Source organism: Leucopleurus acutus, assembly GCF_964270905.1.
Source record: "Leucopleurus acutus genome assembly, chromosome: 8".
NCBI classification, from domain to species: Eukaryota; Metazoa; Chordata; class Mammalia; order Artiodactyla; family Delphinidae; genus Leucopleurus; species Leucopleurus acutus.
Genome location: NC_139151.1, coordinates 31,138,229 through 31,282,407, shown reverse-complemented (window position 1 = coordinate 31,282,407; position 144,179 = coordinate 31,138,229). Strand labels below are relative to the sequence as shown.

General features: G+C 39.2%; 1 protein-coding gene and 2 pseudogenes across 3 annotated transcripts; all 3 read right to left on the bottom strand.

The window, feature by feature from the left end:
• Positions 1-38,911: 38,911 nt before the first annotated feature.
• Positions 38,912-39,932, bottom strand: LOC309965062 (palmitoyltransferase ZDHHC4-like; annotated as a pseudogene). Its single transcript has one exon. The product of its transcript is annotated as a palmitoyltransferase ZDHHC4-like (transcript).
• Positions 39,933-53,219: 13,287 nt separating this feature from the next.
• Positions 53,220-103,941, bottom strand: MMP20 (matrix metallopeptidase 20; the record flags this gene model as incomplete). Its single annotated transcript, XM_082843970.1, has 10 exons — positions 53,220-53,320; positions 54,329-54,432; positions 67,544-67,700; positions 68,683-68,819; positions 87,818-87,959; positions 90,256-90,417; positions 91,214-91,339; positions 93,483-93,631; positions 97,266-97,513; positions 103,816-103,941. The coding sequence occupies 10 exons, from the start codon at positions 103,939-103,941 to the stop codon at positions 53,220-53,222; spliced, it is 1,452 nt and encodes a 483-aa protein (XP_082700096.1).
• On the bottom strand, positions 71,061-72,601 carry LOC309965948 (heterogeneous nuclear ribonucleoprotein K-like; annotated as a pseudogene). The gene has a single exon. The product of its transcript is annotated as a heterogeneous nuclear ribonucleoprotein K-like (transcript).
• Positions 103,942-144,179: the final 40,238 nt, after the last annotated feature.

The window sequence follows — 144,179 nt, the reverse complement described above, 5'->3', positions numbered from 1 at the left end:
TTAATAAGTAAATGCAGTACAAAAGATTCAGTTTGAGCTTGTGTAAGTATGTTCAGATTACTCCGTAAAAGAAGGCACTTTAAAATGGTTGCTAATCAAAAGGTTTCTCACTTGGCTCTAACTTTCAGTATTTAAAAATAAATGTAATTATCAGTAGTTCTTGGCATGTCACAGCTTGATCTTTGGATGAAAATATTTTTATCTTCCAATTATATTTTACAAGGTGAAGTAAACAGATGATTCCATGAAAGTTCAAACATGCATTCTTTCTTGAGAAAGAATATAACACTTTCCTCATCTGATATATAGAGATACATCTTCAGGACTGCATGTAACAATTCTCTACAAAGATCAGTTTTTTCTAATTTTTCTCTTGAATGAGTATAAATTGGAGCATGAAAATTTCAAAACACACTTGAAAATCTATTTGATGCAATAATAGTGCCACTTTGCTTTTTTTTTTTTTTTTTTTTTTGGCGTTATGCGGGCCTCTCACTGTTGTGGCCTCTCCCGTTGCGGAGAACAGGCTCCAGACGTACAGCCTCAGCGGCCATGGCTCACGGGCTCAGCCGCTCCGCGGCATGTGGGATCTTCCCGGACCGGGGCACGAACCCGTGTCCCTTGCATCCGGCAGGCGAACTCTCAACCACTGCGCCACCAGGGAAGCCCCCACTTTGCTTTTTTAATGTATAACACCTCAAAGTATTTTTTAATGTAAATCAGCCTTATTTGGTTGTTGATTTAAGATAAGGTCTGACTAAAAATTTCTAACCACTTTCAATTTTTGTTCAACAGTAATTTTACACGGATACCACATTTAGCTGGAACAGAACAAAACTTTCAGCTTGCAAAGCAAATTCAATCTCAGTGGAAAGAATTTGGCCTGGATTCTGTTGAGTTAGCCCTTTATGATGCCCTGTTGTCCTATCCAAATAAGACTCATCCCAACTACATCTCAGTAATTGATGAAGATGGAAATGAGGTAAAAAGAAAGAAAGAAAAAATAAGTCCCCCTGGTCTACTATTTTGAAATACCTTATGTGAAAGAATGCCCTCTACCATGTCCAAATACTGATAGAAATCAATATTGACACTTGTGAATGATGCCTTTTATAATCTTATTACTGGTGCCAACTCTTTCTTATGATGTTTGAATTTATGTGATGTTGGAAAGATTCTGAAAAATTGATGTTTCATGACATTTGCTATTTTTTAGTATTGTACACTAATATAAAATATGATACATTAGTAAACTTCTAAGCAACTAAATTGATACAGTTTTGAAAGGTTTGGACTATAAAAGATCATGCATAGATTTGAAGATGCTAGAAAATTCAGAGAAGTGCTGTTTGAGCTAGCAGGTTTTTATTGGTACTTAATGATTAAATCTCATATGATCATGTGTTCAGCTCTGTGCCCAGAACTTGGGTGTGGTCATTTGGAAGGAGGAGAATTTGGAGAGAAATACTATAGAATTATATCTACACTAAAGAATTTACAATCTTCTTTGCTAGTTAGGGCACTTAGGAAAGAAGATAATACAAGTAATTGAGGTATTTCTTATCACGATATATATTCAATATGAAAGCTCATAAAATATAACTCAATATTCATCCCTATTTGCCTTACAGCTACCATATTTAAAGTAGCCCCTTTTACTCTGGATAGCTTCTTTCAGTCCTTTGGATAGCTGGGCCTTTTAAATTGCATATAGCTTCAGATATGTCCAGTTTGATCAGTCAACTAAAAATGTCATGTGATTTAAGTATATATAAATTTTTAATCACCTCCCCTTATTGACTAGTGAATCAGCCTCTTCTTAATGATTAATATGTTGTTTTACAGTCAGTGATGTAATCCCATGCTAAATTTCCTAATATGAGTTGAAAGTTTCCATATTCACTATTTTCAATTATAGTAGTTAATACAGTTTAACTTTTAAAAATATTATCAAACTATTTCAAAATTTTAAAACTATTTTTAAGGTAGGTATGGGGAATACTGATATACTTCCTATGGTCCCATAACCTTTATTAAATAAGCGGGGGCATATCTATATAATTAAGTATTAAGGGGTCTTTAAATGTATACTTAGGAAGATTATTTAATGATGTAATAAAATATTGGTAATGTTAAAAAAATACACATACTTAAACCAAATTTGATCTATCAAATTTGGCCATTGTGTGCAATGAGGAAAATAGCAAACTTTCAATTCTCTTCTTTTTTCCTTGCTCTTCACTTCCAATTTTGACTGTACCTTTGCTATTATTTCATTTCATTGTTTCTTTTTGCTATTATAAGCACTTATGAAATTTCTAAAGCCTGTCACTTAATGTAAACCTATCTTTTAGAAGTTTCATTTTGGAGATTTTCCTGAATGGTGTTAGCTGCCAAAAGCTTATTAACTTTTTTGGAAGTTATATCATTGAATCATTTTTATTTTTACCCAAGTTTTACCTGCACATAAAGAATCACACAGTTCTCCAAAGGGCCCCTCTATATCCCCCTTCCCTGAGGCAATCACTGTTCAACACTGAGTTGATTCTTTTGGTATTTACTTCTGTTTCTTTAAATGACATGCTTGTATTGCTTGTGTTTCAGACTCAGGCACTATCTTTTGACCTTGTGACAGTTCAGCTCTATTTTCACCCCAACTACAAATGCTCTTTTACTGTGTCCCCATCTCCCAGTTTAATTACTGTGACTATTCATAGCCAAGCTATGTGGTAAACTGCAAACTTTTACTTTCCTGCACAACACAGAGGAGTTCCCCTTCCCACAGGCAACAAATATGATTAGCATTTTATAGATTCTGCAAGAAATATTTTTAATACCATATGCATTATTTTATCTTTGTTTACTAAGGATAACGTGCCATATGGATTGAACTATATACATTGCCTTTTTTATGTCACAAAAAGTAAATAGAAATTTGTAAACCAAAATTATTTTAGTTATACTCAGAATACATAATTTGAAGCTATATTAGTGAATTTTGGATAGTGAGCAGTGCTCACTGGTGTATTGTCTACCTTTGATAAAGTCACCCAAAAGACTCTTTTCCGTCACCTTAAGAAACTTTTCCTAGTTGTTAGAATAACTCATAAACTTGATGTAAAATCCACCTGCTCAGTGGTGTTGTAAAATTGAAGATTACCATAAAGGCAAGTCAAGTGAGACGAGCTTGAGTACTTCCTTGGCTGAAAGACTTGCTGATGGTATGACTTTGTCTCTAGATGGATTTTTATTGCACTTTAGTATAGTTTTTCTTATAATCTTTCCCAGTGATTCAGCTTCATTTGTACCCTATGTGGACCACAGAAAAATGATGGGAAAGATGGAAGATATGGGAATTTTTGAAGAGTAGTAGTTGATTTTGTTTCATTTTAGGTTCTATCAGCATCAGAAGTAGGTAACTGGTGCTCTAGTCAGTACAATATAATGTCAGCTCAGAGTCACTCCGCATCTCCCACAACCCTTTGCATTACTGCACGGACCAGGACTTATAGTTTAACATGAAAAATGAGTGGTGATAGCAGGTGTCCTTGACTTGAATGTTTTCAATGTTGCACCTTAATTTTGATATTTGTATCAGGTTACGTTAATTCACTTCCTTTCCAAGTTTACTAAGACTTTTTGTCATGGATTTATGTTGAATTTTATCAACACATTTTTTCTTTTTTTTGGATATCTTTTGAGATGAGCGTATAATTTTTCTTTTTCACAATGATAATTATATTAAATGATATTCTAATATTAGACTAATCTTACATTTTTGAAATTTGTAATAGTCAGTAGTAGAGTTTTCAACTCATATATCTATATATATTCAGTTTATATTCATAGCATGTTTGGCCTGTATTTCTGCAATTTGCTTATTGGGGTATAATTTCTAGATTAGACTTGCCTTATAAAATGAGCTGAGTTTTTAATCTCTGAAATAGGTTGTGTTATACTTAAACAATCTTTTACTTTCATCTTTCAAACTCAAAGGAAAACCAGTTGGTTTTGATACTTTGTTTTGTGGGAGATTTTAAAGTACTGATTCAATTTTTTTATTGTTATAGGACTATTTAGATTTTAAAAAATGCATCCTTATGTCAGTTTTAATAAATTTTTTAAATGCATTTTTCCATTTCATCTAAGTTTTCAACTATTGGCATAGTTCTTCCTATTATTTTCTTTTTATTTATTTATTTATTTATTTTTTAACATCTTTATTGGGGTATAATTGCTTTACAATGGTGTGTTAGTTTCTGCTTTATAACAAAGTGAATCAGTCATACATAAACATATGTTCCCATATGTCTTCCCTGTTGCATCTCCCTCCCTCCCACCCTCCCTATCCCACCCCTCCAGGCTGTCACAAAGCACCGAGCCAATATCCCTGTGCCATGTGGCTGCTTCCCACTAGCTATCTACCTTACTACGTTTGTTAGTGTGTATATGCCCATGACTCTCTCTCGCCCTGTCACAGCTCACCCTTCCCCCTCCCCATAACCTCAAGTCCGTTCTCTAGGAGGTCTGCGTCTTTATTCCTGCTTTACCCCTAGGTTCTTCATGACATTTTTTTTCTTAAATTCCATATATATGTGTTAGCATACGGTATTTGTCTTTTTCTTTCTGACTTACTTCACTCTGTATGACAGACTCTAGGTCTATCCACCTCATTACAAATAGCTCAATTTCGTTTCTTTTTATGGCTGAGTAATATTCCATTGTATATATGTGCCACATCTTCTTTATCCATTCATCTGATGACGGGCACTTAGGTTGTTTCCATCTCCGGGCTATTGTAAATAGAGCTGCAATGAACATTTTGGTACATGACTCTTTTTGAATTTTGGTTTTCTTAGGGTATATGCCCAGTAGTGGGATTGCTGGGTCATATGGTAGTTCTATTTGTAGTTTTTTAAGGAACCTCCATACTGTTCTCCATAGTGGCTGAACCAATTCACATTCCCACCAGCAGTGCAAGAGTGTTCCCTTTTCTCACACCCTCTCCAGCATTTATTGTTTCTAGATTTTTTGATGATGGCCATTCTGACTGGTGTGAGATGATATCTCATTGTAGTTTTGATTTGCATTTCTCTAATGATTAATGATGTTGAGCATTCTTTCATGTGTTTGTTGGCAGTCTGTATATCTTCTTTGGAGAAATGTCTATTTAGGTCTTCTGCCCATTTTTGGATTGGGTTGTTTGTTTTCTTGTTATTGAGCTGCATGAGCTGCTTGTAAATTTTGGAGATTAATCCTTTGTCGGTTGCTTCATTTGCAAATATTTTCTCCCATTCTGAGGGTTGTCTTTTGGTCCTGTTTATGGTTTCCTTTGCTGTGCAAAAGCTTTGAAGTTTCATTAGGTCCCATTTGTTTATTTTTGTTTTTATTTCCATTACTCTAGGAGGTGGGTCAGAAAGGATCTTGCTGTGATTTATGTCATAGAGTGTTCTGCCTATGTTTTCCTCTAAGAGTTTGATAGTTTCTGGCCTTACATTTAGGTCTTTAATCCATTTTGAGCTTATTTTTGTGTATGGTGTTAGGGAGTGATCTAATCTCATACTTTTACATGTACCTATCCAGTTTTCCCAGCACCACTTATTGAAGAGGCTGTCCTTTCTCCATTGTACATTACTGCCACCTTTATCAAAGATAAGTTGTCCATATGTGCATGGGTTTATCTCTGGGCTTTCTATCCTATTCCATTGATCTATCTTTCTGTTTTTGTGCCAGTACCATACCGTCTTGATAACTGTAGCTTTGTAGTATAGTCTGAAATCAGGGAGCCTGATTCCTCCAGTTCCTTCTTTCGTTCTCAAGATTGCTTTGGCTATTCGGGGTCTTTTGTGTTTCCATACAAATTGTGAAATTTTTTGTTCTAGTTCTGTGAAAAATGCCAGTGGTAGTTTGATAGGGATTGCATTGAATCTATAGATTGCTTTGGGTAGTAGAGTCATTTTCACAATGTTGATTCTTCCAATCCAAGAACATGGTATATCTCTCCATCTATTTGTATCATCTTTAATTTCTTTCATCAGTGTCTTATAATTTTCTGCATACAGGTCTTTTGTCTCCTTAGGTAGGTTTATTCCTAGATATTTTATTCTTTTTGTTGCAATGGTAAATGGGAGTGTTTTCTTGATTTCACTTTCAGATTTTTCATCATTAGTATATAGGAATGCCAGAGATTTCTGTGCATTAATTTTGTATCCTGCCACTTTACCAAATTCATTGATTAGCTCTAGTAGTTTTCTGGTAGCATCTTTAGGGTTCTCTATGTATAGGATCATGTCATCTGCAAACAGTGACAGCTTTACTTCTTCTTTTCCGATTTGGATTCCTTTTATTTCCTTTTCTTCTCTGATTGCTGTGGCTAAAACTTCCAAAACAATGTTGAATAATAGTGGTGAGAGTGGGCAACCTTGTCTTGTTCCTGATCTTAGTGGAAATGCTTTCAGTTTTTCACCATTGAGGATGATGTTTGCTGTGGGCTTGTCATATATGGCCTTTATTATGTTGAGGAAAGTTCCCTCTATGCCTACTTTCTGCACGGTTTTTATCATAAATGGGTGTTGAATTTTGTCAAAAGCTTTCTCTGCATCTATTGAGATGATCATATGGTTTTTCTCCTTCAATTTGTTAATATGGTTTATCACATTGATAGATTTGCGTATATTGAAGAATCCTTGCATTCCTGGAATAAACCCCACTTGATCATGGTGTATGATCCTTTTAATGTGCTGTTGGATTCTGTTTGCTAGTATTTTGTTGAGGATTTTTGCATCTATGTTCATCAGTGATATTGGCCTGTAGTTTTCTTTCTTTGTGACATCCTTGTCTGGTTTTGGTATCAAGGTGATGGTGGCCTCGTAGAAGGAGTTTGGGAGTGGTCCTCCCTCTGCTATATTTTGGAATAGTTTGAGAAGGATAGGTGTTAGCTCTTCTCTAAATGTTTGATAGAATTCGCCTGTAAAGCCATCTGGTCCTGGGCTTTTCTTTGTTGGAAGGTTTTTAATCACAGTTTCAATTTCAGTGCTTGTGATTGGTCTGTTCATATTTTCTATTTCTTCCTGATTCAGTCTTGGCAGGTTGTGCATTTCTAAGAATTTGTCCATTTCTTCCAGATTGTCCATTTTATTGGCATAGAGTTGCTTGTAGTAATCTCTCATGATCTCTTTTATCTCTGCAGTGTCAGTTGTTACCTCTCCTTTTTCATTTCTAATTCTATTGATTTGAGTCTTCTCCCTTTTTTTCTTGATGAGTCTGGCTAGTGGTTTATCTTTTTGTTTATCTTCTCAAAGAACCAGCTTTTAGTTTTATTGATCTTTGCTATTGTTTCCTTCATTTCTTTTTCATTTATTTCTGATCTGATTTTTATGATTTCTTTCCTTCTGGTAGCTTTGGGGTTTTTTTGTTCTTCTTTCTCTAATTGCTTGAGGTGCAAGGTTAGGTTGTTTATTCGAGATGTTTCCTGCTTCTTAAGGTGGGCTTGTATTGCTATAAACTTCCCCCTTAGAACTGCTTTTGCTGCATCCCACAGGTTTTGGGTCGTTGTGTCTCCATTGTCATTTGTTTCTAGGTATTTTTTGATTTCCTCTTTGATTTCTTCAGTGATATCTTCATTATTAAGTAGTGTATTGTTTAGCCTCCATGTGTTTGTATTTTTTACAGATCTTTTCCTGTAATTGATATCTAGTCTCATGGCGTTGTGGTCAGAAAAGATACTTGATACAATTTCAATTTTCTTAAATTTACCAAGGCTTGATTTGTGACCTAAGATATGATCTATCCTGGAGAATATTCCATGAGCACTTGAGAAAAATGTGTATTCTGTTGTTTTTGGATGGAGTGTCCTATAAATATCAATTAAGTCCATCTTGTTTAATGTATCATTTAAAGCTTGTGTTTCCTTATTTATTTTCATTTTGGATGATCTGTCCATGGGTGAAAGTGGGGTGTTTAAGTCCCCTACTATGAATGTGTTACTGTCGATTTCCCCTTTTATGGCTGTTAGTATTTGCCTTATGTATTGAGGTGCTCCTATGTTGGGTGCATAAATATTTACAATTGTTATATCTTCTTCTTGGATTGATCCCTTGATCATTATGTAGTGTCCTTCTTTGTCTCTTCTAATAGTCCTTATTTTAAAGTCTATTTTGTCTGATATGAGAATTGCTACTCCAGCTTTCTTTTGGCTTCCATTTGCATGGAATATCTTTTTCCATCCCCTTACTTTCAGTCTGTATGTGTCTCTAGGTCTGAAGTGGGTCTCTTGTAGACAGCATATATAAGGGTCTTGTTTTTGTATCCATTCAGCTAATCTGTGTCTTTTGGTGGGAGCATTTAGTCCATTTACATTTAAGGTAATTATCGATATGTATGTTCCTATTCCCATTTTCTAAATTGTTTTGGGTTCGTTATTATAGGTCTTTTCCTTCTCTTGTGTTTCTTGCCTAGAAAAGATCCTTTAGCATTTGTTGTAAAGCTGGTTTGGTGGTGCTGAACTCTCTCAGCTTTTGCTTGTCTGTAAAGGTTTTAATTTCTCCACCAAATCTGAATGAGATCCTTGCTGGGTAGAGTAGTCTTGGCTGCATGTTTTTCTCCTTCATCACTTTCAGTATGTCCTGCCACTCCCTTCTGGCTTGTAGGATTTCTGCTGAGAGATCAGCTGTTAACCTTATGGGGATTCCCTTATGTGTTATTTGTTGTTTTTCCCTTGCTGCTTTTAATATGCTTTCTTTGTATTTAATTTTTGACAGTTTGATTAATATGTGTCTTGGCGTATTTCTCCTTGTATTTATCTTGTATGGGACTCTCTGTGCTTCCTGGACTTGATTTACTATTTCCTTTCCCATGTTAGGGAAGTTTTCAACTATAATCTCTTCAAATATTTTCTCAGTCCCTTTCTTTTTCTCTTCTTCTTCTGGAACCCCTATAATTCGAATGTTGGTGCGTTTAATGTTGTCCCAGAGGTCTCTGAGACTGTCCTCAGTTCTTTTCATTCTTTTTTCTTTATTCTGCTCTGCAGTAGTTATTTCCACTATTTTATCTTCCAGGTCACTTATCCGTTCTTCTGCCTCAGTTATTCTGCTATTGATCCCATCTAGAGTACTTTTAATTTCATTTATTGTGTTGTTCATCGTTGCTTGTTTCATCTTTAGTTCTTCTAGGTCCTTGTTAACTGATTCTTGCATTTTGTCCAATCTATTGTCCATTCTATCTCCAAGATTTCGGATCAACCTTACTATCATTATTCTGAATTCTCTTTCAGGTAGACTGCCTATTTCCTCTTCATTTGTTAGGTCTGGTGCATTTTTATCTTGCTCCTTTATCTGCTGTGTGTTTTTCTGTCTTCTCATTTTGCTTATCTTACTGTGTTTGGGGTCTCCTTTTTGCAGGCTGCAGGTTCGTAGTTCCTCCTGTTTTTGATGTCTGTCTCCAGTGGCTAAGGTTGGTTCAGTGGGTTGTGTAGGCTTCCTGGTGGAGGGGACTAGTGCCTGTGTTGTGGTGGATGAGGCTGGATCTTGTCTCTCTAGTGGGCAGGTTCACGTCTGGTGGTGTGTTTGGGGGTGTCTGTGGCCTTATTATGATTTTAGGCAGCCTCTCTGCTAATGGGTGAGGTTGTGTTCCTGTTTTGCTAGTTGTTTGGCATAGGTTTTCCAGCACTGTGGCTTGCTGGTCGTTGAGTGAAGCTGGGTGCTGGTGTTAAGATGGAGGTCTCTGGGAGATTTTCGCCATTTGATATTATGTGGAGCTGGGAGGTCTCTTGTTGATCAGTGTCCTGAAGTTGGCTCTCCTACCTCAGAGGCAGAGCCCTGCCTCCTGGCTGGAGCACCAAAAGCTTTTCATCCACACGGCTCAGGATAAAAGGGAGAAAAAGTAGAGGGAATTAGTAGAAGTATGAGGAAAGAAAGAAGGAAAGGAGGGTAGGAAGGAAGAAAGAAAGAAAGAAGCAAAGAAGGAAAGAAGGCAAGAAGGAAAGAAAGGAGGTAGAGAGGGTGGGAGGAAGGAAGGAAGGAGGGAAAGAAGGAAAAAAGACAGAAAGAAAGAAGATACAGTAAAAATAAAATAAAGTATAATAAAGTTATTGAATTAAAAAATTCTTATTTAGAAAAAAAAAAAGGGACGGAAAGAACCTTAGGACAAATGTTGGAAGCAAAGCTATACAGACAAAATCTTACACAGAAGCATACACATACACCCTCACTAAAAGAGGTAAATGGGGAAAAATCCTAAATCTTGCTGTCAGAGACCACCTCCTCAATTTGGGATGATTCGTTGTCTAAAGGAGGGAAGGAAGGACGGAAAGAAAGAAAGAAAGAACGAAGGTACAGTATAATATTGTTATTAAAATTAATTATTAAGAAAAAAAAATTTTAAAAAAACATGGACGGATAGAACCCTAGGACAAATGGTGGAAGCAAGACTATACAGACAAGATCTCACACAGAAGCATACACATACACATTCACAAAAAGAGGAAAGGGGAAAAAATCATAGATCTTGCTCCTAAAGTCCACGTCCTTAATTTGGGATGATTGGTTGTCTATTCAGGTATTCCATAGATGCAGGGTATATCAAGTTGATTGTGGAGCTTTAATCCGTTGCTTCTGAGGCTGCTGGGAGAGATTTCCCTTTCTCTTCTTTGTTCTTACAGCTCCCAGGGCTAAGCTTTGGATTTGGCCCTGCCTCTGCGTGTAGGTCGCTGGAGGGCGTCTCTTTTTTGCTCAGACAGGATGGGGTTAAAAGAGCCGCTGATTGGGGGTTCTGGCGCACTCAGGCCGGCGGGGACGGAGGGGCACAGAGTGTGGGGCGGGCCTGCGGTGGCAAAGGCCGGCGTGACTTTGCACCAGCCTGAGGTGCGCTGTGCGCTGTCCCGGGGAAGTTGTCCCTGGATCCCGGGAACCTGGCAGTGGCGGGCTGCACAGGCTCCGCGGAAGAGGGGTGTGGAGAGTGACCTGTGCTCGCACACAGGCCCCTCGGTGGCGGCAGCAGCAGCCTTAACGTCTCCCGCCCGCCTCTGGGGTCCGCGCTTTTAGCCGCGGCTTGCGCCCGTCTCTGGATTCCGCGCTTTCAGACGCGGCTCGCGCCCGTCTCTGGATTCCGCGCTTTCAGCCGCGGCTCGCGCCCGTCTCTGGATTCTGCGCTTTCAGCCGCGGCTCGCGCCCGTCTCTGGGGTCCGCGCTTTCAGCCGCGGCTCGCGCCCGTCTCTGGGGTTCGCGCTTTTAGCCGCGGCTCGCGCCCGTCTCTGGAGTTCCTTTAAGCAGCGTTCTTAAACCCCTCTCCTCACGCCCCAGGAAACAAAGAGGGATGGAAAAGTCTCCTGCCTCTTCGGCAGGTGCAGGCTTTTCCCCGGACTCCCTCCCGGCTAGCTGTGGTGCACTAACCCCTTCAGGCTATGTTCAAGCCGCCAACCCCAGTCCTCTCCCTGCGCTCCGGCCTCAGCTCGCAGCCCCGCCCGCCCCGGCGGGTGAGCAGACAAGCCTCTCGGGCTGGTGAGTGCCGTCGGCACCGATCCTCTGTGCGGGAATCTCCCCGCTTTGCCCTCCGCACCCGTTGCTGTGCAGTCCTCCGCAGCTTCGAAGCTCCCCCCTCCGCCTCCCGCAGTCTCCGCCCGCGAAGGGGCTTCCTAGTGTGTGGAAACTTTTCCTCCTTCACAGCTCCCTCCCACTGGTGCAGGTGCCGTCCCTATTCTTTTGTCTCTGTTTTTTCTTTTGCCCTACCCATGTACGTGGGGAGTTTCTTGCCTTTTGGGAGGTCTGAGGTCTTCTGCCAGCCTTCAGTAGGTGTTCTGTAGGAGTTGTTCCACGTGTAGATGTATTTCTGGTGTATCTGTGGGGAGGAAGGTGATCTCCGCGTCTTACTCTTCCGCCATCTTCCGCCTTCCCCCCTATTATTTTCTTATTTCATTTTTGAATCTGTGCTACATCTATAGATATGACTCTTTTTCAACTCTTAATATTATTTATTTGTGCTTACCTTATATATTTTTCTTATTGACATTGACAGAGATATGTCAGTTTTACCTGTATTTTCAAAGAATAAACCTTCAGTTTTGGCAATCATTTCTTGTATATATGTTTTATGTTTCATTAATTTTGTTCTTACTTAATATAATTTCCTCTTTTACCTTCCTGGTGTCTATTTTGCTGTTCTTTGTAACATTTTCAGTTGAAAATTTATTGATGTTCAACCTTTCTTCTTTTCTAATATGAGTATTTAAAACCATAAATTTCCTTCTAAGAGCCACTTCAACTAGATCTCACAAGTTTGGAGAAGTGTTTTAGTTATCATTAATATCTTAATATTTTCTAATTTCTATGTTTTCATCTTTGAACCTTGGAGCTATTTAGGGGTATTTTTAAAATTCCAAATTTAAAAGTTATTCCACTATCAGTCTGATCTGATTTTCTAACTTAACTACATTGTGATCAGATAATGTGGTTTGTATGACACTAGTCATTTGGCAATTGTTGAGGCTTCCTTTACAGCCTATTATGTGGTCAATTTTTATAAATGTTTGTGTTTCTTTGAAAAAAATGTATTCAGTTGTTGAGTTTAATGATCTTATATTTGTTCATTAGTTCAAGTTTGTTAATTGTTTGCCTAAAATCGCCTTTATCCTTGATGTAGTCTTATTTTGTTTGCAATCTTTATTAATTGCTGGGAAAGGAATGTTAGATTATCTCACTATAGTGGTGGATTATTTTTATTTCCCTTTGGAATTCTGTCAGTTTCTTCTTCCTGTAGCTTGGAGCTCTCTTTTAGAGGTAGTGGTTTGGAACGTAAAAAATTGATTCCTACTTAACAATGTCAGTGATACACTTAAAAGATTATATTATATTTGGTTCAAAGTGAATTTAACATTAATTTGCTCCCAAGTAATTATCTTAGCATTTTTATAAGTGACTAAGAATATTGTACGCTGTTATTTTTATTTGGGAATTAAAGTTTTCCTTCTAAATCAAAAGCTAGTGCTTATACATCCTCTAAGGGTCTCTAAGTTTATCATCTCATGAAATCCTCATAGCCTCTAGCACAGTGCTGGCTCTTTGATCTGTATCTTTAAAATACCAAAGGCTTCATTAACCATCTACTGACAGAAAGAGATAGTACACATTTCCTTTTTTGGTTATAGTAATGAAACTTTACCTGATTTGCCTCTGATTTTTATGTTTTGTTTCTCTAGCTTTTCAACACATCATTATTTGAACCACCTCCTCCAGGATATGAAAATGTTTCAGATGTTCCACCTTTTAGTGCCTTTTCTCCACAAGGAATGCTAGAGGTAAAAATGCATGCAATAAAATAAAAATAACAAAGAGAACTTCCTTATACATACAAGCAATAATTAAAGAGGTATTAAGAAGGTTTTTGATGTAATCCAAATTCATCTTTTTTTACATTTAAGAAATAGAATTTCTTAGTAATAAAAAGGAATACATACTACTTTGTGTTCGTAGTGTTTTTTAAGATAATAAAATTTACTATACTGAGATGGAGAAATCCAAAATGTACATTTATTGACTTTTGACAAATGCATACACCTGTGTAATTCAAACCCCATCAGCATATAGAATACTACTATCACTTCAGAAAGTATTTTTAAGCCCCTTCTCAATCAACTCCACACACTCTAAAGGCAATCATTCTTCTGATTTTTTTTTTGCCACCTTTGATTAGTTTTGCCTATACTAGAAATTCATATAGATAGAATTGATAGCATGTAATCATTTGTGTCTATTTTCTTTCACTAAGCATAGGGTCTGTGAAATTCACATGTTTTGCATTTATCAGTAGATTGTTCCTTCTTATTGCCAAGTAATTTCCATTGTATGAAAATACTACATATCGTACTACCACTGTATAACTTGGACTAATTTTCAAAGAACTTGAATGAGAATTTGAAATTGTTGCCATTTTCAAGTGAAGAGTACGAATGTCCGTTTTAGAAAATGTTATGTGGTTTACTCAATAAAGCAGTGTCGGGCCTTCCCTGGTGGCGCCGTGGTTGAGAGTCTGCCTGCCGATGCAGGGGACACGGGTTCGTGCCCCGGTCCGGGAGGATCCCACATGCTGCGGAGCCGCTGGGCCCGTAAGCCATGGCCGCTGAGCCTGCGCGTCCGGAGCCTGTGCTCCGCAATGGGAGAGGCCACAACAGTGAGAGGCCCGTGTACCACCAAAAAAAAAAATAAAGAATAAAGCAGTGTGTACAACTATCATCTGAGATTTTACAGTAAATCCCCAGATTCTTGCATAGTACTTTGTTTTTTTATAGGAAAGTTAAATTTGAAAGAGTTGAATATAATTTATTAATGTCTTTTAAAATGTTATGTCTCCTACCATAATATTTAACATTAAGTAGATTCAGTTTTGGACATACTGAGTTTCAGGTGCCTAGGATATATTCCAAGAAGTCGCTAATAGACAGTTGGGCATATTGAAGTATCACTCAATAGGGAGATAAGGGCTTGACTATCATCGAAACATCCTAAGTAAAAAATTTACATTTAGAATTGAATTTATTTATTTATTTATTTGCGGAAAAAAGGAAAAATAGCTCTTATTTTTCTTAAATCTGAAGAAATGACAGAAAATGTGTTTTTATTTTGAGGTGGAGTTTACATGTAACAAAATGCACAGGTCTTGAGTTAATTCAATACATTTTTAAAATTGCGTGTATCTGTATCACTCAAAGTAAGATATAGGACATTTCTATGACTCCAGAAAGTTCTCTGGTGCCCTTTCTGGTCAATTTTTACCATATCCCCTTAGAAGCAACCACTTCCTGATATCTGTCATCATTGATTAGTTTGGTTTTGAACTTCATATAAATGGAATCAGATAGTAGCTATTCTTTTGTGTGTTGGTGGAAAATCAAATAACAGTCAAGCTAAGAAGAAAGAAAAGAGAATTTTATTTGAGTCAAACTGAGGATTATAACCCAGGGAACAGATTTGCAGAAGCTCTGAGAACTGTTCCATTGATCAGGAGTTAGAGATGCGATTTTATGCATTTCTGAGACAAAGAATTTCTGTGTTATATTGACAGGTTAGCATTCTACATAAAGTTGATCAAAGATGTTTTGGTCAATACAGCTCCCTGTATGGGATGAAAAAGAAATTAAAATAACCTTAAAACTACAACGTTGGTGTCTGAATAAAGCAGCCATTTTTCTTAAAGGTTGATTACATCCTCCTGTTTGAGGAGGTCTGGTTAATGTACAATACAGATGCACATTGCACATTGGGAAAGGCCTATCACAAAGCGGGCATACTATTCTTTCCCTTTCTTAGATTGATTTCCCGGTCATAGAAAAGTTTATGATTTTCCCTCATCATTTGCCTTGCTGCTCTCACTCAGTACAACGATTAGAGATTAGTTATGTTATTGTGTGTGTTAATAGTTTCTTCCCTTTACTTGCTGAGTAGAATTCTATTATGGGACTGTTCTACAAATTGCTTATTCATTCTCCTATTTACAAACAGCTGGACTGTGTCCCATATGGGCTACCTAGATTCAGCTGCTATGAGCAATTTTGTGCAGGTCTTTTTGTGGGCATATGTTTCCATCTTTCTTGGGTTAATACCTAGGAGTGTAATTGTTCTGCCACAGGGCATAATTCTGCATAACATTTTTTTTCAAAGAAGTTATTTAAAGTGACTCTCTAATTATACACTCTTACAAGAATGTATGAGAGTTTCAGTTGCTCCACATTTTCGCTAACATTTGAAACTGTCCTTCTAATTGTAACAGTTCTAGTAGATGCAATTTAAGAATGTGTGTGTGTTTTTTTTTAACATCTTTATTGGAGTATAATTGCTTTACAATGGTGTGTTAGTTTCTGCTTTACAACAAAATGAATCAGTTATATATATACATACGTTCCCATATATCTTCCCTCTTGTGTCTCCTTCCCTCCCACCCTCCGTATCCCACCCCTCCAGGCGGTCACAAAGCACCGAGCTGATCTCCTGTGCTATGCGGCTGCTTCCCACTAGCTATCTACCTTAAGTTTGTTAGTGTATATATGTCCATGCCTCTCTCTCGCTTTGTCACAGCTTACCCTACCCCCTCCCCATATCCTCAAGTCCATTCTCTAGTAGATCTGTGTCTTTATTCCTGTCTTACCGCTAGGTTCTTCATGACATTTTTTTTCTTAAATTCCATATATATGTGTTAGCATACGGTATTTGTCTCTCTCTTTCTGACTTACTTCACTATGTATGACAGACTCTAGGGGTATCCACCTCATTACAAATAGCTCAGTTTCGTTTCTTTTTATGGCTGAGTAATATTCCATTGTATATATGTGCCACCTCTTCTCTATCCATTCATCCGATGATGGACACTTAGGTTGTTCCCATCTCCGGGCTATTTTAAATAGAGCTGCAATGAACATTTTGGTACATGACTCTTTTTGAATTATGGTTTTCTCAGGGTATAGGCCCAGTAGTGGGATTACTGGGTCGTATGGTAGTTCTATTTGTAGTTTTTTAAGGAACCTCCATACTGTTCTCCATAGTGGCTGTATCAATTTACATTCTCACCAACAGTTGAAGAGGGTTCCCTTTTCTCCACACCCTCTCCAGCATTTATTGTTTGTAGAGTTTTTGATGATGGCCGTTGTGACCGGTGTGAGATGATATCTCAGTGTAGCTTTGATTTGCATTTCTCTAATGATAAACGATGTTGAGCATTCTTTCATGTGTCTGCTGGCAATCTGTATATCTTCTTTGGAGAAATGTCTATTTAGGTTTTCTGCCCATTTTTGGAGTGGGTTGTTTGTTTTTATAATGTTGAGCTGCATGAGCTGCTTGTAAATTTTGGAGATTGATCCTTTGTCAGTTGCTTCATTTGCAAATATTTTCTTCCATTCTGAGTGAACCCTATATTTCTAATAATTTGTCTATCAATGCAAATTAATGATTAGATTTTAATGAGAATGTTTCAGGTATTTACACATTAAGGATAATGCTTGTTAAGGATGTGTATATTTGTGTTCTGTACTTTTTTCCTGATTTTGTTTACGTAGGCACTCTTTCTATAATGGTAGATTTTTATTTGCATCCCCTATTTTATTATAATGTGATATGCTTGTACGTTTCTCTCTTTTCTCTTATGTTTATGTTTTTACACTTTTAATGGTCTACAAATTGCATTTTGGTTTCAGTCATCATTTCTATTGGGTGTTATGTTTTCTTTTGAAATTGTTTCAACTTATATCATTGTTTTCCTTTTCCTAATTTTTCTTTTGGGTTAAGCCACCCAATTTCTTGAGTTGAGTGCTTAACTCCTTTCTTTTCAAGCTTGCTTAATGTCCTTACTGTTCAATTAGATATTCCTCTTTTTCTGTCTTATGATTTGTCCTAATTCTTTATTTTTAAATTTCAGCTTGATTGCTGTATAATTGACTTTTAAAATTGTAAAATATTCAGTCAACTTTATGGTGATTTGCTATACATTGTGAAAGGATTCCCCCCATCTAGTTAATTAACACATTTCCTTCATATATTTACTTTTTTTGGTAAGAACATTTAAATCCTACTCTTCTGGAAAATTTCAACTATACATCACATTGTTATCAACTATAGTCACCGTGGTTAACATTAGCTCCTGAGACTTTATTCACGTGTACCCTTTTACCCTCCCTTCCCTGCCCTCCCCCGCAACCACTTTTCTACTCTGGTTCTGTAAGTTTTACTCTTTTTTTTTTTTTTTAAGATTCCACATATAAGTGATACCACGCCATATTTGTCTTTCTCTGTCTTATTTTACTGGACATAATATCCTCCAAGACCATCCATATTGTTGCAAATGACAAAATTTCATTCTTTTTATGGCTGAGTAGTATTCCATTGTATCTATGTACCACATCTTCTGTATCCATTCAACCATCACTGGACATGTTGGTTGTTTCCATAGCTTATCCATTGTGAATGTGGGAGGGCAGATATCTCCTTGATATTCTGTTTTTATTTCCTTTAGCTATATACCCAGAAGTGAGACTGCAGCATCATATGGTGGTTCTAGTTACAATTTTTGAGGAACCTCCATACTGTTTTCCATAGTATGCACCATAGCTGCACCAGTTTACATGCCTACCAAAAGAGTGTACTTTTTGCCCTTAAATTCAAACTTTGAAATTAAGATTGCTATACAATTTTCTTTTATTTGATGTTAGCTCAGTTTGTTTTGTCATCCACTTACTTTCAATAATTTGTACTTTCTTTAGGTTTGGCTTGGAAACTTCCATGAAGAGACTTGCTGCTACAGTGAGGTGAGAAGCCACCCATGCACTCAAACCTGGGAATCTGGAGAGGTCTCAGGCACTTATACCCCCAACAGAGGAAACTCACAGAGCTGCAGACTGAGGCAGGACTTGGCTTAGAGAGCCGTCTCCTCTGGGAAATACTGGATTTCCTTTGGCTCCAAAATGCTGACAAGAGTGGAATCCTTCTGGTGGATTGACAAGCCTGGAGAAGATACCACCTCGTTTGTTTAAAAGTTCAAGTCTGAGTTCCAGCCCTAACATAGAGCTTGTTGCTTTTGTGTGGATAGAGAGGAAGCTCATTTGTATCTGGGGCTAGAGAAGGGAGAGGCAGCATCTTGTAGCTCATGTTAAATATTTGAGTTTTTTCAGCTTGAAATGAGAAGGCATTGGAAGTTTAAAACAGCATTTGACATGATATAATTTGCATATTTAACTAATCACCTTAAGTGTTCTGTGGACCCCTTGGGGGCAGGAGAAGTAGATAGAACATCTAAGTAATACAGGTGAGAATCGATGGTTACTGACTTACGCCATAGTGTTGAGAATGCACAGAAGTGGCCAAACTCAGAATAAATTTTGGAAATTGAAAATGATAGTTTAGATGCAGAAGGAAAGATTTTGGAGAATCAAACCACATCTCTCTTTCCTCCAGCTGTCCCCTACAGAATTTCAGTAAGATTCTGAAATTTGAAGCACCATGTAAAACTACAGGCCAGGAGCAATGAAAAAGTAAGGCTTCTTTGAAGTTCTCGTTGAGGAGTAGCAAAAGCCCATGTGTCCTCCCTATCACCATGCAGCTAGGCAACTCTGTGGTAGTATATTCTGTGGAAAACTGAAGCTGAGAGACTGAACTCCGGATCCTCAGTGGAGGATGGCAGTGAGATGCTTGGCTGAAAAGATGATTAAGCCCTGTATTTAGATGGTGGAACCACATGATGGAAGCAGACTGGAATTACTGAGAAGGCAGCAGCCCTGGAGAGCAACTGGACCATAGTAGATCTCATATGAGCAAGGAGTAAACTTTCATGTGATAAGTGACTGAGATCTTGGGGGCTTTTGGTCCTTTAATTTAGGTCAGTTGTGGATATGGCAGTGCAGAGAAATATGGGAACTCTGAGAAGCCTCTATGAAGACAGTAGCCTGGCTCATATTGCTATTTTAAATTTTAGAACCTGAAATTTTCCTTGTTACATTTCAGGGATATCACAATCTCTTCCCGGCAGATACACGCTCCAAATAGCCTAGGATAACAAAATGGGGGGTTTTGAAGCAAAAGAAACAAAAATAAATTTCAGAAAATATTTCTTCCACTACACTCCCTATGTTTTCACTTCACTTTTATACTTGAAAGAAAATTTCCTTTGCCCAATAAAGAGAAGCAATGTTAAAAATACAGTTTAGTTTTACCAGTACCCTGGTTCCTAAGTTAGTCTCCTTGACCTAAGTAGGCATTTCTCAAAAGAAGATATACAAATGGCCAACAGGCACATGAAAAGATGCTCCACATCGCTAATTATCAGAGAAATACAAATCAAAACCACAGAGGGGTATCACCTCACACCTGTCAGAATGGCCATCATCAAAATGTCTACAAATAATAAATGCTGGAGAGGGTGTGGATGAAGGGGATCCCTCTTACACTTTCGGTGGGACTGCAGATTGGTTCAGCCACTATGGAAAACTGTATGGAGGTTGCTTAAGAAACTACAAATAGAGCTACCATATGATCCAACAATCCCATTCCTAGGCGTATATCTGGAAAAGACGAAACCTCTAATTCGGAAAGATACATGCACACCAGTGTTCATAGCAGCCTTATTTACAATAGTCAAGACATGGAAACAAACCAAGTGCCCCTCAACCGATGATTGGTTTAAGAAGAAGTGGTACATACATACCATGGAATATTACTCAGCCAGAGAAAGATGAAATATTGCCACTTGCAGCAGCATAGATGGACCTAGAGAATATCATACAAAGTGAAGTAAGACAGAAAAAGACAAATATATCACTTACATGTGTAATCTCAAAAGCAATACAAGTGACTCTATATACAAAACAGAAACAGACACACAGACATAGAAAACAAACTTGTGGTTAGCTAAGGGGAAAGGGAGCAGGGGAGGGATAAATGAGGGCTATGGTATTAACAGATACACACTACTGTACAGAAAACACATAAGCAACAAGGATTTGCAAAACAAAAACAACAAAACAAAACACACAAGGATTTGCTATATAGCACAGGGAACTGTATTCATTATCTTGTAATAACCTATTATGAAAAATAATCTGAAAAAATATGTATATAACAATCACTTTTCTATACACCGGCGACTAACACAATATTGCAAATGAAGTATACTTCCGTTAAAAAAAAAATTAGTCTTCTTGAAAGGATCAGGAGCTGGGGGTGGTAATGAAGGGGGTTCATCAAGCAATTCTATTGAAAATTCTATTTTATTTCAAGTCAACCGGCACACTCAGTTTGGATACCCACAATCTGGACCACTCTTCTCAGGAAAAGATGCCCAAATCCAGCTGTTCTTCCATGTCCAGTAAGTTTTTGCTATACTTAATCTTGGAAAAGCAAGGGACATTGACAATGACAATTACATAGAGGCAAGGATAGAGCCACCTTTGTTCTCACTGCCACGATCTCTCCTAGGCCTCTCTCCACTTCGGAAAAATAACAATCACGAGTCCAGCGTGTATTCATCAAGTTTGTAGACAAAAGGCTGTGAAACCGAAAGTAGTATGTCGTGTTGGTTTAACAACTTACCCCCACCATCACCTTTTAGAAGAGTCAGTATTACATCACAGGTGCTCAATAAGTGCAGCTATAGATATGTGCTTGGCGGGTGAAGGAGAGAGAATATGACCCAGAACTTGATACAGTATTATTCCTCTTCAAAATAAAGTCCTCTCAATATGCTGAAATGGAGTCCTCTCTGGATGCCTCCTGCCCCTTGCACTGACACCTGCCATGATGCCTTCTCTCTCTTACACACACACACACACACACACACACACACACGATAGGCCAGTAGTACATTGGGAAAGACCTGGGAATTCTACTCAGGATATCTGGCGTGCTGGTTTCAGTAATGTGGGGGTAATTACTTGGCCTCTCTGATCCTCCAGTTAAGAGGCAGCATATTGTTACCAGATTTTTTTCAGAGATTTCAGGAATTTTTAATACAACATGAAAATTCTGATTTTTGTGCATCATTTTCCATAGTGTTTATTTTAATAATGTCACTAATGGCTTCTAAAAGGCTTTACAGTGCTGGGCATAAATTAACCCCCCCCCCTTTTTTTTTTACCATTTCCTAATCTGCTGAATTCCAGTTATATTTATTATTTATTTTATTTTAGTGAAGTATAGATGATTTACAATGTTATGTTAGTTTCAGGTGTATAGCGAAGTGATTCAGTTGTAAATACATATATATCATTTTTTTTCAGATTCTTTTCCCTTATAGATTATTACAAAATATTGAGTATAGTTCCCTGTGCTATACAGTAGGTCCTTGTTGGTTATCTGTTTTATATATAGTAGTGTGTATATGTTAATCCCAAACTCCTAATTTATCCCTCCTCCCCCTTTCCCTTTTGCTAACCATAAGTTTGTTTTCTAGGTCTGTGGATCTATTTCTGTTTTGTATATAAGTTCATTTGTATCATTTTTTTTCAAGATTCCATGTATAAGTAATATCATATGGTATTTGTCTTTCTCTTTCTGACTTACTTCACTTAGTATGATAATATCTCAGTCATTCCATGCTGCTGCAAATGACATTATTTCATATTTTTATGGCTGAGTAATACGCCATTGTGCATAATATATACCACATGTTCTTTATCCATTCAACTGTCAGTGGACATTTAGGTTGCTTCCTTGTCTTGGTTAATGTAAATAGTGCTGCAATGAATGTTGGGGTGCATGTATCTTATTGAATTATGGTTTTCTTGGTGCAGCCACTATGGAGAACAGTATGGAGGTTCCTTAAAAAACTAAAAATACAGCTACCATATGATCCTGCAGTCCCACCCCTGGGCATATATCCAGAAAATCCTGATTTTAAAATGATATTTATTTAAATAATTTAAATAATAAGTAAACAAATAAATAACAATACTGTGTGACCCAACACCCTGCAGTTCAAAGAAAACATGCCTTTAGGTTAGCGTTTCCCCGTGGACCACCCTTTCCAACTCTGAAAACAGCCCGACCCCCTTATCTCTGGTTGACAGAACAGGAGTAAACCTAGTGTTTATGGCCTATGGAGTGAGTCATTGTTTTTAACACCCCCTTTCTCTGTATGACAAAATTATTTTGTCATAATCAGGAAACAAAATGAGTAAGAATACTGACTGGAAAGGAAATGCAGAAAGTGAAATTTTCAGTTACTGAACATCGTAATGAATGTTACAGTTTTTTTTTTCAGCCTGAACTTCATTGTAATTGATCTTTGCACATTTGGGTTAAAATTTGTCAGTATATCTTGACTCATAGTTAATTGAAGAACAATTTTTTTTGGATTTGCATTTTATTTATTTATTAAAAATTTTAAAATTTGAAATATAGTTGATTTACACTGTGCAAATCTCTGCTGTACAGCAAAGTGACTCAGTTATACACTTATGGACATTCTTTTTTAATATTCTTTTCATTATGGTTTAATCACAGGATATCAAATATAGTTCCCTGTGCTATACAGTAGGACCTTGTCATTCATCCATTCTGTATATAATAGCTTGCATCTGCTAACCCAAAACTCCCAGTCCTTTCTTCCCCTACTCCCTTCCCCTTTGACAACCACAAGTCTGTTCTCTATGTCTGTGAGTCTGTTTCTGTTTTGTACATAGGTTCATTTGTGCCATATTTTAAATTACACATATAAGTTATATCATATGGTATTTATCTTTTTCTGACTTACTTCACTTAGTATGATAATCTCTAGTTGTATCCATTTTGCTGTAAATGGCATTATTTCATAAAGAACACGTCTTATTAATTTAATTTTAAAGTTTTCTTTCACATGGAGCAACCAACATACAAATAGGAAAAATCTTAAACTTAGGGATAATTTTGTCAGAGTCATAAAAAATCCCATTTCACATTAATATCCAGAAATCACAGTGCTGTCCATGTTGTTTCTTTGGGATTGAATTTATCATCTTTCATATGTCTCTACAGTTGAAAATTTTAAAATACCAAAAAACTCCACATGGTCACAGGGAATGACAGAAATGATGGAATTCAAATTCTGTTTTCTTATTTTTATAATCCCATATTTTGATTATCTCAAATCTACTGTTTAAATACAGGAATCAGTAGTGCTATAGAAATTGGCAAAGCAAATTTTACCATAGTGAGCATGAACTGTTATGGACTTACTTTTAAGGGTATGTGTGTAGCTGAGTCCTCATTAGTCCACAGTTAACTTCAGCGAAAAGTTCTCTAAATTAAATTCTATGTGGGACACAATATCTATTAAAGATAAGTAATAAAAATATGCTAACTTGAAGTCTACATATACATTATTAAAATTCAACAGTAATTTCAATATTTATTTAGAATAGAGACTAAGACAAGATTTTTGGAGGGGGATTATTTCATCAATGCTATTTATTAGAATTTCTGGCACATGGAGACTGAGATTTAGTCATTCTGGAAAGATGAAGCAAGCCATCCAAGAACTCAGAGTTCATTAGCAGAAGACCAGGACTGGAACTCAGATATCTTGTTTCCTAGCACTGGGTAATAAGATGGGTAACACTGCAACATGAAACAATTTCTCAGGACTGTAAAAGGGAAATAAAAATAATTATTAATTATTTTAATATTATACCAACCATTAATTTATTGCTTATTGTGAACTAGGCATTGTGATATGTGTTTTATATAGACTGTCTCATTTAATTCTCACAACAACAATTCTGTAATTATTATTCCCATTATGCAGATGAGAAAACTGAGGCTTGTGAGATGTGTGTCATCAGAAAGGTAAAGGTGGGAGAGAGCACATTGATCAACAGGGCTGTCTAGAGCTGTGAGCTCCTGCTGCAGCCACTGCCACTTTCCCTCCCACCTCCACCCACATAGCAATTCATCTTTTCACTTTTGGGTTCTGGGAATTTAGGTGGGGTCTGAGTTCTAGACTCTAACAACCTGTGGGTTTGCAGGTGTAATATCTAATCTTCATTGCTTGGTGAACGAGAGAGGGTGGGACAGATGTCACCCAGGGCCCTTCCGCAGTGAAGCATGAACCCCTTATAATGATAGTACGTTGACAACAGTAGCTCCAATGGGATCCAGACAGCCTGTGGGCTGCTCTTTCATGCTCCCAAATCCTGTTTGTGTCTGGACCTTTAACAGTTTGTCTGGGAGAGTTTGAAACTGCCTTGTCTCGGGTTACCAATTAGAAAAATACAACCCCTGTGTACTGATACTTACTTCTCATTTTTCACTTTGTATTCTCCTCACTCAGGCTATGAGACTTGGGCTGGAAATCCTGCCCTTCCTTCATAAGATTCCTGAAGCTAAAACATTCCAGCATTTTGTGATTTAAAAAAAAAAAAAAAAGGTGTTCTCCCTATCCTGGAGAGGCAGAGCAGTAAACAAATAGATTTCTCCAAAGAATAATTAATAATTCAAATACTTTTATCAATTAATAGGCTACCAGTATACTTAATAACAGAGGCTGAAATATTTAATGTTGTATTTGTTTTTCATGTTCCTCTCTGCTGCCTTAGAAAGCTGTCTTCATATTTTATTTTCTCATTGCCCCTTATGTCCCCTCATTTGATGTAGTTTTTGGAGGATTTGAGGCAAGAGGCAAACACTAAGAGGTAGATTGCCACTTGGATGTTTGACTTAGTATCTTCTGTATTTTGGGGAAACACAAATTGCTAGGGACTTGGAATCTGAAGAACAAGATTTTAACCATTCTTCTGGCACTAATTTGTGTTAAATTAGGCAAAAATCTTAACCTCTGTGGGCCTCAGTTACACTGCTTGTTAGGTGAGAGTAATAACCTCAACTCCCAGGACCATTCTGAGAATTACACTCTTGGCATAGAGTAGGGGAACAAAAAAGCTTCTTTCACAGGGACCACAGGAAATAGGACCTAAATATCTGATGTGTAAATATTATGCACCTTGAAGTTAGAACTGTGTTTCAGATCTCTGGAATATTCTTTTGTATACGACAAGAGTTTGTTCTTCAGTTTGACTCGCCATGTGTTTGCTGCCTATTTGTGTTGGCTGCATAATCTAGAGGTGCCTTATTTTCCTGGTGGGAATAGTGGAGAGGAGAATTTTGTGCATCCTTTGATGTGGCCAATCCTTAACTTGAGCTTTTGTCTGATGCCAGAGACATGATTCATCTCTGAGACCATGTCCTCGAGAAGTACTTTTACCCATGAAAGAGCAGAAAAAAGCCCCGGCTCTGACGTTTGACCAGGTAAGGGAGAGACTAGCTTGAGAACTGCTCTCCTTCCACCTACAGACTCCCGGAAGAGGAAAGCACAGGTGCTTTCACCATGAAACTAATAAAACCTGAGTCAGAAGCTTTGAAGTTGTTTAAAACGTTCAGAGATCTGGGCTGCTGCCGAAGTTGGAAGCCTAGAGTGCATAGTTTTCTTTTAAGGATACCACTTATGATATTTTGATTCTGAAAATTCAAGATTATGAAATGGGAACTGGAGGCAAAGGAAACTACCAGTAAATCGATCTGTGTAATAAAGTAATAGGAATTTCCTATTTTTCCTGGTGGTCCCCAGGAAGTGTTCAAAGGCCTCTGAACTTGGGGAAGCATAAGGGAAAATACAGGCAAGAGGAGAGGGAAGAGTACCGGAGATGTTGAGGATAAGGGTCTGAGAAGAGAAACAGCCAGGAAAGGACATCGGGCTGATATGGTCAGGAAATGTTACAAGAGAGCCTTAATAGTCAGTTGTAAGTTGTTTCCTCTTCTGTGCTCTAATCTTCTCCTTAAACCTGCTACTCACATCAACTCTGTGATTGTGATGACCTGGGGCATGGGGAAGAGGGGCTGTGTCCATACTGAAGGGGACAGCAGGCCCAGGGAGGGTGACAAGGCACAGATGACCATAATGATGATCTGAGGAGGAGCTTGGAGAAAAGATGATGGAACAAATAAGAGATGAGAGAGAATGCAAGCATCCCCCCAGCATGGAAACTCTCAGAGGATCTGACTGGTGATAACTTAAACTCAGTGCAGAAAGGGGGCTCTCATTTTTGTATTTAGATAGTGAAAATTGTGACCTCAGAGGTGGAAATTTGGACCGAAAATGCAATACTCTGAGCTGGCTCAGACACATGTCCACCCAGAGAGTAAGGCCAGGCCAACTTGGATCTCAAAGAGGGGAAGATACTGATGATCTGTGCACAGACACACTCCACTTGTGGGTTGTGGGAAGGTGGTCAGACAGCCAGAGGCTCAGAGCACACTTCCCAGGCTTTACCGGGCTCAGCTCATCAAAGAGACTGCCAGAATTTTAAGAGGAATTCCCACCAGAGTGGGAGGATAGACCAGCACCAGGGGAATGAGAAAGAGAGGAAGAAAATTCCACTTAGAAACAACAAACAGAACCAAAGAACAAAGGGTGGAATTCCAGGAAGAGATAACAGAAATTTTCTCCCCAAGGTGAAATGTGTGTGAAAATCACTTTTTCATTCAGAATCGTGGCGTCTGTAGTATTCTGGGGAAAGCTCCAGAAAGTCAGACAACTCACTTCTCAGGAAGTCATATATGCATGAGGCTGCAAGTGCAGAGCACAGAGCAAGCCCAGTCACATAGCTCTTTTTTTTTTTTTTTGGCTGCGTTGGGTCTTCGTTGTGGTGCGCGGGCTTCTCATTGCGGTGGCTTCTCTTGTTGCAGAGTACAGGCTCCAGGCACATGGACTTCAGTAGTTGCAGCACATGGGCTCAGTAGTTGTGGCTCGCGGGCTCCAGAGTGCAGGCTCAGCAGTTGTGGCACATGGGCTGGGTGGCATGTGGGATCTCCCCAGATGAGGGATCGAACCCGTGTCCCCTGCATCGGCAGGTGGATTCTTAACCACTGCGCCACCAGGGAAGGCCCAGTCACAGAGCTCTTGACCTCACTTGTGTGTTTTCCACCTCCCAGCCTTACCTAAGCCATCCTTCCCCTCTTTCCAAATCTCTGAATCATCTTCCCATGCTAACTGTATCTGGAAGGCTTGTGTCTGCTCCCATCAGCCCTCAGGCATATCCCCATGCAGAGCTGACCGTTGACTGATGTGCAGAACTAAATGCAGCTCTTCCTTTACTGCATTGAGGGGTATTTTTCATATGTGTTTGCTCTGGATGCACTGAAGTCTTTCTCAGGGAAGGCTTAGTGGCTTACAGCATTGGACATGGGCTCCAATCCTGGCTCTGCCTCTTTTTAGCTATATGACTGGGGCAAGTTCACCTAACCTAGAAATAGAGAAACAGTAATACCCACCTCACTGAGTTGTTGTGAGGATCAAATAAAACTACACATGAAAAGCACTTACACGGTGTCTGGCACATACTAAATGCTCAATAAAAAAGATTATTCGGGCTTCCCTGGTGGCGCAGTGGTTGAGAGTCCGCCTGCCGATGCAGGGGACACGGGTTCATGCCCCGGTCCGGGAAGATCCCACATACTGCGGAGCGGCTGGGCCCGTGAGCCATGGCCGCTGAGGCTGTGCGTCCGGAGCCTGTGCTCCGCAACGGGAGAGGCCACAACAGTGAGAGGCCTGTGCACCGCAAAAAAAAAAAAAAAGATTATTCACTGGAACTCACACACTGCTGGCTGGAGTGTACATTAGGACAACCCCTCTTGAAGATAATTTTTTGGTATATATTATATATTAAAGCTGAACATATACATAGATTATGAACCAACAATTCTACTCAAAGGTATATAGTCTTTTGTTAGTTTAAAAGATCACCATCTTGGGAAATATGTTCTGAGTTCTAAAGAGCCAACTAACAAAGTTTTGAAATACAACCTAAGTATAACTTGAGGACTGTTTTGTATTTTATTAATAATGCTGTGGTTTGGTACTCTTTGGTACTTAAATTCCTGAGCCTTACTGGCTTGAAGTTTTTGGCATTCTGTGGTTAGGTTAGTCACATGGTCATGTTTTGGAATTTGGGGCTCTGTTATTAGAAGAATAGTTACATCTTGGGTTGACTTGAAATTGACTTGGAATTGGCTGACTTCCTCAAATAGACAAGAGTAAGTCCCATGATGCTAGGCCACTAGCAGAGTTTCTCGGTGTGACAAATGTCACATTGAAATGCTTGACAATTTTCACCGTTGAGGACATTATTACTTGTGTAAAAACTAAACTCTCATCAAACTCTCACTTGGTGAAATTATACTCAATGTTCTCTTATTCTCTCCTCAGTAGAATTTTCACACTTGGTTGTAATGTTTTATGAATAAAGCCTTATTGAAATATATTTTGGTGTAATTATGAAATTGTTGGCTCATTCTACTTCTCTTCCTACCACTTTCCCTCTTCCGTTGTATCTCCTCTGTAATGTTTTTAGATATCTCATAAATATAAACATATATTATGACATACTTTACAGATGACTTTTAGTTTGAAAACTTGCTGAATGACATTGTTGATATGATAAAAAGTTTGAATTTAAGGCACATCATTTTGAATGGCTCCATTCTGTGGACCAGGGCTACCCAAAATGTGCTCCACAGGGCAATGCCGGTCTGGGATCTGCTTGCTACCAGTATAATGACATGCATACAGAACTTGAGGGTAAGCATTTATAAGCTTATATAAGCAATTTCTCAGAGTAATTTTACATCTGTTGAGTATGTCTGTAATAATATCTTCCAAAGAGAAGCAAGTGGTTTGTCTCATGCTGTTGCTTCTCTTCCTCTTTTTCTTCCTCCCCACCCTCCTTCTCCTCCTCCTCTTTCCCATCATCCTCTTTCTCCTCCTCCTTCTCTTCCCCCTCCTCCTTCTTTCTTTTCTTCTTCTTGTCCTCCTTGTCTTTCTCCTCCTCTAGATATAAAAGTCCATGATATTTACATAAGGTACATAAACAATTGTTCCTCTCAGTCAATGCAATGGCAACTTAGTTTAAACCATTGTTGGAGGAGGTCATGAGAGGACATGACTGCTGGTTGACCCGTGAACTGGACCTGGGCAATCAGAGGCTCCTCACTCCTCCCCTATCCCTGGAATGTATGTTCTGCCCACTGCTCCCAATGCTGGAGCCATTTTCAAGGATGCAGCCTTGAGAGAGCCTGTGTTGTTGAGATCACGTGGACTGGATATGTGAGTTTGACTGAACCCAGTTAAGACCTCTGTATAAACAAGGTTCTGGGGGCAGGTGCAGAGATCTACTCACCTTGTGGTCGCCCAAGACAAGCCTCATATGTAAGTTCCCTTGCTTATCAAATCTGCCACCTACCAGTCTGGAGTGATCTTCCTTTCTTCAGTCTCTCTTTGCTTTCCGTGTGTGGGAGCCAGTTTCAAATTTCACCCAGGGAACTCCTGAGGTTGTGAACCTGTAACAGGGAAGAACCAAATCTGACTACATGTTGGATCTGTTTCTTTTACTTTAACCTTTGCTTTCCACTGCTTTTGTTCACTAAAAGGATACTGTCTATACATAATGGCCTGCCTCAGGGGAACCCTGCCCCTCTGCCTGAATGTTAAATCAACGTGCCTTTGTTCAGGGAAGCATCCTGACCCTGTCCACCTGTGGATGTCTGCAAGAAAGAAGAAATTAACACATCCCCTCCCCGAGGCCGGCCATTCTAGGGGACATTTGCAAATCTTATGCCTTTTTTACTTTCCTTCCTCATCTCCTCCCCGTCTCTGTTCTATAAAAGAAATTGACATCAAATCCCGACAAGATGGTTTTTTGGAGACACCTAGTCTGCCATTTTCTTGGTCTGCGGGCTTTCCAAATAAAGCTGTATTCCTTGCCTCAACACCTCATCTCCCGATTTACTGGCCTGTCGTGCAGCAAGCAGAACGAGCTTGGACTCAGTAACAAACCAACAACCATTATTTAAAATACCCCGTTTCCTCTGTAGCTCCATTTAAAAATTCCGTTTTGCAACCTGCATTCTTCGTTGAATAAAGTCCAGTTCTTCAGCTTGATCTCCTGTATCTTTCATAACATAGCCCAATATAAGTTATATAATTTCTCCTTATTGTCTATTTAAACCATTTCCGTTCCCAGAATGTGTTCTCTGCTTAGGTATTTATTAATTTATTCACTCATGTAATGAATATTTATTTAGCATCTACTAGATGCTGGGCAATGGGTTCCTGCCACTCAGTAGTTTAACAACTAGTACTTTAAATACGTACCTGTTTTTAGGGGACTAGCTCAAGTCTTGCCTTCTCCATGAGGTGCAATTAGAAAAAGTACTGCCTATCATGAGAAAAGTTGAGAATCAGAAGACTTGGCTGTAAATCCCAGATGGTCAAGTTACTTTACTCCTTGAGTCTCATTTGCATATTCATCTGTGAAATGGGGATGATAGTGATCTTTTCTTCATGTAGATTTATCTTAAAAAAAAGATTATGTGGAATAATGATGTAAAAATGTCTGGCATAACACGAAGCCACTCAATGCTATTTTCCTCTATTCTCCTATGAAAAATTTTGCTTTTTATTAACTCTGCCACAAAAGGCATTTTTTTTCTGTCCTCTACACCATACACATTCTAAATTAGTTCCTTTAACTGGTACTATCTTCCTATTCCAACTTCTCCTTTTGCTGGACTCCTCCCCCACCCTCCCTTCCTTTCTCATCTGCCCCAATTCTATATATTTTTTCAGGATGGGATTCAAAACCTCGCTCCTCTGTAACTACTCACAGGTCCCTTGACTTTCTGGCATTTTCTTATAGAACTCCTTCAGCTCTTAGTCATGTTATCTTGGGTGTTGTTGGCCATCTTATTAACTCCATCTTGTCTGTCTAATGAAAATAAATATTCTTTGATGGCAAAGAGAATGTCTTATATGTTTATATTCTTCTACTCCCTGGAGTATAGAGCATACGATAGGTAGTTTAAAAATCCAGCAGAACCTTGACACTGGTGAAGGATATTGATTGGTAAGCCACGCTATAATGCAGATGCCCAGTGGCTAGCAGGATCTAGTGCTCAGGTGCTCCTCTCATGCACACCATCCTCACAATGCCACTGCACCCAGTTTTTCCTTTAGCAAAATAATGAAGCCATGAACTTGGACATTCTGTGCTTGCAAAAATCTGAAATTTCAAGGGTAAAAACTTCAGATTCCAAGGGTATCTTATGCTTTTGATAAAGCTGGTTGTACCCAAAAATACTTAATGGGAAAATTCTTATTTGGCCAATTATACTGGCATTGTATTGCTTCAGCAAGAGACATATCTCCAAATACCTGTCAAGTGTGGGTTGGAAGGCTGGTTTCTGGGTAAATATAGACAAGGGAATAACTGCTAGTTCCTGCCTGGAGGCTCTGGACCTGCCTGAATTTTCCCAGCTCTGAAGGAGCAGATGCCAAGCACTCCTTTAGGTGCTCAGTGAACTTCCAGAGGCCACATCAGCTGTCTTCAAAAGTCCCACTCCAGGAAGTGTCCTTTCTCAAATATTCCATCTCTCAGTAGCTCTACCCAGTAACCAACTTTCTGAAGAATATTGTCTGGCAAGATGGAAGGATAAAGCAGGGTTTTGACCTAGAAAACTGTCTTTTATTTAATTTGAACTTTATTTATGTTGATTTTATTTGTAAAAATTACTTCAAAAGGAAAAAAAATTCAAATTTCCACCATAATATTAGGAACTAATATTAGAAATAACATTCAAATTATGGCTAACCCTAATGGAAAGCTTATAACGTACCTGTATAGATTTTCTTAGCCCAGATAGATATATGAAAGCAGACTGCAGGCTCAAAATCCAGCTGAAAAAAGAATTAATTAGAGATAGCCTCTTCCACCAGAGGGCAGACAGCAGAAGCAAGAAGAACAACAATCCAGCAGCCTGTGAAACAAAAACAACATTCACAGAAAGATAGACAAGATGAAAAGGCAGAAGGCTATGTACCACATGAAGGAACAAGATAAAACCCAAGAAAAACAACTAAATGAAGTGGAGATAGGCAACCTTCCAGAAAAAGAATTCAGAATAATGATAGTGAAGATGATCCAGGGCCTTGGAAAAAGAATGGAGGCAAAGATCTAGAAGATGCAAGAAATGTTTAACAAAGACCTACAAGAATTAAAGAACAAACACAAACAAACAGAAATGAACAATACAATAACTTAAATGAAAAATACAGTAGAAGGAATCAATACCAGAATAACTGAGGCAGAAGAATGGGTAAGTGACCTGGAAGACAGAATGGTGGAATGCACTGCCATGGAAGAGAATAAAGAAAAAAGAATGAAATGAAATGAGGACACCCTAAGAGACCTCTGGGACAACATTAAATGCAACAATATTCGCATTATAGGGGTCCCAGAAGGAAAAGAGAGAAAGAAAGGACTCGAGAAAATATTTGAAGAGATTATAGTTGAAAAATTCCCTAACATGGGAAAGGAAATAACCACCCAAGTCCAGGAAGTGCAGAGAGTCCCAGGCAGGATAAAGCCAAGGAGAAACACACTGAGACATATAGTAATCAAACTGACAAAAATTAAAGACAAAGAAAAATTATTGAAAGCAACAAGGGAAAAATGACAAATAACATACCAGGGAATTCCCATAAGGTTAACAGCTGATTTCTCAGCAGAAACTCTACAAGCCAGAAGGGAGTGCCATGATATATTTAAACTGATGAAAGGAAAGAACCTAAAACCAAGATGACTCTACCCGGAAAAGATCTCATTCAGATTTGATAGAGAAAACAAAACCTTTATAGACAAGCAAAAGCTGAGTTCCGCACCACCAAACCAGCTTTACAACAAATGCGAAAGCATCTTCTCTAGGCAAGAAACACAAGAGAAGGAAAAGACCTACAATAACGAACCCAAAACAATTTAGAAAATGGGAATAGGAACATACATATCGATAATTACCTTAAATGGAAATGGACTAAATGCTCCCACCAAAAGACACAGATTGGCTGAATGGATACAAAAACAAGACCCATATATATGCTGTCTACAAGAGACCCACTTCAGACCTAGAGACACATACAGACTGAAAGTAAGGGGATGGAAAAAGATATTCCATGCAAATGGAAACCAAAAGAAAGCTGGAGTAGCAATTCTCATATCAGACAAAATAGACTTGAAAATAGACTATTAGAAGAGACAAAGAAGGACACTACATAATGATCAAGGGATCAATCCAAGAAGAAGATATAACAATTGTAAATATTTATGCACCCAACATAGGAGCACCTCAATACATAAGGCAAATACTAACAGCCATAAAAGGGGAAATCGACAGTAACACATTCATAGTAGGGGACTTTAACACACCACTTTCACCAATGGACAGATCATCCAAAATGAAAATAAATAAGGAAACACAAGCTTTAAATGGTACATTAAACAAGATAGACTTAATTGATATTTATAGGACATTCCATCCAAAAACAACAGAATACACATTTTTCTCAAGTGCTCATGGAACATTCTCCAGGATCGATCATATCTTGGGTCACAAATCAAGCCTTGGTAAATTTAAGAAAACTGAAATTGTTTCAAGTATTTTTTCCGACCACAATGCCATGAGACTAGATATCAATAACAGGAAAAGATCTGTAAAAAATACAAACACATGGAGGCTAAACAATACACTACTTAATAACGAAGTTATCACTGAAGAAATCAAAAAGGAAATAAAAAAATACCTAGAAACAAATGACAATGTAGACACGATGACCCAAAACCTATGGGATGCAGCAAAAGCAGTTCTAAGAGGGACGTTTATAGCAATACAATCCTACCTTAAGAAACAGGAAACATCTTGAATAAACAACCTAACCTTGCACCTCAAGCAATTAGAGAAAGAAGAACAAAAAACCCCCAAAGTTAGCAGAAGGAAAGAAATCATGAAAATCAGATCAGAAATAAATGAAAAAGAAATGAAGGAAACGATAGCAAAGATCAATAAAACTAAAAGCTGGTTCTTTGAGAAGATAAACAAAATTGATAAACCATTAGCCAGACTCATCAAGAAAAAAAGGGAGAAGACACAAATCAATAGAATTAGAAATGAAAAAGGAGAAGTAACAACTGACTGCAGAAATACAAACGATCATGAGAGATTACTACAAGCAAATCTGTGCCAATAAAATGGACAACCTGGAAGAAATGGACAAATTCTTAGAAACTTAAACCTGCCAAGACTGAATCAGGAAGAAATAGAAAATATGAACAGACCAATCACAAGCACTGAAATGAAACTGTGATTAAAAGTCTTCCAACAAACAAAAGCCCAGGACCAGATGGCTCCACAGGCGAATTCTATCAAACATTTAGAGAAGAGCTAACACCTATCCTTCTCAAACTCTTACGGAATATAGCAGAGGGAGGAACACTCACAAACTCATTCTATGAGGCCACAATAACCTTGATAGCAAAACCAGACAAGGATGTCACAAAGAAAGAAAACTACAGGCCAATATCACTGATGAACATAGATGAAAACATCCTCAACAAAATACTAGCAAACAGAATCCAACAGGACATTAAAAGGATCATCCATCATGATCAAGTGGGGTTTCTTCCAGGAATGCAAGGATTCTTCAATATATGCAAATCAATCAAAGTGATACACCATATTAAAAAATTGATGGAAAAAAACCATATGATGATCTCAATAGATGCAGAGAAAGCTTTTGACAAAATTCAACACCGATTTATGATAAAAACCCTGCAGAAAGTAGGCATAGAGGGAACTTTCCTCAACATAATAAAGGCCATATATGACAAACCCACAGCCAACACCTTCCTGAATGGTGAAAAACTGAAAGCATTTCCACTAAGATCAGGAACAAGACAAGGTTGCCCACTCTCACCACTCTTATTCAACATTGTTTTGGAAGTTATAGCCACAGCAATCAGAGAAGAAAAGGAAATAAAAGGAATCCAAATCAGAAAAGAAGTAAAGCTGTCACTGTTTGCAGATGATATGATACTATACATAGAGAATCCTAAAGATGCTACCAGTAAACTACTAGAGCTAATCAATGAATTTGGTAAAGTAGCAGGATACAAAATTAATGCACAGAAATCTCTGTCATTCCTATGCACTAATGATGAAAAATCTGAAAGTGAAATCAAGAAAACACTCCCATTTACCAGTACAACAAAAAGAATAAAATATCTAGGAATAAACCTACCTAAGGAGACAAAAGACCTGTATGCAGAAAATTATAAGACACTGATGAAAGAAATTAAAGATGATACAAATAGATGGAGATATATACCATATTCTTGGATTGGAAGAATCAACATTGTGAAAATGACTATATTACCCAAAGCAATCTACAGATTCAATGCAATCCCTATCAAATTGCCACTGGCATTTTTCACAAAACTAGAACAAAATATTTCACAATTTTTATGGAAGCACAAAAGACCCCGAATAGCCAAAGCATTCTTGAGAATGAAAAACGGAGCTGGAGGAATCAGGCTCCCTGACTTCAGACTATACTACAAAGCTACAGTAATCAAGACAGTATGGTACTGGCACAAAAACAGAAAGACAGATCAATGGAATAGGATAGAAAGCCCAGAGATAAACCCACACACATATGATCACCTTATCTTTGATAAAGGAGGCAGGAATATGCAGTGGAGAAATGACAGCCTCTTCAATAAATGGTGCTGGGAAACCTGGACAGGTACATATAAAATTATGAGATTAAATCACTCCGTAACACCATACACAAAAATAAGCTGAAAATTGATTAAAGACCTAAATGTAAGGCCAGAAACTATCAAACTCTTAGAGGAAAACATAGGCAGGACATTGTGACATAAATCACAGCAAGATTCTTTTGATCCACCTCCTAGAGAAATGGAAATAAAACCAAAAATATACAAATGGGACCTAATGAAGCTTAAAAGCTTTTGCACAACAAAGGAAACTATAAACAAGATGAAAGACAACCCTCAGAATGGGAGAAAATATTTGCAAATGAATCAATGGACAAAGGATTAATCTCCAAAATATTTAAACAGGTTATGCAGCTCAATATCAAAAAAACAAACAACCCAATCCAAAAATGGGCAGAAGACATAAATGTATATTTCTCCAAAGAAGACTTAGAGGTGGCCAAGAAGCACATGAAAAGCTGCTCAACATCACTAATTATTAGAGAAATACAAATCAAAACTACAGTGAGGTATCACCTCACACCAGTTAGAATGGGCATCATCAGAAATCTACAAACAACAAATGCTGGTGAGGGTGTGGAGAAAAGGGAACCCTTTTGCACTGTTGGTGGGAATGTAAATTGATATAGCCACTATGGAGAACAGTATGGAGGTTCTTTAAAAAACTTAAAATAGAATTACCATATGACCCAGCAATCCCACTACTGGGCATATACCTAGAGAAAACCGTAATTCAAAAAGACACATGCACCCCAATGTTCATTGCAGCACTATTTACAATAGCCAAGAAGCAACCTAAATGCCCAATGACAGACGAATGAATAAAGAAGGTGTGGTACACATATACAGTGGAATATTACTCAGCCATAAAAAGGAATGAAATTGGGTTATTTGTAGAGACGTGGATGGATCTAGAGATTGTCATACGGAGTGAAATAAGTCAGAAAGAGAAAAACAAGTATCATATATTAACGCATATATGTGGATCCTAGAAAAATGGTACAGATGAACCGGTTTGCTGTTCAGAAATAGAGACACAGATGTAGAGAACAAACTTATGGACCCCAAGGGGGGAAAGTGGCAGGGGGTGGGGGGTTGTGGTGTGAAAAAAAAAGAATTAATTATATAGGCCTTAATAAATTGATATTGGAAACTTTTTTTTCATTATTTATTTTAAATTTCAAGAACAATTATGAGACTTGAAAAATCGAGAAAAAAGAGAGCACTAACTGTTCTTTCAGTGGAGTGGTCCTTAGTGTTATCTAGCTGATCCTCCAGAGATTATTTGGTTGTATTTGATTATTTCACTGTCTGGTTGACTAATCTATTTCATAGCTGTTTAGGGATAGAAACTAAGTTATAGAAAACCAATAACAATCTAAGTTTTTCCAGTCCACAGTAATGCAACCAGTCTTGTCCATAGAAATGCAAAGACTCTAAAAAACAAAACAAATGAAGAGGGACTTCCCTGGTGGCACAGTGGTTGAGAGTCCGCCTGCCGATGCAGGGGACACGGGTTCGTGCCCCGGTCCGGGAAGATCCCACATGCCGTGGAGCGGCTAAGCCCGTGAGCCATGGCCGCTGAGCCTGCGCGTCCGGAGCCTGTGCTCTGCAACAGGAGAGACCACAACAGTGAGAGGCCCGCGTACCGCAAAAAAAAAAAAAAAAAAAAAAATGAAGAAAGAGTCTCATAGAAACAGTGAATAAACTGGTGGTTGCCAGAGAGGAGGGGGAGGGGCTTTGGACCAAATAGGTGCAGGGGATTAAGAGGTACAAAACTTCCAGATAGAAAATAAATGTCAAGGGGATACAATGTACAGCATATGAATTATAGCCAATAATATTTTAATAACTTTGTATGGTGACAGATGGTTACTAGACTTATCATGGTGATCAATTCATAGTGTATATAAATGTCAAATCATTATGTTATACACCTGAAACTAATATAATATTATATGTCAACCATACTTCAATTAAAAAAATTTTAAAAAGGAATGCAATGGCATATTGTCTCATAGAGATAAAACTTTTAAATGTAAAATTTATATTTAATTGACCTATAAAATTTTAATCAGTTTTGCGTTTATTAGCAAAATCACTTCAATGTTCCTATTTGCACATATATATTCTCCAAAATCTCTCACTAGTACACTCATTAATTAATTGAATAAACAAATTCTTTGACATATGTTTATTTTATGTTTGTTTGAGAGTCATAATTTTACCTTTTAGAAAATTATAGTTTGGCAGTTTGGGAGGTTACACTGAGAAGCCCAAGTGGGCTGTCTTGGCAAAGTATCAAGTAAACCGCATTTCTGGAGAAGTTCACTAATGTTTATATAACCTGGACACATCCTTTCTTGGCCTCCAGAGTGAATTCTAAGTAACGATAGAATTTTAGCTTTGCTTACTCTGTTTCTCTAGTTTTTCTTCTCTGTCTACTGATTTTTTTTTTCTGACTTTCCCATAGTCAACAATATATTCCCAAGTGGTTGCATCAGTGACTGGAAATTTGGTTTTATAGCATAACCATTTGATGATGTTTCTAGATGATGCAGATGAATTCTCTGTTGTGTGAGAAACAACAGAGAAACTGATTGGTTAGTCTTTTTTGTTTGTTTTTCTGTTCATCTATATTTTCATGAGCTCACATCAATTCAGAATTTTGTGCCCCTTGGGAAAGAGGATAACTCTTTAAGATCGAGACCAGTTTGTCTTTGTATTTCTGTGTTTATCCTCGACTGGGCTGAGGTGTGAGACTGAAGCCATAAGTTCACATTCTTCCCATCCTTACTTCTTCTTTCTTTCATAATGTGCAGCAGCAGGTAGAGAGATCTCTTGAAGATTACTCCAAAGCCCATGGAAGTGAATGTTGTGGTAAACCTCGGGCTCTGCTGATGGGGGCCAGGCCATCTAGGAGCAATGTTGGCACCAGGCTCGGTCACCTCTCTACCACTTGTGGCGGCTAAGTACAGACAGAACACGGGTAGCTCCCCAGGAGGAAGCTCAGCACCACAACAAACCCCAACAAGAAGACAATCCTTGGGAAGGTCAGGAACAGGTGCTGAATAAGAAAGACAGTGTCAACAACCTGCAAGTGTCCAAGGTCATCGACGTAAGCCTCCAGGTACAAGTCAGACACCACCAACTGGTCCAGAAACAGTGCTCTCCACAGCCATGGTGGCAGCTTAGGCTGTCACCATCAAGAGGAAGAAGAGGAAGTACCTGGTGTTCCAGGCCCCAATGCAGTTGTTCACCCACACACAGTGATGGTCAAACTGATGTACACACCAGTTATACATGCTGCAGTGTTTGAATCATGCTGGTTTCCTTAAATCACATGTGGAGCGCTTCACGTTCTTTGGGAACATCACTTCATCGAATTCATAAACTTGAAGAAACAGTAATTCGTTTGCTTTTGTTATGGTACCGGGGTTGGTTACACAACTTAGGGCAAAAACAAACAAAAAAAACAGGTTTACAACCAGCAGCAGATAAGGCAGAAAAAGGTAATACAAGGAGAACTCCAGCTCTTGACAAAGGCAAAATATTTCCCAGGTGTATTTGGCATAAACTATCCCTTGCAAGATGAGATGCAGGATAACGAAGGTGTGGTTCCATGTATGAAAGTGGTAATGAAGCAATCTTACTATGGCTGTACAAAGGCATTCTGGAATCATACAGGAAAAAGAATCTGTGCTCCTCCTCTGACCAGGCCTTTCAAGCAATGGGTTTTTGAGCAGATGCGGATTGTAACAACACCAATCAGCACCAAAGCCAGGTAGAACAAGAAGAGAACCAGAAAGTCCATCCTGGGGGAGGTGATTCAGGGTCCCCAGCCTATATATATCTTTTGTTTGGATAATTTTCAGCTGGTAGCTCTGGCATTCCTCCTCCAAACATTCACAGGGAATTCAAATGGCGTCTCCTCTTGTGCAGTGGCATCCGCCTGGCACAACAGGTGGCACCCAAAGCTGCAGGACATGGTTCCTCTAAGACAGCGGTCCCTAACTTTTTGGCACCAGGGGTCAGTTTCGTGGAAGACAATTTTTCCACCGAAGGTGGGGGAGTGGTTCAGGAGGTAATGCGAGTGATGGTTCAGGTGATGATGTGAGCAATGGGGAGCGGCAGATGAAGCTCCACTCACTCGCCCACTGCTCACCTCCTGCTGTCCGGCCTGGTTCCTAACAGGCCACGGCCCGGTACTGGTCTGCGGCCCAAGGGTTGGGGAACTCTGCTCTCGGATGCTGGATCTGGCACCGGGATCCTTACATAATCTTAATATGTCCCAAATTCACAGAAAATGAGAAAAGTAGTTTTAATATAGAAAATGTATTATTTTTTTAAATTCTTTTTTACAGATACTATTAACTCAGAAACATCTTAAGAATTTAAGTTCACATAATAACGGTAAGTCTCCGGCAAATCAGAATGGTTTAATAATCTTGGTTTTATGAAAAAAGCTAAGTCTTCTCTGATTTATTAGTGTTAAGTATAATACAAGAATACACTTTATTTTAAAATAAGAAGTGAGTTTGTTTTCTCATAAACATACTAGTTAATTTGTACTTTCTCAGTGAGTCCTTCCCTGACTTAGAACACTTCAAGTTAAGAACTACACCTTAACCCCTGATTCCCAATTGGCTGACACTGCCTTACAAGTATTTTTCCTATAGAACTTATCATCTTCTAACATACTATATAATTTAATCACTTATTATGTCTACTGTTTATTGCCTGTCTTTCTCAGGCACACAGGAAGCTCCATGAGGGCAAGGGCTTTTGTTTCATTTGCTGACATAATCCAAGAGCCAAGTAGATGCTCAATAAATATTTTTGAATAAATTAATATGGAATTGAGGCTGAATGCCAGCAAAGATGGGAAGTCAGTAACAGGATATATAGTCAGCCTGACCAGTTCCTGAAAAATAACTTCTCTCACTCCTCCCCAGACTAGACACTAGAAAATTACAGAAATAGCAGCAGCCCTCAGAAATTCTTAGAACCTGATGTTGAATTTCTGAGGTGTCCCTGAGGGGAGGATCCACTGATCAGGTTGAGATATGAGAGTGGCTGAGTCCAGACTTCCAACACCAAGCTTCCTGTCCTGAGGTGCTTCAATTTCTTCCTGGCCCCTAAACTAGGCAAGAAGGCACAAACTAAGATGAAGGCCCTCATCCCTCCCCCAGCTAGGGACACTGATAATCCATGAAAATATGAACTCACAGAGCAAATAAGTGAGGCATCTGAGGAGAGAAAAGATGTCCAAAAGAAAGTTCACATGCTGAAAACCTATGTCTGTGAGATAGGCTGGGACCTGGGAACTGGGACCTTTACTGGAGTGCTTGCACCTGGGAAAATGTCTCCTCCAGCAACAGAATACAAAGAAACCTTTAAGGGACTAAAAATAATTGCTTGCATGTGCAGTTGGGGCAAATTAAGAACAATAAGATACAAAAAGGCCAAAACCCAACTGCCACTTCTGAGGTGTTGGGAGCAAAAGCAGGGTACTGTGCATGATCCCTGCACACAGCACCACCAAGACCACATAGAGAAATATTGAAAGACCCCAGAATCAGATTGCTAGAGTTTTTCATGTGATATACTTTCCGGAACAGCCTTTACTTTCTGTAGTAGTTTGAAGCCTGCTTCAAATACAGTGAAATTTCCGTTCATATGCATGTAACCTATTTAGGTTTCAGGCTTTCAAACTAAATTTGATCTGGCTGAAACTTATTCACATATTTTTGTGACTAGCCTGTAATTAGCAAAGAGCGAGAGTAGGGGGAGAGAGGGAAGGAGAGAGAGATACAGAGAAGGAGATTGATTATGTAGTTGTGTTTATGGGACGTGAAAGTCCTGGCAGTTAAACCTAACCACTTTCGAGTATTAATATTATGAAAATAACAGAATTGAACTTCAGGTTCACTTGTAGGAAGGAAAATCTGAGACTCCTTTCCTCCTTTTTTTTTTTTTTTTTTCCGGTACACGGGTCTCTCACCACTGTGGCCCCTCCCGTTGCGGAGCACAGGCTCCGGACGCGCAGGCTCAGCGGCCGTGGCCCACGGGCCCAGCCACTCCGCGGCATGTGGGATCCTCCCGGACTGGGGCATGAACCCCGTGTCCCCTGCATCGGCAGGCGGACTCTCAACCGCTGTGCCACCTGGGAAGCCCCTCCTCTTTCCTTCTTTCTTGCCACCTTTTCCTTATTTGGGTTTCTGTAGCATGTGTGGTTCGTGCTACTTGCTTGGCAATTAGTTAGCATTGATCTTACTCTCTGTACACATTCATGTACATTTCTAGTCTTACCCTTGTGACCGTGGAAGTAATAATACCTCTCAGGGTTACTGTAAGTCTCAAAGCAGATTAGGTATGTAATGATGCTTGAAAAACTATGGTACTAAATATAATTCTGGGACACCAGCCAAGGGATCTGGGGGTTCAGCCAAAGTAGGGTTATGAATCTGTGTACTGGGAACAAACACTGAGGCAAGGGCCTGTTTGCACACACTGGGTTAGGCAGAAGAAGGTGTACATCTCTGGGATTCATCCTAACCCTTGGTATACTGGCCCACTGGAGAGCAAGACTGGCCCTTCTGATATGAGCGCCACTGATGGCTGGACTGAGGTTCCAGGCATAATGGTTGTTTTGAAGATTGACTTGGGTACTGGGGAAGGCCTTGACTGAGGTAAAGACAAATTGACTCTGGCTTTCAAGCAAAGACAGAAGAATGTTGTAGAGAACTTGCTAGTCACTTTCTCTGTAAGGCTTGGTAAGATTAAAAATAGAAGTGTTTTCACTATAAGAACAAAATGGAGTTTTTAAAAAAAATCTTGAGACTTCTTTTTTAACCTTTTAAAGAAAGTCCTAGGCTACCAACGACTTTCTTCCAGAAGAGCAATCCTTAAGATTTTGTATTTTCTTTTGTGATTTATTCTTTGATTTTTGTACCAAGAAATGTAAATATCAAGGGAGAAAACCCCTCAAAACCTCGAAAATTCTTGTTGAAAATTAAACCACGTTCTTGAAGAGGAGAAGAAGAATGGATTAGTAGACTGAGCACTGGATGGTGATTAAAAAACTTGAGATCTTTTTATCAGCTTCCATATTCTTTTATAATCCTTTTTCCCCGAGTTTCCTGGGGGAAGGGGGCTCAAAACATTGTAGATAACAATATAAGGGCTATCTATGACTCCCAAATTTCTAGCTCCGAATTCTTCCTTGAACTCCGGCTTTTATATCTACTACCTAATTGGACATCTTCTCTTGGATGTGTAATAGGCAACTCAAACCCAGCAAAGTCAAAATTTCCCTCTTGATTTCCAGCCCTCATAAACCCATTCTTCCTCTAATCTTCCTCATTTCACCACCTTTCTCCCACTTGCTTAGGCCGAAAACTTTGGAGTTATTCTTGACTCCCCCCACCACCTTTTTTCCCTAAAATCCCACAGGCACTTCAGGAACAAATCCTGTTGGCTTTACCTGGAAGAATTTCCTCGATCTGACCATTCTTAGCATCTTCATTGCTCCTTCCTTGGTCAGCACTGTCATCATCTCTCCCTTGGCAAATGCCACAGTCTGGTGTCCCTGCACCCGCTCATAAGCTTTTACAATCTCTTTGCCACCCGGCAGCCAGACTGACCCTTTGAAACCTAGCTGAGATCATGTTATGTACCTGCTCAAACCCTTCTCATGTCATCAGCATGAGGTCGATCTCCACAGGTGGCCCGCAGGCTCTGGGTAGTTTGGCTGGCTTTCTCTCGGACCTCACCTCCTTCTACTTTTCTTCTCCCTCGCTGCCTCCAGCCATACTGGCCTTTCCGCTGTGCCTCAAATGTGCCCGACCCCTTCCTAGCTCAAGGCCTTGCACTTACTGCTTCCTCTACCTGAAACCCAGAGACACCATGTCTCCTTCCTTCCCTCACTCACATCTTTGCATAAATTTCCCTGACTCAGCATATCCTTTCCCTACACATGCTTTTATAAAATGGCACTCCAACACCCTTTATCCCCTTCCCTGCTTTATTTATTTTTCACATCATTTTTTTTTTTTTTTTTTTTTTTTGGAGGAAGAGAGAGGTGGCTTTATTTTTCTGCTAGGCAGAAGGGAAGACAGCAAGCTAGCACCTCAACTGTGCCCCCCCTCCTTGGGAATCGGGAGATTTTAGATGTGGGGCTCACAGCCCGGGGTATATGGTAAGGATCAAAGTAGTGAAGGTCTTGCATGCTTCCTTTCCTTTGCATTATTTCAAAACAGTCATAGCTGGCGTCAGGCTGCCTGGTAATTGGGGTCTGGCAGTCTGAAAACTGCGTACATTTGCCTCTCGTTTATCGGCCTGTGACCTTGTCTCTGAAATTCAAAAACTATAGGGGGTGATTTGTTACGAGGGGCCTGTAGAATGTAAGTGGCGGGAGTGAGAGGTGGGGTATGTAACACACAGTCAGGGGTGATGGGTGCCGAAGGTAAATTGCGTAGTGTCAGGGAGTGAGGTTCGCTTTGTAAAGTACAAATCCAGTTACTGCAAATTAGTGACAGTTAAACAAGGAGTGATTAACTCTCAGGGCTGGCTGTGCTGCTGCTTTCGCCTGCTCGATGCTCCCTTTTTTTCCGTTGCTCTCAGGAGAAGGAGAAAGAAAACTCACTTCTATTTACATCGCAACATGATTAACTCTCAGGGCCGGCTGTGCTGCTTCTCTGCCTGCTCGCTGCTCCCTTTGTCTCCCTTGCTCTCAGGGGAGGGAAGACTTCATGGCTATTTTTGCTGCAGCCACCATTCTTGAATTGTACCTGAATTCATTAGAATTCTTGAGTCCTGTTAGATACTCGTTTGGAGCTCTTGAGTAGAAGGCTTGCAGACCTTTTGGTTAATGGCAAATTGAATAGTTGTAATTCATACCTTGGTTGAACTTGGAAATTTCCAAATCCATTTAGCAACACATTCTTAATCTCTACGGTGGGTATTTCTGAAGACATGTTTTTTTGTTGTTTGAACAACTAAAACTAGTAAGTAATTTATTGAGCTTCTTCCAGGTTTGGGTACAAAGGACATCGGACACTGTCTACTCCATGGGAGCACAGTCTCAGGACCGTAATACGTGATAATTTTATGCGTTCCACTAAATTTGTAATGAGTACGTGATTTTCTTCAAGTGACAAATGGAGAAGGGGCGGGGCGCGGGAGTCAGCATTTTCAATTACTTTGTTCCATCAAATTGCAGCTTGGAAAAAAAAAATTGCAGCTTGATTTTTGTTGTTCAGAGGTTGTTTCCTGATAATTGTCTTCTTCTAATGACCTTCCATTTCCCCCTTTTACAGTTTACTTCATCTTTACACCGCAGAGGTCTCGCTTAATGCGGAAATGTTGCTTGTGAGGAGTTCCACTTTCTGTCTCCAGGCTTTTGCTCTCACATTTCTTCGACTTTTAAAACCTCGGGAAAAATCTTTACAATCCAAGTTCAGTGCGTGTGGGTCCCAGCCACCGAAGATTTAACTAGTTTTAAACAGGTCTCAGAACTTTAACAAAAGCCCAAATCCAGACAATTCCCAATTTGGGGCTATTTGATGCAGATGGTGTATTTTTTTTTTTAAAGCATCGTTTAAGCGATTGCAATAGGGTACCGGCTACTTTGTACCCTGCTTCCCTCACTTTTCCTCATTTCTAGCGTTCACAAACACAATTTTTAGTGACCATGAGCGAGTCTCTTCTCTTCAACTCTTACAATGTTTTCTCAGAGCTGGAACGGAGAGCGGGGCCAACATGGCGGCCAGCAACAGCTTCCCTCCCTCCACCCTTGGGCGCTGAGCGCCCGACCCAGAACCTGCGCACAAGTCGGAGCCGGAGTCCGCTCCGCCCTCCCCGCCTGCGCGCCCCGCCCGGAGGCGGAGGCCCGCTTGCAGCGTCATCGTGTTTTCCAGGAGAGTCCTGACGCGGTGACTGTCAGCTCCATTTTGCTGTCGGAGCTCGCAGCAGCCAGCTGCGTTTTCTCCGTGGTCGCGTCGCAAGCATTGTCTCCTTAGGCTTGGACTCTTTTCCAGGACGGTAAGACGCGGGAGAAAGCAGGCCAGGTGTCAGGGCCTCTTTTTGTGCCTCGAGAGCGCTTGTGACGCTCCTCTCCAAGCTTGTTGGGCGCCCGCAGTCTCCGGCACGGTGACCCCCTTTTCCCTACCCTCCCGGCTGCACAAAGGTGGCCCGCTCGTCTTCCATGCTTTGCCAAGCCCGCCGCTGCGAATTTCAGTTTGAACCGCAACGCTCCAGTCAGTCACTGGTGGAAGGTAGCGGTAGGGTTTGCCAGGCGGGGGAAGGTTCTCGAACGTTTGCCTTCCCCAAAGGGAGGGGGGAAGGGCCGAGCCCCGGAGCCCACGGGCGCCATGTTGTCTGCGGCGGCGGAGGCCTCGGCCGGGCTGTCCACATCATTTTTAATGTCTTTCATTGCATCTAGATTTATTCATTCATTTGAATATTGAATGTCTCTCCCATTAGAATGTAAGCTCCTTGAGGGCAGTTTACACTTGAAAGCAGCTGAGCCTAGACTGGTGTCCACATAAAGTAAACACTTAATAAATATTTTTTCATGCATTAAGAATGAGTACTGAGGGTGATGGTGGGATAGCTAGGGCCTTCAAAAAAGGCTGAATTATTTGTGGAGATAAAACTGTTTCAGGGAAGGGGTGAAGTCTTTCAAAATAAATGGTCAAAAATTTATTAACTTCCAGAAATTGTCAGTTCATACATGCAAATATGCCTAAAGTTTAGTAAAGTGACACACTACAGTTGTTGGGCAGCCTGCGATTCATGTGGAATGTGCTCTAATAGGACTTTTGACATCCCATCCTCTACCGAGGCAGCTGTGAACAACCAACCTCAAAAGCTCACATTATTTACATTGCATTACAGGCCTGGGCTTTTCCAAGAATAAACAAGTTGCTAACTATTTACACAGACTTGCTTTTTTTCCCCCCACTGCAGATGAGCTAAAATGGATTTGAATGTTACATTTCTCAACTGGTCTTTTGCAACAGTTTTTTTTTCATTCTTCTATCCTTATCTTTTCTGATCTCTCCCTCTACTCTTGTAGGAACAACATGCTGCATTGTGCAACGAAGGTTTAATATTATCCCCAACCATTTAAAATGATATATTGAATGAAAGGAAAGTGTGTTTGATTAAGATTAATGGAGAAGAGATTAGCATGAGGATATGTGCATTAGAAGCATCCTCTTTTGGACTCCAAAGTCACTCACTAATTTCCTACTCTAACTTATTTACCAGCAGGCTTCCCAATTCTGCTGTATTTCAATTCCAAGAGTCTAAGTGGTGGAACCAAGGCAGAGATTATGGCATTTTGAGTATAATAGATGCCTTTTAGTCTTGCCGTGTTGACAAGCCACTTGGGGATGGGAATGAGACCAAAGACAGGGTCAGCAGATGGAAGATAATCAGAAGATGCTGTTTAGGCCTACTCAGGCCTGTAGGAGAGAGATGCAGTGAATCTTTTGACCTAGACTTTTCTATGATCCATTATGGGAGTCTAAAACTCCAACCTGTTGACAAACATTATGCATTTCCTCTCAAATGGTACTTTGCTGGGTAATTTGGCTATAAATATTCACAAAAAACCTTCAATATCATTGTACATATAAATGAAAGCACTTGAAGACCCTGTGATATGTTTTAAACATATCACACAGAATTCCAAATAAAAAACGGTAGTTCATTTGTGATCTACCATGTGAAATGGAAGTCCAAGGTGTTTCCAAAGAAACATTTGAAAAAGAACAGAGGACCTAGAAAGGTGGGTCTGCCATTTCACACCAGGCTAACTGGAAGAGAGCTTGGTCCAGCCACAGAAAATTTAAGGCTGAGCTGTTAGGGAAGCTCCTCACCTAGGTGAATCCATTTGTCCTTCAGTAGCCTTTCTGGTACTTTCCAAATAGTTATCACTGAGGTTAATAGGACAATACACAGAGGTCATCAGAAAGCAAACTCTGTTCTGCTTCCTCTTGATCTCAAAAGAAGCAGTCAAACCACACTTTGTTCAAAACTGTTATTTAACTGAATATTTTTGCACTGTTACTCTGAAAACAAGTGAGGAGCATATGTTATAAATTATTTCTGCACAAAATTCCTCTTTCAGATGAGCATATAAATGCTCTGACTGAGTTCTGACACAAACAAAATCACTATTTCTTGTGCTTTAGAGAGACTATATCTTTCCAAAATACATACAACTATATCTGGAAGCCAGTTCTCTTACTCAACAAAGGAATAAGGATTTGTTAAGAATTACTTTCAGGGAATGGAGGTTAACCACAGTCAGTATATTATTTGATTGTTGATATAACTTGGAATTTGGAAAAGAAAAATTTCAGGTCACTGGTTATCAATCCTTGTGGTACTATAGCTCAGCTATCTCAAGGGATATACACAAATTCTCCAAAGCATCTCAAAACAAAATTAATTCTAATTGTTTCAAAAACAACAATTATAGAGCCCTTATAAGGTACCAGGGACTATCTAGAGTTCTACATATTTTGACTCATATATTTAAGCCTCTAAATATCCCTAGGAGGTAAGAACCATTCTTACTGTAATTTTACAAAGGAGGAAACTAAGACAGAAATTAGGGAACTTGACCAACCTCACAAGGCTAAAAATAGCAGATCTGGGGTTTGAATTCAGTCAGGCCTCAGAGCACATGCTTTTTGCATCCAGTAACATTCATTTATTTAGTGTAGTGTTTACAGTGGACATGCCCCTTGGCTAGCCCTGGACATAAGGAGGACATCTGGCTGGTTGTGCTCGGCACCAGATGCCTTCAGGCTGATGTTTCATTGCTATGGGGTCCCTGTCACAGCTGACCAGATTGCACGGCCTGCACAGATAATTGCACCACCTTGATCTCCTTGCTTATTATTTAAAACAAATAATAGGTTTATTGAAATATAATTCACATACAATACAATTCCTCCATTTAAGATGTACAATTTAATGGCTTTCAGTTATTCACAGATCACCTTTAGCATGTCATCCATCACCTTTAGCCACCATCACCTTTAGCGTGTCATGCCTATTAGTAGTCACAGCTGCCCCCTCCCTCCAGCTGCTGACAAGCAGTAATCAGCTTTCTGCGTCTATGGCTTTTCCTATTCTGAACATCTCATATAAATACAATCATACAATATGTGGACTTTTGTGTTTGACTTCTTTCACTTAGTGTAATGTTTTCACATTTCATTCATGTTGTAGCATGTATTAGTCCTTTTCTAAATTGCCAAATAATGTTCCAATATGTGAATTTACCAGATTTAAAAAAATCCATTCCTCAATTAATGGCCATGTTTCTACTTGTTGGCTATCATGAATAATGCTGCTGTGAACCTTTGTGTGGACATATGTTTTGATTTATCACAGGTATACACCTAGGAGTGCAATTGCTGGGTTATGTGGTAACTCTATGTTTAGTGTTTTGAGGAGACGCCAGACTGTTTTCTCTCCTTGCTTATTGATACTAAGAAGTTTTCCTCAGCTGACTGTTTTTGCAAAAGTGACTTTTCTTACTCTAGAATCAGTTGACATTGGAAAGCAGGGATGCCAGATTTTGTCTTCAACAGTCAAAGATTCAACATCTGGTTGGCTGTAAATAGCCACTTTCAGTAACAGAAACAAAATGGAAAGTTTAGAGTAACCTTGAGTAACTGCTCCATCCTTTTTTTTTTCAACATTTTAGTTTTTAAAAAATAATTTTCTACTTCTTATACTTTATTTATTTATTTTATTATTATTATTATTTTTGGCTGCGTTGGGTCTTCATTGCAGTACGCGGGTTTTCTCTAGTTGCTGTGAGCTGGGGCTGCTCTTTGTTGTGGTGTGTGGCTTCTCATGGTGGTGGCTTCTCTTGTTGTGGAGCGCAGGCTCTAGGCACGTGGGCTTCAGTAGTTGTGGCACGTGAGCGCAGTAGTTGTGGCTTGCTGGCGCTGGAGCGCAGGCTCAGTAGCTGTGGGGCACGGGCTTAGTTGCTCTGCAGCATGTGGGATCTTCCCGGACCAGGGCTCGAACCCGTGTCCCCTGTATTGGCAGGCGGACTCTTAACCACTGCGCCACTGGGGAAGTCCCCAGTCCCTTCCTAATATTGTCTTTTTAGTGAGTGTATGAAACAAGTTTAATAAATGATGGCAATAATTATAGCTAATATCTGTTGAACACTGTAGATGTTCCAGTCTATGAAATATGTTAAATGTATTTTATCATCTAATTGTAGAAGTACTGAAAATTTATTTTAATTGAAATGTAGTTGATTCCCAATGTTGTGTTAGTTTCTGGTGAACAGCAAAGTGGTTCAGTTATATGTATACATATATATATGTTCTTTTTCATATTCTTTTCTGTCATGGTTTATTACAAGATATTGAATTTAGTTCCCTGTGCTATATAGTAGGTTCTTGTTGTTTTCTATTTTATATATAGTTGTTTGTATATGCTAATCCCAAACTCCTAACTTATCCCTCCCCTCCCTTTCCCCTTTGGTAACTATAAGTTTGTTTTCTATGTCTGTGAGTCTGTTTCTGTTTTGTAAATAAGTTCAGTAGTATCATTATTTTAGATTCCACATGTGACATCATATGGTATTTGTCTTTCTCTTTCTGACTTGCTTCACTTGGCATGATAATCTCTAGGTCATTCCATATTGCTGCAAATGATACGATTTCATTCTTTTTTATGGTTGAGTAGTATTCCATTGTATATATATACCACATCTTCTTTATCCATTTTTATGTTGATGGACATTTACGTTGCTTCCATGTCTAGGCTATTGCGAATAGTGCTGCTATGAACATTGGGGTGCATGTATCTTTTCAAATTAGAGTTTTCTCTGAATATATACCCAGGAGTGGGATTGCTGGATCATATGGCAACTCTGTTTAGTTTTTTGAGGAACCTCCATACTGTTTTCCATAGTGGATGCACCAATTTACATTCCCACCAACAATGTAGGAGGGCTCCCTTTTATCCACACCCTCTCCAGCATTTATTATTTGTAGACATTTTAATGATGGCTATTCTGACCGGTGTGAGTGATACCTCATTGTGATTTTGATTTGCATTTCTCTAATAATTAACGAAGTTGAGCATTTTTCATTGTTCCTTTTGGCCATCTGTATCCCTTCTTTGGAGAAATGTCTATTTATGTCTTCTGCCCATTTTTTTGATTGGGTTGTTTGTTTTTTGTTATTGAGATGTATGAGCTGTTTGTATATTTTGGAAATTAAGCCCTTGTCAGTCTCATCGTTTGCAAATATTTTCTCCCAGTCTGTATGTTGTCTTTTTGTTTTGTTTATGGTTTCCTTTGGTGTATAAAAGGTTATAAGTTTGATTAAATCCGATTTGTTTATTTTTGCTTTTACTTCTATTGCTTTGGGAGACTGACTTAAGAAAATGTTGCTATGATTTATGTCAGAGAATATTTTGCCTATGTTCTCTTCCACGAGTTTTACGATGTCATGTCTTATATTTAAATCTTGAAGCCATTTTGAGTTTATTTTTGTGTAGGGTGTGAGGGAGTGTTCTAACTTCATTGATTTACATGTGGCTGTCCAGCTTTCCCAGCACCACTTGCTGAAGAGACTGTCTTTTCTCCATCGTATATTTTTGCCTCCTTTGTCAAAGATTAATTGACTGTAGGCGTGTGGGTTTATTTCTGGGCTCTCTTTTCTGTTCCATTGAACCATACATCTATTTTATGCCAATACCATGATTCCTGTAGCTTTGTAGTATTTTCTGAAGTTTGGGAGGGTTATGTCTCCAGCTTTGTTCTTTTTCCTCAGGATTGCTTTGGCAATTCTGTGTCTTATGGTTTCATATAAATTTTAGGATTATTTGTTCTAGTTCTGTGAAAAATGTCATGGGCAATTTGATAGGGATAGTGTTATATCTGTAGATTGCTTTGGGTAGTATGGCCATTTTAACAATATTTATTTTTCCAATCTAAGAACATGAGATATCTTTCTATTTCTTTGAATCATCTTTAATTTCCTTTATCAATGTTTTATAGTAGAACTACTAAAATGTAAGATTAAAAAAAATAAGAATGACAGACAGCTGTATTTTATCTGTACTAATGAGTAGGTAGGAAAAAAATGGTTTAGCTTGAAGTGAGAAAAACTAAAACAAAAGATAAACTTCCCTAAATGGAAAGCTGTTCAGAAGAGACCCACTTAGATGGGTTAAAGATAGTTTCATTGAGGGTATTTTATTTTCGGGAAGAAGGAAAAGGAGTGAATTATGAGTATTTTTTCTGGGTCTGCATACTCATGATACTATACCAAGGTTTGAGTTTTCTATAGGTACACAGAATTTGTTGCCAAAGTGTGATAGAAGCTAGTAAACATTAACGAAAGAGAAATGAGGAACTATTCTTATACAACATTTTTATTGGCTTTTGTTAAAAGCCTTCCTGTTGCAAAGTGCCCACCTCTTACCTAGTATGAAAATCCATTTGAGTAGGTTTGCCCACTGTAACCTACTTCAAAGACCAGTGAGCACACATAGAGTCAAACAAACAAACAAACACAAAAACAATGAGAAACAAAACTTATACAGTATGTTGTCTGTGATATGTTTAAAGTAAAGGCGGATACATTTATATTCATCATAACAAATGTTAAGGTCAAAAAAGCCACTGCTTGTAAAGAATTATTATAATTTGTATAGTAATGCTATTTCCTATTAAAAGAATTATAATACATGTCAGGGAGTCCACAAGTAGGCTTCTTCCTGGAAATAAAAACCAAACTTATCAATTTGCCTCAGTGTATTAGGTAAGAAAAAAATGACCGGTGTCTAACTGAAGCGTGCATTGTGTTGATTCTGATTTTGTGTAAAACTGACCATATAGGAATTTTCCATTTGGATTAAAATTCTGAATCCAAAACTAAGAAACAGTTTAGAAGCATAATTATTTTCAACAAATTCTAAATTTCCCTTAGAATTGAAGGCCATGGGAACAATACATAACCTGAGTTCTGATTTAGTCCTTAAGATCTGGTTACCAGCTGCTCTCGGTCATCTTCATTCCTTAGGAAAGACTAGACTTTTCTATTTAGCAACCAATCCAGGAACTAGATTTCAGCACACTAACCACATCTTCCTTCTCTGTATCATACTTGTATGCTTTGGGTCCTGAAAATAAGTAAATGTAGCCTAAAAGAGACAAAGTTGAAATTATGATTACTGAAAATGACTTGCAAATTTATAAATGGGATTGTCTTGTAGTTGTAACTTTCTTGAGGTAGCACCAAATGGGGACTGAGAACGTGTCAGGTGGCAGTTAGCTAATCCTCTTCACAGCTCTCTCTGAGCCCTAGAACTTGACACCCCTAACATGTTGATCATCTCTCATCTCTCTTCTCATGCCAGAGGTGGTTTTTGCTTCTACTCAGGCTGTTCCCCTCCAGGAATTCCAGCCCCCACTGTTTTCTTTCCCTAATCAAACCTCTAGCCATTCTTTAAAACCCAGCTGAAGTCCCACCATGAAATCTACAGCACCTGATGCCTGTTTTGATCTTTTCTTCCTCAGATCACCTCTTGCAGTTATTGTGAAGACTACCACACAATTCAATACTAAATTATAGATTGTCTTGTTTTCTAGTAATTTCATCTGTGTTGGATAGAGGGTCATTTCCCAAAGAGAATAACCGTTCCACAAGTGCAGAGACCATATCAAACTGTATTTGCATTTCTGAACAGTGTCCAGCTCTGTGCTATGTACTCAAGAAGAATGTTTTGACCGATTCAAAAGATCCAATTAAACTTATTCAACCCAGTTCAATTCAATTCAACTTTCCCAGCTATGTGTTAAATTTCAGGAGTTGGGTGATGGTGTGGGGAAAGCCCCTGGGAAGGTTGAGAGTATGTGCATTTTAAAGATGAAAAAGGTAATTTTGACTGGATGGCCTTTATGATGTAGCTGACTAATGCACTGAAGTTATACTTTTAAAACTTTCCATTTGTAAAGAGAGAACCATAATGACAGACTTTTTATACTCTTCCTGGTGGTTAATCTTTTTAGCTAAATTTATAAGGGACTCAGGGACAAAAAAATGAGAACCAAGGACTCCCATTTGGAAATCCTTCTTCTTCTGTGTTACAGCAGAGACCAGATTTCTTGTTACAATTTCTACAAAGAAACTTTATAGTGGAATCACTCACCATTTAACTCCATAGCAGCATCTATTTGGCCATTAACTCCTGAAAATTCTTCTTCAGTATTCTTTGGATAGTCTTTTTCCATTTTCCTTTTTCGTTCATCATAGCTGGAAGAAATATTATTTCATAAATAATATAAACAAGAAGTATTTATCAATTGTAGAAGACACTGCACTATCAGGCATATTTAGCCAGGGCTGATTTATGATTTACTTTAGATCTCTCTCTGTCTCTCTGTCTCTCTGTCTTTCACACACACACACACACACACACACACACACACACACACACACATTCTGCCATTTCTCTCCCAGTTTCCAGAGATTCTGGGAATACTAGTTTGGGAGTCATTTGCTGTAAACATTCTGTTGTTAAAAAATTTGCCAGATATATTGTTTAGAAATAGTTATATTGTTTAGAATTATAGGATCATATTTCTATAATTAAAAAAATACTACCTTTCAATGGGAACTCTGCATATATATATATATATATTTTTTTTTTTTTGCGGTACGCGGGCCTCTCACTGTTGTGACCTCTGCCGTTGCGGAGCACAGGCTCCAGACGGGCAGGTTCAGCGGCTACGGCTCACGGGCCTAGCCGCTCCACGGCATATGGGATCTTCCCAGACCGGGGCACGAACCCATGTCCCCTGCATCAGCAGGCGGACTCCCAACCACTGCGCCACCAGGGAAGCCCTCTGCATATATTTTTAGTGCTTTATTTACTGTTGCAATTTCTGTCTCTCTTTTGTTCTCTATGTATGAATTTCTTGGCTTACCAAACAGTTAAAAGCCCTTCACAGAGGCTTTCATTAATGAGCTTCTTACTGTGTACCCATAGAGGAGGGATTGAACAAATAATGCACAGTGAATGAATAAATACATGTGTGAATGCTCAATAGATAAAGACAAGAAATGAGAAAATCTGGAATAATGGAGACTTTGCCTTTTAAATTGTTTTAATTGAATTAGATTTTTTTGTTTCCTAGAAAGATTATACAACTGACCAAAGAGTAGATTAGGTTTTTTTTTCTGAATCCACAACTACCGTGCAATGATAACTCTGAAGATTGGTTAATACCTCTCTTTGTGATCTAAATTACCCCTTGTAGAAAAGACTGTGACTTGTATGAATCAGTGTGACTTGTATGAGTTCAGCATGTAGGCAGGGCAGACTCTTTTCCCTTCAAGAAGTTTTCATTTAAAGTGTGAGAAAGTCCCTTCTTCATTAGCGTAGAGCTCCCAACGCGGACATTCCCAAGGTGGACACACCACTGCTTTCCCACCCAAAGGTCAATTTCTCCTGTGTCTGGGCCACTGAGAGTTTCCTGCAGCAGCAGATCACATCCACCTTCTCCTGAAATGTGCCTTTCTTGTAACTATGACTGCACAGGCCAGGGGACAGATCTCTCATGATACTGAGCAGATCAAACGTTGGGAAAGAAGTATTCAGGCTGAAACTGACTAGTGGACTGAGGTGCTTTATGGGGTGTTGCGGATAGGAGTGGAAGCTAAATCCTAGAAGTATCAATAGGAGTCCAAACTCCCTTTCCAGGAGAGCTATTAGAATCTTCCAAGTAGGCCAAGGGGAAAACCAAGCTATATGAGTTACTGTAAGCACAAATAAACATGGAAGCCATTTACCATATTTTGTTGTCATCAGAAGTGCCAATAAAGAGTGGGGACAGGACACCTGTATGGTATTAGAAGCAGTGGTTGCAAGGTATCAGGACTGTAATGAGGGAAAGACTGGAGAGAAAGAACAGCCAGGCATATTGCCTCTCCCATGGCTTAGACTTCTTTTGTTCTGAAATCTAGAGTCAGACACTGAAAGTACAGGTTGTTTACATATTAATCTTTGTTCACTAGGTTTTCTTCTCTCAATTCCCTGAGGCAGTTGTACTGGGAAAATGGATGCTTTGAGTGAAGGGAGTGAGGAAGATAATTCCAAAGCTTAAAATATTTGGGGAGAGGGATGCAAAAGGAAGAACAAAGAAGTGACCAAGAGACATTTGGTGTCTGTAGATATAGAGGGAAATGTGGTGGGGGAATGCCAGAGAACATGACATTTTGAATTCTTTGCTTAATGTCGACCCCTAAGCTCAGGGAAAACGGTGAAAAGCCTTTCATGTCTTTATCCTCTTTTGTCTGCTCTGAAAAGAGGATTAGAAGCTGAGCTATTATAATTAGAGCTATGCCTTACCTTTGTGTTCATTAAACATTTATGAGTGATTTTGAGAACTTAATCACCATTTATTTATATTGTTTTATGGCAAAAGGTGTTCTCAGTTCCAAACAAGTGACTGACTAAAGAATATCTATAGGGAAACCTATTACAAGTTGGGATCTGCTTGTATTATATTTAAATTGGATTGAGAAATCTGGAAAGTATGAAAGGAGAGAGTAAAGATCTTTTCTGAGACTAGAAATACTGTTTAAATAATATAGGAATAAGTTTTAAAGAGAAAATGATGACTATTAATCCAATAGAAAAATCTGAAAAAGAAATCTTTCTCTTTTTATCTGTCTGTTTAGTTTGCTAAGGTGGGTGATGGTGACATCTAAAATCTTATATTATATATATATATATATATATATATATATATATATATATATATGTTCAGAGGATAATGGAGGTAATAATATTATATGTAAATAAAATTTCAAAAGAAATTTTAGAGACACAATGTCTGGCTGAGAATTTTAATTTTTAATTGCATTTATAAAACCGTAGGCAAAAATTTTGGCAAAACTATGAAATCATTTTTTTTTCCTCCATCTCTTCTACCACTTATGTATTTAATAGTCCCTCTCCCTTTCTGCCAACCCCCTCTCTGCCCTCTTGCCTCTTATCCTATAACTGCTTTCCAAAGAGTATTACTCTCAATAAAATCTATCTCAAAGTATCAGTCTGACACATAAGTCACCATTTTAAGATTAGCTGATAACATGTATATTTCATTTGGACCTTTTACGTAGTCACTGTGTAGATGGGCCTACATAATTAACATAGGGTTACCTACTTTTCATTTTACCAAGTAAGAACATTACCATCAACCCTCAAAATAAAAATTACCACCTATTTCCATTATCATTTCAGAAAGAAAAGAAACTTTAATACTAAAAAAGGCAGAAAGGACATAATCTCAGAATAAAAGATGGTTCTTGCCAATAATACTGACCCAGATCACACACCCCTGTGTTTATTATATTGTGCTATTTTTATTTTTCTGTGGACTGCTGAAAACTTTGTGATGATCTAGCCCTTGGTTTTTGGACAGATATTTGAGGATTTCTGTTATAGAGCAAAGAGTGTATAGTCAGATGGTTCTGGGTTTGAGTTCTGACTCTGTTACCTGCTGGCTCTGATCAGGGGAAAGTGTTCTGAGCTCTGAACCCTGGTTTCCTTATCTGCAATACAGTAGTCATGAGGATGAGAGAAATCACACACACACACACACACACACACACACACACACACACACACACACACACACGTGCCTGGTACATGTTAACGTCAAGGTCTGGCCCAAGCTATAAGACTTTGTAGTTTATTTTGGCCCCAAGAACCAATAACTGACTGGCTAGTATGACATTTAGTGGATGTTGCGATTTGGTCTGGGATCCTAAGTCACCAAAGAGTTTAGTCTTTACCTAATTTTTTAAACACACTTCATTAAGATAACATGCAATAGTAGGCAAGGTTGAGAAGAGGAGAAAGGAGGGCTAGAGAATGTTGGAGGTAGTCCAGAGACCTCAGCAGAAAGGGGTTAGGAGGTCTACTAGTATGTTGAGGATTTGGCTGAGGGTAAAAGAAAATAAAATTATATGATAGGATGAGAATTATGGGCATGGGTATTTTAATTGACAGTAAATAAATAAATCAATGGTGAAGAGAATAAAAGGTGACTACGTATGGTAGATGGGACGGATCTCTGTATTTGGATTCAGAGGGCATAAAATATATCCTCAGATGGACTATTTTTAGCTGTGCTAATCACTTAATCTCTTAGATGCAATATTTTCAACTATGAAATCGAGATAGCAATACCTACTTCTCAAGACTGTTGAGAAGGCAGATGGGAAAATGAGAGAATATGAGAAAATATGCAGTGTGATTCCTAACACATAATAAACCATCAATATTTGAATACTAAGAAAATATTTATTGTAAATATACTAGAAACCTGCTAAAATCGTTGCATACGTTTTCTCATTACTGAGGTCTTTTTTGTGAAATCTAAATATCAACTAGAAATGATTGACCAGTAACTATGTTTATGTCCTTTAAGGGTATTTGTTTAATCATTTAATATTGATCAATGGGTATAGATATTAACTAAATCATTACTGACAGTGACACTTTACTAGTGATATTGCCATAGATATCTGATGTGGTTTTTCATATATATTATCTTACTCTCTACCTTTGTAATCTAAGAATTTGGGGACTATATTGGTAAAGTACTTGCATATTGTTTAACTGTGTGCTCAGACCTCAGATTTGTTAGGAATTTCTGGTGTTTTCATTGTGATGATTTCTAACTTATGTCAGTGGCAAAACTTAACTCCATTCTGCCTTCTTTGAAGTACTGAATAGGGAGTTCAGTCTGCTAAAAGATGCTTAAAGAAAATGTGAGAAAGGATGGCAAAAAGAGGAATTTATGGATAAGTATTTATGGTATATGTTTCAGGAAGTTTCTTCAAGGAGACCTTTCTAGTGAAATCTAGTGGAATTTCTAGTGGAATCCCCTTTGAAGTTAATAACCCACTCCTAGCCAGGAATCACATGGCTTTCACGGAGGAAGGGACCTTTGTGATCTCACTAGAGAGGGCAGCCAGGAGAGTGGTCAGGAATGAAGAGAAGGGAGAAGAGTAAGAAGCTGCCATGTACCATCCTAGATAAGGGTCAGGAACCAGGTCCCCATGAGGAAAGTGACTGTGAGAAAATTCTGAAACAAAGAATTAATAACAATGTTGAAATGTATTGATGGTCTCAATTACTATCTTACTGTATGATGAAATGCAAATTTATATCTCCAGCCTGAATTCTCTGAATTCAAGACCTGTATTTCCAACTGCCTTCCACACATATCCATTCATCGGTCTCACTAGCATTTCAAACTACATATGTACAAACTGGAATTCCTGTTTACTCCTTTAATTTTGCTTTACTTCTTAATTTTATTCTTTCCCTATTGAATGGCCTTAGCTTCCTTGTAAAAAATCAACCGAACATAGATATATGGGTTTATTTCTGGACTGTCAATTTTATTCCATTTACCTATATGTCTATTCTCATGTTAGTTTCACATTGTCATGATTACTTTTGCTTTCTAGTAAATTTTGAGATTGAGAAGTCTGAGCTCTCCAACTTTGTTCTTCTTTTTCAAAATATTTTGGCTATTCTGGGTCTTATGAGTTTCCATATAGATTTTAAGATCAGCTTGTCAGTTTCCCTGAAGAAACCAGTGATATTCTGATAGGGATTGTATTGAGTCTGCAGATCAATTTTGGGAGAAACTGCCATCTTAAAAACATGAAGCCTGACCCATGAACATAAGATATCTTTCCACTTAGATCTAGTTTAATTTCTTCCAACAGTGTTTTGTAGTTTTCATATTACAAGTTTTCTACTTGTTCTGTTAAAATTTATTTCTTAGTATGTTTTTCTTCTTGATGCTATTGTAAGTGGAATTGTTTTCTTAATTTTATTTTTGCATTGTTCATTGAAGTGTACAGAAATACAATAGATTTTTTTCATTTTGAACACATACTCTGCAAACTTGATGAACTCATTTATTAGTTATAACAGTTTTTTTTTCTTTTGAGGATTCTTTAGGCTTTTCTATGTAAAAGATTATACGACATACAGATAAAGATAATTTTACTTTCTTTCCAATCTTTTCTATCATTAATTTTTTATAGCATTCATTCTTGCTTAATTGCCCCACTAGAACCTCCAGTAAAATGTTGAATAGAAGTGGTGAGAATGGAAATTTTTGTCTTGTTCCTGATATTAGGGGGAAAGCATCCAATCATTCACCACTGAGTATGATATCAGCTGTGGGTTTTCATAGATGCCTTGTATTAGACTGAAAAATTTCCTTCTATTCCTAGTTTGTTGAATGTTTTTATCATGCAGTGGTGTTTGATTTTGTCAAATGCTTTTTCTACATCTATTGAGATGATCATATGGTTTTTAATTTTTTTATTCTATTGGTATGGTGTATTATATTAATTGATTTTCAGATGTTAAACCAACCTTGCATTCCTGGGAAAAAAAATTTCCCCTTGGTAATTCTTTTTATATGTTTCTGGATTTGGTTTGCTAGTACTTTTGGAGGGTTTTTGCATCCACATTCACAATATATTGGTCTGAAGTTTTATTTTCTTGTGATGCCTTTGTTTGGTTTCCATAGAAGGGCAATGCTGGCCTCATACAATAAGTTGGGAAGTATTCCTTCCTCTTCTATTTTTTGGAGGAGTTTGTGAAAAATTGGCAATAATTCTTTAAATGTTTTGGTAGAATTCACCAGTGAAACATGTAGGCCTAGGTTTTTCTTTGTGGATAATTTCTTAAATTATGAATTAAATCTCTTCACTGGTTATAGGTTTATTCAAGCTGTCTATTTCTTCCTGACTCAGTTTCATCACTTTGTATATTTCTAGGAATTTGTCTGTTTCATCCAAATTTTCTAATTGATTGGCACATAATTGTTCATTCCTTTATAACTCATTTTATTTCTGTAAGGTTTGTAGTAATGTTCCCTCTTTCATTTCTGATTTTAGTAATTTTGGTCTTTTTTTTACTAGGTCAATTTAGTGCGCAGTTTGTCAATTTTCTTGACCGTTTCAAAGAACCTAATTTAGTTTTGCTGATTTTCTCAAATTGTTTATATATTTTCTACTTCATTCATTTTCACTGTAATCTTTATTATTTCCTTTTCTCCTGTTTATTTTAGGATTAACTTGCTCTTTTTTCCAGTGTCTTAAGTGGGAAGTTAGGTCATTGACTTGAGTTTTTTCTTCTTTTTAAACATGGGTATTTACAGCTAGAAATTTCCCTTTGAGCACTGCTTTAACTTCATCAATAAGTTCTCATATGTTGTATTTTAATTTTCATTCACCTTTACGTATTTTCTAATTTCTCTTGTGATTTCTTCTTGTCCCATTTGTTGTTGAAGAGCATGAAGTATAATTTCCACTTATTTGTAAATTTTCCAGTTTTCCTTCTGGTATTGATTTCTAGCTTTATTCCAATGTGATCAGAGAAGGTATTTTGTATGATTTTAATGGTTTTAAATTTACTGAGGCTTGTGTTTTGGTCTAACATGTCATCTGTACCGGACAATGTTCTACATGCACCTGAGAAGTATGTGTAGTCTTCTTTTGTTGAGTGAAGTGTTCCATAGATATCTGTTAGGTCTAGTTGGCTTATAATGCTGTTCATGTCTTCCTTTCCTAATTGCTCTTGTTGTCCACTCGTTCTGTCCATTACTGAAAGTGAAGTATTGAAGTCTCCAACTATGATTATTTCAGTTGTGGTTTTCTCCCTGCATTTTTGTCAGTATTTTTGCTTCATCCATTTTGGGGCCCTGCTGTTAGGTTGTCTTATATTCCTGGTAGAGTAACCCTTCTATCACTATAAATTATCTCTCTCTATTCCTAGTAATACTTTTTATTTTAAAAGTATTATTTTAATATGTTTTGTTGCCTGATATTAGCATAGCCACCCTGGCTATCTTATGGTCATTGTTTGCATGATGTATATTTTTTCCATCCTTTTACTTTCAGTCTATTTGTATCTTTGAGTACACAGTGACATCTTGTTTTTTTATCCAGTATGACAACCTTTGCAATTTGATTAGATTGTTTAATCTATTCACATTTAATATTATTGATATAATTAGATTTATATCTGCCATTTTGCTTTTATTTTCTACAGGTCTCATATCTTTTTTAGTTCCTTTTTTCCTCCTTAATGCTTTCTTTTGCTTTAGTGAAGAATTTCCAGTGTACCATTTAAATTTCTTTTATGAGATTTTTACTTCATTTAATAAAGTTATTTCCTTAGTGGTTGCTATAGAGCGTACCATATATATTTTTTAACTTAACATAATCTGCTTCAAAGTTTATATATAAATGTATATTATATTTCTATATGTTATAAGCCCAGCCATACAATTATATATATATATACACAGCTTTATACAGTTAATTTTAATTAATTTAAAAATCAGTTAAGAGAACAAATACACATTTATACTATCTTTTATAATTACATAATTACATTTACTGGTACTCTTTTTTTATGTGGATTCAAAATTTCAAATAACTGTCTGGGGTTACTTGCTGAAGCCTGAAGAATTTTCTTTAGTACTTCTTGTAAGGAAGATGCTAACGACAAATTCTCTGTTTTTGTTTATCTGGGAATGTCTTTATTTTGCCTTCATTTTTGAAAGATAGCTTTGTGCAATATAGGATTCTTGGTTGAGAGTTTTTTCTTTAAGCACTCTGAAGATGCTTCCCACTACTTTCTGGCCTAACTGGTTTGGCTGACTTCCAGTCTTGTCCCCCTCTAATCCAGTCACACTGCTGCCAGAGTGATATTTTAATAACACAAATCTTAATGGGTTACTTCCTTGTTTAAGACATTTAGAGATATCCCTCTTTTCTATAAATTAACACTGATCTCCCTAGAAAGGCATAGGCCCTCCATGATCTCCATCTTTGGACCAAATCTCTCATTCTAGCCCACGTTCTAATCATACTGAACTACTTGAGGTTTTCCTCCTATACACAGGCTTTTTTATGCATCAGTGCTTTTGCTTCAACTGCTCTCTCTGCCTGGAAGCACCCTTCACCTCCTGTTTGGGAAACTCCTACTCAACTCTCAAGATGAAGCTCAGTCACTGCTTCCTCTAAGAACTCTTTCTTGACAATTTTGCTAGAATTGGCCATTTCCTCTTTGTTTTGCCCCACTGATCCCTGTGCAGTCTTTTACGAGGCCACCTGGATTGCTCTTAATTACTTATCTATACATTTACCCTCAACTGTAAGACTTGTTGAGGGCATTAATAACACCCAATATGAACTGAGTACTTACTATAGGACAGGCATTTCACATTTTCTCATTCATTTCCACAACTCGATGAAGTAGTTACTATTTCTGCCTCCATCTGCCTCCATAAACTAAAACAGAAAGGTGATCCAGGTTGCCAGATGACTGCTGTTAGAGTTGACATTAACACTCTCTTACTCTTGTCTACACTCTTATAAACAGCAAACTTTGTGCCTTCTCATGTGTCAAGGTCCTAGTACAGATCCTGACATGTAAACATGCCCAGTATATGTATGTTGAATGTGGTAGTTTGGCAATACATTAAAAAAAAAAAAAGATTAAAAAACCAAGATTTTGAACTCCACCCATCTTTTAAATTTTTATTACTTATTATTTATTTCTCTATGGTGACTAACTATAAAATCCTTAAATAAACAGATCCAGTTCCAGTATTCTTGGGGTATCTAGGAAGGAAAGAATTTAGAAGACTGTATCCTATTTTGCATCAATCATGCCTCCATATATATAGAAAGAGTGATTTAGGAGTGGAAAAGGGCTGGAACCTGTAGATTTGTAAGTCACTTTACACAAAATTTAGAAAACACTGACCATGTCAAAGAATGATGGAGTTGATAGAGCCTCCCCGTCCCCCCGCCCCCCCCCCCACCCAGTTCTCAGGAACTACTTGGTGTAATCACTGCTCTGGTATTAGTAGGCAAGGGAGAACATCTATTGGGAGAAATTAACCATAGGTAGTGGAAGTAATGTAAAGAAAAAAACTGGCTGGATCATTTAGGCCTTCTAGGAAAAGAAAAGGAATGAAAGCAAACAAATGTATGGGGAAGTAGCCCTTGTTAGTAAAGTTTAACCAGTATGTCATTTGGTAATGTAGCATGTGATGGCATCAGCATGGCAGAACCCCCTTTTGGATTTCACTTTGTAGTTCTGTGAGCTGCTCCTCTGTAAGTTACTATCAATATTACATTGACATGTGGGTTCTTACTCTTACAGCCTGAATCAACCTAGCCCCAAGCCAACACTCAAACCTCAGTGGAGGAATTCTTCAGTAGTTTTCTCATGCCATTTCATTCACTAAAACGGGTCCCCAGCCCTAGGGGTTCATGGAGAATTTCCCTAACAACCTGCACATCCAGAGACTTTTCTTCCCTTGGCACATTACTTGTGTCACAGACTGAACTAGCATGAGGACCAAAGAAGAACCTGAGGAATGACTAAGGAAAATAAATCCTAACACAATGTCAATGGGTGTCAGTAGTAAAATTATTCATCTGTAACTTGAGGCTTCTGTATTTTTTGAGTGTGTCCATGTGCTTTACCTATAGAACTTCATTGCCTCCTTTGCTTTTTCCTTCCAGCCCTCTTTCTTCCTATTTAGAATAGGATGTAATGGCTGAGGCGCCATTGACCACCTTGAATCCTGTGGCCACTATGAGAGTGGAAGCTACCTGTTAATACTAGAGCAAAATGCCAGAAGGAACTTGGGTCCCTAATGGCCATGGACCCACCTTACCAGCTCTAAATCTGATAAACTTCAGACATTTTACATATATGAGAAAGAAAGACCCTTATGTGTTTAAGTCACAGTTATTACTAGGTCTCTCTTACTAGCAGCTGAACATAATTTCTAACCAATATAGGCTTTACAAGACAATAAGACGTCATACTCATGTGTGAAATGTGTGGAATTCAGGGGGATTTATTAATAAAGATGATATGTTAACTTTTCCTGAACTTTTTTTTTTTTTTTTTGCGGTACACGGGCCTCTCACTGTTGTGGCCTCTCCCGTTGTGGAGCACAGGCTCCGGACGCGCAGGCTCAGCGGCCATGGCTCACGGGCCCAGCCGCTCTGCAGCATGTGGGATCTTCCCGGACTGGGGCACGAACTTGTGTCCCCTGCATCGGCAGGCGGACTGTCAACCACTGCGCCATCAGGGAAGCCCTTTCCTGAACTTTTGAGGTTATTTGAAAATAACCTTTTCAAGGTTATTTGTCTTATTCCTTAGTATGTAAACCGGTGTCTGTGTTGGAGAGTATGAAGTAGAAGACTCCGATTGCTGAAATGACTGTCTTTGCCTTGCCAAAAGCAGAGATTTCAGTGCAATTTCAGGGCCCTTCAGTATTGAAAAAGGAAATCCCCTTTGACCAGCTCTTTGACTGGATTGCTATTTATAGGAATACTGAAGTTTAAGCAATCATTTGTTAATTATCACAACTTTTAAAGCAATTATTTGCTAATTACCATATAAGTTCCTACTGTTACTGAACAGTCACTCTTTTTGAGCACCTATTATATGCCAGGCACTGTGCTAGGTATGTACATGTATTATATCACTTAATACTCTCAATAACCTGGGGAGGTTAATATCAAAAGTGCCTACTGCAGTTTCTTTTCCTTTCCAGCAAAAGGAGCTGTTTAATATTTGTATTAGTGCCCTAGGCCAACTTTTTAATGAATTTGTTTTATCTAGATTACTAAAGACTTTTCCTTAATAGACATTCACAGAGGTTCAGTTGGAAAGGTTCAAAATTATTTCCTCAGGGGGATAAGGCATCGTTAAAATCAGGGACCCTCCCCTCCCCATCCCTAAATTTATGGAGTATTATAAACCTCTCACCAGGCCCCTTGTGTTAGCCGTTAAGCCTCAGTCCTGCCTGGTTGGAGGTCCATGCTTTACTGCGGGTGCTGGTGGGTGGTAGATTAGTCCAAAGACCAGGTGATGAATGGAGAATGGAAATAGTAAGAGAGTGGATAATCCCCCCAAGGAGAATCGGGCTATGAACAGGCTTTGACAAATAACCAAATAATCATAACTCATACTGTCACACACTTGCTCATACACGCATCTCTGGATGCCATTCTCTGAAAACCTAAAATGGGAGTTGGATTTCTCAATATCTATCTTCCTGTATGTCAACACGGTGATTACAGCCACCTTACCTTAAAGAAAGACTTTGGAGAATATGCCCAGCAGATATTAGGGACTTAATAAAGGAATAACTATTGCTATTTCATAAAGGAAGTTCTGAAAGAAAATTAGCTGGCTTAGTGGTTTAAACATTGGACTGGACGTGACAACTCATGACAGCAAGTAATACTTTGAGCAATGCTACCAGGGCTTTCAGTGGCCCAGAAAAGTCAGCAGGGTCCACATTTTGACATTCATTTTTATGAAATAAATTTTTCTTTTCATGAAGTATATCTGTGCTTCAGTTATATTACTTTCTCAGCTCTAAATTGAAGAAGATAACAGATATTTATTTATAAATTTATTTTATGCCACAGAAATGGTTATTAAAATAGATAATAGAAAATAGAATGAAAACCCTTGGACCAAAGCTGAGTCCTCTGCCAACCAGACCCTAACAGGGACCTAAAGTGTTTAGCACAGTCACCTGTTTAGAGTCTGTTTTGGTTTCTTTCTTATAGTTCAGAAAAACAAGCAATGTTAAAGTGAGAACTGTGAATAAAGAAGGAGCAGAGGCAGCGCTTGACAAAGAGCTGCACGCAGTTCTCTAACGTGAGTCAATTAAAGTGGTAAGATGAGGCAGGAGAGATGAGGTGTGATCCTGTGTGCAGTGATTGAATCTGCTTACAATAACCTCCTGCAAGACGGGCATGGAAATGATATGTAATCCTCCTTGGATAAGAAGAATCTTCATGTTCTGGGTTAAAGGACTTAGCAATAAGGCCTTTGCCTTTCAGTAAAAATATCCTTCAAGGAGCCCCATAGTCATGACCACATTCATTTTGCACAAAATCACAGACTATGCTGGAATGCATAGATACTCAAGAGGAAATCAGTTCTTCTTTCAGGCATTCCCAGTGGGTAATTATATACTGGGAGTGCTACATCCACTCTTTTAGGCCACTGGGGGTCCAGTTAATGAGTGATTTGAAAGCTTTGGATGATTCATGTGCTAAAGACCAAACAATGGGATTATTGAATGAATGTTTCACTTATTTGGACGGTTCAGTACCTTGAAGACAGTATCAACCATCAGTAAATGACACCCCAGTGGCTGAGAAGAGTCAATGGGCCTATAGCAAACTTGCCTTGCATTCTTTTCTGCAAAGGCATTTTTCCTTCTCACTGAATACATCTGGAAAATCAAAAGGAGAAAAGCCATACCTGTAGTATTCATCTCCCACAAAGAAAAGGGTCTTCTGTGCATCCTTGAGATAGACGGCAGCATCTATTCGCTGCACGTATCTTGGGAACCCAAAGTCATAAATAGTCCGAGGAGTACCTTGCATTTGGAATCCTCTTGTTATCCAGTAGTGGGGTCCTGGAAACAGAAATTAAAATTTACAAAAACTCTGTACCATTTAGTGATGCTCTTTACTCATGAGGATTTCTATGCAGGATCACAAATAGGGCTAGTTTATCGGATATTTACCATGGCTAAGACCTAGTAGGAGATAAAAGCCTCTATTCAATTCGGTAAAAGACTTAAAACTTGCTCTGGAGGCAAAATCCCTAGTGATGCCTTAAGAAAGCAAGAATATTGATACAATTATGTTTTAAATTTAACACGTTCAATTTTTTCAAGATAACTTTCATCTGTATAATCTCATTTCAGTCTCATGTATGTATGAGAGACAAGGGGCAAGCAACTCACAAAAGCTGATTCTTGCTTAAATTGGCAGTAACCTTCTACCCTTAGCCCTCAGCATCAAGAAAATACAAACTAAAACTGATAGTTATCACTTATTGGACAACTTCCATTGGCTAGCCATTGTCATATCTTCAAGGTTGTTATTATTATAATTATTTTGCACAGAAAGAAATGAAGACTGAGAGCAGTTAGATAACTTCCCAAAGTCACTCAAATAGTAAAGGTCTGGAGCCAGAGACATATTGTATGCGTCCACCTCCTGAAGTTGCAGGCGTCTCTCCTCTCTCAGCTGCTTGTATTGTTCTCCTGAGGGTTCCATGCTGATTTTTGTGAATTAGAAGCTCTCAGAAGAGTATACCATGTCACTCAGAGCAGAGGTCCAGGGGACAGGGACTAGGTTTCTACCTCCCTGGACACTGTCACTTATCACAGTGCCTCACTAGACGACATCTTTGGCTCTGAGAAGAGTTTGATAGTCACTGTCACTCCTGTCATGGTCACAGTACAGAAGAGGGGTTTATCATCCCCATTCTGAGGAGGAGTGACTGGAACATGCTCTGTGATAGCTAACAAATGCTGACAGTACTAGGTGTTCCAAACACACCAGGCACTGTACCCTGCCACTTCTTTCTTTGAGGGTTCTTTAGGGTACCTTTAAAGAAGTAAGCTGTGCCCCTCTCAGCCACTTCATAAGCTGCATCCACATTGGACATAAGCTGGGGAAAGGAGCTGGTGATGGTGTTGGGCCGGATCCCTGACATCAAGTGAACCTGCCGACGCCAGAAAATCCTATTGGGCAATGGAAAAGAAATCAAGATCAAGGGTTGACTTAGATCTTCAATTGAACCTGGGCTGAAATATACTGCAAACCACACTTCAGAGGCCATTTCTAAATGCCTCTTGCTCTTGCCTTGTTTTTAAGGAGAACATAATTTTTTTTAACATATCTGGGACAGTCATAGTCTAACCAAGTTTGTTTTATTTATTTATTTTTGATTTTTTTAAACATCTTTATTGGAGTATAATTGCTTTACAATGGTGTGTTAGTTTCTGCTTTATAACAAAGTGAATCAGTTATACATATACATATGTTCCCATATCTCTTCCCTCTTGCGTCTCCCTCCCTCCCACCCTCCCTATCCCACCCCTCTAGGTGGTCACAAAGCACCGAGCTGATCTCCCTGTGCTATGCGGCTGATTCCCACTAGCTATCTATTTTACGTTTGGTAGTGTATATATGTCCATGCCACTCTCTCGCTTTGTCACAGCTTACCCTTCCCCCTCCCCATATCCTTTTTTGACTTTAGTAAACAATTTCTTCTCCCTTTTCATTCTTTTAGCATCTCTGTAATCCTCTTTTCTTCATTTATTTAAGGATGTTCAAAACATGAAAGGATAGCAAGGGTTGACATCAATAATTTATACACTTAAGCTGTGCACCTTCCTATTCCAAGTATCATTTGCTACAAATTTCCCTTTCCACTTCTGATCTTTTAAAAATTAAAATCTCATAAAGATAAATACCATCCAGGTGCACTTTATGGATATTATATAAATGAGCCAAACTTTTGTGGTTGGAAGAGCCTAATTATTTCCTGTAAAAACTGCAAAAACATTAACAATTATAAATGATGTTGCCTATGTATTTATCTACTGAAAATGTTTATATCTTTGCACCTAATGGCTACTTCAGAGAAACTCTGGTACACATACATTAACTTAAGATTTATCAACTCAACCACCCATCTATCCAGTATTATTTACATAAAATTGTGGGAGTATACAAGAGGGTACTGGGCTGAAACCTTCAATGCAAATGAAGTCCACTTTGAATTTTGGAGATGAAAATCATTCTTATAAAATACAAATAGTTTACCTGACTCCACAGAAGCTAGAATCAACACATAAAATTATTTGCAGACAGGGAAATTGTAATAAAGTTCTGACATTTAATTTTCCATATAGTAAGTTTAGGCACTCCTCAAATCTTATGTTGAGTTTTAGTTAATTTAACAAATATTTATGGAGCACCTATCAGCAGGCACTGAGGTAGACGTCAAGGATGAAACACTGAACAAGACTCAGGTTCTGCCCTCAAGAAGCTATAATCTAGTAGTAGAGGCAGATAAGTGATTAGACAATTATAATTCAGAGCAATTCGTGCAATGAAGAGTCAAGCTCATGATGCTCTGAGAACATAGAGTGTATTCCACAGGAGGGATGTGTCATTCCATCTGGGTGGGGGGGGGGGTGGCTGGCGAAGCCATCCAGGTGAGGCACTTTAAGCTGATGACAAAATCTAAAGGAGAGCTGTACTGAGAGAGAGAAATACTTCATGTTCCTAAGCAACATCAAGAGGCAAAAGGAAAAGCACATCATGTTTTAGAAGGCTGTAAGCTGGAGCTGCAATTCCGATGCTGACCAGTATCGCCAAGTCTGTTTCATAATCTTTTTTTTTTGGTTCACTAAATTTATTTTAAAAATCATAAAACGTTTCTTACAAAAGAGTATTACATTCTGCACACTGCTCTGAATAGATGCCAGGGACATATGGACTATTGTTACTTTTCCTCCCTGTCCCACCCCCCCCCCCCCAATGTTACAGTGACCACAAAGCAAAGTGTTCACAATAATTACGTGGGGGAATTTTTTTTTTTTTTCCGGTACACAGGCCTCTCACTGTTGTGGCCTCTCCCGTTGCGGAGCACAGGCTCCGGACGCGCAGGCTCAGCGGCCATGGTTCACGGGCCCAGCCGCTCCGCGGCCTGTGGGATCTTCCCGGGCCGGGGCACGAACCCGTGTCCCCTGCATCGGCAGGCGGACTCTCAACCACTGCGCCACCAGAGAAGCCCAATGGGGGGATTTTTTTTAAAACCACCAACAATGAACAAAAATTAAAATTCACTCACTCTGCTTCTGTTTCAAAATTTCAATGTTGGTTTCTGCACACCCTCCCCCACCCCCACCCCTGTTTGCAAGGAACTAAAACATTACGTTTGGTGAACAGCAAAGATTTCACTGCATCTCAAATGCAGGACACCTATGAAGCAGAGGAATGTTGGCTTTTTAAACAGAAGCAGATAAAAAAATATGATGCAGGACTCCTTCAGTTCTTCACTAGTCTTAGATAAACTTTCCAGAATACTGCTTCACACTATAAAAAAGAAAAAAATATTTTGCATTAGAATCCTTCAGCATCTGCATACTGCTTCACACTGTCCTGCAGCAAATATTGTGCATTCTGTATCTGGTCCTGTGTTCCTATAATGGTAATGATCTGATCTTTGGACCCTTCTAAAGGCTCATCAATTTTGATCGAAGCTCCTGACTCATGACGGATTTGTTTAATTCGCTTACCAATTTTGCCAATAATAGATCCAGCCATAGATCCAACTATATCTTTGGGAATAATTACTTGTGTAGTAATAATAGGTCCACCAAGAGCACCATATGAGTCACGACCCCCTACATAGGAATAATCATATCCAGAGCCACCCTGTGGTTCATAAGTCATCTGCCACTCTGATGGGCTCCATGTATCTATTGCAGAGCCCCAGGTTTCATCAGCACTGAAACCAACCATGCCATCATAACAGTCTCCAGGTCTTTCTCTTCTGTCATAGGCCATTAGATCTCTTCCTCTAGGTGGCGGTGGAGGAAGAGGAAGATTCTGAGCTCTGCCACCACCCCGGCCCCCTCGTCCAGGAGGAGGTCCTCGACAAGGGCTCCTATCATCATAATCTCTTTTGGATGGAGGCATGGGACGCCCACCCCGACCAGGAGGCATTCTGTCAAAACCACCTCTTCCCTACATGGGAAATCCCATGGGACATCCGGCGGTCATTGAACATCATTGAACCATCATAATCATAGGTTTCATCGTAAAAATTGGGATCATAAGGCTGAGCATGTCCTTTGATGGGAGACTCTGATATAAGATCAAGGATGATCTTTATGCACTCTACAACCCTATCAGGTTTTCCTCCAATAAGAACAACTCTGTCAGTGGATTGAGGACAACATTCCTGGAAAAGCTTGATTGTTGTCTGAGTGTTCTCTCGAAGTTCTTTGATTTTAGCACCTTTGACCCCAATAATTTCTCCAGCCAGACTCTGATGAATCAACAGTCTCAACTCACGGTCAAAGTCGCTTCCTTTATAGTGTTGGTAATTTAAGCATTCCACAGCATCAGATTTGAGCGGGAACTGGCTGGCTGCAGTGGGTGATGGCAACTGCAGGCCCTCTTCCAAGGTACGGATGATTTTCTTCAGAATTTCTCCAATTGTTTCAATATCAGCACTGATACTCAATATGTGCTCGGGGCCATTGCTGTCTGGGACTCAAACACTGGCATTGTAGTCTGTACAGAGAGCCTTAATATTCTTGCCTCCTTTTCCAATCACTGCCCCAGCATTCTTGCTCTGAAGCAGAATGCGTAATTCAACCATCTCATCAGTGCTTCTAGATTTTTTAAAAGCTTATTCCTCTTCCATATCTTCAGGAGGGCGTTTACCAAATTTGCCATTGGTTTTGGTGTTGGGAAAGGTTTCCTCTGGCTGTTCACTTTCCATTTTCTTGTATTAACTAGACACACCAATCTATTATTAAATATACCCTTGCAGGGCAGAACTGAAGTGTTCTGCTGCAGTTGCCAGGCAAGGCTACCATCCCTATGCCGCCGTGCTGCCTCAGCCCTGTTTCATAATCTCGTAAATGCAAATAATAATAACTTGCCTATCTCCTGAGATCCTTATGCGGATCAATTGAGATAAAGCATATGAAAGTGCATTATAAACTGTAAAGTGCCACTTGGCTGGATATTGTCCATTTTTAAAATTATTATTTGGGCATCTACCATAGATAATACTCAGTGTGGCAGGAGGCCATTGAGGGTACACTTCCTCTCCCCAAGCTTTACACATCACAGCCTTATCTAGACCATATGTATTAACAGATGGAAAACTGAGACCCAGAAAAGCTGATGGGCCCAAATGTCAGCAGTGGTTAGGGGCAAACAGAGCCGATTAGACTCCAGCTATGTTGATTTTCATCACATGTCCTAACTAATCTACTTGCTCCTTCCCAGACTGTGACCTCCAGTTTTTCTCTGTTTATAACTTGACCCCTTACCCAATGAGACCTAGCCTTTGCTGAAGGCCAGAGGGACTGCTTTCCCCCTCTCCCTTCTCTTCACCATCACAGAAAGAGCACAGGTTTGGGTATCCAGAAGAATCAGGTAATGAAAATAGAAAAAGAGATCATGTCAACAGTCCATAATCTCATCTTTGATAAGGAGGACAAAACAATGGATTAACTGGGAACCTGATGAAGAATCCAAAAAGCAAGTGTTTTACAATTAATTCAATTTAATACATACTTCTGAAATGCTGACTCTGCTCCAGTCACTGTGCTAGATTCTCATTAAGGCACAAAGCGTGGCTTTCAGGCAATTATAATAGTGGGGATGAAGAAATGAGAAAAGTGGGCAGGGGGAGCAATGCTACTGGAGTCTAGTGAAGACAAGGGGTGACATTTTAGTTTACATCCTACAATGCACAGGACAGCCCAACATGACAAAGACCAGTCTGGCCCAAAATATCAGTAAGTGCCAAAGTTAAGAAACCTTAGTTAAAACACTTAGACATATTATAATGTATACACTGTATGTATAAGGTAGTAATAAACACTACCTATATGTGATATATGTGTGTAAAGTATTACAAATTCCAAAAGAATCTGTACTCATGAAAAATTTCAGTACATTAATGAAGAAAAATTATGTCTACTGGGTAATAAAGCAATAGAACACATATTCAGAGGATTTACAAACTTAGAGCTATAGATTACAATAATTAATAAATTAAAATTGACAAAAAATGTATAGCAAGTAACCTCCTAATACAGCTGTAAATGGATTTAAAATATAAGCAAAATGAAAATCTATAAAACTGTTGTAAAGGAACAGCTAAGGGGGATGTAAAAATGTATTCTATGCAAATGGAAATCAAAAGAAAGCTGGAGTAGCAATACTCATAAGAGAAAAAATAGACTTTAAAATAAAGACTGTTACAAGAGACAAAGAAGACACTATGTAATGAGCAAGGGATCAACCCAAAAAGAAGATATAACAATTGTAAATATATATGAACCCAACATGGGAGCACCTCAATATATAAGGCAAATGTTAACAGACATAAAAGGAGAAATTGACAGTAACACAATAATAGTGGGGGACTTTATTGCCCCATTTATGTCAATGGACAGATCATCCAGACAGAAACCCATAATGAAACACAGGCTTTAATGACACATTAATGACAGATTAACTTAATTGATATTTATAGAGCATTCTATCCAAAAGCCTCAGAACACACATTCTTTTCCAGTGCACATGGAACATTCTCCAGAACACATCACATGCTGGGCCACAAAGCAAGCCTCAGTAAATTTAAGAAAATTGAAATCATATCAAGCATCTTTTCCTACCACAATGCTATGAGATTAGAAATCAACTAAAAAAACCACAAACACGTGGAGGCTAAACAATATGCTACTAAACAACAATGGATCACTGAAGAAATCAAAGAGGAAACCAAAAAATACCTAGAGACAAATGAAAATGAAAACATGATGATCCAAACCCTGTGAGACTCAGCAAAAGCAATTCTAAGAGGGAGGTTTATACTGATACAAGCTTACCTCAGGAAATGAGAAAAATCTCAAATAAACAACCTAACCTTACACCTAAAGCAACTATAGAAAGAAGAACAAACAAAGCCCAAAGTTAGTAGAAGGAAAGAAATTATTAAGATCAGAGCAGAAATAAATGAAATAGAAAGGAAGAAAACAATAGCAAAGATCAATGAAACGAAAAGCTTCTTTGAAAAGATAAACAAAATTGATAACCCTTTAGCCAGACTCATCAAGACAAAAAAGGGAGAGGGCCCGAATCAATAAAATTAGAAATGAAAAAAGAGACGTTACAACTGACACCACAGAAATACAAAGGATCATGAGAGACAAGCAACTATATGCTGATAAAATGGACAACCTAGGGGCTTCCCTGGTGGCGCAGTGGTTGAGAGTCCGCCTGCCGATGCAGGGGACGCGGGTTTGTGCTCCGGTCCGGGAGGATCCCACATGCCGCGGAACGGCTGGGCCCGTGAGCCATGGCAGCTGAGCCTGCACGCCCAGAGCCTGTGCTCTGCAACGGGAGAGGCCACAACAGTGAGAGGCCCGAGTACCGAAAAAAAAAAAAGGACAACCTAGAAGAAATGGACAATTCTTAGAAAGGTACAATCTCCCAAGGCTGAACCAGGAAGAAATAGAGAATATGAACAGATCAATCACAAGTACTGAAATTGAATCTGTGATTTAAAAACTCTCAACAAATAGAAGTCCAGGATCACAGGTGAATTCTACCAAACATTTAGAGAAGAGTTAACACCTATCCTCAAACTACTCCAAATAATTGCAGAGGAAGGAACACTTCTTTTTTTAATTTTTCTATAAATATATAACTATATTTATTTTGAATATTAAATAGTTTTTAAATTAAAAGCAGTTTATTGAATCACACTATGCATCAATATACAGTAAAAATCTTACAATTTAAAAATGTACACAATTTAAACTGAAAGTTCATTAACTATTATATTGCCGTGAACCTCTTACAACTGTGTTAAAGCACAACAGGGAAACCTCGGAGGTGGGATGGCCCCACGCGTCCTCATTTGCGGCTGGAATGAAGCAGTGGGTACTCACAGCGGGTCGCTGTTACCGTCTATCTACGCCTGTGCCAACTTGAACTTAACCATGTTCCAGCCATTCAAATAACAGGTTGTTGGCGATTCAATACTGTCCACACATCTTTTAAGAATTAATTTACATACTAAAGAGTGTTTTACTTTTTGATAGCCAAAGCTTGGGCCAGCCCCATTACTAAGGAACGTTGTTTTTGAGACTTACACCTGAAGTAACTGTGTACATCCATTCTTATTTTAAGGCTACTTCTCCTAAGGCTAATATTTTGAAGACCCTCGTAACTGAAGCCCGGCATCTCCAGCCTCACACTTGGTTCGCTTCTGGAATTTTCAGATGACGGGCTGAGTAGAGTAAAACCAGGAGCTGCCTCCCTTGCACCTGGGCCCTCAGGACAAACGTACAGAAAGTCATTAACCCCACGAACACCCTGTGGAAAGTGTTAATAAAAGAAGTAGGCTTTGAAAGGGGATTCAGGGCAGCAAGACATAACAAGACCTTTCTTAGATAAACCCATTTTCATACAAACAATCGCCTGTACACTCAAAAATAGAACAGATACTCTGTTCTCCATTCAGCTGAACTCATTCTATGAGGCCACAATCACCCTGATACCAAAATGAGTAAAAGATACCACACAGAAAAGAAAATTATAGACCAATATCATTGATTAACATAGATGCAAAAATCCTCAACAAAATACTAGCAAACCGAATCCAACAATACATTCAAAGGATCATACACCATGATAAAGTGGGATTTATCCCAGGGGTGCAAGGAATTTTTGATATCTGCAAATCAGTGTGATATACCACATTAACAAATTGAAGAATAAAAATCATATGATCGGGCTTCCCTGGTGGCGCAGTGGTTGAGAGTCCGCCTGCCGATGCAGGGGACACGGGTTTGTGCCCCGGTCAGGGAAGATCCCACGTGCCGTGGAGCGGCTGGTCCTGTGAGCCGTGGCCCCTGAGCCTGCGTGTCCGGAGCCTGTGCTCCGCAACGGGAGAGGCCACAGCAGTGAGAGGCCCGCGTACCCCAAAAAAAAAAAAAAAATCATATGATCAACAGACACAGAAAAAGCTTTTGATAAAATTCCACATCGATTTATGATAAAAATGCTCCAGAAAGTGGGCATAGAGGGAACCTCAATATAATAAAGGCCTTATATGACAAACCCACAGCTAATAACATCATACTCAACAGTGAAAAGCTGAAAGCATTTCCTCTAAGATCAGGAACAACACAAGGATGCCCACTCTTGCCACTTTTATTTAACATAGTTTTGGAAGTCCTAGCCATGGCAAGCAGAGAAGAAAAAGAAATAAAAGGAATCCAAATTGGAAAGGAAGTAAAACAGTCACTGTTTGCAGATGATATGATACTATACATAGAAAATCCTAAAGACACTACCAGAAAACTATTAGAGCTCATCAATGAATTTGGTAAAGTTGCAGGATACAAAATTAACACACAGAAATCTCTTGCATTCCTATACACTAACAACAAAACCTCAGGAAGAGCAATTAAGGAAACACTCCCATTTACCATCACATCAAAAAGAATAAAATACCTAGGAATAAACCTACCTAAGGAGGCAAAGACTTGTACTCCAAAAACTGTAAGACACTGATGAAAAAAATCAAAGATGATACAAACAGATAGAAAGATATACCATGTTCTTGGATTGGAAGAATCAATATTGTCAAAATGACTATAATACCCAAGGCAATCTACAGATTCAATGCAATCCCTATCAAATTACCATGGCATTTTTTTTGTAGAACTAGAACAAAATAATTTTTTTAAAAATAAATTTATCTATTTATTTTTGGCTGTGTTGTGTCTTTGTTGCGGTGTGCGGGCTTCTCACTGCGGTGGCCTCTCCTGCCGCACAGCATGGGCCCTAGGCGCGTGGACCTCAGCAGTTGTGGTGCACAGGCTTAGCTGCTCCGCGGCATGTGGGATCCCCCTGGACCAGGGCTCGAACCCACGTCCCCTGCACTGGCAGGCGGACCCTCAACCACCGCGCCACCAGGGAAGCCCAGAACAAAAGAATTTTAAAATTTGTATGGAAACACAAAAGACCCAAATAGATAAAGCAATATTGAGAAAGAAAAACAGAACTGGAGGAATCAGACTCCCTGACTTCAGACTATACTACAAAGCTACAGTAATGGTACTGTTACCAAAACAGAAATAGAGATCAATGGAACAGGATAGAAAGCCCAGAAATAAACCCATGCACCTATGGTCACCTTATCTTTGATAAAGGAGGCAAGAATATACCATGGAGAAAAGACAGTCTCTTCAATAAGTGATGCTGGGAAAACTGGACAGCTACATGTAAAACAATGAAATTAGAACATTCTCTAACATCACACACAAAAATAAAGTCAAAATGGATTAAAGACCTAAATCTAAGACTATAAAACTATAAAACTCTTAGAGAAAAACATAGGCATAAATTGCAGCAATATCTTTTTGGATACATCTCCTAGAGTAACAGAAATAAAGACAAAAATAAACATATGGGACCTAATTAAACTTAAAAGCTTTTGCACAGCAAAGAAAACCATAAACAAAATGAAAAGACAACCTACAGAATGGGAGAAAATATTTGCAATTGATGTGACCGACAAGAGATTAACCTCCAAAATATACAAGTATTTCAATATTAAAAAAACAACCCAATCAAAAAATGGGCAGAAGATCTAAATTGACATTTCTCCAAAGAAGACATATAGATGGCCAAAAGACACATGAAAAGATGCTCAACTTTGCTAATAATTAGAGAAATGTAAATCAAAACTACAATGTGGTATCACCTCACACTGGTCAGAATGGCCATCATCAACAAGTCTACAAATAATAAATGCTGGAGAAGGTTTTGAGAAAATGAACTCTCCTACTCTGCTGGTAGGAATATAAACTGGTACAGCCACTATGGAGAATAGTATGGAGGTTCCTTAAAATACTAAAAATAGAGCTACGTGTGATCCTGCAATCCCAATCCTGGGTATATATCTGGAGAAATCCATGATTTGAAATGATACATGCACCCAGTGTTCATTGCAGCACTATTTTCAATAGGCAAGACACTGAAGCAGTGTAAATGTCCATGGACAGATGAAAGTATAAAGAAGATGTTGTATATATATACAATGGAATATTACCCAGCCATAAAAAAGAATGAAATAATGCCATTTGCAGCTACATGGATGAACCCAGAGATTATCACACTAAGTGAAGTAAGCCAGATGGATAAAGACAAATATCATATGATATCATTTATATGTGGAATCTAAAAAATGATACAAATGAACTTATATACAAAATAGAAATAAACCCACAGACACAGAAAACGAACTTATGGTTATCAAAGGGGAAAGTGAGGAGGGATAAATTAAGAGTTTTAGATTAACATATACACACTACTATATATAAAACAGATAACCAACATGGACCTACTGTATAGCACAGGGAGCTATACTCAAATTTTTGTAATAACCTATAATAGAAAAGAATCTGAAAAAGAATAGATATACATGTGTGTATAACTGAATCACTTTGCTGTACACCTGAAACTAACACACGTTGTAAATCAACTATACATCAATTATAAAAAAAACAGCTGCAGGATGTATTGGAACTGGTAATGAAAATAAACAGATCATATCAACAGTCTGTAACCTGCTCTTTGATAAGGAGGGCAAAACAATGGAGTTTATTGATATTATAGACCTGCTGATAAATATTTAACTGCACTGTTTATCTTTGTGTAGCCAGGAGCCACTGCTGTGCCTGGCAGATAGTCAGGGCTCAATAAATATCTGTTGGCTAGATAAATGGGTGTCAGAGGGTTGTGTGGAACTCATCTAATGATCAGTTTTCATATTTTCTGAAATTTTCATTCTCTTTTACTAAAGAACAGCAATTAAATCATCAAGTTTGAGATGAAGTCACTGGTAACATTCTTGAACCTCTTTGCCAGTCCTGTGAGCTCCTTGGAGCAAGGTCATGTATGATTCATCTATGTATTCTCAGGCTTAGCAAGTGCCTGGCACATCTGGGACTTGATTCATATTTGTTGAACTTTTCTTTTTTTGTTTTACCCCACTGTTTTCACTCCCCATTTGCCTAAACCGATCCCCTCAGTCTTTCATTTTCAGGAGAGACATTCACCTCTTCTTTGCTGACTGTCAAGGTAATCCATCAGGAGCTGATGGGTGCTTTCATTTTCTACTGTCTTCACCCCTTACTCTCCTTGACTCTCTTCTTCTCTGTCACTCTGTTCCCTAGTTTCAGGGGAATAGGTGTCTTTCTTCTTTTTATCATTTTGATGCTCTCAGTTGAACTGATGCTTCTCTCCCCTGAGACTGGACACTGTAGTTCAGTGAAAGAAGAAAGGGGTGCTGGAGACCTTGTTTTATTATTGGATGTGTGACCTTGTATGGGTTACTTAATTTTTCTGGGAGTCAGTTTCTTTCTGTCAAATAAGAATGATAATAATAATAAACCTGTGCTAATATTTCAAAGGATCAATTGAGACAATGCATATTAAAGCATTTTATAAACTCTGGACTACTCTTACAATTATTTGTAAATACTTTAAAGAGACATGTTTTTACTCTACAAATTTTTTAATTATGTAAAACTTAGAGTTTATCAGTAGAGATAAGTTTCCTTCTAAATTTGTCTCGCTGATATAAAATTTTGTCACTGGAAAATTTGAAGTACAGACAGTCACATCATTGGCCAAGAAGCCATTCATTTGAGGGGAGCTCACTAACCAGGGCTGTTTATATGAGGATGTTTCAGAGGCCAAAAATCAGACATGAATCATCCATCTCACTGAACCCACGAGAAACAGAGCTTATAAAATTAAAAACCCACATGTAGACAGTGGTTAAAATAGCCAAAGCTGTGCACAGTGTCCTTAAATTAAGTGTTTATACCTATCTGAGGAGCCTACAGAGATCCATATTTATAAGCCGTAACCTGTGAAGATGTAAAGAACCTCGTCCTTAGTCAGAAGGAGGGTGTTCAGAAGAAATGGCAGTGAATCAGCAATCTTAGTACACCTTCTGCCTCTTTGTCTGAATTTGTAGTACATAACAGAGAATCAGTCTAAGTAAATACAATGCCTGTGTTGACTTTCAGTGATGCAACCTTATAGCCAGAAAAGAAAGATCCCCAGGGAGACTGAAGGAGGAAGACTTCCTCTTTAGCTGTGCAAGCTTTCCTCAAGCCCACGGAACCCTGGGAAATGCTAGGTTCCAATGGTGCCATCTAATAGCAGAGGTTACTGATTTTATTGTCCCTCCTTCCCAAAGTGCTTTGCATTTCTTTTTCTTCATTGGCTCCTTTTCATGTTTTCAAATGTGCCCAGGTATTTCTCATCTTGAAAAAAATCCTCATTTGACCCTGCTGCCTCTTCCAGCTATTATCTTAACTCTTTGTTATTAACAAGATTCTCAAATGAATGACCTACATCTACCATTACCCTTTGCTCCACACCATTTGCCTTTTCACTCCTCGGGATCTGGGTTCATTCCTTACTATGCCACTAAAACTACATCTCTTCATCATCCTGGCCAGTCAGTCTTGTTCTTCAGTCCTCAGTCTGGTGACCTCAGCAGCATTGTCCACTATTGATCACTTATAGAAAAGATAATTCTCTTTTCCCTGGTTTATCTGGGGCTCCATTATAGGGATTCTGCCTCTGAAGTCAAGTAGACCTAGGTTAAAAATTCTAGCTTGGAAAAAGAACAGTGTGGATTAAATGAGCAGATGTCTATTAAATGCTTAGCAGAACACACAGCACATTGTAAATGATCATAAAATGTCAGCTATTGTTATTATAATTATTAGAGTTTGTTTTCAAATCTTTCAGTGCCTCCTCCATGTGGGAGATTCTATAACCTATGAAGCCTCCGACTGTGATCTCTCCCCGAGCACTGGCTTATTTCTATAAAACCCCACTAGAATTGTCATCACCTTAAATTCGACACATCTAAAATTGAGTTTTTCTTCATTTGTCCCATAAGTCTTTTGGATTTTCCTATCTATGTGGGCCATGCTGCTTCCTTTTCCATTGTTCTCACCAAATCAGTGTCCAAGTCCTGCTGGTGACTCCTTCAGGATGCCTCTTACATTCGCCCTTCTCTTCAATCCCTACTTGCATGACTCTTAACCATATGTTTCTTTCCATTCGAATCTAGTATACATAACGTCTTTCAAATGTGACAATTAGTGATTGACAGATGTTTTTAAATAAAGAATCTTATTTTGAGAATAAAACAGAATGTGGAGAAGCCTAGCAAACATTTTTGGGAAACCTGGATAGTCTAGAACCTCCTCCTTCTTTACCCTGAAGGTTGGGTAAAGATTGTGGCTCTTTACCCAACCCACAGGCCAAGGGCCCAGGAGAACAGGAGCCGCCCCAAAGTGCTTTTCCTACTCACTCCAAATGCATTCCAGTCAAAGAGCATTCATTCATTCAAGTCAAAATTCAGCGTTCTCTTCGTAGTTCCATTGCACAGTCAGAGGTTATCTATGTGAGTGATAAGATAGACTCAGCATCATGAGTCAGCAGACCCGGGTTGCAGTGGAGGGTCTGCTGGGCTGAGAGACCTGGGCCTAGCTTTCTTATCTCCAAAATGAAGGATTAGGACATATCAACCTTTATGCTTATTCCATATGTAAAATGCTATTATTCTTCTAAGGTCTATAGCTGATTGTGATATTCTTGATTTTATCGTTAAATTATATCATGTAAAACCGAGAATAATCAGAGAGATGCAAATATCATTTGGGTATGACTGGAGTTCCAGTCACCTCGAGGAAATCTGGGATAACTTTAATATTTTGTCATCTATTATAAAGAGAAATCTATATGAATTAAATATATACATATATTTATATACATATGAAAGTAATATATACTTATGACTTTCAACTTATTATAGCTGAAGTTTATTTCTCTTCAAACAGAACATTTGAATGTACCAATGTACATTTATAGACTGCAACAATCTCACGGTGACTTTAAAAGACACTGCATTCCATCTTGCTTTGGAAACAAACTGTGTGGTTATTACATCCACAGCCTGAAATGTCTCATCAACAGGTTATTGTTGGTGATGGGGAATTCCAGGCTGGCAGGTGGGAGAGAACAGACTGGGAACTCTTTCATCATGGCCCCCAGGTTGCCATGATGGCTGTGGCTTGAAAGAATTCTTTGTTCTTTGTCCAGGCTTAGCAAGCACTTGGGGACTTTTGGTGACAGCTGGTAGGAGATCAGAGCCATGGGATTCTAGCTCTGGACAGCACCTTAGGAGGTGGTTAGGCAGGGAGGTTAGGAGCATGGGCTCTAGCAGAGGACAGTGTGGGTGTGGGTGTGAGCTTGAACCAGTTATCTTTTCTATGTCTAATAAAAAAGGAATAATAATCCATACCTTACAGGGGTGTTGTAAGGAGTTGATAACAAAGAGCTTAGCATAGTAAGTACTGGACACACTGAAGTCGCTATGAATATCAGACAACACCTCATTTTAAAGAGGAAAAATAGAGGTTCAAAGTCCCAAGTTGGGTCAGTGGCAATTCCAGTGTTGAAAGGGTACCACTGCTGGCTCCTTCTAGCTCCTCCTAGACCTTTGGTATTACCTGCCCTACCGCAATAGCTCATCAGATCAGAAATGGGAGAAGATGACAAGGTGATGGTTGAGCAGATACAAGTTCGCTTTCTTTAATCCCTTCCCTAACCACTCCTTTCTAAATGTCCCTTATATCTATGCCTCCCTTTCTATTCTGTTACCACCCTCAGTATTTACAGTCAAGATTTAGTCAAAGGATGTATTATCTTCACTTAGTCATGGCAATTTTTGAATGCTCACAGTTTGATAAACAGAAGGTTAAAAAAATTTTCTTTTGCTTTTTTAAGAAAACAATTATAATTGCATGAAAGGGCATAATACCTTTGACTGCACTGTCTCTTTTGCCTCTATCACAAACATTGATATTACCAAAAGAGTAAGCTGTGTGCTGCACTGGGGCACAAGTGCTACATGCACTTGTATGGGCAGCAGAGTCTGACAAGTTTATCCCTCAGATGAAGCTGATGTCATCTTGCACGGTGTCCAGGATTCCTGCTCTGTGCCTTGCCTATCACTCCTGGGTCAACGTTTACTGATTCCCCTTTGGTTTACTTTTTGGTTATAAACAATAAAAATAAAGTAAATAATCAATAAGTCTTAATTAAAAAGATAATAATTAAAAATACCTCAGGTTGTTTCTAATCCCTAATCTGTTGTACATGTTTTTTGATTTCCACTCCTAAATATAGTAACTGCCTTTTACTGAGTGCTTACTGCGTGTCTGGCACATTAGTTGCCCAGTGTCACCTGATCAGAAAGAAGCATGGCCAGATTTAAACCAACTTAGCCTAAGTCTAAAGCCTGAGTTCCTGGGCTTTCCTCTCATTTGCCTTTGAAAATCCGATGCCCATTCATTATTGAAGCTGTTCCTAATTTTTAAAAATCAGAAACAATCCAGATGTTCATTAATTTGGGATTGGTTAAATAAGTTAGGACAGATCTGTATATTAGGATAATATATACATACATAAAATAAAGATGAAAATTAAAATTCATTGACTTGGAAACATGAGAGATAATTGAGTGAAAAAATGTACAAATCAGCACATCCAGCACATTACAAAATCCCACTTTTGTGGACATCTCTGTCTCCCTCCCATATTTACAATAAATCTCTACTCAGAGAAAAAGTCTGGATGGACATCCAATAACATATTTAACAATGTGATTACTCTGTGTTATGAGCTGAATGTTTGTGTCTTCCCGTAATTCATCCCAACCCCCAATGTGATGGTGTGATGGTATTTGGATGGGACCAGTGGGAGGTAATTAGGGTTTGATGAGGTCATGAGGGTGGGGCTGATGGGATTAGTGCTCTTATAAAAAGAGACACCAGGACATTTTCTCTTTGTCTAAATGTGCACATGAGCACACAGATGGCAGTGCTTTTTGAATGTCCCTCTCCCTCATCTAACCCTGAAGTGTACAAAAGCAAGGGGACTATTGATCCATCTTTATAGCTCCAGTCACTACAACAGTTTTTAACACTCTGTATGAGCTCAACGACCACTTTTCCAATGAAGAAAAAAGAAGAAAAAATAATGTCACACATGCATAGGCCTGAGCCACCTCTGCCTATTCTGATGTGCTTGAATTCAGTCCCCAGTAAGGGGAGGAGTGGAGGTGAGAGTTGGGATGTTTCTCTTGCTGTCCAAGGAGAGAAGTAATTATGCTCCCTGAGAAGCCACAGAACGAGGAAACAAGGAACAATTTAATTTAAACTCATGAGATTTCCAACACATCTTCATGTTTAACCTTGGTCATTATCTGCTTCTACTAAGGGGGCTTCCAGCTTGGCCTCGCCCACGACTTCCCTCAGCCACAGGCAGCCCAGCGACAGCCTCAGCATCATTCAAACACAAGAGTTGAAACAGGTGTCTTTTTACTAATTTGCTTTACCATTGATAGAAAATAATAAAACTATTCAAAACACTGACACTCTGTCTAGGTGCTATCACCACACTAACTATTCACAGCAAAATGACATCAAGCAGACTGTTGTCTTCTCTACTTCAAGCCAGTTAGGCCTAATAGTTACCATTGGTATTACCCAACCATACTTAGCATCCTTCACATCTGCACACGTATATTTTTAAATTCCATGTTATTTATATGCTCTGGGTCTATTATTTGTAACGTAATGAACGAGACACCTGAAAAATAGGCAGCTTATTTAGAGCTTTACCCTTTACTTCAACCTCACTTATTATCAGAAGCCTAGAGCTCACAGGTAGGCCTTCCCTTACAGGCTTTTACTCCAAAGCCTTAATTATCAAACTGCTAACACACTGTATACCAATGCCTGAGCCCTGTTATTTACTCTTGTTGCTACTTCCCTAGCAGCTGCCTATAGTGTTCAAATTATTTTCTTCACCTGTCTAGCACAACCTCATTTTTCAACACTAATTCTAATGAACGAAAATAATCCTCTCCTAATCGATTCTATTAAACACCTTTCAATCAGAAGCATTTTCACTAGATTTTTTACTTCCAACAAGATTACCCCAACAACTATGCCCTACGACCTAAAATGAGCAGCTCTCCCTGTAGCTGTTTCAGGTTTTATTCTAGCACTTGAACTTAACTTTGTAACACAAAACTTAAAATTTAGTTCCCCTTTGCACCTGTATAAATTTTCCAACCTCTTCAGGGTTTTTCCGATTATTACTCACTGTCTGTCACCATTCATCAACATTTCAGCAAGCCAAAAAGCTAGCATCATTAATATTACATTTAATTTTGCTAGAAAACTTTATTCCAGAAACTACTTCTTATCTTCAGATAAAAACTTCCACATTGGGACTTCCCTGGTGGTGCAGTGGTTAAGACTCCGTGCTCCCAATGCAGGGGTCTGGATTCGATTCCTGGTCAGGGAATTAGATCCTGTATGCAGGCCGCAGCTAAGAGCTTGCATGCCACAACTAAGGAGCTGGCAAGCTTCAACTAAGGAGCCCACCTGCCATAACTGAGACCCGGCACAACCAAATAAATAAATATTAAAAAAAAATTTCTGCATCAATTTCAAACCAAAAATGTTTCATTTTCCTCTTTTTCCTTATTACACTAATGTTAAACTTACTTATTTTACTTTTTTAAAAAAAATTTATTTATTTATTTATGGCGTGTTGGGTCTTCGTTTCTGTGCGAGGGCTTTCTCTAGTTGTGGCAAGTGGCGGCCACTCTTCATTGCAGTGCATGGGCCTCTCAGTATCGCGGTCTCTCTTGTTGTGGAGTACAGGCTCCAGACACGCAGACTCAGTAATTGTGGCTCACGGGACCAGTTGCTCCGTGGCATGTGGGATCTTCCCAGACCAGGGCTCGAACCCGTGTCCCCTGCATTGGCAGGCAGATTCTCAACCACTGCGCCACCAGGGAAGCCCCATACTTATTTTACTTTTGATGAATAATCTCCATAAAAATAAAAATACTAAAAAATAAAGATCAACCACGTACCACCACTAATCATAGCTGTATCTGATACTATAGCTACTCCTATAGCTCCTATAGTATCTTCACTAAAAACCCAGCATCTCTAGTGTCGTAAATTACTCAATCTCCTATGCTATTAAAGTTAAGTACCAATGCTATCTCATCATTCTTTACAACTCACAGAACTACTGAAACTTCTATTAGTAAGCCCAAAAGAAACATTCCTAAAACAACAGTAATAGAAACTCAAACCTCAGGGTATTCTTGAGTAACTAAAGCTGTAACTAAACACCCACCAATATTCCTTCCTTCTCTGTGCTTTCTGACAGCTGATAGTTGAAAAGTCAGGAGGCCTTGAGAAAGAAGCGTTTAGGAAGAATACTAACTTTAGAACCATCCACCCATCTATCTATCCACCTGACTATCCATCCATCCATCCATGAATCCATCCATTCTTGCAACAACCTCTCTGTCCATCTTTCCATCTATCCAACCCCCATTAACAAATATTTATTGAGAATATACTATGTGCTCTCGCTAGGGATACAGTGGTGAGCAAAACAGACATCAGATAAATCTGGGCTGGTGTCATAACTCAGCCACTTAATACAACTGTGTTACTTTGTGAAGTTACATGTTCTCCTGAGCTTCTGTCTTCATCTAAATTTGGGATTCTAACTCTGCTTCACAGTGAAAAAGGTTAGAAGAAACACTGTACTCACACCAAAAACAGTACAGTGGCAAGAGCACAGTAGGTGCTCTTTGGGTTTTGGCAGTTCCATATCTCCCCAAAGACTCCTGCCTCCCATCCAGATGCCACACAGGACAGCACTTCTGCATGATTGCCACCCATGGCAGCAACAAGGTCCTCTAGAGTGACGTGTGTCTGGATACGGAGCTGAGTTCTGATAAGAGTTGGTGGCATGTCTTAATGCTTACCGGTCCCTGAAGAACAGGAGCTCCTTTCCCAGCATTGTCACAGCATCAAAGGCTGAGCTGGAGTCACAGAGGTCGGGGATAGAAGGATTATGAGGGGGGCTGTGGGGCACAGCGGGCTTCCCTGGGAATGTCTTCCGAGGTCCTAGGATTCAAAGCAACTTGGTCAAAATGGTACCAGGAATGTAGAGACTGTGCACTTCTGCTCCAGGGACCTGCTTTCACTGTATATGACAAGGTAATAAAGAGCATGGCTGTCGATGACAGGCAGACCTGGGTTTGAATCCCGGCTTCATTAGTTGCTGACTTGTGTGATACAGGTGAACCTCTCTAAGCCTCCGTTTCCTCATAGTAAAATGGGGCAATAATGGTACCTACCTCAGAAGGTTTTTGTGATAATTAAATAATGCCTAAAAAGCACTTAGTGGAGTGCTGGGCATATAATAAAAGTTCCAAAAATGGTAACTATTCATTTCATTACTATGCATAATTTCTTTGATAGCTATGGGTGTTTCAAATTAGGAATCTATTTTGAAAATTGCCTCTGATTTTTTTTCTTTTTGATAATTAAGTACTCTTGTTCTCAATAAGATTATAACTTTCTTGTGTGTTTTCTTATTGTTTTCAAACAACTTCTGGGTGTCCTTCCCTGTGCACAAGCCTTTTCTTAGGCACCCAGAAGAGACTGAGCAAATTCTTGGGGCACTGAAGTACCTTGGAAGTGTTTGCCATTTAAAGTTATCTTCTGGTGGACCCTCTTGGAATGTAGGACCCACCCTTTGGGAGAGGTGCTGGTGAGTTTTCATCCCCCATTCTGTTCCTGAGGACTGTCTGCCAGCTACAGAAGAGTGAGCTGGGGTTGCCTGAGCCACTGCCCCTTGCAGATCTCTATGCTTGATGGAGTCTTGTTGTGACCAGAGCTGAGGATCAGGGAAGGAGTGAGGCACAGGGAAGGGTCCACTAAGAGTGAGAGATGGGTGAGATCAGGGTGGAGAAGGGTCAGCAATGGGGCGAAGATCTGAGCTGGGGTGTAGCTTTGGGAAAAGATCAGAAACTGGAAATTGGTCAGATCAGAAGTGTGCTGCCAGGCACTCTACCAAAGATCAGGGTGCTCAGGTGGTCAGGGGTGGCTGATGTGTGTGCTTCTTGGCAATATAAAACCATGTTTCTGCATTTTGTTCACCTGTGTAAAAATGGCCATGTCAAAATATATGCTGCAGCTCCTGGCCGAGTAAGAGTGGCCATCAGATGGTGGTGACTCTCTAGTGCACAAGGACCCATAAAGGGCAGGCATGGATTTGGAGTGGGTTCTTCTTGGTGGCCACAGGAAGTGTTTCACATTGGAGTCCTAGGGCTAAATGTGTTATATGGAGAGATTCATGGTATTTTTTCTTCCTGTCAATCAAGGCCGGAGCAGGACTGCCATATACCCCTCTCTGAAGGGATACAGCTGGCCGAACACTTTTGGGGATGAAATTTGTCTTTTATGCCTCAGGTAAAATCTGACTGCCCATTTCTGTGTGCCCATTTCTGACTGCCCAAATCTGTGTGCTCATTTCTAAGCAGCAGATGGGCTGGCTGGCATGCAGGAAACATGGGCGAGCTGGGCTCTACAGACCCTTTTCTAGGCTGAGAGGAAAAGGAGGGACTCCTATAACTAAAGCCTGAATAACCAGGCTCTGAGGCTTAAGGAAAAGTCAGTTTCCTAGATTCTTCAGCTTTTATCCATCAAACACAAAAAAATGTCAAGGTCTAATGATGTTTCAAGATTTCATCTCATGGATTAACAGATTTTTCTTTCTGTTAAGCAAAATTGGATATAGTGCTCCTAATAATCCTTTATTACCTTTGAAAGAATGGTAACGCTTGAGATCCTTTTGAATATTTTGGGATAGTTACTGTCTTTGAGCCTCAGCTTTCTCAACTATCGAATAAGGAAAACATTTCACACCCCACAGGCTGGTCCTGAGGATGGTAGGGAGATGATTCATATGAGCATGATTTACAAACTGAAGATTGCCTATATGACTGAATGGTACAGTTATTACCATCATCATTGCTATTTTTAGGAAGATAAGGTCACTTATCTGCAAATGGATAAGCGTGATATATATGAACTATAAAAAATATCCATCCTCTCCCAATGTCTGACTCCTGATCGACACTCAAAATACACACAAATGATTGTATTTTCTATGGCCATCAAGGGACCAATATGCTCCGGAGGAAAGATGTAAAATTTAATTGTACATCTTACAAAAGAAAGCAATACTCATATCTGGTAAATAAGCTCTTCATAAGAGGGCATAGCTGGGGCTGTAGTTTCTAGCTTAATCTTCACTTATGTAGGTAACTTCTGGCAAAGTATACTTTCTTTAAGTTGGAGACCAAATGCCTGTCACTTTCAGGGTTTGTGGTCAAAAAAAGCGTAGTGATTGTACCGTACAGTGCCTGGATCCCTTTCACATCATCCTTGGGAAGGTGGAATCCATAGGGATGCTGATACTTATAAGTTGGGTACATCAGTGCTGATGGGTCTGTGGAATGGGCCAGGCCCAGTGCGTGGCCAAATTCATGAGCAGCAACGGTGAATAAATTGAAACCTAGACAATATGAGAGAGAAAAAGACAGCATCAGCACAAGGTTTTATTTTCAACATTTCCTGTCTTCACAGGAGAATTTACGCCCAAATCACAGTTTATTCATTTTCTTTTCATAACTGGGTTATTCAAAGGTTGGTAGGTTGTCCTGGCACTTAACTTTGCTGACTTTAGTCCAGTTCTCCCAACCTTGGCTAGGAAGGGCTTGGGGGTGGGAGAAGATGGAAATGTAAATCACTTCATTTTGTTCATTGTCAATGGTGCTCAGTAGATTGATAAAGAAGGGCCTTAGATCTAACAGTGGCAATAATACCTAGATTTAGGCCACAGATGCCTTACTAGTTCCCTGCCTACTCCCTTTTATCCACACAAGTTTCACACTGAAGATTTCCACATGACATGCATGATGTTCTAGAACTTTTATACCCATCCCCATCGTACTTCTCAGGAAAGTACTGACTCCCCTCAGGTCATTTCTGAATATAGCCTATTTCCAAGTACAAGTAAGAATCAAAAAATATTATGTAGTTGAAGAAAAATTGAGCTGTGTGTTGAGTAGGGGATTGCTGCTTCTTGAGATTATACACTATGAACCAGAGATCAGAAAAGTCTACAGCACATTTGAGGGTGGATCTTTTTCCCTTACGGTGTTCCCTTTTGGATTTTTGGCTTACTTGTTTTTCCTAGCCAGCCCCCCTAGTTAAAGGGTGGCTTGGGACGTTGAACCTCAAGGTTTCATGATGGAGGCCCAGAAGAAGGTATAATATTTTCCAGGTTATGGTGAATTGTGCATATATACCATTCATTCCCATAGTCCACTTCTCAGCATTGTCGAAATGTGTATCTCCTCCCAGGCCTTCTCCAGGTGCAAATGCATGGGCTAGAGTCCCCCGAGGCCCATCGAATGGATAGGAATCCCCGTGATCTAAACAAGTGGGGAGTAACACCAACAGGATTTAGTCTTTCTAGCAATTTTTGAAGGGTACCTAATATCACAGCGAACAGAAAACTTTTTCAATAGCATTGACACTTCTCATACAAATAGGTTTACTTTTCAATATTCATTTTTTTATAAGAAGAAGCTCACATGTCAATGAGTAACCTATGCATTAAAAAAATAAAAGGGTTATTTTGTATTTTAAAGATAGTAAGCATTAAAAATAAAAAATGTTCTTTTGATATTGTATTTGTTGCAATGTCTATTAATTGGCACAAGGCATACTGTAGACTATGACCATGCCACAGATTACAAAAGGAGAAAGAGCGGATGGTCGTTCAATCGCAACCTCGTCCACTGACTGGAATGTGAACACGTTGGCAGAGTGCTTTCAATGTATGATTCGGGGTTAGGTGGGGAGGGATAAATTAGGAGTTTGGGATTAAATATACACACTACTATATATAAAATATAACCAACAAGGACCTACTGTATAGCACAGGGAACTATACTCAATATTTTGTAATAACGTATAAGGGAAAAGAATCTGAAAAAGAATGTATATATATATATATATATACACACACACATATATATATTACTTAATCATTTTGTTGTACACCTAAAACTAACACAACATTGTAAATCAACTATACTTCAATAAAAAATAAAATTAATAAGAAAAACAAAAAAACCAAACAAAAATATGATTTGACTAAGACAATTATAGTAAATTGAACAAGTGTGTGCTTTCTGTTTCTAGAGCACAATATAATTTAAGGAAGCATCAAAAAAAGAAAAAGAAAAATTCTCTGTAATTTTGATATACTTTCATGCATAAAACTCATGAAAGCAATAAAGGTGTTTATAAAATTACAACTTTCAAAGCTTAATATGCTTTTGTATTATTATCTACATTTAATTAAAAGTTCATTACAAATATAATAGAAAAGGAGGAAGAATAAAACGAGAGATATTATAGAAACTACATTTCACAGTTTTTCAGGATTTTCGTGAGGATACCTTGTTTTATTAAAAACCAACAAAACAAATTCTGGTGTGCCATTTCCCAGGTTTCAGTGCAATGTTGTTTAATCAGATTACATGCCCTGAAGGCCTGGTTAAATGGCAGCACAGTCCCTAGTTAACTCTGTTTTAGGGAACAGAGCACAAGCTTGGAAGATCAAGAGACAGCCAGATGTTAACTCCATCACCTCCAGAGCTGCCCTGAGCCCACTGCCCTGCTAGTTCACTGGGGGGGGGGGTGGCCTTGGTCCTCTGGGAGAACAGGATCTGCCATGGACCAGGCCACACCCAGGGCCACCTCTCAAGGGGTCACACTCAGGACTTACTTGATCTTCTCTCTCCCAGCTTCTAAGCATGTATTTCCCCAGTGACATCAGATTAAAATTAAGATAAGGACTTGAAATAGGACACTTAGAAATGTTATCTGTGAAGGGGAAGAGGCAGTGATACTCACCTTGACTCTGAGGAAACTGAGAGGGGAAAGGAATTACATGGCCTTTCCATCATCTACTACTAGACATGCTTCTCTGAAAAGGGCTCCACTCCTCGCTGCGGGGAGTTGGGGGATGGAGAAGTGGGCAGGTTGGAGGCAGGCCTGGCATCTCCAAAAGATGGTATGCAAGTGTGGACAAGACAGCAATGCCAGTCACTCTCATAAACATTGCTGCACGGGAAAGCTGTCAGGGCTCCTGTGAAATTAATCCTCAGTGAGGATCCAAGGTGGGACATCCTTGGCTAATATGGGAAGGGGTATATGGCGATGGGTATCAACATGGGAATAGAATGAGGTCAGATGACCTTCTAGCCAATGGGAAAGTTAAATCTGACAGCATTTGTCCCTGATGGGGCAATACCACTATGAAAGCTGATTATGCTGAGTCCATTCTACAGCTCAGTCTAATGATGACAAGAAATGCTGAGAACTCCTCTGGTTTTATATTCTGGCCAGACGAAGATTGTGACTTTGCCATGACCTTGTCCTCTGCCCTTCACAACTGTGTGAAGGAGGATTGTGCTGATCACATGGATTAAATACTGTAGAAGGAAAAGTGTTGAAACATTTCTCCTCTGATTAGTAGACAAAATCTAAGAAGCACAACAGTACCTCCAGTTTCAAAAGATATCATAATATCTGCTTCTCCTGAGTTTATTCTGACAAAGCTCAGAGGGACGGCGCTACTCCAGGCCTGCAGGGCCATCTCCACTGCTTTGTCCACTTCTGCAGAAGTCATGGAAGGTGTGTATTTGGATATTCTGTGAAAACAGAAGGAACATGTTTTGCTTTCAGTAAGTGCTCCTAAGTGAAGAAAGCAAGAATTACATCAAGGTTGTATTAAAAATAAAAATATTGAACATAAATCTACAACTTAGATTTTTTTCTCCAAAATAATAATTCTTATTTTGCTTTCATATTTGTTAAATTACTGAAACATGTTAAACAGTAAGAAAAATGAAGGGGAGAAATGAAAGAGTTGAGATAATCTGGTGCTGAAACAGTTTGGCTTTCATTGTTATTATATATCACTAACTTTAAAGAATAATACCTTGTGTAACTTTAAGAGTAGCCGGAAGTCCATTTTCCCTAAAGTGGTTTTAACTGAGAAGGGAGCTCTTTCCCCAAAAGGTACTGAAAATTTTCAATTGTAAAAAATAAAAACACAGAGTTTTGAGGGTTTTCAAATTCTTGTTCAGAGACCATCAGGATTTCCCCAGGGCCATGGGGGAATGTTTTTTCTTAAAATAATATGTATCTTAAAGGGGAAGTGCTAGCTCCTCACAATGATGCTCACTTGAACTGAAAAAGGCTTGAGTCTTTCATCAAATCCTGGCCTGGCAATGACATCAGAAGGCAGAAAAGTACAGAGCATTTTGGACAAACAGTGGGCAGAGACAGTTGGTGTTTTTCTAGGACATGCCATGCTGGAGGCCAGGGGCTGGGGGCTCTTGGCAGTATGTAAAAGAAGGGCGGGAGAAAGGAACTGCCATCCAGAACCTTGGGTTCAGATGGAATCATGGGTGCAGAGTTAGAAGTGAATTCTGTGAGAGTCAATCTTGAGAGCAGACACCTAGCCAACTTTCTCTTTCTGCAGCTCCTAGTCCAGGCCCTTGCACATAGTAGGCACTTAGCAAACACTTGCTAAGTGGATGAACTAATGAATAAAAGCTAGTGTTTTTTAGGGCCTACTCAGTAGTTCTCAAAGTTTAGGACTTGTGATAACTACTTAGGAAACTTGTTAAACACACATGTATGATCCAGAAACCTGCATTTAACAAGTATTCTAGGTTATTCTGATGCAGGTGGTGCATTCTCAGCCAGAAACCAACAGTGGTTATCCTGGGGGTCCAAAAGGAAGGGACCATGTCCCACAGAGAGGATGGGAAATAACTAAACCTCAGTAATGGGAAATAGCTAAACCTCAGTAATGGAGAGAGAAGGATCAAGGAGATCTCTAACTCCAGGGACTGGGGGAGGGAGGTAGAGTGTCTGGGGGGAAACCAGAAGACCCCTTGAAGAGACCATTTAGTGTTTTCAGAATATGCCACGCCCACTGCATAATATGAAACTGTGATTTATCATGGCTCTGTGTAGTTGGTATCTCGAAATTCGCTCACATTATAGACAAGCTATCCATTCCCACACAGCTGCCTGTGTGTTGGGCTGGAGAAGACAGAGATGGAGAAGGGACGACAGCAGAAAGGAAGAGCACATGGACAGAGGTCCTGACCCAGGGTCTGGAGACCGACACAGCAGCAGTGATGACAGCTAATGTTCTGTGAATACACACTACGTGCTGGACCTTGTTCTAGGCACTTTTAAATGTGGTACGCACTCTAACGCTCACAGTAACCTTCACAGATTATAGTAACACTCTACGTTTTATGACTAGTCAGGACTTGAGCCCAGTTCTTTACGACTCCAAAGCCTATGCACACAAGCACTATGCTATATTTTGTCTTTTGCAGTCCTTTGGGCTATGTTAAAAGGAGTTATTCTGAGATCCAGTAGCTATACAGACAGAGTACTAAGATAGTCTCTAGTTTCTTTTTGGGTGGGGTGGGGGAGAAGGAGAGTTGTTTGGGAGCAACTGGATGGGCAGTGTGGAAGGTGCTTTTGGGACTGCCCAAAATATTATCACAAGAATATTATACTTCTTTAAGTCCCAAATTAGCTTGACCCCTCCCCTTGTCTTTGCTGTGCATAATCACTGACTAAAATTCTATGATACAGTTTATTTTAAGAAATGACAGAAAAAACTTCATGAGTTTATATGAAATATTTCTGTCTTGCCCTTAATCATCTCATAATCTTTTGGGTGTTTAATTCTTTACAGGGTGTTTCTTCCCCAAATGCTTTGATTTTTGTGGAATTCTTATGCTGGAGCAGAGGCTAATAATTGTGTTCAGCACCACCTTAATGGACTCTTAGGCTCATAGCAACTGACAAGTGGCCTAGAGGAATCATCTGATCTCTCTTTGGGTTTGAGCCCCCATTTGATCACAGGGAATCACTGGTGTGCTGCTACAGTTTAACAACCAGTTCTATGACCAAAACTCCTCATCTGTAGGGTTTGCTGATTTCCATACTGTAAGTACCCTCACTATGGCTAATTTCAACAACCAACTTGCCATGAGTGAATGTAAAGTTGGGAGGAGATGAGTAGCAGCACATCATTTCCATCATACAGATAAGAGATGTAAATGACCTCGTGAATATAGATAATAGTAAAATGTAGTATAATAATTAGGAAGCACCATGGACGGTCCAATGGAGGAGGGTGGACCAACCTGGGAAGGAGGCCTGTACTGGCCCCACAAATGGATGCAGGCTGAGGGGCTGGAATTCTGGCCTGAAAACCCAGAGTACAATGAGGGTGTAGATTCTGGTTGGGTGAATGAGTCCTCTTGGATCATGCAGAATCCTTGTTCCGCCTGGGACAGGAGGAATCCAGAGGATGGCCAGGTGGGGGCCAGGCTCAACTGTGGAGGTGGAGGGGGGTAAGGTGGGAGATGGGAGAGCCTGGGGCTAGGGGCTGACTGGCTCCCGCTTTGCCTACAAGTCAGGCTCAGATGTCACTGGCCAGTCCCTGGGTGACTTGGTAGCTCCCTCCATGTGCTGCCACAGTTCTCTGCTTAGACCTGTAGTTTCACACTTCTCACCCGGAGCTGCGACTGTTTGTATGCATGTCTCCCCCAAAGAAGAGGAAAGGTGATCTACTCACCTTTACATCTCCAAAATTGAATGCTTATGGTAGACATTTAATAAATTGTCAATAAATTATTATTGGAATTAATAAAAAATTAATTTATCAGTAGGTGAGTTTATTTACTTCTGATTTAAAAGATTGTTTTAAGAAAACTGGTTGGTACCATCAGATTATTAATCCTAGACTAGTTTATTTTTCTTTAGAGAAAAATGTGTTGTCTCTGATAAAATTGTAATGCCTAAAACGGCCCGCCATTATGATACTCTTGAGATCATATTTTCTAGTGAATTCTCCACTGTCATTTTCTAAAGATTAGACCTAAAAAGTGCTTATGCTCTCTTATGATTGTGATGAGTCATGATTTTTTTTCTTTTTTTTTTGCAGTACGCAGGCCTCTCACTGTTGTGGCCTCTCCTGTTGCGGAGCACAGGCTCTGGACGCGCAGGCTCAGCGGCCACGGCTCATGGGCGCAGCCGCTCCGCGGCATGCGGGATCCTCCCGGACCGGGGCACAAACCCGCGTCCCCTGCCCTGCATCGGCAGGCGGACTCTCAACCACTGCGCCACCAGGGAAGCCCGAGTCATGATTTTTATACAGATCAGAAGGAAGATATTTTTAAATGAAAAGAAAGAAGGAGAGAAAGGCTCTTTCTCTCTGAATTTGGAAAGACTCGATCTCATTACCTGTATGTCAAAGTATTTTTTTTCCATTTGGGTTCACCTGGGAAGAGGCGATAGTTTGCCACATCAGGAACTCCACAGCGAGGCCTCTTGATCACATCCATGGTGGCCCGGTCTAACTTCCCGGTGACTCGGAGGCCGAAGAAAGCCTGCAGCTCCTTAATGTTTTTAACCATGGAATTGCCTCCTCTTGCAATCATCTCACCAATCTGGTGCCCTCCTTTCTTTGTGTAATATTTGTCAAGGTATGCCTGAAATGGAGAGGCAGGCTGACATCCACAGCACAATCTCTGGACAACACTTATGCTCAGGTAAGACAGGGACAGTATTCTTGATATGCTAAAGATAGTGTGCAGAGCATATTCCCACTTTTGAAAAAATTAGATATATTTGCGTAGATGAAGCTTAGACAGATATATGCCAAGTTATTAACAACAATTGTCTTTGGGTGGTGGGATTTTAGATTTTTTTATGTGCGTGCCTTTTATACTTTTTCTACAATGAATAGTTGTTTGAAGAGAAAAAAATAATGGAAGGAGAATAATGTGAACATTTTCCCCACGGACCATTTATTTGTCATTCAGGTCTTTACCAATTTGTAAAACAAAGACTCTCCTATTTTTCTAGTAAGCAGTTATTTGTGTCGTATTTTCATTATACATTATGCAAGATCAGTATGTTCTTAACTCTCTGCGGCTTTATATTGCAGCCTCTCATCTTATACAAAGGCAGCAGGTCAATCTGTTTCCCAGCTGAGACTTTTAATTAATTCAGGTGTGTTCAATACATGGGGTGCAAATTGTTTCCAAGGGGCATGTTTCCTAGGACTGGCTCTTTGCCCCTTGAAGCAAATGAAATTAGCCATAAATTATAAGGCTTTTATTTGCGCTTAAAGGCTTAAAACCCTAATGTACCACTCAAAACACTCTGTATGACTTCTTGGGTGAAGTGAGTGAGACAGGGTCGTGAAAATGCAGGGTCAGAGCCTGCTGTTGGCCCAGGAATTTCACCCACCCAACTTATTTCAGGAAAACAAAAAGCAGCTAAATCTTTATATCTATATTTTATTAAATATAAAATTTTATATTTGTATATTATTATAAGACTTATTTGTTGTATATAAATAATATTATTTATATATTTTTGAAAAATATTTAATGGCATGGAGTAATGAAGTCAATATAATGGCAATATACTGAGAAAGGTAGAAGTAAAATATACATAATTTCATAAATAAAATCGTATAATGTAAATAGATTATATTCATGTTTATTATATCTGTATATTAATATAATAATGTTAACATCTATATTAACACTTAAAATTAAGACATTAATCAAGACATTGAAAATTAACATATATATAATTTATAATGAACATAAGTATCATAAATAATGGAAGGAAATAAGTCTGAATATTAATCTTGTTTATCTCTGGGTTTTAAAATTATGGGTGACAATTTATTCTTTATCCTTTCCTATATCCCAAAGTTTTCTGCTATGAACATGAACTGTAATTGTTAAGGAAAAAAAGAAAAGGAGTAAGACCCGCTCACTTGTTTGGACAAGGTATTCTGTGTCCTTACTGTGGGGTCAACCAATCCTTACTCCTTGCCCTGCTTATGAGAGGAGCTCACTTCCCTGGTGGTCGTTCTTTGTAAAAATCTTACTGAGATGAGAACCCAAGAGGAGGAAAAGGGCGATGGAGCCCTGAAACAAAGCCCTGCTCTTTGGTTCAGGGCAGGTGCCCTGAAACAAAGGTGTAACTATTTGCTTTCATTTCCATGTCTGGTTAGGCCATTTTAAATCAACATTTTATGTTCCTGATCTTTTTGGCAGGATGACGTTGATTCTCTGAGCCATTCTGTTTGCTCAAGCTGATGCTGTGATAACATGATGCTCATGGTAAGTCTGAATTACTCTCTTCAGAGGTGAGCTCTGTGCGGAAAGCCAGATGCTCCATATTTTCTGAGGCCGTTTTGATTTCAAATATTTTATTCCCTTGTTAGGTTATGTGTTACACTTACACTCTAAATTCTAATTTAGAGTGGTTTTATGAAATATGGTCATATAAGAAGATGCTTCTGATATATTAAGTGAAAAGAGGTTTACAACTATTATTATAGTACAAGCCACCTTTGTAAACAGAAGTCTGTGCATATTATATATATATAATATATAGTCCTAAACTAGGACTAGGATGAGGAAGTGGGTGGGGGTTTGCCAAATACTCAATGATCAAGAAAAATAATGTTTAATGAAATATTTTTGGAAAAAATAAAAATTAATGCATAAAATCTATGATGGACAAAATATCAACATTTTAAATAAAGACAGGGTCCAAGCTTGTGTCACTCCTTCATGTTAGTCCCAGCACTGAGTCATAGAAAGGGTTTTGAAAAATGTAGACTAAGGGATTAACAGTGGTTATATTTTAGTGATGGAATTGAGAATAATTCATTTTTAGTTATATATGTTTTATATATTTTTTTTCAAAATATGCTTAAGATGTTAGACCTGCAACTCAAAAGGTTTAAGGCAAGTCATAGTAAATAGGATCAAAACTATCTTTAATGAAGTAAAGATAAAATCAAAAACTATTTCTACTTAAAGAGACCACAAGGATTGGTTACTGCAGTGACACAGGTGAGTTGCTCCCTACTGGGTGCTCCCACGGAATGTGGTTCTTAGACTAGTGAACACCTGCCACCTTGTACCATAGTCTACCAGCTTCTCATCACTCTCACCTCTGGTTTCTCAGGCTGGGGATCGTGATGCCTTCACAGATATGGCCCTGGCCTGACCCAGTTCTAGGTGCCGAGTAGATGTTCAGTTACCATTTGAGCTATTTTTCTTTAGGTAAAATATAGAAAATATGCTTCTTTGAAGAATTATCAAGCTCTCTGAAGTACAGAGAGCCCAAATTTTTCTGTACACTTTCTTGCCAAAGTTATAGATGAGGTTTTAGCATACTTTTCAGAGTCAAAATGCTCAGTTAAGCACAAAGATGCCCACTTAGAACTGTGTTTGTGTTCTATTCTAACACTTGTGTGCTGTTGGCTCAACAACTAATTGTGGGCCTGGGCCAAAGATTTCAGGACTCACCAGAATTGTCCTACGTGCCTCCCCACCCTCCGTACTCCCCCACTGTTGAAACCACAGGAGTCTAGGGTTGGCAATATGGTGGTCCCCTCTCCGTGTGTCCAACAATATTTGACAGATAAGAATAGCAGAGGCCTCGAGGGCAGTCCCAGAAGCTAGTGGCCCAGGTCCCCCTCCCAACCCTTCTTTCAGTGCCCTTTCCTAGTGTCCTTCCTGAGAGTGAAGAGCTTAAAATTCAGATTTAAGTGTGCTTCAGGACAAGGTGAATTTCAAGATATGGTTCTTCAATATTTCTTTCTGTTTTGGCTAAGCCACAGGAATGGAACTGTAGGAACTTTTTGTTGTGTGACAAATCCTAGGTTCTAAAAATCTTGGGCAATTCCTTTTGGTGTCAGGTTTCTCGTCTATAACATGGGGCTGGTGTCTATCTTACCCATACCAGTATGAGGATCCAATGAGATCCTTAGTGTGAAAATACTTTGAAATGCATTAAAAGACTTTAAAATGTATATACCTTTTTTCTCATTAATTACACTTCTGGAAATCTATCCTGAAAAAAATAATCCTTTAGGTTAGGCTGATGTACAAAAATGTTCATAGAAACATTATTCATATGGAAATATTCCATGTATCCAACAAAGGAAATGGCTAAATAAATTATAACTCACTTATATTCTGAAATATTTGTAACTTTATAACATGATCTTTATGAACATAGTATAAAATCAAAATTTTATTGTGTTATAATAATAAGAAAGGTAAGAACCAAATTTTGAGTATAATGACAATTAAAAAATATCTTTATGCACAGAAAGTAAAATGGTAGTAAAACTACCTGAATTTAACAGTTTGTATTTGGAAGGTTTTTTGTTTATTTTCTTTAATTATAAGCTCATAATAATGTGATTATAAAAGCTTATATTATTTTAAGAACAATTTAACAGCCTGTATTAAATGTTGTATTGATATTATTATTTAAAAAAAAAAACAAAAAGTAGAATAAAACTCTGGATTATGAGATTAAGTATGTCATCATTTTCCAAGCCTTTATGATAATTAGCCAATCAGAATTTAAAAGATACAAGTGGGCAATAAATCAACTAAAAACCTGTTTATCTTTTCAAGCATAGATTATCGTGTTCATGGGTTTAGGAAGAAGCGAATAGTATTTGGAAACGTTTCCTGCCTCAAGTTTCCAGGCACAGGAAACCATTTGTTATCTCTTAGTGAGCCATCTAGAAAGAAGAGAGTAGTGTAGAAGGGGCTTAACCTGACCTGGACCCCCAGGCCCCAGGTGCATGCTGGCCTGGCCTGACTCTGGGACTCAGCCAGTATCTTCTTGCCATGCTAGCCCGATGCTCCAATCCAAGCTCTTTCAGTCCCCTGCTGCTGCACTCGCTCTTTTCTCTGCCTGGACTGCTCTGTCTCCAGATCTTCACACGACTGTGAAGTTCAGGTTCACGTAGCTCTTTATCTCAAATACCACTTCCTCAGAGAATCCTTCCTGGACTACTCAAGTGAAAATGCCCCCCAGGGTCCCAGTAACTCACTATCATCCTAATTTATTTTTTAATATCACTTGGGGACTTATTGATTGACTTGTTTGTCTCCTCCCAGCATCTTCCCACTCCTCCATCATCCCCATGCCAGCACCATAAGAACAGGGACTTGACTTGTTTTGTTCACTGATGTTTGTCCAGTGCTTAGAACAGGTCCTGGCACATAGCATACAGTAAACTTTCAATAAATAATTGCTGAATGAATGAACTTAAGCTATTTTAATGAAACAAGTCTATTTTCATGTCATTTCATTTGTTGTATTGTAAGGCTGCCCAAGTTGTTAAATATTTCTATAAACTATAAGATGGGACAGTAATTCTTTCTAGGCACTGGGATCCACTTGAGAGGTTTGCCCTGATCATTCTAGCTTGCTGCCATGGCCTCAGCATGACCCTCCTTCTGGAGGTCCCAAAGCCTCTAGTTTCTGAATCAGGGTGGCATGAGGCTGGGTGATGGAAGATTACATTTGGGGAGAAGGGATTCAAAGCTTGGTGCCACCAGCAAAATACAATTTGAAATAGACCCCCAGTATTGTGAGATATGTTATTTGGAATTTAGTTCGTCTGAAAGTGGGCTCAAGTCAAAGGAGGTTCAATTCAACAGGTCTGTGCTCGGCATCCACTGTGCTTTTCACATGCAGGGCTGATGTTCAAAATGTTTAACGACTGGTGTGGCAGGGGGATGGACCAATTAGAATGGAAGAGTGGTGTAAACAGTCAGTAGGGACACGCTGGTGTGTACAGGTGACAATCAGCTCTGCAATGTGTACCCAGTTGTAGCCTGGCAGGTAGGAAAGCAACCCTGAGGCAGGGTTGGCAATCACAGATGTGCTATCATTTTGACAGACACTTGAAACAAAGGCCCTGGTGCAAAAACATCTCACTTACACATCTTTCATGAATGTTGGAAATTCCTTCATTGAAGACTTTTTCTTAAGGTTAAAGTTCGCCACTTCCCTTTAAATGTTAAAAACAAAACACTTGGAAGCAAATATACATTGAATCACTTTGAGTCACACTTAGTCTTTGAAGAAATTCTGATATGTATTATTTTATCAGATCCTCTCCGACAGTCAGGAGAGATTTTAAAGGAGGGGAAGGTACAGAAATTGTAAGTAAATAAGGTACTTGGTGAATATGCCAAGTTCCTGGACCCTCACATGAGAAGCAGGTAGCCACCCAGCAAAAACTTGGTTCACTTCAATTTTTTTTTTTTTTTTTTTTTTGTGGTACATGGGCCTACTCACTGTTGTGGCCTCTCCTGTTGCAGACGCGCAGGCTCAGTGGCCATGGCTCACGGGCCTAGCCGCTCCGCGGCATGTGGGATCTTCCTGGACTGGGGCACGAACCCGTGTCCCCTGCATTGGCAGGCGGACTCCCAACCACTGCGCCACCAGGGAAGCCCAGTTTACTTCAAATTTTGATCAAGTTTGCCCTGAGTACAAGAGCCATTTTTCTAAAAAGTGAACACAGGAAATCTTTCTGTTGCGACTGTTAGGAATCTTAGCACTAAGTTTCCGACCCACCTCTACTGTGCAAATCTTACACTTTGATTTTTATTTTTCTGCCCTTATTTTTCCTCCTACGTTGCTCCTCAAATACTTCTTTTGTCTTTTTTTGTAATGCATGTATTTTTGCTAGCCGCCTCAAATTCTGTGTGCAGCAAGATACCTGAATAGACATTCATTCATTTATTTATGCAATCATGCAACACAGGCACTCAGTGTGTACCAGACACCAGCCTTAGCTGTACAGGGGATCATATCCATTAGACTTTAGTGGACTTAGAAGATGATTTCAAAGCCATAACAGATTTTCCTTATTTTCTCATTATCCCCTTTAGGTTTTCTGGGGCAGGAGGGAGAAGAGGGAATTGTGCAAAGATTCACAAACCTGTGCGAGGTGGTAGCTGTTCCTTGAGGTCCTGGGGGTGGCTGCAAATAGGGAGGGGGCTGCAGTGGAAAACTTCAGAGCCAAGACGAGGAGGACAGCAAGGCCAGATGTAGGGAGCACCTTCATCTCCTCCTGGTGGCTTGGTAATTATAGCAGCCTGGGGGATGGCAGACAGTGCACGTTTGCACTTCGACCTTGAGCTGCTTTTATAGAGTCAAACAGGTCTGGGCCCTCAGAGTAAGGATGATTCATGTCTCAAAAGGTAATTATACAGCTCCTTTCTCTGCTGATGATGGGGTAACACAGCAGTACACAGGAGTCAGAGAACCTTCACTCTTTGCAATTTACCAAGTGGCAAAACGAGAAAAACAGTCACTTTTAATGCAGTTTTCAGCTACTTACATGAATTGGAGTAAACGTGATTAATTTGAACCCACATCAACTGAAACATTTGATGAGTCTCAGTTTGGGGCTTTTCCATTCTGCTGGCAGAGAAGGTAAATGAGTAGAATATACTTTAACTTGATTTCTACCTCTGGGCTCCCCACACCTCTACCCCATTCACCTTCTTCTGTATCCACTTGGACATTTCTCAGAAACAAATGCTGTTTATAATGATGGTTCTGGGACACGTAAGATCCTGAATCATCAAGGAAGCATTACATTATACCATGCTGACTTAGGGTGGAAGGTGCACTGGTAATTGTTAGAAAGCTTTTGAATAAGTTAACATAAGAGAGATGTTCTTCATTAACCGAAACCGTCAATTCCCCATTCTCTGTGCACTCTGGTTAACTGGAGTCATACTCTTGTTCCTGGCTCTGATTTGGATGGATCCTGATTTAGAGATAGCATGGAGAAATGGTGTTGTATGGTGGAAAAAGTACTTTGGCATCAGACAAACTGAGATTAAATTTTGTTTAAGATACTTCCTAGCTGGGTGACTTTGGGCAAGTTATGTAACCTCTCTGAACATCATTTTTTTTTTTTAATCTGCAAAAGACTGACAGTAATACTGTGTGTAAGCCCCTCATGTTACAGAGGTAGCATAGCATGTGACATGGTGTCTGTGGGTGTCACTGGCATCCAGTAGACCTGGGTTCAAGTCTTAGTTCTGACACTTGTCCATATGACTGAGCAGGTTACTTAATCTCTTTCAGCTGTGGTAATTTTGCCTGAAAAATAGGGAAAAAGGTACCTACTTTGAAGAATTGTCATAAAGGAGTAAATCAGGTCATAACAAAGCCCTCAGCAGAGTGCTCAGTAGACGTCAGCTCTTACAGAATAATGTTCAATTTATCTTTTTACTTTATTACCAGGCACCAGGTAGGCTTTTTTTTTAAATGAATTACTTGTTCTTAAATTATTTCACTCTGGAGTTTATTTTAATTTTTGAAATTTATTTAATTAATTAATTTATTTATGGCTGCGTTGGGTCTTCGTTGCTATGCATGGGCTTTCTCTAGTTGCGGCGATCAGGGGCTACTCTTCGTCGTGGTGTGCAGGCTTCTCATTGCAGCGGCTTCTCATTGCAGGGTATGGGCTCTAGGTATGCGGGCTTCAGTAGTTGTGGCATGCGGGCTCAGTAGTTATGCCTCGCGGGCTCTAGAGCGCAGGCTCAGCAGTTGTGGCGCACGGGCTTAAGCGCTCTGCGGCATGTGGGATCCTCCGTGGCATGTGGGATCTTCCCGGACCGGGGCTCGAACCCATGTCCCCTGCATTGGCAAGCAGATTCTTAACCACTGCACCACCAGGGAAGTCCCACCAGGTAGGCTTTTAATTAATGTTTTTTGAATGGATGAGTGGATGACTCAATGATTCTCAAAGTGTAGTTCCTGGACTAGCAGCATTACTATTACCAGGGAACCTGTTGGAAATACAAATTCTCAGGCCCCACCCAGACTTACTGCATCAGAAACTGTGGGAATGGGGCCCAGCAGATGCATTTAAACAAGCCTTCCAGGTCATTCTGATGCATGCTAAAGTTGGAAAACCATTGGAGTAGATGAGCAAACAGGATTATGAAGTATGGGATGAAACGAAAATATATACAAAGTGCCAAGAACATCCTGGTCACAGAAAGTATTCAGTATTGCCCTTGCCATCTACAGCAGTGTGTCTTAGTGGTGACATACCTGGTATTTAAAGTCATTTGTGAAGTCTGTTGCAAATAATTTAATACTATTATTTGTTAAATGATAAAAATACATAAATGTCTTACTTTCGCACTTAGGCTAGATTCAAAGTTATTACTATAGTGATCTCTCTCTCTCGCTCTGTTTGCATGCTGACACATTTTCCTGCATGAAGAGAAAACAGTGGGGTTATGGCCATGTATGGTGTCTAGTGAATAACCTCAGGTACTCAACGAGAGTTTGTCACACATGTGAACATCATCTCTGTTATATGCTGTGAGGCACACAAAACATGATCCTCAGAAGAAAAACGAAAGAATACCACAGATCTAGTAGACTAATTCAACTAACTGAATTATAAGTTCCTTGGAGAATGAATGATATAAAAGTCACGTAAGTTTGTTTTATAAATGAATGAATGAATGTACAAACATATACTCATTGTCTCTTTTTGGTTTAAGTAAAGGAAAATACTATGGCAACAATCTTTCAAAATTTGCATTTATATGTTCTCCTGTCCTCTGCAGTGCTACTACTACACTTTCACAGCAGCTGCCACAATTGAAAAACAAAGAATGAGTCCTTGAAATTTCCCTCTCTTTGATCATCTCATTCCCCCAATTTCTCCCCAAACCACTGTTGCAATTCATCGTGATGGCCCCAATGCAGGCAGGGAGTGAAGGAACAATAGCAAGAAATTCTCGGACCTATAGAGAGAAAATACTCTCACCTCCAGAACTCCAAAGAATTTGCTAAGTCCCATTTTTGGAAGTAGACTGAAGTAAATAACTGCTTATAAGGTATGATCTAGATATTTCTAGAAGATTCCAGTATCCACTCTTCAATTGCGTGAATGCAATGAATCCCAATATTCCCAAGTATGACACTTCGATTGTTAAGCGCAAAAACTGAAGAGGAGTAGCAATTTATGTTCTTATAAGTCATTTACACATTAATGTGAGTAGGTATTACCTCAAGGCCAGTGCTAGGCAACACCTTTGACCCTTCTAAAGTGACAAACTCAAGCTGGTAATTTCTTACTAGGTGTTTTTTTGTCCTGACTTTCTCTCTTCACAGGGGAGCAAAAGTTTCCTTTCTTTCTATCATTCTTGTGTCAAATCTAAACTAAATCCAAATCATTCTAACCTAAAAAGATCATATCAAAGCAAGTCAATGACTAAAAGGAAATAGAATGAGATCCCGTATCACAGAGAAATGTGGAAAGCATAGTATCTGTAGAAAAATCAGATTATAAAAATAATACACATGAAACAGGAGGTTGGTAGCCTCTGGGCAGGGTTGATGTTTTGGGGTCCTGCAGACTTTGTAGAACTTTACACAGAACTAAAGTTTCCATGTACCACTAATGTAAGAGGATAAGCATTTTAAATTACAGAATCAAGTTTACTGCAAAGAACTGCTTTTCTCTAGACCCTAGCTGAATTTGATTCCATAGGGGTTTTAGTAAATCCTCAACATTGAAGTTGCTGAGATGGTGCCTGCTGTGCATGTTATGCACTGATGAATAATTGTTGAATAAATTACTGATTGCCCAGTTGACTTATTAAAGGGCTCTGTATTTAGACAGACCTAGAATTAAATATTGACTTGGTCACTTTCTAGATATATTACTAGTCAGTGTTATTATGTTTCAAGCTATGAAAACCAGTTTTGAATAATTTAAGAGAAATCATTTTTTTTAAAAGGATATCAGGTAGCTTAGAGAACTACCAGGAAGCCTGGAGCATCAGGCTGGAAGAACCAGCAGGACTAAGGGAAGAAGAAACCAGAGCCAAGGAATTATCAGTTGTGGGACCCTTGCCTCTTACTACTGGACAATGTTCCAGCTGGACAGTCAAGGCTACTGCTGCTCTTGTTTCTATGTCTTTTTCTCACTCCCTCAGCATTCAGAGTCTTTAATGAGAAATTCTATTGGTTGGGCCTGGGTCATGTGCCCTCACCCTGATGTCCAGAGGCAAGAAGCAGGCCTCCATACTAAGAGGCAGGACAGCTTCCATAGAGACCACCAATTATATATAAATAAATAAATAAATAAATATGAGATGGGAATATCCCCCAGAGAGAAAATTGGTGCTGGGCAACCAAAGAACAAATCAAAACCAAACCCAGAAAATGTCTACCACAATCTGTGAAACCTCCTAAACTAATCCTGCATTGTCAAACGGTGTGGGGGCGAGGTGGGGATAATACCTATGTCAAGGGATGTTGAGAGGATTAAATGGATGCTTAGTGTTCCGTCCAGTTCATAAATAGGAGCCTACAGAATTGCTTTTTGTCATGATTTTCAAAAATTCCACAGAAATATTGTGAAGGATTAATAAAAAATGAATATATGACATTTTCTTACTTCTAAGATACCATTGGCTATTGAATTGACCATTGATTAAAATAACAGTTGTGGGGAAAAAAATAAAGCATTACATCATTAAATGTATACACTGACATGCTATATATTGTTCAAGTGTGTTTTGTCTGTCTTTCACTTCTAGAATGTAAGCTCCATAAGGATAAGGACTCTATCTTTTGTCTGCAGCAATATCCCTAGTGCATAAAACAGTGCCTGGTACAAAATAGGTTTTCAATAAACAGCTGTTGAATAAATGAATGTATGAATGAGTAACTGATTGAATGATTAAAGTTAGGAATAAGAAAAATAAGATTGCCCTTAGGGAGAGAAATTTTTCCTTAATCCATGTAATGAATCAAACAAAGGTGTGTAGCATTACCTTAAGGTATTGAAATTTTTATTAAACCCTTATTATATGCCAGACATTGAGCCAAGCACCTTATGTACATTTTCCACACAACTATAGAACACCTCATTTTACAAATGAAGAAACTTGGGCTTAGGTAAGGTGAATAATTAGTTGAACTGCATGTAGATATTAAGTGGTAGCTCCATGATTTTAACCCAAATCTGTCAGAGCTCAAAAATCTGTGTTCTTGACAGTTACAGGAATACATACATTGATGCATGTGCCATGCAGTGTCCTAGGGAACACTGGGCTCAGAGTTGGCTGGAGGTGGACCACTTGGCTGACCCCGTGGCCAGGCAGCTTCCTAGCACTCCCATGAGTCTTGCCTACACTGAAGGGGGACCAGCCAACCTGCCCAAGCTCCCTGACTGATGCTATTTCTCATTGCAAATGATTAAAATCTTTCTCTGGTTTCTACATCTCAATCTCTAGTGAGTTCAGCTCTCATAAATGATTACATTTCTTGACTTGCAAGGAGTTCAGCCCCAGGCTGGATGAATGCCTTCCAGTGAGGCAGGCTACTAGCAATCAGCGACCAGCTGGGCTTCCAGCCCACAGCTAGCCATATCACAGTCTTTCTTGCAGACTTCCCCAGTAAATATACTCCACTTTGAATGCCTGATTTGTAAAAATGTTTTCTTTAACCCATAAATCATATCATACTCCATTTTGTAATGATACATATATTTTTAGTTTAGAAGGTCTTTCTTCAGACTATAATACAAAGCTATAGTAATCAAGACAGTAATGTACTGGCACAAAAACAGAAATATAGATCAATGGAACAGGATAGAAAGCCCACAGATAAACCCATGCACATATGGTCACCTTATCTTTGATAAAGGAGGCAAGAATATACAGTGAAGAAATGACAGCCTCTTCAATAAGTGGTGCTGGGAAAACTATATGGGAAAAGCTACATGTAAAAGAATGAAATTAGAACACTCCCTAACACCATACACAAAAATAAACTCCAAATGGATTAAAGACCTAAATGTAAGGCCAGACACTATCAAACCCTTAGAGGAAAACATAGGCAGAACACTCTATGACATACATCACAACAAGATCCTTTTTGACCCACCTCCTAGAGAAATGAAAATAAAAATGAAAATAAACAAATGGGACCTAATGAAACTTAAAAGCTTTTGCACAGCAAAGGAAACCATAAACAAGACTAAAAGACAGCCCTCAGAATGGGAGAAAATATTTACAAATGAAGCAACTGGCAAAAGATTAATCTTCAAAATATACAAGCAGCTCATACAGCTCAATATCACAAAAACAAACAACCCAGTACAAAAATGGGCAGAAGACCTAAACAGACATTTCTCCATAGAAGATATACAGATTGCCAACAGACACATGAAAGGATGCTCAACATCACTAATCATTAGAGAAATGCAAATCAAAACTGCAATGAGGTATCACCTCACACGGGTCAGAATGGCCATCATCAAAAAATCTACAAACAGGTGGTGCAGCGGTTAAGAATCCGCCTGCCAGTGTAGGGGACACGGCTTCGATCCCTGGTCCGGGAGGATCCCACATGCCACGGAGCAGCTGAGCCCGTGCGCCACAACTGCTGAGCCTGTACTCTGGAGCCCGCGAGCCACAACTGCTGAAGCCCACATGCCTAGAGCCTGTGCTCTGCAACGAGAAGCCACCGCAATGAGAAGCCTGCATACCACAACGAACAGTAGCCCCCACTCTCTGCAACTAGAGAAAGCCCACACAGCAACGAAGACCCAATGCAGCCAAAAATAAATTAATTAAAAATAAATAAATTAAAAAACATCTACAAACAATAAATGTTGGAGAGGGTGTGGAGAAAAGGGAACCCTCTTGCACTGTTGGTGGGAATGTAAATTGAAAGAGCCACTATGGAGAACAGTAAGGAGATTCCTTAAAAAACTCAAAATAGAACTACCCTACGACCCAGCAATCCCACTACTGGGCATATACCCTGAGAAAACCATAATTCAAAAAGAGTCATGTACCACAATGTTCATTGCAGCACTATTTACAATAGCCAGGACATGGAAGCAACCTAAGTGTCCATTGACAGATGAATGCATAAAGAAGATGTGGCACATATATACAATGGGATATTAGCCATAAAAAGAAATGAAATTGAGTTATTTGTAGTGAGGTAGATGGATCTAGAGACTGTCATACAGAGTGAAGTAAGTCAGAAAAACAATTACCATATGCTAACACATATATATAGAATCTAAAAAAAAAAAAGAAAAAATGTTCTGCAGAACCTAGGGCCAGGACAGGAATAAAGACACAGACGTAGAGAATGGACTTGAGACATGGGGAAGGGGAAGGGTAAGCTGGGATGAAGTGAGAGAGTGGTATGGTCATATATACACTACCAAATGTACAATAGATAGCTAGTGGGAAGCAGCTGCATAGCACAGGGAGATCAGCTCGGTGCTTTGTGACCACCTAGAGAGGTGGGATAGGGAGAGTGGGAAGGAGATGCAAGAGGGAGGGGATATGGGGATATATGTATACGTATAGCTGATTCACGTTGTTATACAGCAGAAACTAACACACCAATGTAAAGCAATTATACTCCAATAAAGATGTTAATAAAAAAATCTATTATGGAAAAATGGTTATCTAAATAATAGGTTTTTAATTTGATGAACATGTATTTATTTTGGCCCTCTGGCATTTATCTTGCAATGTTTTGTAAGTTTTAGTGCAGAGTTATTTTATAAGTTTTGTTGAACTTATCCCTAAACACTTTTGCTTTACTTTCTGGTACTTTTAAGTTTACTTGTATAGTTCTTCCTTGATTTTTAAATGTTGACTATATTCTCCAAATTTGCTAAATGCAGTTATTAGCTTTAACATTTTTGTAGATTAGTTAGAATAATCTATGTGAATTATTAGGCTATCTGATACCAGAGATCTAACTTTTGTTTCTAATTTTTGTGCCTTCTAATACCTTTCTTATTACCCCGACTTTTACATTAAATCAGACAGTTACATTGAAAAAAAAAAGAATAGAGAATAATATTAACTGATATTCTGAATTTCTAGGTAAAAACATATTTTAGAATCAGGTGGAATAAAAATAGAAGAAAGAAAAAGTGTATTTGAAACCAAAGACTATCTTCAGAACACCATACAGAAAATGATCAAATGATCTGGCATCACTTGTGAGAATGAGAAGCTCAAAGAGGACCTGCCAGCCCCTTCCAGAAGCAGAATCCAACTTGTTTATCTTCACCAAGAACAGGAAAAGAAAGAAGGAGAGGAGAGGAGAGAAAGAAAAAGGGAAGATTTTATATATATATGAATACCTACATTCATTCACATATTCAATAAATATTTATTGAGCATCAATCATTTTTTAGGCACTGGAAGTACAGAGATATGAGACATTGTTTTTACACTTTAGGAGCTTAAAGTTTTCTCTTGTAATAAGATTGAGAACTTGGAGTAAGATATTAGAAATGGCCTGAATCTTTGTGACCAAAAAATGTGCCTTTACATTGCAAATTGGTAGAATCCTTCTAAAAGGCACTATATACCAAGAACCATAAAAGGGTTCATATTTTTTGGACATATTGCATATTCCTAAGAATTTTCAGTGAGAAATCAATTTAAAAGAATAAAAGCAAAAGTGTTTATTTTATTCTTAGTTATAAGAGCAAAAATTTGGAAACAATCTAAATGTCTAAAAATAGGGAAGTGGTTACGTAAGTGATGACAATTCAATGTTATATAATTTAGTCATTAGAAAGGAAATAGCAGTGCATAAAATATTAAAAGAACAATTTTAACCAAAAAAGGAAAACACAAAATTGGGCACATTTGTTTCTGTCTGCTAAAGAAAAGTATAAAGGCAAAAAAGAAAACCTGGGGAAACGACAACAATAGTGTTAAGGTGGTAAGGCCTTATACCTAACCATATCTGTAAATCTTCCTCTAATGATACCATACATTTTTTTAAAAACAGTGAAAATTTCAGATATAGAGAACAAACTAGTGGTTATCAGAGGGGAGAGAGAAAGGGGGAGGGGAAGGATGGGGTAGGGGACTAAGAGGTACAAACTATTAGGTATAAAATAAGCTACAAGGATATATTGTATAACACAGGAAATGTAGCCAATATTTTATAATAACTATAAACTTACAAATTGTGAATCACTATATTGTACACCTATACTTATATGATAATGTACATCAACTATGCTTAAAAAAAGTATGACATTTGCGCCACAAAAAAACCAGTGAAACTTTGAGAGACTATATCCATGTACCCTTTAAGTTTGTATTTGAGAAAATCAGTATGATGAACTCAATGGCATATTTTACTTATTCATTTGCCCACTCTTCATTTATTTACTCAGTCGAAAACTCTTGCATTTAGTCTATATGCTGGTACGAGGCTTAGTGCTGAGATACAAAAGGTAAATAAAAACCTGTTCCTATCTACCATGGTCTCAGAGTCCCCAGGGAGAGACTCAGATGTAAACTCAAAGTGTCCTTGCAGTGTAATTAGTGGAGTAACAGAGGTATTTCGGAGTCTAGATGAGGGCAGAAGAGGGCCAGCCTGTTTCTTCCTGGGCTGTTGAGAGTGGGAGTGGGATGGAGGAAAGGAGGGTTCAGGGTAGGCTTTCCGTACAGAGGAGCTTTAGCTGAGTTCACCAGCAAGATGGGTGAGGTCAGAAGGAGGACTGAGCAAGGGAAGTGGGGAGGGGAGAATTCCAAGCTGAGGGATTATGGGGTGAGGAGATATTGAAAGGCATCTATTCCTAGGAAATTGAAGGTATTTCTATGCACAAGTCTATTTGGGGGCAGAACCAGGAGATGGGGCATAAAAGGGAGGCAGAGACCTGTCTGTTGGAGGACACCTCTCACTCACAGTTCCGATGACTGAATCGGCAAGGCAGAGGCCAGGAATCATTTGCTGGGTGAGCCATGGGCAATGGTGAAAGCCAGGAGAACAAGTCCTACCCCAAGCTGAGGTCCAAGAGCAAGAATGAAATGAGGTTCCAGGGCACAGAGCTGGAACATGTTGGCAAAACAAAGAAGGCAGAAGGTGAGCCGAATGCCCAGAGCAAGTCTGGAGCAGCCACAGTAGCAGCAAGGGCTTTTGAGGGCTTGCTGGGTTTATTTAAAGGGCACAGAGAGGAGTGGACTGGGCAACGTCATGGAGCCTTGTGTGCCAGGCTAAGGCATCTACACATTAAGGGTTTGTGATGGGAAACCACTAGAGCGTTTCTTTCCCAGGAATGACATGACTGGGTTTGCATTTACAGAAAGACTGCTCTGAAAGGAGCAAGCACACAGTGTAGACTGGAGGGGGTCACCGAGGGGTGAGTTGTAGGAGGCTGGGGTCAGAGGGCTAACAGTTATGTTTTTCTTAGATCACGTACCATGAGAGACAAACATGTCAATATAGTTAGCATTTTGTTTATTCTTGTAAAATCCCAGGCCTGTAATGCAATGATCACTAACGTGAGCTTCTGAGGTTGGATAGTAAATGTGTTTACAGCAGTCTCTGTAAGGGGTGGGATGTCAGAAGTCCCATTAGAACACATTCCACTTGCCCAATCATTTTAATGAGTCAATTCTCTAAATTATAAACCTATTTCAGTATAGGAATCAGCAATTTCTGGAAATTGATAGCTTGCCCAGTAGTTTCTTTTGAAATCTCCATTTGTTTCCTCTAGAGTTTTGTCTTCACGTAAAATAAATTCAATCACTTTGAAGGATCTACCACAGACCCACCACTTCCTCCTCTTCCATTTTCTTTTATATATGTTCGAAAATGTTTTTTGAGTGTCCTCTATGTGTTCCAGGCACTGTTCTGGGTTCAGGGAATGCAGAAGTGAGAAGGCGGCATTTGAGCAGAGATTTAAATGTAAGGAGAAAGTGGGTCTCATCAGTATTTAGGGGGAAGAATATTCCAGGCAGAGGGAACAGTAGCTACCAAAGCCTTTAGGTGGTACAGAGTCTGGTGTGTCTGGGGAAGAGCCAGGAGCGAGTAGGAGGCCAGAGCAGAGTGAGCGAGGGGAGCGTGGTGGAGGTGTCAGAGCGGCAGCAGGGTGAATCTTGGCTGGTCTTGGATTCCTGCACCAGACTCCCCATGTGATGGGAGGCGCTGGGAGTGAGGGGATTGAGCATATGCACCACAGTGCATCCAACGTGTCTAAAAGGAAAACTGGCTGCTGTGGACATGTGTGAGTGTGAGCAGGGAGACCAGCTGGGCTGCTTGGTGTCCAGGCAAGGGGTGATGATGGTTAGACTGGGGTTCTCAAAATGTGGCCCCTGGACCAGCAGCATCAGCATCATTTGGGGATTTGTAAATTCCTGGTCCCCATCAAGACCTACTGAATCAGAAACTCTGGGGATGGAGGCCCAGCAACCTATGTTTTAACAAGCCTTCCAGGAGATTCTGATATATGCTTATGTTCCAGGGCTGCTAGTGGGAAGAACTTATCAGATCTAGGTTACAGAGAGAGAGAGCGAGCTTCTGAGGCTTGCTGATAGCCTGTATGTATCATGGACGAATCAAGAATGAATCTCATGTCTGAGCAAATAGTGAGGGAATGCAGTAAAGCATGGTGATTTTGAACATAAGTTTGAGGCAGTATGTCTGGATTTAAGTCCTAACTCCATCACTAAGTATGTGTGACTTTGGGCAATTAATGTCTTCTGCAAAAGCAGACTCTGAAACGATTTAGGTGCAGTGATCCCCAGAAGTGCTAGGAGGGGCTTCTTGTGTCATTTCCCTGGGGAGGGAAGAAAGCTAATAAAGGGTACATGAATGAGAAGCTTACCACTGTGGGCATTTGGGGTTCAGCCCCACTGGGGACCTTATGTGGAGCGTACTTCAGAACTGTCCCAGGAAGGGGGGCGGGCAGCTGGGCTATTTATCTAGTAATTACTGTCTTCATTGGTTGAGGTTGCTCTTGGGACATTCCTTTTCAGAAGCCTCTAGACTATCCCACATGGGCCAGGTATGTGCCTGTGACTAGAAAATGCCCTCAGAAAGAGGTAGGAATTGACTGTAGGTAACCTCTGATGTAGGCTAAAGGACTCTGAGAGGGTCACTGACACAGCCTGCAGCACAAATTTCTCTGTGCCTCACTTTTCTCATCTGGAAAATAGGAAAGACGGTAATAATACATCCCTTCCAGAAATGTTGTGAGGATTAAATGTTGGGGCATTTAAAGCTATTGGAACTGTGTCAGACACATACTAAGCACTCAGTGAATATCAATTATTAGTTTTTACAAGATAAGAAAGACGACGGGTAGTGTGAATTTGTGAGCAAGGGAGCAAGGGAAGTCAAGAGTTCTGTGATCGGTTACATATGATTTCAGGAAGGTAGTGGGTTGTAAAGCTGGAGTTAGGAGAAAGGTTGAGACTGGAGATAAAAATTTGGGAGGCATTAAGTATAGGTGATGGTGAAGCTACAAGACTAGATGAGATTACCTACGGAGAGAGTAGATGGAGAAGAGAAATAGGGCAGCCTTGAGGATCCTTTAACCTTGAACATGGCATCCACTTGCCTCTTTCTCTAGCTGTTGAACTGGCTTTTGCTCTTCTCTCCCCAACCCCCCCCACCATTAAAAAATAACCTATTGTCTTCCTTCTTTTCTTTCTTCTTCCATCCTCCTCTTACCTGTTTCCCTCTCTCTTTCTCCCCACTTCCCTTCCTTCCTTCCTTCCTTCCTTCTTTCCTTCCTTCCTTCCTTCCTTCCTTCCTCACTCCCTCCCTCCTTCCCTCTCTCCCTCCCTCCCTTTCTTATCAAAAAGCCATTAAATTAGGCCAAATGGGGTTGGTAACTTGGAGAAGGCAAGCTTGAGCAGGGGTCAGGGTGTGTGTATGTGAGGCAGGATCAAGAGATTGACTACACCTCGAGGACTAAGATAACAGGAGCCAAGTTTCTCACCATTAGAAAAGAGAAGTACAGCTACAGACAGGAGGGAAGCTACAATGAATGAAGCCTGAGCAAATGGGAATGATGGTATTGGTGTAAACTCATAAGACACAGAAATAAATATGGAGCCAAATGTGCAAGCATGTGTGTACGTGTATACATATATGTATTTCCTATCAGTGTCCACTGAGAGAGCCTAGGAACAGGGATACACCAGCTACAACATGCATACTTTGCAGCCAGATTTTGTTTTCCAAATGCTACCTCGACTAAAAAGCACCAGGACTTTTCAGAAATGGCAGATTCTAGAGCTGGGGGAGGAAAATGAAAAGATGAACCCAGAACATCGTGTGGTGCCAGGTAGCAAGGAAGTTCTCAAATAATGATGGAGGCCTGTCAAAAGAACACAGCTAGCTTGTTAGGCCCCTCTGGCCTAATCTGGGATGCTGTTTAGCATCAAGATACATAATGATAGTAATAGGTTACAGTCCATTAAATAAAATAGGAACCTATGATAGACTATGAACTAAACAAACTAATAATGAAGAGAAGAGAAATCTCTTCCTTCCAGTAGAAAGCCAACTAACAAATAATCGTGGAAAAAACAATGACTTTAGGAAAATAGCCATTTGGAAACCATCTTAGTGATAATTGATTCAGGCAAGAAACATCAAGGGTTGCTAAAACTAGTGGGTGAAATGGAGGGAAGAAGGGGATTTTTACATGGTTACAAAGTATCATCTCACAAAATGTGTATTACTCAGGAAAAAAATTACCATCACCTGTAATGGGATTAAACGGACACTATATCTCACCCAATAGTTTCTGTGATAGTCTGGCCAAAAACACAAATCCAAATTGAAGAACATTCTATAAAATAACTGCCTATAATTTCAAAAATGTCAAGATCATGAAAGTATGAATAGAACACATTTTCTGCCATATCAGTAAACAAAGGATGCTGCAGCCATCAACCCACCACATTACAGCCACTCCAAAAGTGAGAGTTTTTGTAGTTTTTTAAGGAACTTCCATACAGTTCTCCATAGTGGCTGTATCAATTTACATTCCCACCAGCAGTGCAAGAGTGTTCCCTTTTCTCCACACTCTCTCCAGCATTTATTGTTTCTAGATTTTTTGATGATGGCCATTCTGACCGGTGTGAGATGATATCTCATTGTAGCTTTGATTTGCATTTCTCTAATGATTAATGATGTTGAGCATTCTTTCATGTTTGTTGGCAGTCTGTATATCTTCTTTGGAGAAATGTCTATTTAGGTCTTCTGCCCATTTTTGGATTGAGTTGTTTGTTTTTTTGTTATTGGGCTGCATGAGCTGCTTGTAAATTTTGGAGATTAATCCTTTGTCAGTTGCTTCATTTGCAAATATTTCCTCCCATTCTGAGGGTTGTCTTTTGATCTTGTTTATGGTTTCCTTTGCTGTACAAAAGCTTTTTAAGTTTCATTAGGCCCCATTTGTTTATTTTTGTTTTTATTTCCGTGTCTCTAGGAGATAGGTCAAAAAGGATCTTGCTGTGATTTATGTCATAGAATGTTCTGCCTATGTTTTCCTCTAAGAATTTGACAGTTTCTGGCCTTACATTTAGGTCTTTAATCCATTTTCAGCTTATTTTTGTGTATGGTGTTAGGGAGTGAACTAATCTCATACTTTTACATGTACCTATCCAGTTTTCCCAGCAGCACTTATTGAAGAGGCTGTTCTTTCTCCACTGTACATTCCTCCCTCCTTTATCAAAGATAAGGTGACCATATGTGCATGGGTTTATCTCTGGGCTTTCTATCCTGTTCCATTGATCTATCTTTCTGTTTTTGTGCCAGTACCATACTGTCTTGATTACTGTAGTTTTGTAGTATAGTCTGAAGTCAGGGAGCCTGATTCCTCCAGCTCCATTTTTCGCTCTCAAGATTGCTTTGGCTATTTGGGGTCTTTTGTGTTTCCATACAAATTGTGAAATTTTTTGTTCTAGTTCTGTGAAAATTGCCAGTGGTAGTTTGATAGGGATTGCATTGAATCTATAGATTGCTTTGGGTAGTAGAGTCATTTTCACAATGTTGATTCTTCCAATCCAAGAACATGATATATCTCTCCATCTATTTGTATCATTTTAATTTCTTTCATCAGTGTCTTATAATTTTCTGCATACAGGTCTTTTGTCTCCTTAGGTAGGTTTATTCCTAGATATTTTATTCTTTTTGTTGCAATGGTAAATGGGAGTGTTTTCTTGATTTCACTTTCAGATTTTTCATCATTAGTGTATAGGAATGCCAGAGATTTCTGTGCATTAATTTTGTATCCTGCTACTTTACCAAATTCATTGATTAGCTCTAGTAGTTTTCTGCTTGCAGCTTTAGAATTCTCTATGTAGAGTATCATGTCATCTGCAAACAGTGACAGTTTCATTTCTTCTTTTCCGATTTGGATTCCTTTTATTTCCTTTTCTTCTCTGATTGCTATGGCTAAAACTTCCAAAACTATATTGAATAAGAATGGTGAGAGTGGGCAACCTTGTCTTGTTCCTGATCTTAGTGGAAATGCTTTCAGTTTTTCACCATTGAGGACAATGTTGGTTGTGGGTTTGTCATATATGGCCTTTATTATGTTGAGGAAAGTTCCCTCTATGCCTACTTCCTGCAGGGTTTTTATCATAAATGAGTGTTGAATATTGTCGAAAGATTTCTCTGCATCTATTGAGATGATCATATGGTTATTCCCCTCAATTCATTAATATGGTGTATCACGTTGATTGATTTGTGTACATTGAGGAATCCTTGCATTCCTGGAATAAACCCCACTTGATCATGGTGTATGATCCTTTTAATGTGCTGTTGGATTCTGTTTGCTAGTGTTTTGTTGAGGATTTTTGCATCTATGTTCATCAGTGATATTGGCCTGTAGTTTTCTTTTTTGTGGCATCTTTGTCTGGTTTTGGTATCAGGGTGATGGTGGCCTCGTAGAATGAGTTTGTGAGTGTTCCTCCCTCTGCAATATTTTGGAAGAGTTTGAGAAGGATAGGTGTTAACTCTTCTCTAAATGTTTGATAGAATTCGCCTGTGGAGCCATCTGGTCCTGGGCTTTTGTTTGTTGGAAGATTTTTAATCACAGTTTCAATTTCAGTGCTTGTGATTGGTCTGTTCATATTTTCTATTTCTTTCTGGTTCAGTCTCGGCATGTTGTGCATTTCTAAGAATTTGTCCATTTCTCCCAGGTTGTTCATTTTATTGGCATATAGTTGCTTGTAGTAATCTCTCATGATCCTTTGTTTTTCTGCAGTGTCAGTTGTTACTTCTCCTTTTTCATTTCTAATTGTATTGATTTGAGTCTTCTCCCTTTGTTTCTTGATGAGTCTAGCTAATGGTTTATCAATTTTGTTTATCTTCTCAAAGAACCGGCGTTTAGTTTTATTGATCTTTGCTATCGTTTCCTTCATTTCTTTTTTATTTATTTCTGATCTGATTTTTATGATTTCTTTCCTTCTGCTAACTTTGGGGGTTTTTTGTTCTTCTTTCTCTGATTGCTTTAGATGCAAGGTTAGGTTGTTTATTTGAGATGTTTCCTGTTTCTTAAGGTAGGATTGTATTGCTATAAACTTCCCTCTTAAAACTGCTTTTGCTGCATCCCATAGGTTTTGGGTCGTCGTGTCTCCATTGTCATTTGTTTCTAGGTATTTTTTGATTTCTTCTTTGATTTCTTCAGTGATCACTTCGTTATTAAGTAGTGTATTGTTTAGCCTCCATGTGTTTGTATTTTTTACAGATCTTTTCCTGTAATTGATATCTAGTCTCATAATGTTGTGGTCGGAAAAGATACTTGATACGATTTCAATTTTCTGAAATTTACCAAGACTTGATTTGTGACCCAAGATATGGTCTATCCTGGAGAATGTTCCATGAACACTTGAGAAAAATGTGTATTCTGAGGTTTTTGGATGGAATGTCCTATAAATATCAATTAAGTCCATCTTGTTTAATGTATCATTTAAAGCTTGTGTTTCCTTATTTATTTTCATTTTGGATGCTCTGTCCATTGGTGAAAGTGGTGTGTTAAAGTCCCCTACTATGAATGTGTTACTGTCGATTTCCCCTTTTATGGCTGTTAGTATTTGCCTTATGTTTTGAGGTGCTCCTATGTTGGGTGCATAAATACTTACAATTGTTATATCTTCTTCTTGGATCAATCCCTTGATCATTATGTAGTGTCCTTCTTTGTCTTCTCTAATAGTCCTTATTTTAAAGTCTATTTTGTCTGATATGAGAATTGCTACTCCAGCTTTCTTTTGGTTTCCATTTGCATGGAATATCTTTTTCCATTCCCTTACTTTCAGTCTGTATGTCTCTCTAGGTTTGAAGTGGGTCTCTTGTAGACAGCATATATATGGGTCTTTTTTTTGTATCCATTCAGCCAATCTGTGTCTTTTGGTGGGAACATTTAGTCCATTTCCATTTAAGGTAATTATCAATATGTATGTTCCTATTCCCATTTTCTTAATTGTTTTGGGTTCGTTATTGTAGGTCTTTTCCTTCTCCTGTGTTTCTTGCCTAGAGAAGTTCCTTTAGCATTTGTTGTAAAGCTGGTTTGGTGATGCTGAACTCTCTCAGCTTTTGCTAGTCTGTATAGGTTTTAATCTCTCCGTCAAATTTGAATGAGATCCTTGCTGGGTAGAGTAATCTTGGTTGCAGGTTTTTCTCCTTCATCACTTTAAATATGTCCTGCCAGTCCCTTCTGGCTTGCAGAGTTTGTGCTGAAAGATCAGCTGTTAACCTTATGGGGATTCCTTTGTGTGTTATTTGTCATTTTTCCCTTGCTGCTTTTAATATGTTTTCTTTGTATTTAATTTTTGACAGTTTGATTAATATGTGTCTTGTCATGTTTCTCCTTGGATTTATCCTGTGTCGGACTCTCTGTTCTTCCTGGACTTGATTAACTATTTCCTTTCCCATATTAGGGAAGTTTTCAGCTATAATCACTTCAATTTTTTTCTCAGTCCCTTTCTTCTTCTCTTCTTCTTCTGGGACCCCTATAATTCGAATGTTGGTGCGTTTAATGTTGTCCCAGAGGTCTCTGAGACTGTCCTCAGTTCTTTTCATTCTGTTTTCTGCTCTGAAGCAGTTATTTCCACTATTTTATCTTCCAGGTCACTTATCCATTCTTCTGCGTCAGCTATTCTGCTATTGATCCCATCTAGAGTATTTTTAATTTCATTTATTGTGTTGTTCATTGTTGCCTGTTTCATCTTTAGTTCTTCTAGGTCCTTGTTAAATGTTTCTTGCATTTTGTCTCTTCTATTTCCAAGATTTTGGATCATCTTTACTATCATTATTCTGAATTCTTTTTCAGGTAGACTGTCTATTTCCTCTTCATTTGTTAGGTCTGGTGGGTTTTTATCTTGTTCCTTCATCTGCTGTGTGTTTTTCTGTCTTCTCATTTTGCTTATCTTACTGTGTTTGGGGTCTCCTTTTTGCAGGCTGCAGGTTTGTAGTTCCCATTGTTTTTGGTGACTGTCCCCAGTGGCTAAGGTTCGTTCAGTGGGTTGTGTAGGCTTCCTGGTTGAGGGGACTAGTGCCTGTGTTCTGGTGGATGAGGCTGGATCTTGTCTTTCTGGTGGGCAAGTCCACGTCTGGTGGTGTGTTTTGGGGTGTCTCTGGACTTAGTATAATTTTAGGTAGCCTCTCTGCTAATGGGTGGTGTTGTGTTCCTGTCTTTCTACTTGTTTGGCATACGGCATCCAGCACTGTAGCTTGCTGATCGTTGAGTGAAGCTGGGTGTTGGTGTTGAGATGGAGATCTCTGGGAGATTTTTGCCATTTGATATTATGTGGAGCTGGGAGGTCTCTTGTGGACCAGTGTCCTGAAGTTGGCTCTCCCACCTCAGAGGCACAGCACTGACTCCTGGCTGCAGCACCAAGAGCCTTTCATCCACACAGCTCAGAATAAAATGGAGAAAAAGTAGAAAGAAAGAATTAGTAGAAGTAGTAAGAAAGAAAGAAAGAAAGAAAGGAGGGAGGGAGGGAGGAAGGAAGGAAGGAAGGAGGGAAGGAAGGAAAGAAAGAAGTAAAGAAAGAAGATAAAGTAAAATAAAATAAAGTTAGATAAAGTAAAATAAAGTTATTAAAACAAAAAATAATTATTAAGAGAAAAAAAAAAGGACAGATAGAACCCTAGGACAAATGGTGGAAGCAAAGCTATACAGACAAAATCTCACACAGAAGCATACACATACACACTCACAAAGAGGAAAAGGGGAAAAAATCATAAATCTTGCTCTCAAAGTCCACCTCCTGAATTTGGGATGATTCGTTGTCTAAAGGAGGGAAGGAAAGATGAAAGAAAGAAAGAAAGAAAGAAAGAAAGAAAGAAAGAAAGAAAGAAAGAAAGAAAGAAAGAAAGAAAGAAAGAAAGAAAGAAAGAAAGAAAGAAAGAAAGGAGGAAGGAAGGAAGAAAGAAGATAAAGTAAAATAAAATAAAGTACGATAAAATAAAATAAAGTTATTAAAATAAAAAATAATTATTAAGAAAAAAACGGACAAATAGAATCCTTGGACAAATGGTGGAAGCAAAGCTATATAGACAAAATCTCACACAGAAGCATACACATACACACTCACAAAAAGAGGAAAAGGGGAAATAATCATAAATCTTGCTCTCAAAGTCCACCTCCTCAATTTGGGATTATTCCTTGTCTATTCAGGTATTCCACAGGTGCAGGGTACTTCTAGTTGATTGTGGAGCTTTAATCCACTGCTTCTGAGGCTGCTGGGAGGGATTTCCCTTTCTCTTCTTTGTTCTCACAGCTCCCGGGGCTCAGCTTTGATTTGGCCCCGCCTCTGTGTGTAGGTCGTCGGAGGGCGTCTGTTCTTCGCTCAGACAGGACAGGGTTAAAGGAGCAGCTACTTCGGGGACTCTGGCTCACTCAGGCCGGGGGGAGGGAGGGGTACAGAGTGCCGAGCGAGTCTGCGGTGGCAGAGGCTGGCGTGACATTGTACCAGCCTGAGGCGCGGCGTGCGCTTTCCCGGGGAAGTTGTCCTTGGATCCCGGGACCCTGGCAGTGGCAGGCTGCACAGGCTCCCTGGAAGGGGGGTGTGGATAGTGACCTGTGCTTGCACACAGGCTTCTTGGTGGCGGCAGCAGCAGCCTTAGTGTCTCATGCCCGTCTCTGGGGTCCGCGCTTTTAGCCGCGGCTTGCGCCCATCTCTGGAGCTCCTTTAAACAGCGCTCTTAATCCCCTCTCCTCGTGCACCAGGAAACAAAGAGGGAAGAAAAAGTCTCTTGCCTCTTCGGCAGGTCCAGGCTTTTACCCGGACTCCCTTCCGGCTAGCCGTGGTGCACTAACCCCGTGCAGGCTGTTTTCATGCCGCCAACCCCAGTCCTCTCCCGGCGCTCTGACCGAAGCCGGAGCCTCAGCTCCCAGCCCCGCCCGCCCTGGTGGGTGAGCAGACAAGCCTCTCGGGCTGGTGAGTGCCAGTCGGCACCGATCGTCTGTGCGGGAATCTCCGCACTTTGCCCTCCGCACCCCTGTACTATGCTCTCCTCCGCGGCTCCGAAGCTTTCCCCCTCCGCCACCTGCAGTCTCCGCCCGCGAAGGGGCTTCCTAGTGTGTGGAAACCTTTCCTCCTTCACAGCTCCCTCCCACTGGTGCAGGTCCTATCCCTATCCTTTTGTCTCTGTTTATTCTTTTTTCTTTTGCCCTACCCAGGTACGTGGGGAGTTTCTTGCCTTTTGGGAGGTCTGAGGTCTTCTGCCAGCGTTCAGTAGGTGTTCTGTAGGAGTTGTTCCACGTGTAGATGTATTTCTGCTGTATCTGTGGGGAGGAAGGTGATCTCCGCATCTTACTCTTCCGCCATCTCTATTTTGTATCTTCTAATCCTATTTGACCTCTTGAACACTGAGGTGATCCTCTGGCTTACACTGCAAAATAATCTGAACACCTGGCTGGTAGCCCTTAAGGAATTATACTCCAACTTTTTGCTCAGAGACTATTTGGCATCATTTGGCATTATTATCAATCACGTAGTTTTGTTGTTTGTCTCCATAGAGGTTTGATATAGTTGCCATTGCCATGTTTCCATCAGGATAACAGGATATGATAGTACTACAAAGAACAATGCTGAATATTTTCAGTGGCTCTATTTTTTCATGTCTTAAATAAGAATTTTTATTAGGTAGCATTTTCATATAACTCCATTTCAGTACTTAGTCCCTTTCATTTAGGTTATTTATTGTATTTCTGTTTCCCACGTTATATTATGAGATCTCTAAAAGCAGAAATCATATTTCACTCATCTTTGATTTCCTAGTCCCATAAGATCTAATACAAACTGCAGAGAACCGTTTAGAAAATATACACTGTGTCAAATAAATTATAGCAGCAACAAAAATATTGACTTGGAACCAGAATTGTGCTCTGAATTCAGAAGCATTTACTTTTTTCCCCTTGGGAACCCAGGATCTTTTAAAAAATGCTAATTTGCAGTTTGAAACTGTTGAAAATACAAGAAGCAGCAGCAAAAGAGACCAAGCAGGCACTTTTGGATATTATAATTACACCTAAGGTTTGTTTTTTATTATAGCTCTTCAGGTTTAATCATGCTCTTGATTTGATGAAATGTCATAGAATCACAGGACTGAGAAGGTCTCAAAAGGTCTTTAGTCTCTGTCTCTAAAGAGACAGGAGTTTGAATTTCTGCAAACATTTGCTTACCTTATAATTTTCTTTCAAAATACCCAGGAAAATAAGGACACAGAGAAGTCCAAAGATTTTTTTGAATAAATAATATTTCACTTAAGCCTATTTTGGTTATGGTTTAACAGATATATCTGTTCTCAGTTCCTCCTTTTCTTGCCACTTCTGACATTTCCCTTTCTCTGATCTCTTTCTCCTTCTCTTTTCAAAGTCAACTTTAAATCCCTCACTTCCTGGCCATACAGAACAACTTAGCAATGATTCTGGTTTCTCCAGCATGCACCTGCAGCCTGCGGGTGATTCTTACCTTTGACTAGTAGTGGTTAATTCAGACAGTTGCTCTATGACAAATACAGTGCTTTCTCTAACAGAGATTTTGGTGACTGAGATATTTCTTCATCTCATTACATTTTCATGTACTCTTCTTCTAAATAAGTGACTCCATTCCTTCATTCTTTAAACATAGTGCTTCCTTTCCAGAAAGAAAATACACCTTTGTTTCCTCTCTTTTTGGTCCTCTGCTCAGGTCAACACCCATCATCTAGGTTGAGACCCAGAGCTGATTACAGGTTTCTATAAAAGGCCAGACTACTCCAGATTGTAGCATTCATAGGTGGTTGAAAGTGCTGATGACTCAGTTCCTGGGATTTGCCAGATACCACCATTTGCAACTCAAACTATATTTTATCATCATTATTTTTAAATCTTCATTTGTTTTCTATCAGATTTCTGGGTTTTCTACCCTACTCATTTTGTTCTATTCTCAGACTCAGTAGAGTAAGGCTGTTCCTTTTTTTCTACTCTTCAAGGCCAAAGGATCCTAAGGGTTAAAATTGGGTATATGCTGGTTGTCTGACTACTTTTCTTTGGTCAATTCAAGGCATATAGATTGTACCCACTGTGATCACTTATTTGTGGACTTCATGGCCTGCTGTCTTGAGAAAGACTTTGGATAAATGTGATGATAGACATACCATGCAGTGTGCTAAGGGAAGAGGACAGGAGGGAAAATGCTAGGTGTGGGGAGTCAGGGAAGGATTCCCAGGAGAGGGGAACTCTATCGTGTCCTAAAGACTGAGAAGGAGAAGGTCAGGTGAAGAGGAGAGGATAGTAGAGGGAGAGAGTTCCAGGAAATAAAACAGCAGGTACAAAGACCTGAAAATGAAAGAGAACATGGTCACGTTTAGGCAAACTTGTGAAAGATTGGCATGGCTTAAGCATCAGACACAAGGCTGGGTGGGTAAAGGGTAAAGAAAGATAAAGCCGGATAGAGACTTTTGTCATGTTGGGGCTTCTAAGTCATGTTCAGAAGGCTAAGGGTGATGGCAAACTACTTAAGGTTCTTAAGAAAGGGGATGACATTATTAATTTCAGAGGGCTTACTCTGGCCTTGCTGTATAAACCTAGAGGCAGTGGGATCCCAATAGCCTGATGTAGCAATAACTCAATAGTGGGATAATGGAGGCCAGAACTGAGGTGGGAAAAAATTAGATGAATTTGAAAAATAAGATAAAATGGACAAAAAAGATGAAATACACTGCCACTCCTATCATATTTGCCATTAAAATTATACAAGACTTAACCCTAATCAGTGGAATTGGGAGCTGTAGTAAGCTCTTGAGGGGCCACACTGAAGAGCAGGAGTTCCTTGGCTTCTTTGCTTGACAATTTGCTTCTGAATAGACACTGTCTAGAAGCAGAGTGACCAGCCTTACATGGCATGAGATTGCTGTCTTGCATGTATTCTGGGATTGGATGCAGGAGATGATGTGCCAGCGCAAATGCTTCATTGATCTCAGCACTGATCGAAACACACCTGCACCGTTGTGACCAGCTCTAAAGTCTGCATTTGAAAGTGGTCATTGGGCTTCCCTGGTGGCGTAGTGGTTAAGAATCCGCCTGCCAGTGCAGGGGACATGGGTTTGAGCCCTGGTCCGGGAAGATCCCACATGCCGGGGAGCAACTAAGCCTACGTACCACAACTACTGAGCCTGCGCTCTAGAGCCTGTGAGCCACAACTACTGAAGCCCGCGTGCCTAGAGCCTGTGCTCTGCAACAAGAGAAGCCACCGCAATGAGAAGCCCGCCCACCACCACAAAGAGTAGCCCCCGCGAACCACACCTAGAGAAAAGCCCACGCACAGCAAAAAAGACCCAGTGCAGCCAAAAATAAAATAAATTAAAAAAATTAAAAATATAGTGTTCATAACTGGAACCTCTACAGAGAGGAATCAGAAGGTAAGAGGTGCTCAGAACACATCATATAAGGAATCGGTTAAGAAAGCAAGCATATTAAAGACTCAGGTGGAGGCACATAATAGCTGTCTTTGAATACCTACAGGGTTCTTAAACTTGTTCTGCGTGACTGCAGAGGAGTGATCTGGGATCAGTGGAGAGACAGAAGTTCCGAGGGGATACATAACAGCTCACCCTGAGATCCAAGTCTTGGAGTTAGCTGAAAAGTGGAGGCAGTGTGCTTCCTCCTAATAGAAATATTCAGCAGACCAGGTTAGGACCTCAAAAGCACCTTCTAAAAACAAGTTACTTCTGTTTTTAAAATACTTCTATTTTTCCCTTCATTCATTTTTCCTGCTGTTGGATCTTGCACAGAGCAAAACAAGAGCTATCTTGTCACTTGCATTAAGCATAGTAAACAAGTAATAAATATATTTTGAATACTGCAAACCCTTTTTGTATTATTATCTCAGAGTTGTCAGCATATTCTCTTTTTGTCTGGATCTTTATAAACCTATCTTAGAATAAGGAGGAAAAACAGTAATAATCTTTGTCTATACTGATTTCCTAAGTTTCCTATTTGTACCAGTCTTTGCCAGAAGCATTGAAGGTGACAGTGGGCGTGGGATGCCAGTGGGAGTGAGGGTAATCATAACGGAGAAAGCAGGGGGATGGTTGAGAGTGAGGACACACACAGACATATTTATGTTACAGTCCACATATATAGGCCATCTCATTGGCAGCTGAGAGATGTAATATTTAAACATCTTGCCCACCTTTTAGCAAAAATTTTGAGATTTTTAGTATCTACTTGCTCACATTTCTTATCAAAACACTATCTCAAAGATTAAATTCCTCATTCTTCCTCTTTTTTCCTTTTTCCCTTTCTTTTCCTTTTTCAGACAATTTAACTCAGAAACCATTTCATTGGGTGAAATCAAGGAAAGGTAGGCATCTGTGCTAGTGGGGGGAAATCTGTGGTGGTCCAGGGCAGGATATAAAGCCCAAATGGGATGAGGAAGTATCTATCAGTGGGGGAGCCCAGCACAGTGTACTTGAGCATAAGGGAGGTGAAGAGGGTGTCCATGCAGGGATGTGAGTGATGACAGCCCAGTGAGGGACGTTGGAGGCTGAGAGGTGTGAAAAGGGCATCTGTATGAGGTCTAGAATAGCAAGGCATCCAGGAGGTTTGTTACATACAGGAGGATAAATTAATTCAGTAAATATTGTAAGGATAATGGGAGATAGGTTTTCCAAAGTCATAGAATGGCATTATAAGTAAGGGAAGAGAAAAAAAACTAGGTGTTGGATTGGGATTGGAGGTACTAGTGTGAACTCATGGTTTTCGATTTATATAGACAGAGAAATATGCATAGTTGTGTATATACACATGTATGTATACACATATACAAGTGTATATATGCATGTGTATGTTTGTATGTACATCTACATCTAGCTTTATCCAATGAAGGAGTCCTGGAGCTGTGGCACCCCAATAGTAATAAACACAACTAGCACCTAGATCTTGGTTTCTAAATACCATTCTCTCCTCAAATGGACCAGGGCTCCTGGGATGGGGAAGGAAAAGTATAAGATAAGCCTTAAATATCTTGTTTGGCTAGAGAGTAAGGAATTGTTTAAAGAATAACAGACTGGCAAAAAGATGCAATAACTAGCTTGAAGGGGTCCTGCTGACCAAATCTGGAGCACTTTGAGTATCAAAATAAATAATGACGGTAGCATAATTTAATTGAATAAAATAGGACTCCATTAGTCCATATACATGCAAATTAAAAATAGATAGCTTAATGACAATTGAGATATTTGTGTGGTCTCAAAGTACTTCCTTTACGAAATACTTATTAATTACAAAGAGAAAAGGAGGAATTCAAGAGTTGAGAAAACTGGAAAGAAAAGAAAATCTCACAAGAATTTTGAGAGAGAGGCTGAGGTCTTGAAATTCTATATACTGGGATTAAAAAATTTGGACAACGATATTACTGTGACTATATTTATACTCACAAGCTGGTGAGGAATGTGGGTATTCAGATTAAAAGTTCACGATCTCACTAAAGTTCATCCTCACAACAACTGTAAAACAGAGGCATTACTGTCCCCCATTTTACACATATGGGCAAACAGATGAGGAATTAAGCAACTTGTCACAGTCAGTTAGTGCAGCTCCAGGATGTGGACTCAGGCCTGACTCCAAATCTGCTGCACTTTGAGGACCAATGGAGAATCCCTGTTTTATGCTTACCATAGCCAAGATCTGCTGCAGTTTCTTTATTTCACTAAATTAGTAGGTCTGAAATTTGCCTGGTCAATGTATGCCGTAATTTATAATGAACACATTTCATGTAAAACTCCACAGGCTCCAAAAATAAAAACATCAGCCTATGGATAAAAGGTCTGTACTGTGTTACAGAAATAGTTCTACTGAGAAATTAAGGGCTCTGTTCTTATGTTATATATTGCTGGGGCCTTTGAGGGGGATCCAAATAGTAGTTCTCAGAGAAAAGCATTTGAGACATCACTGATTTCCTATAAAGTTTAGAAATTTGTAAAATGGGAAGGTCTGTAATCAGTTTTTGTTTTAAGTGCCTTCCGTTTCCATCTAGTATATTTGAATGTCTTAATCCACTTCCCCTCTTCCTTTCCTGTGCTCTGAAGCAATTGAAAAATAAAGCAAAGAAATAAGGCAGGTGGGATCAAGGTATCTCTTTTGTTAAGCTGATATTGGGAAATCTCACATGTCCGCTAGCTCCCAAGCATTAGGCAGCTTGCCCCACCACCATGGCTTCCAGCACAGGCTGGGGAGAGGGGTAATATGTGCTCCCTGCAGGCAGACAGCTCCCAAAAGAGAAGGGGGAGCACAAGGAAGGGCTAGGCATGACCACGTACCCCTTCCAACTCATCAATCAGGGGAGTAGGTGAGTTGGTGGGCACTGCATTGTGGCTGTAGGCTTCCACCCAGGAAGGAAACATCAGGAGTGACGACACAGGGACCTCACTCACTTCCTTCCCCCCCCATCCCCGTCCCCAGTCCAATCCAGTGACTGGAACAGTAAGCCCGTGGTTAACCAAGGGTGGCCTATCCTTGTCATGGGAGGAGATCAGCCGTCTTTAGGACAGACCTGTTCATACTTCCATGAGGCCACTGCCTCAGTAACAACCTCTGTTCTTCTGGGTTCTATCCTGGTACTACTGAAAAACAATGTGGATTTTTACCTCTCAAAGATTATAAGTGAGAAGTGTACATTAATCAAACCAATGTGTAGCTGAATGTTGAACTGCTTTGCCAATACCCTGAAGCTACCCATATCTACTAAAGACCTATAACTTTGCTGAAGACAGAGAAGTCAGAGTTTGTTTGCCAGCCCCTGTGTGAACTGCCTCCATCTGAGGTCCTCTCACCTACACCAGATGTCCTGCCATTGAGAAGATCCATGGGCTCCAGTGTCTTTGCTGAGGCTCAAGTGGCCTCTAGTTGCCATTTCTCTGAAACCACCCATGGATCAAGTTCTGCCTGTGGAATTAGCCTTCTTAACCTATAATCACCCACAAAAGTAAAAACACTGGACTTAGAAGCCTCTTGTGCAGGTTGCAGCATTTAAAAGCAAACTCCCCAACTGTAAAAACCTCCATACAGGCAGTTAGCTCCCAAAAGAGCAGAAGAAGAAAGGGATTGAACTATGCATGTCCAGCTTCTCCCTCTAAATTCATCAGTAAGTGAGAAAGTAGACAAGTCAGAAGTGTTAGAATGACGAGGATATCCTCCTTGTAGAAGGAAATATCAGGAGTGGTGAAGAAATGACCCCTTCAACCGATGCTGCTGTTACCAGAGAAGTAGTTTAAAAATCTGGCTAATATCCAGAATCTCCTGAGGAATATTTCTCTCCTGAGAATTACAGACTCCTAGGCCTGATAGTGGAGATGGGAAATCCCAAATACGACTGCAGCTTTGGATTAGTTTCCTGTGGCTGATGTAATAAGTTTTCACATACAACTGAAATTTATTATCTTAAAGATTTGGAGCACAGAAGCCGAAGCCAGCTTCCCTGGGCTGAAATCAAGGTGTTAGCAGGGCCATGCTCCCTCTGGAGACTCTAAGGACAAATCTGTTCCTTGTCTCTTGCAGCTTCGGGTGGCTGCTGATACTCCGTGTCTTGGGGCAGCATCACTCCAATCTGCCTTCATGGTCACACTGACTTTTCCTCTTCTGTCTGTGTCAAGTTTTCCTCAGCTTCTCTCTTATACGGACAATTGTGACAGGATTTGGTGCTCACATTGATAATCTAGGATAATGTCCTCATCTCAAAATCCTTAATTTAATTGCATCTACAAAGACCCTCTTTCTAAATAAGGTAACGTTTATAGGTTTCAGGGATTAGTGTGTGGACATATCTCTGGGGAGTGTTTTCTCAGCCTACCACAAAGTTTCACGATCATTTGCAGACATAAGATGGTAGCATCTACCAATATTTTCTTTTATTATGTATTCTCAACCATTGAACTAATGTCTTCTTTCCAATTCTTCCCTTTTCCACTATTTTATATTTGTTTTTTATGGTTATCTTTACAAATTAATCCATAGGTTATAGGATATTGAATAGAAGATGGAATTATGACATGACCAGAAGAGAAGGGACATCAACAGAGACCCTGGCCTTGGAATGGAAGCAACAAATGATAACAAGACTTTGACTGACTATTTTTTTTAATACTAGGACAAAAGATGAGCATGTTTTCAGTGGAACAGGGAATGGTTGGTTACATTATGGTATGTAGGAGCATTTGTTTTAGAAGTGTAAGTATAGAAGAATGGTGAATATTAGTGTAGGACAGATAAAGGGATGGACTTCACTGAACATTTTCATCCTTTGTGATTACCTAGTAGTATCTGAGCTCTCATCCTATATTTAGAAGATTCCCTATTTATGAGGCCAAAGCAGCCTCCAATTTTGAAACTGAATATACCAAGCATTTGCTTTCAACTAGGGCATGGTCAGCTTCTCCATACTTTGAATTAGCATCTAGTGGCAGGAAGACTCAAGTGCTACACAGATCTGTTCTGGTGAGTCTGGCAGTTGTAGTTGCAGCTACTTTTAGCTTCCAGGGGTAAATTGGAAAAGATTCTAGTGATAACATGCAGAACTGAGTGTTGGTGACATTGGCAGTGCGAGCTGTGGTGACTATGCCCAGTGATGGTGAAGCAGCATCTTTATAGAAAAAGTTCTGTAAGGTATTTGGGTTTCTCGGCTGTTGTATCCTCCAAGCTTGTTCCTTAGTCTCAAAATATTCCATAAACTACTCCCAATGTTTTAAGTACATTCGCTTTCTGTTTAATTAGCCATAATTTGCTTCTCATGCTTTCAACTAAGTACCCTGACTGATACTTAGTAAATTGGTTAATCTTATTAAAAATAAAGGTATAGATAAAGTGAAGAATCTTGTCCAGAAAATAGAATGAAAATATGAAGAGGTAAAAAATTGGAGAAAAAGATAAAACTGGAGATCGAACCAGGACAATTGACATCCAAAGGAGAAAATTTCCAGAAAGACAGAACTGAGGAAACAGAGAGGAAGAAATTATCAAAGAAATAACATAGGAAAGTTTCCCTCCTTTGAAGGCTGAGAATTTCTAGACTGAAAGGGTCTACCAATTACCCAGATCAACAAATACAAAAAGGTTTATATCAAGGCATATTACCTTGAAATTCAGAAAACAAAACAAAACAAAATAGATAAAGTAAAAAAACCAGATCACAAAATTTAGGAATTGAAATGGCCAGAATACTACAAGATGGTGGAGAAATGTCTTCAGATTCTAAGGGAAAATGACTTTAACTTAGGTTTTTATACCCAACCAATCCATCAAGCAAGATAAAAATCAATAAGTAAAAAAAAAAAACAATTTTCCATGTATCTTTTCTCAGAAAGTCACTGGAGAATATGGTTCAGAAACTTGATAGGGTAAAAAATAAAGAAAAAGACATGATACTTAGGTGTTGAGGAAGGCAGTATGGAAGGAAATGAAGGGAAGTTTCAGGATAAACAACTCAGCATCAAGGTTAGAGACCTACCTGTTCAGGATGGACAGCTTAAATCTCAGGAAAAATAGAACTAAGTTAAATGGTTGGGTAGTATTTGAGTTGGGTAATAGGCACACATCAACTCAGCTGGAACATTTGAAAAAAACTTGGAATGGACACACAGAAAACTAAGCAATGAAAACAATAAAGCAATAACTAACTTTTAGGAAAAAAACCTCTTTAGGAAGAACAGAAAGTTTATGTAAATGGAAATTTAATCATAGTAAACTATCACAACTTAGAAGTAAACAATATTTACATAATCAAAAATGTAAACTATTGATTTAATTTAAATGTGATATGAGTAAAGAAGGAGTGTAAGCAAAGAAAAGGGACAGAGGGTTGGGAGTGTGATAGAGCTAAATCCTGTCTTAACAGAAGTCAGTTGATTATGTATAAAACAGATAATAAAGAAATAAATGCATAAGCATATTATTTAGAGAAATAAAGTTGAACACTGGAAGACACAATTCAGTATGCAGCCGTGGTTGCCTCTGAGTTGTCAGACTGGGGCATAGCAGAGATAGCTTTATTTTAAGTCTTCTAATACTATTTGATTTAACTCTTAAGGTTAATTGTAAATGGATTTGCATCACATACACTGTTAACTTAAATGCACCCCAGCTTCAGCTCTCTTCTTCCTCTCACCCTTCCTCCCAATGAGGACCTCCCTTTGCCCTCCATAAACAGAGCTCTCACCTGAAAAACAAAGAGAGGTAAAAACTCATTTATTCTTTGCCTTTGGGCTTTCAGATCTTTAGGTGTTGATAATTTAGGGATTACCCAAAAGTAATTTTGATTTAGCTTGAGTTTTGCATTAATTATTAATTTTATAACTTAATCTCAAATCATATCATAAATTATTGAAACAAAAGATAATAAATCTTTTTCATTGTAATAACTGTTAAATATTATTGAGTTTGTCATGTGCCAAGTCCTATTCTAGGCATTTAACATATTCATCTAATTTATTCCTCATAAAACCCTAAAAGTAGCACTATAACTACCCTCATGTTTAATACAAACTGATGTCCAATTTTGTCCTTGGATTGTGGGTGGGAAGATTCCCTGCTCTTTTTTGCTGTTACTCAGTGATTTGAGATTATGCACTTGGATGAACTTGCGAAGATTGGGATATTGTGGGTCTCATCCATGTGTCCACTGTACGAGTCTGATGTTTATGATTGCCATTTTCTGTTCATGAAATCTTTTCCTATAACCTTAAGTGGAGCAGCTACAGATCAGGAGCCAGGGTGCAGGCAGGAGCCTTTCCATAAGTGCTGGAGGTGGGCTTGAGGTCTAACAGAGTCCTTTCCATGACCTGAGTCTGCAATGCCAGGCATGAGTGCTGGAATTCGTTTCCCTTCTGTACTCATGGAAGACATAACTAATTTCTCGCAAAACTCTTTCTGAGTCTGGACATGGCTTCAGGATTTTTTTTTCTTTCACAATGCAGCACTTCTTTCAGCAGCCACTCATTGAATGGGGCTGTCCCTCCAGGTGAAATCTATTTGCCTTCCTTAGTCAATGAGACCTTTAAAAATTGTAATCCTTAGTTCTAAATATTTGCATTCCACTAAGGCTTGGCTTCCTCCCACTCTCAGATAACTATATAGATTACAAAGTGCTTTCATGTAAATTGTTTTATTTTATCAGTGATAACAACCCTCTGAGCTCTCATGTATTAAGTATCTGTTACATGCCAGACAGTCTAAAATATACCAACTTTAATCCTTCTAGGTGGGTATTGTGATTCCCATTTTATTGACGGGAAAACAGGCTCAGAGAAGTGAAATGGCTTGCAGAAGCCCACCAACTGGTAAATAGCAGAACCAGAAGTAGAACTTGGACCTCTTACAGGGCAAGTTCTCAGTTTCTTTCAAACACTGTAGCTACATCGAGTTTCCAAACACTGGAGTAAATCCAGCCTTTTTAGCCAGATGCCTGATGGAATGCTGCTGCTGTTCAGTGGGAGTGTTGCCCCTCCTCACACTTCTACCCCCATCTTCCCTGTGTGCATGTGTGTGTGCATTCACGTGTGTGCACAAGTGCACACGTATGCAATATCCACTTATTTTAGGCCCTTGAAACCTTACTAGGTCTCCTATCTGGCCAAACACAGAGATTAATAGTCTTGCAAACACAATCATTTTTCTTATGAGACTCAGTTCTCTACCTCCTAGAAAGACCTGTATACGTAACCAGAAAGTAAATTCCCAACACTGCTCTTAACCTGTGCAATGATTCTCCTGACAGCAGCTGAGTGAGTATAACTAAAGGGTACATAGATGCCTAGCCTTATATTAACAAAGAATCAAGGCAAATAAACGTGCAGACAGACTTTCTTCAATTTTCTGGACTCTGTCTTTGCCATATTGTAACGAAAGCATTTGGATCCTTGCTGGAAAGGTATGTTTAAAATGGAAACATTGTTATTATATCTAATTTTCTGTCTCTCACCACTAGATCTTCTAGTCAAAGTTAATTTGCAGTCACTTCCTTCTATTGAAATTGTAGTACCCAATTTCTTTTTTTCTTTCTTTCTTATTATTTTATGCAAGTAGACTCTATCACAATATATTATATCTGTTCTTTTTTTCCTTGAAAAAATTTTTCTAAGACATGCACTTAAAGATTAGAAGCAGTTATCTTGGGGGCAGAGGTAGTTTATGTATGACTGTTGTCCCTTTTCCTTTGTGCTTTTACGTATTTTGTAATTAGGAAAAAATTACATAAAATATATTTTATTTCAGATTGTGCTTTTTAGAATGGTGATCAAATCTCCATAGAAACACACATGTGCCAGGTTATGCCTCAATCTATAATATCTTTATGTTAAGCAAACACACATACAATGAAATAGAATGCAAAATTCAGATGACTTTTTAAGTGAAAACGGGTATGTTTAGAGATATTTATATTTGCAAATCTAATTTGTACTACATCTATAACTACTTCTTTGCCAAAAAGTATTATGTCCTTAGGGCACTTTGGAGGAAAAATTTGAGAAGCCCTAAGTGTAAGGGAAGTGCTCAAGCAATAACTGATAGGAATGTTCTAAAGAGGATTTCTATACTGATAGGAGAAGGGACGATGACCTCTTAGGTCCCTACATTTAAAGTCCTCCAAATGCCTTTAAAAAAGAAGACAGGGCCTAAAACAAGTCAAGAGGAATCTTAGATTTCTAGTTTTGAGATCTACTGCAAAGAAGATCATTTGTGTTAACTAGCATTTACTTATACAGCAATTTTCTTTTCTTCCATACAAGATCAGGTCATAAACTAAATGATGCTTTTCAAGGGCAAAATACCCCTTCTGCAATTGCCACAGAAGGTTCATCATGTTTCCCCACATGTCCAAGACATAGAGTGATTCTCTAGTTGATGATTATGGAGTTCACACCTTATATTTAAGTTTCAGATTCTTAGCTCAAGTTTATTTGGTTTTCTGGCCATGACCCATCTTATAACCCTAGGGTATGGTAAAGCAAAAGTGGTTGTGTCGGTGGATTCCCCATGTTCACCCCTAGGTTCCACGATTGCTAGGAGAATGGACAGGACTCAGCATATAGTCATACTCCTGGCTATGATTTATTATAGTGAAGTGATACAGAGAAAAATCAGCAAAGGCAAAAGCAGAAGGACCACGTCTAGGGGAAGCCAGGTGCAAGTTTGCAAGGGTTCTTTCCCAGTGGAGTCACATAGGGCGTGCTTAAGTCTCCTAGCAACAAGTTGTGACAACATGTCTGAAGTGTTGTCAACCAGGGAAGCTCACTAGAGACTCAATCCCCAGGGTTTTTATTGGGTGCAGTTGACATGACCCCTCTTCCTGCCTTTGCCAGGCATGAATCCGAATTGCCAACTCCCAGAAAGAAAGCAGGTGTTCTGCATAGACCATACTGTTTGCATAAGCAGTTTAGGCACAGTGAACCACTCAATCTGTTAATGGTGGGAACCCTTCTAAAATCCATGTTACTTGAAGCCAGCCAAAGGCCAACTTTGTAAGCAGAGCTTTCTAAGGATAGCAGCTCAGACCTGCTATGTTCTTTTCCACACAGTGGTCCTTTAACACTTTCTGAAAAAGAGTTCTAGTCTTGCTAACAAAGAAAGGACCTCTGGCTTTTCTTTTGTAGTTTTTGGAGTGAGCATAACCACTCTACAAACTTTCCTTCTTTTCTAAGAACCAGAAAGAACAGGAAGAACTACAGTAGGAGAATCAGAAGGAGGACTTTTTTTTAATCCTTCAAATGGGACCAAATAAGTAGAGACTTGTCCAAATGAACATCACAGCTTGGCTCAGGTAAATAATCATGAATGAGATCCCTCACCACAGCCCAGTGTCTGCCTTAAGTATGTGTTGGAGCAGGAAAATATACAAGTGCAAGAGCCACAGTAAACACTTAGAGGCATCCTGCTGACTTACTGACAGAGGCTAAATGCTGATTTCAGGTTTAATACACAGTCATCACATTAAACAATGTTTACCTGCCAGGATCCTATTGTGTCTGGCTGGTGCAACTTCTTGAGGTTCTTTGCTCTCCTCACTGGAATGCCCCATCTAGCACATCATCTCATAGCCCTTTCAATTCCTTCCTGATGGCTCTGGGTCCCCAGTGTATCTCCTAAGGCACCCTCACTCCAGGATCAAGAGAGTTGCCAGCATTTCCTTCCTCCCTTACTTAATACTGTCCCTTGGGAAAACCTGGCTCTACTGGTTATCCAGTAAGGGAACGGTGGTGGGAGAAAGAGAAGTCGGTGGGGGAATAACCTCTGGAAAGTTGAATGGATTGGACCAGATGAAGAATGGCAAATAGGTGACCAGTCCCCTCACCCCTGCCACCTGGGCCCTTGGCAGTCAGAGAGCACTATGGCAGTCATTGCCAGTTCCTCAAAATTGGCATATAAATTGAAGCTTACTTCTACCAGGAATAAATAGCCATTATAGTCTTTTTTATTTATAAAATAAGTAATTCTTTCTTGAATATAAAAAATTTTAATGTGCTTGATTTTCACTGATGCTGACAGAAATTATAAAACCAACAGTACTTATGTTTTAACTGTATTAGGAACATCCCCAGATTATGTTTGTTAAGCAAAGTGAAAAGCAGGACTTCCCTGGTGGCGTAGTGGTTGAGAGTCTGCCTGACGATGCAGGGGACACGGGTTCGTGCCCTGGTCCGGTAAGATCCCACATGCCGTGGAGTGGCTGGGCCCGTGAGCCATGGCCGCTGAGCCTGCGCGTCCGGAGCCTGTGCTCCACAAAGGGAGAGGCCACAACAGTGGGAGGCCCACGTAGCACAAAAAAAAAAAAAAAAAAAAAAGAAAAGAAAAGTGAAAAGAAAATGCAGTAAAATAAAAATGGTACCAGACACTTCTCTAGCAAAGGGACACTATGGACATGAATAAGTACTTGAATTTATGGGAAAATAATTATCACCTGCAGTATTGGGTTGTTTGTGTTTGTATATAGAAGGTGCATTCATCATGCGTGAAATCCAGGTTAAGCTGTGTCTAAAAAGTGACGCCCTTTGTGCAGGACCGGGATGAGACTTGGGAACACACTCAAAATTCTCAGAATACGGGATTTTGTAATTTGCAGTGAAGGTTCCACTTCTCACTTTCTCTGGTCTGAACAGAAGTAAATTTTCAATCTTTTGTTGCCAGAATAAAAATTTTTGAACTGCCTCTTCACTGTATTATATGCCCATAATAAAGAGAAAACTTTGCCCACATGGAGAATAACTTAGTCAGGAAAATTCCATTTTTATGAGGAAGCACAGTTTCTTTCCCTTGAGAGGGCTGATTGGATTGTAATCTAATAACAATTCCTACTGGATTACTGACAAGAGCTTATCATTATGGTCCTGTATTATTATAATTTGATTCTGGTATGAGTACAAGTTATTACTATTTTGCACAAGGAATAATTAAAATATTGATTTATGGGGTACTTTATATTTCTCACAATATTATCCCATCAGTTTCTAATTTTATTTTTCCTATAGCACCTCAAAGAGCTGTAGCCTGCAGTGTTATCCATATGAAATAGATAAGAGAAAGTAACTGTTGAGAGAATTGCCAACTGTACCAAAGCTATTTAAGCAGTAGACTGAAGTCTAGAATTGAAATCCTGTATTACTTTAACTACACATTTCTGGCTCTCTCTCTTTCACTATTATTCTTTTGTAAATTTTTTTTTTTTGCTTTCTCTCTCTCTTTTGTGGTAAAAAACTCATAACATGAAATCTGCCTTCTTAAATTTTAAGTGTACAGTACAGTATTGTTAACTATATGCACATTGTTGTACAGAAGATCAACTCATGTAAATCAAAACAGGCTCAGCATCATGGTCCAGTACTGCATTGACCAAGTACTGTGGAATATTTGATATTTTTAGGTGAAAGGTGGACAAACATTTAAGAATTTTGTATTTATTTTAATGTGAATTAGGATAAGTGGCCAACACATCAATCTCATTTATGAAAATGAAATGAAGTTTACACTATATTTATTTAAAGGAAAAAGAGCCAAATTAAAGAATACTTAGTAAACAATAGTACATATATGGCAAAAGTCTCATAAGTGGTATGCAGTTGACTGAAGTTTGGAAAGAGCAGAGAGGAGAGAGACAACTTTGGGTTCAAATCCTTATCCCAGCACTTCCTGACCATGTGAATTTGAGAAATATACTCAACTTTTATGGGCCTTAGCCCTCTTAACAGTTGAAGGAGGAAAATTTGCCTCCTTCTGGTGTTGTCATAAGGATTAGATGTAATATATGTCAAGTTTCTGGCATCACAGTTGATATATAACATATGCTTAATAATAATTAGAATTAATTGAATGCTTACTATTTGTCAAGATTGTTCCAGAGCTTTACATATATTAACCCAATCCTCCAAAAAAAAAAAAAGAAAGAAAACAATTTATGGGAAAGGTACTATTATTACCACCTTTTTGCCAATGAGGCCCATAGAGGTTAAAGTAATACTTTTCCAAGTCACACAACCAGTAAATTGTGGAAGGGAGATTGGAACCCAGGTAACCAGGCTCTAGACTCAACTAGATGACAGTATGATCTACCATCATGTACTAAAGTTTATTATTCAGAGGTCTTTCTCCACGGGCACTAGGTCGTCCCTGATATGTGCTACAGGGACTCCCAGGGTGGCCAGCAATGCCTGGGAGTGGATATGGGGAAGCAATTAAGAGACATACTGGTGCCCTTGAATGATAGGATAAGAGGTTGGGATTTATTTGGCAGGTAGTGGGAACCAATTATGGGCATCAGTATGTTGCAGATCCATTTTTAGGTGCTGGGCGTAAAAAAACAATAACAAACAAATGAATAAAATATGGCCCAGCCCTCATGTTACTCTAGTGAGAAACAGCTGGTAAAAATTCTTTGCAATAAAGAGGGATAGATACCATGAGAAAAATCTACATGAAACAAGTGGAGACACATGGAACAGAGGGTCAATTCTACTCAGAGAGGCAGGGAGAGAGAAGGCTTCGCAAAGGAGATGAAATAAGCTTATCTTAAAGGGTCCATAGAAAGTTTTGAGCAGGTCATAGTCAGAGCTGTGCATTTTGTCCAATAGCCTTTTGTGACAGCCCAGGGAAATGAGGGCCCTTGGTGATGGCAGTAAGAATGGGAAAGAGGAGTGTAGAGGCTTGAGGTAGGATTATTAGGAGGTGACAGTTACATGTGGTGTCCAAGGAGAGCAATGAGCTGAAGTCCTATGACTGGGGTGCCATTATCAGGGACAGTTTGTGGAAGAAGAGAATGAATTTATTTGAGTTTGAGGCACCTATAAAATAGAGGTGTGGATAAAAGACAAAACAAAGGAGTATTGGGTTTTGGCAATAGCTTTTTCTCCAGAATGACTATTAAAAGCCATGTTACTGATAAGGAAAGAAAAGGATCATTCCTGGCTTTCCCCCATTACCTCAGGTCAGTTTATTAGCCTTGCCATTGTCACCGGAGGCTCAAGCAATGTAGGAGATGAGATGTGATTTCCACCGGTGAGGGGTGGGGACCATGGCCACATTCAGTCCTGGGCTGGTTAGACAGAGTCTCTCTCCTTCTCTGGCACCTGGATTTGCTTTCTTAAGGAAAAGAGAAAGAGTGTTATTTTAGCTAGTGGAGAACTGAGGTATTCATTTAACTTTCATTTGACAGATATTTATTGGGCAAATGTTTATTATTATGTAGTAGGCACAGTTATTGAGGTTGGGGATGCTGTAAGGAACGAAACACAGCCCCAGCAGTCCTGGGACTTACGTTATGGGTGCTGTGAGCTAGTAAGTAAATACATAAAGGAGTACGCTATACAAATGATAGGGGAAGAGGATCCAGGAAGGTGGGACAGCCAAGTGCAAAGGCCCTGTGGCAGGAGCAAATCCAGGTGAATTTCAGGAATGGGCTCTGAATTTCTTGGTTACTGAGTGAAACAAATTCTCCTTGAGAGGATAGACACCCTGTTACTTGGTGTGGCTCTAGGCCTGATCTGTAACATGAATGAGAGCCTTGGATAAGCTTTGGAGATTTTACTTCCTTGGAGCTCAAATGCTCTGGGAAGCAACTGCCATCTAGTGGCAAAATGAGGAAACATGCCTGGTAGATTGGGAAGAGAGGAAGCTCAATCTTGGATCCCTGGCTATGAAATTACTCTGAAAATCTGCATATTTTCCACTCTCACAAAATCCACGTAAGTTGAACAGTAAGCCCCAAAGTAACCTCTATCACAATTGTTTTCTGACAGGAGTCATTTTCTTTGACATCTACTTGGCATTTTAACGTTTCCATATTTAATCTTCACAGCAACTCTGCAAATTGGCCATTTTTATTATCCTCATTTTGAATAGGAAGGTAAGTAAAGATTGAATCACTTTTTCAATGTATTAGATCTGTTAAATGACAGAGTTTGCATTTACCCTGGTTTGTGTGAGGACAAACTTGAGCTACATTGTCTACCTGAAGGCAGCTCTGAGCACTTAGTAAAGGAACTGGTTCTTAATTGGATGCCAGCAAGTCCAATTAACTTACTATGAAACCAGGTCTACAATTCTCATTTTGAAGGAAATGCTCAGAACTAGGATTAATAGGGGAAAATCACCACAGGTAAATGTCACTTCAGCATAAAGAACTTTCTAGTAATTAGACTTGTCTGCAGTAGAACAGGATGCCTTACCAAGCAGACACGGATGGGGTCACTACTGGGCACTGGCAGGACATTGCTGTGTTTTTTTGGCCCAGGCTGAGTCTTATAAACATTTGCATTTGAGTGCTTTGTCTTGGAGTTCTTTCAAGTTTGTCACAGTCTCAGCCATTTCCTAAATACTACACATGTCTCAATTCACACATCTACCTTACCTGACTGGCCCACTAGGCATTTGGATTGTTGACCACTGAGGAAATTAGAGGTGTTTTAAGTGATGTCCTATAATATATTGGATGGGCTTAACAACATTTTAAAACTAACTTTTTTTCAGTAGAAGGGTTAATACAAATAACTTAGTACTCTGTTACCATAAATATTTTCTTGTACAAAATAGATTAAAATATACGGAAGAGAAAAGAAAATAACAATTATTGACATTTGTTGAGTGCATACTATCAGTGACCATAAACTCTGATTTTCCCATTTTTGTCCTGTCAGTGCCTGTTGTCACTGTACAATTATTAATATGGCCCCTTTTCACTTTTCAACGTGTCTCTTACCCCAATCTCTCTCCTGCCCAGGGGCAGCCTCTACTATTATTTTCCTGAATATCACTTAGGAAATTTCTATGACTATATAAGCATATATACATGCATATATGGCCCTTCCAAAAGAAAAAATAAATAGGAGCACACCACTTTAATACATCATTCTTAGCCTTGCTTTTATCTCACTTAGTGTGTCTTAAAGACTTTTTTTTCAATACATAAATAAAATGTTAAATTTAACATGAATATGTGTTTTTTAAACCTTTTATTTAAAAATGGTTATAGATTCATAAAATAAATATAGACTATAGATTCACTCTGTACTATAGAGAGAAAGAGGACCATGAACGTTTCTCCCAGTTTCCCCCAGTGGTTACATCTTACACAGTTATAGTACAATATCAAAGCCAGGAAATTGGCATTGGTGCAATGATTGTATATTGTTCTATGTCATTTTGTCACATGACTCATGTAGCAACCACTGCCGTCAAGATAGGGAACTGGTCCATCATCAAGAAGATCTCCCTTGTGCTATATTCTCTTATAGCTGCCCCCTTTGCCCAACCTCCCACCATCCCATAAGCCTGGCAACCACTAGTATGATTTCCATCTCTATAATTTTGTCATTTGGAGAATATTATGTACATCAAGGGTCCCTAACCCCCAGGCCACAGACTGATACTGGTCTGCAGCCTGTTAAGAACCGGGCCACACAGCTGGAGGTGAGCAGCAGGCCAAGTGAAGATTTATGTGCCGCTCCCCATCACACCCCATCGCTCCCCATTGCTCCGCATTGCTC